At 46.2% G+C, this 104,501-nt stretch overlaps 1 protein-coding gene across 1 annotated transcript; it reads right to left on the bottom strand.

Annotated features, from left to right (window-relative positions):
• Positions 1-4,998: 4,998 nt before the first annotated feature.
• On the bottom strand, positions 4,999-101,412 carry LOC119172912 (adenylate cyclase type 10). The gene is made up of 31 exons (XM_075893195.1): positions 101,274-101,412; positions 100,833-100,880; positions 99,363-99,569; positions 98,201-98,299; positions 98,006-98,044; positions 97,551-97,697; positions 95,739-95,956; positions 93,300-93,354; positions 93,114-93,202; positions 92,300-92,447; positions 91,185-91,297; positions 90,967-91,043; positions 85,845-86,048; positions 85,179-85,368; positions 76,838-76,945; positions 74,184-74,470; positions 73,240-73,426; positions 72,132-72,195; positions 71,353-71,483; positions 59,437-59,636; positions 32,024-32,143; positions 30,618-30,789; positions 29,911-30,024; positions 25,859-25,989; positions 23,010-23,157; positions 21,254-21,348; positions 19,929-20,056; positions 19,198-19,294; positions 19,002-19,117; positions 12,023-12,164; positions 4,999-5,360 (listed from the first exon to the last, which is right to left on the bottom strand). Exons 2-31 carry the CDS (start codon positions 100,870-100,872, stop codon positions 5,222-5,224), a joined length of 4,005 nt encoding a protein of 1,334 aa, XP_075749310.1. The 5' UTR covers positions 100,873-100,880; positions 101,274-101,412; the 3' UTR covers positions 4,999-5,221.
• Positions 101,413-104,501: the final 3,089 nt, after the last annotated feature.

Below are 104,501 nucleotides of genomic sequence, written 5' to 3'. Positions count from 1 at the left end.
TGAGGCTGTAACCGAGCACCATAATCAATTGCATTAAAAAGAAAGTAGCCTAACTGTAATTCTAATGGGTTACTTTTTGTATCGTGTACAAGTCTGCTACGTAAGTGCTCGGCCGGGCGAGAAAATTTTCCAAACGGAAGCAGTGCACTGTCGCGAGCACTGTTGCTCGTTGCGGGGAATCTCACTACCGTAAAAAGAACGTACCTTCACAGTAAAGGAATTGGTACCGGCTATTGCTCAAGTCTTGTCGTTTTGAAATATTGATAGCTTGAACGTAATGTCACGAACAACCCGCATGGCTCTAACATGTCAGCTTATATGACGTCAAGGTAGCATAATCACACGGCGATTGGCCTGTTCCAGTGCGATAATTATGTCAGTGGAGCATTCGAAGAAATCGGCATGTAATTTACTTATGATAACACTAATGTGACATCACATAGTTCACGACCCACCATTGGTGCTCCAATGTCAGTGACGCCAGTGCAAGCTATCTTACTTCATGATCACCCGCAAGCGCAACCCATATGCATGGTGGCTGTGCTGCGTATGGCCACGGTGTGTTTCTCTAAGACATCTTGAGTTTTAAATGCGAAGCATTTCTTAATGAGCTTCGGCGACTTTGAGCGTATCTATCTATCTATCTATCTATCTATCTATCTATCTATCTATCTATCTATCTATCTATCTATCTATCTATCTATCTATCTATCTATCTATCTATCTATCTATCTATCTATCTATCTATCTATCTATCTATCTATCTATCTATCTATCTATCTATCTACGACATTGTGCTCTCCAGACAGCATGGTTAATGTGATTCATACGAAACTTGGTATTGCAAAACATGACTGTATGATGAACTTGAACGACTGGTCATATAATGAAAATCATAGGTTGTCATAAATGGTATGCTTTATACGATATAGTAGGGGTACTTCAGTGGCCGTTTACTTGGTATATCCAAAAATAGCCATGACCAACATAAATGACAGGTCACAAAAATTATGACGCACATGTCATGCGCAACATAATTTGCATGGTACACCGGCAGCCGTTTTGCTAGCTTGATATGCGTCATATCGCGCGACGTGAGTGTTACGTGAGTGTATGGCATACAGACGGGTCCACTGTTAAATGGAACAGCTCAGTGCACAGCACATTGGTTTTCGCTATCTTACAAAACTATAGGGGCTTAGACTTGCTTAAGGGTTGTGGTCGAGCGTTCTATCTCTCCTTGACAGACTAATGTTGTACCTTAAGATTGTTTCTTTGTCCACTTGCTGTTAGATGGCCAGCAATATTTATGGTGTTCATTTGAGTGTTTTCTTTAACAATGAGCGGTACTGTACATAAATGACAAGTGGTGATATAAAAATCATGATATGCCGTGTGCAACATAACTTGCATGCGACGCTCATGGCATTCTTGCGGCCCGATTGCTAGCTTGATGTACATTAAATTTGGTATTTTGTGACGTGTGTACATGAAAACATAACTCACAGGTGGTAACATGAAAGTTATCAGATGCATGTCATGTACAGCATGATTCACATGTAATATTCATGGTGTGCTCGCGGCCATTTGCTATTTTGGTATACACCAAAATCGTTATTGCATTATCGAACTGTAGGACGAATATAAAGACAGGTCCTAACATGTAAATATCCTATGCATCTTATGTACAGCATGATTGGCTCATTGATGGCTGCCCCGCATTAGATCGATTCTCGCAATGTCTGGGATCTGCCGTTTCTTAAGAAAATTATTTCAATTTCGTATATAATTTCTTGATCCACAATTCAACCTACAACGCAGAGCAACCGGGTATCTTTAACAGGCGTGTGCTTCAGCCACAGTAGCGTGCCCTTGGACATACACCACACAGGGTTGCAAACGGTTTCAAGGGCTAACCTTACGAATTCATGCACGGCCTCAGAGGTGCACGCGTCCAAAAGTGGATCTTTGTGGGCAGCACTCATTGCGGTGAAACGTCGAAACGACGTATAGCGGCAGAAAGATCGCCCCGCCGTGGTGGTCTAGTGGCTATACTCGGCTGCTGACCCGCAGGTCGCGGGTTCAAATCTCGGCTGCGGCGGCTGCATTTCTGATGGAGGCGGAAATGTTGTAGGCCCGTGTGCTCAGATTTGGGCGCACGTTAAAGAACCCACGTGGTCGAAATTTCCGGAGCCCTCCACTACGGCGTCTCTCATAATCATATGGTGGTTTTGGGACGTTAAACACCACAAATCAATCAATCAATCAGCGGCAGAAAGACCGGAGACTAGGAGCACGCTTCTCGGCGAGCTCCAGATAATACCGGAGTGGACACCCGTTGAGAATCACGCCCCGGGACGAGGATGGTCAGCCTTATTCGTGACCTTTATGAGCACCAAGGGCAATGCTAGAAGCTTCGATGCTGAATTTATCAATGTCTACGTGCCTTAGACATCAGATTAGTCGACGGCCAACGCTGTTCGCGCCGCTATCAAAGTGCAGCTTCAATTGCTTGTACTTGAACCTTCATTTTCCGCACACAAGTTCACCCAACTAAAACGTATTTCCGAGCCCTGCTGGAGCAGCCGTCACCGTTATGGCCCCATGAGAGCATAATTATTAGTAGCAACAATACGGAGAGCTGGTCTAGTTTGTACCGAGTCATGACTTCAATGCGCAGCACACACACACGCAGACTCAACTGGCCGTGGCATCTGTGCATACCGGTACGTGTCTGTGCTGTGTAGAAAATAAATATAATTACTGATTTGGCTTAATTTACGGACCACGATATCATTGAAGAGGCAGGCCGTAGTAGACGCCTAAGGAAGTTTCGGCACCACAGGTTTTGAACTGCACCGAAATCACAGTACCCGGGCCTTCTCCTACAAGCCCGTGGATGTCGATCTTTAGCCCAAGTACCTCGGTCTTAGGGAGCCTACATGAACGGCCGTTCACGTAGGCTCCCTACTCGGTCTGAGATTCAGAAGGATCCTTCTGAATCTCAGGGCAATGAAAGCCTTTCGCCGCGAGGAACGCTATGCTGCTCGGCGCGTGCCCGCATAAACACAGTCCGGCGGGTCAAAGATTTCTTCAAGACCCAAGGTCTGGCCACCGCCTGAGCAATGGGTGCTATGGTGGGGCTAGTCTCCCGGGCACCGCCTCCCTTGACCTCAGCAAGGACAAAAAAAATAGTTTTGCCCCCCCCCCCTCTCTCTCTCTGCACACCTGTCCAGAAATGAATGCTCAATAGGCTTTCACCAACTCATTTTTTATAGTGAAAGGTATGAGATCACAAGGGTCATTTTTGTCACCGTAGTTGTCCGCCGCCGCCGCCAGTCTCCGTAAACACTATCACTCAAAACGAGAAAAAAAAAACAACTCAGTAAATGAGGAACACCACGGAAACACTGGGACTTGAACCCGGATTCACTGAGCATATTTAGTATTTTACCACAGGGTCACGCTGGGGCTTGAAACTACTTTTGCAAACTGACCCTGGGCAGGCTTCATGTCCAGAAAGGAATATATTAATACTACGGTTTAGAATAGCAAAAGAACAAGCACGCGTCGCACAATGCGAATTACGTAACGAGTAGGTTGCCGAATGCTCCAACGGATTACAAAAGCTTCAGGCATCATTCTTTACCGTCGTCAGTCACAGCATGAAAAATTTCGCAAATTTATTTGCAAGTGTGTAGCAGATACCACGCTTCTCTGAAGAATGACGAAGCATGTGAATGCCTCCACACAACACAAAACCATGGCTGATAACTTTTGTAAGGGCAAAATGCACGTACGAAAAGCGAGCGAAGGACACAGGACAAGCGCTACTTCCAACTGAAATTTTAGTAGAAGGGAACACAAAATATGTAGGTGTAGTCGCCAAAAAAAAATCACAGAATATCCACGGAGTGAATGATGATTAGTGGGGCAAAGCGTTCGTCAGTCCGTCCGTACTTCCGTCCGTCCATTCCTTCTTGCTTCCGTCCGTCCATGCGTCCGTCTGTGCGTCCGTCCATCCGTGCGACCGTTGGTGCGTCGTTCGTGCTCCATCCATCCATCCATCCGTCCGTTCGTGCTCCATCCATCCATCCATCCATCCATCTGTCCGCGCGTCCGTCTATCCATCCATCCAGCTACCTAGTGAACACTTACAAGTACCGCTATCTCACATCTTTTCGTCATGTATTCAGTATATACAAGTACCGCCATTCAGCGGACATTCTATAAGGTCCACTCTCTCGGGTATGTCCGCACGTCCCTAGTGAACACTCCAAGTACAGCTGTCTTGCATATTTCCATCATGTATTCATCATATACAAGTACCGCCATTTAGCGCACATTCCAAGGATCACTCTCTCTGGTATGTGCCACCGGTGGTTACATACAACAACTGGATGCACTAGCCACGCCAATAAGAAGCCTCCTTCCTTAAAAAAAAAAGAAACGTTAAAACGAGCTTCCGGAAATTTCTGCCCCACAGGTTTTCAACTGCACCAAAATCACAGTACCCGGGCCTTCTCCTACAAGCACACGGCGGATGTCGATCTTTAGCCCAAGCACATTGGTTTGTACCGTGCTGATTGTTCGTTCGGACAACATTCGAGTCAACACGTGTCCAGAGCATATGTGCCGGCAAGGGTAAGTGAAGACCTTGTCACGACAATAGCGTCTGCAAAAGTGCCAAGGCGCGCATTACATGACTCCAAAAAGTGAAGTTCCTTGCTTGTTAAGTCAACAGAGTGCAGCGCGAGGTGCCCATTCGCTCATTGACGCAATTTATTATATACGATGCGACTGTGTTGTGCGTTCCGGGCAGGCAGGGCGGTATTGCTTTTCCTCATCCTTGGCTCCCCTTGTCGTCATTGGCATTCCGGTTGCTTAAAGAGTTCCTGGAACTGTTGCTTTTTGCGCGAAACCTTTTCATCCTAAAACACTAGGTTGTAAAGGCACAGTTCAGACGATGTGCGAAACGGCCACAACTGGTTTATTTCGCGCAATAGTAATTACACACAGAACAAAGTTCTACAACGAAATGTTTGAAGAGCAGACAGCGAACACTGTACCTAATATTTAGACGAATAATTATCAAAAATATGTCAGGACCAGTATATAAACCGGGCTTAATTGAACGATATTTACTTTTTATCCCCCACCAAACGTGGTGGCGGATCACACTGTGAAAGGGCGCGGTTCTGCGCCGCTATGCGCGATTCCTTTACTTCCACTTGATCTCGGACAAGTGGCGCTGGGCTCGGCGTCCCCAGTAAGAGGAGCGCCAGTGAAACGAGCGCTTCAGCTCCTTCGCTCGCCGGAGCCACTCCTTGCAACTTTGGTCCAGGCCGCAAGACGACGTCCTGCACGATGCAATCAATCAATCAATCAATCAATCAATCAATAAGTCAATTAATTATTTATTCAATACATCAATAAATGAATAAACAGGTAAATAAATCAGACATTCGATTAATCAATCCATACTGATTGGTGTTTACGTCATAAAATCACGGTATAATAATGAGAGGCACCGTATTGGAGGTCTCTGGAAATTTTGACCGTCTGGTGTTTTTCACCATGCACTGACATCTATCTTACAGTGCACGGGCCTCAACCTTTTCGCTTTAATGAAAATGGTTCGATGGAGGCGAAAATGCTGTAGGCCCGTGTGCTCAAACTTGGGGGAACGTTAAAGAACTTCAAGTGGTCGAAATAATCAGAGCCCTCCACTATGGCGTCTTTCATGATCATATGGTGGTTTTAGGACGTTAAACCCCACATATAATTAATTGATAGAAACGTGACCACCGCTCCCAGGTTCAGACTCAACAACCTTCGGATCAACAGCCGAGCCCCGAAACCGCTACACCACCGCTGTGGATGAGTCAATTGATCAAAGTCTTAATGATGAAATGGAACCTATTCTAACCCGGTATCTTCAATATGGTGATAATTTGGTCTCGGGGGAACATTCGGTACGAAGGAAAGACAACCGGTTGGGATGTTGTCTTTTAGCCTGCTTGACTCGAGCTACTTCTTAAGAAGAAGTTAGGAGTTCAGCCACAATTTCATAAAACAATTATTTGTTACATTCGAATTCGTGCGAGGCTGCAGATACGCGTTTTTTTTTTGTAGTTCAAAGCTTCAATACACACTGAGTTTGGTTTCCACATTTCCACGCTTTGCATATATGTACAGCCATCAGCAAGCTGAACTCGCACGCTCTGCAGCGTGGTCTGCTGTTTGATCATATCCACGAAGCGATGGGTGCTGTGGCACATCGGTATGTTCGGATAGTATGTCCGCATCCATTGGGAACATCTCGGAAACAGAACCGAAAGCTACGCGGCGCTGGCGTCAAGCGAACCGTTTCAGGATACGCTGCGCAGCATTCGTGTTAAGCGGCTGAACAGTGGCCGATCGGGAACGTTACGCACAACAGTATTCGGTAGCCACAAATCGATACGCACCTCAAATCAAGCATGCCATAACAAGTAAAAAAACTTGGCAGATCCCACGTACAGTGGGAAGCGATGATATGCGAAGCACAAATGAGGAAGGTTGATATGTCACTTTAAAATCAGCTTAACGTTACGAGGTGAAGGTAAATCATGCCGCACACGACTTCCGTGTGATGATTATCACGTTTGAATGTGTTGTTTACCTTTGTCATGTATTCACATCACGTGATGCCAAATTCGGTATATGGGAACATAGCGAAGCAGCCGCGAGCACTCTATGAACGTGGTATGTTGTCATGTTCTTACATGACACGTGTGTCATGATTATAATGTTTGCACCAGTCATATACCTTCGTCATCCATTTACGTCACGCAACACTAAATTTAGTATATGTGGAGCAAGCGAAATGGCTGCGAGTGCATTATGAAGGGCCCAATATACTCAAACGTAACGTAGACATGCACGCACACAGGGAGCAGCGACGCTATACGTTAGCAAAACGTGAGGATTATAGTCTGACGCCAGGCGCGACCGGCACGACCAGCGTCCGTCGGCGCGACCCAACGCCAACCAGCGCGAAATGCGACATGCCTCTTTTCGTGACGGAGGGACGTTGAACGCGCTAAAACGCGCATGCGTCAAAGCGACTCGGCGCGGCGCGCACCGGCAGTATGTATGACAGGACTGGCGACTGGCGTGGCGCGACGAAATGAACGCCGGCGCGCACGCGCGCTGTGCCACGTCGTAGTGTATTAGCACCTTGACTGTGGCATGTAGTCATGTTCTCATATGACACGCATGTCGTGATTATTGTGTTTTGATGTAATATTTACTCATGTCGTCCATTCACGTATCGTAATACCAAATTTCGTACATGTGACGCTAAAGAAATGGCCGCGAGCACGTCATGAGCGTAGCATGTAGTCATGTTGTTACATGACACGCATGTCATGTTAATCATGTTTGCACCTGTCTCAAACCTTCGCCCCGTTATACCAAATTTGGTATGACTGAAGCTAGTGAAACGGCCACCAGCGCATCATGAGCATGGCATGTTGTTACATGAAACGCATCTCATGATTATGTTTTCACTAGTCACCTACCTTCGTCATTCATTCACGAACCGTATTACCGAATTTCGCATATGTGACGCTAACGAAATGGCCACGAGTGCTTCATGAACGGACATGTACTCATGTTGTTACATGACGTACGTCATGATTTTCATGTTAGGGTTTGTCGCTTGTGTTCGCCATGCAATCATGTCATACAATACCCGCTTTGCAACATGCCATGTGAACGAAACCACCACAAGAGCAGCAACACCATGAAATGTAAATCATTACATTCATGACTTAAATGTCTTTTTTTAATGTTATGACTGGTCAAATATGCTCATCATAAAGTAATGTTATCCCATACCAAGTTTGGTATCAATACAATTATCCAAACAGCCAGGACAGCTAAAAGTCGTAGATAGATAGATAGATAGATAGATAGATAGATAGAAAGATAGATAGATAGATAGATAGATAGATAGATAGATAGATAGATAGATAGATAGATAGATAGATAGATAGATAGATAGATACGCTCATCGCCAAAGTTCGGTAAGAAATGTATCGTATTTAAATACAGAGTGTTTTAGAATTGAAGCGTCTAAGGGTCAAGCTCAATCAGGTGTGTGGCGTGACCACCCTTAAAGCGCATTCGCCTCGTCCCCATCTCTCCTCTTCTACGCTGCCCCACCCTACTCGCTTCGCGACGCCGGCGCAAGCTGCGTAGTCTATGCTCGCTCCCACCTCTCTGTCCTATCGGTGCCCCCCTCTCAGTGGCGTTTACACACTCATTGCGCATGTGCGTCGTCTCCGCTTTTCCTCCTCTCCTACGCTCTTCCACCACTCTCGCATCGCAACTCCCCCGCAGGAAGCCTCTGCTAGCGATTTCTTGTTTGAAAAAACTGACTGCTCGCGCTGCACAACCATTCGTGGCCACTTCGTATAGACATAGGCACTGCATCTTGACCTACAAAATAGTTGCAGTGGGAGATTGCTCCTGTGCGTTGTTGAACAATAAAAACTCGCAGCGTGCGCATGAACTAAAAGCGGACTGCAGGTCTCTGTACAATCGGAGTCGTCCGTCTTTCATTGCCGATTAGCTGATTGCCGATTGTCATTGCCGATTGACATGTCCTAGTAGAAAATACCAGCCCGTCACTGCGTGCTTTCCACCTCCCCAAGTTTTTCTCCTGCGCTACGCCGTGATGAACGCCAGCGTCAACGCCGGCACCAGCGCAAGCGTTAATGCCCGCTGCTTTGCATCTACAAATAGTTACCTTTACCGGGGATGGTGTCATGTTTTTTTTTCCTACAAAGTTATTAGCAAGTAAAAAAGAATGCTGCTGGTTTGACTTGAAGGACTACGTCAGTGCCTCCTCTACTATTTAGGGACGAAGTTCCTTAGCGTGTAGGTCGTTCCCTGCTCCGTTTATATGCAGCATTGAGTTTCTCACAAATACCTAGGGGGAAGTGTGGCGCCACCAGCTATGCGAATTTCTTAAGGCGCGATGTTGGAGCGCTGGGAATGGCGGTATACGCCCCGCCGCGGTGGTCTAGTGGCTAAGGTACTCGGCTGCTGACCCACAGGTCGCGGGTTCGAATCCCGGCTGCGGCGGCTGCATTTCCGATGGAGGTGGAAATGTTGTAGGCCCGTGTGCTCAGATTTGGGTGCACGTTAAATAACCCCAGGTGGTCGAAATTTCCGGAGTCATCCACTACGGCGTCTCTCATAATCATATGGTGGTTTTGGGACGTTAAACCCCACATATCAATCAAATCAATGGCGGTATATGTGTCTGCGAGGCTTGTGTTGGCTGGTGTTGAGCGAGGCTTCGGCTCAAAAGCGAATACGACTGCGTAAATAAAGCTTCTCTAAAACAAAACGTTTATAAGCGGACCTCATTCACGCGTAAAATATTCTAAAATTAAGTCCACTCACCTTGTCTGCACAACCAAACGGCGAAGAAAAGAAACAGACATAAACGTGGCGGAAAGAACGCTCGCTTTGTCGTCTGCCGGCTAAGTTTAGCGGCCGTTGGTTACTTCTTACGCTTCGTCAAACTGTACATCGACTTAGAAGGTGCTAGTGTTAAATACAACATGTTTCTGTGCAATGACAAAAATAAATAGCTTAATAATGATTGATATGTGGGGTTTAACATGCCAAAACCACCATATGGTATGAGAGACGCCGCAGTGGAGAGCTCCGGAAATTTCGTCCACCTGGTGTTCTTTAACGTGCACCCAAATCTGAGCACACGGGCCTACAGCATTTTCGCCTCCATCGATAAATAGCTTATTGCGTGCGCTTTTAGTAAGACATCAATCATTTTAACATGTAGCCAGACGCGTCTTCGAGGTATACAAAGCCGAGACAAGTTCGAAGCTCACGTATCCCGTCATTCTCTTACATCTAGCAGCTCAATAGCGCCATACTTTCCTGTAGGTATAATTGTGAAAAACACACTTATGTAGTCACCTCTAGATTATGAATTGCTCACCAGATGGCACTGTGTTTCCAACGGGATTTCAATAAGAAGCGGCCGCCGTGGTTAGTGGGGCGTTTCGCCGCCAGGCGCCGCAACCGCAGTAGACAAGCCTTCGCGTCGTCTCTTGCGTAAACGAATGCCGCAGCTGTATTCGAAGCTGCTATACGGTGCAGTTTTCGGCCGTGTCCGCATTGTTTGAGTTATATTGAAAACTTGTAAACGAGAATTGTTAAGCACTTGTTTTTCTGGACCCACATCTCATTTAAAAGGCATGTTAGTTCATGACTACTTGATCGAGGTGCTCACGCTTCTTCTGCTAGGCCGATACCAGGTAGCTCATGCCAGTAATCCGCGAGAGAACGTTTTGTCACAGGGATGTTCGCTTGACTGAGAGTTCCTGTTTTGACTCACTGCTGGTCGATTATTGAGAGAAGCCTTTGCCAGGAGCTCATACGAAAAACTTGGGTGCCAAAGGTTCCTTGATGCTTGCTACTGTCTAGTGGTGTAGCCCATTATGCACAAGCCTGGAGTTAATGCGCTAAATAGCGCTAAGTACAACTAGACTGTTTCCAGGGATATAGATGATCATCCGTTTCCTTTGCTTGCATATTCTGGTGCCTGCTTCCTCTCGGAAGCAGGTGCCAGGAAATGAACTATGCCAGGTGATTTCACCATTTGAGAGCTTAAACTGAAATCGCCGTGAAACAAACAAAAACAGCTCCATATGCAGCGCGATTCCTGCAATCAGGGCCCATGTTTTGAACAGGCGCTGTTAAAGTGTAAAGTTTAATGCCGACTCTCACCTTGTGCCAAAGTGACAGGTGTAAAAAATGAGGCCTGTTGGCACCATAAAGGGTGCTTACCAGCGCAAACGACAGGGCAGAAGGGGACAGGAGAACAGATGAGACAGAGTGCTGAACTGCCAACAATACCCCTTCTGTCGCCCTCACCGATAAGGAAAAGTTGTTCCTTTGCTTGTCAATGTGATGTACTTATGCATTGTCATTGTGTTTCGCGCATGACTAGTGCGACTGGTAACTGTATAAAAGCGAATAACTTCACAATAAATAAATTGTTGGCAGTTCAGCGCTCTGTCTCGTCTCTTCTCCTGTCCCCTCCTGCCCTGTCGTTTGCGCTGGTAAGCACCCTTTATGATGTTATACCAACACGCCCAATCCCACTGTCTCCTGTTGGCACAAGACGCGAGCATGTGCAGTGGGGGGTGGGGGATTGAAGACGACACCGTCGACGCCGGATTCGCGCGTAGGTGTGACCATAAAATGCTCCACATTAAAAAAAATGAACGAGGCGCTGCTCTACGTCAAGTAATTAAGCCTGGCACAATCTGGTAAGATACGCCAGAAGGAACAGCTGCGGGTGGGCCCAGTTGTGAGGCTTTCTATGCACGTGGTTCGAGAGCGGCCTCCTTACCATCGTGATGTCTTGCTCAGAAATGCTGGTGCACTGGCTCAAAATACATCCTCTAGCACGATCATTAACTATACTCAGCGACAACTTTCTGTGGCAGCACAGCCAAAGCTACGTGGACGGAGCTTCTGTCATGTGTCACTATACGCCAAGTAGTTCTCTGTCGTAGACTCGTAGTATACTTGTGAACGCTTTGAACATCTCAATAGAGCCACCATAAAAAAGCGATTCAGGTTTTGTTCTCAAGGGAGCGGCTTCGCAGTGACGTGTCAACACAAGTGTGATGTCGCGTGGAGACTGGAGCTCATGAAATACAAGTGCCAGCTGTCATTTACTGCCGGTCGCATGGTGTTAACGTAAAGATTCTTGAGCATATTGTCTCCCAGCGACCCTGACAGCTCTTTCTGCGATTAAGTCTGCACGCAAGGCTCAGACGTCACAACCCTATAGTGATTTGCGTTGACCTGTGATATAGCTGGGAAGCTGGCTGTCAGATGCCGGGTCTCGAAATTGAAGTAAAATATTTCATACATAGTAGCTGTCGGGCTATACTGAACGCGAACATAATATAGATCTTGTAATTACCACATAGCCATGGCGGCCGTGAGATAGAACTCGATCTCATTGTTGTTCGTGTACGGCGCCTTGCTGCACTGGCTGATGGCGAACTCCAGGCACGTCTTGTAGAGTTCCTGCACGTTGTCCAGCGCCGGCACGTCGATGCCGACTGCAGTGTCGAAATACAGCCCACTCAAACATCTTGTGCTATTACCGAGACACGAACGAGCGAGGTTTGAAAGCACGGCACAACGCAAACTTTCAGTCATTCGCTATTGTAGTTAAGGTATACAAAAGATCAGAAAAAAAAGTTTGCTCATCTAAATGCAATGTGAACTAAACAAATGATCTGCAGCGCGTTACACTCTATAACACTCGGGCGAAAGAAAAGTAAGGCGAAAGCCGGCTGCAACACTTCGTAAAGGCTCCGTAGCGCTTCAGTTACACTATGGCCTCCGCAATTTGCACGAGAAATGTGCGCAGATGATGCTGATCGCGGAGGCCATTGTTACGCACTCGGGGTCCAGCAGTTTTGGAAGACGCAGTGAACCACTGTGCCAGAGTTATAGATGCGTTAATTGCACTATCTCCCCCCCTCCCTACTGCCCTTTAATTGAATTCAATTTGTAACTGTGTTGCGAGTACGGCCAGGATTACCAGGCTGCAATTGGCAGCTTGAGGCTCACCTGGTAACGACAAACACAGGGCAGCTTTTGAACTGGCAAACAAAACAGACTAGCACATAGAAATATAGTACGCACTCAGAGGTACGCACTAGCTGCTACGGTTCGAACAAACAAGATTACTGTGTGGAAACATTTCGTGCAAGCGGAACGAAAAAAAGGTAAATAAAACATACATGAACCTCTTACACACGCGCTTGGCAGCCAGACAAATGCACGCTATAGATCTTTAAAAGGCAGAGCATGTATTTGGGTTATAAATATTTTGCATCCGATTAAATCGTCTCGGCAAAAAAAAAAAATACTGCAGCATTTTGTCGTCGTAGGTAGTTTACATGACATGATGTTATTGTTCCTGTGCTCTGGCTGACGCACGTTATAAAATGAACTATGCTACTCTAAGGAAGCCACATTGTTTAACAGGCTTCTGAACCCTGCAAGGGAAGTCAATTGACGAATACAGAGATGATTCGAGCGCCGCTGTTGCACGTCACTTGGTGTTTTCCTACCTCCTGGATTGGCTTACCACTGACCAAGCGACAATGTCGCTTCTAATATGATGATTATACGCGACAACTTGCAACATCCCCTCAGCCGCCGCACAACGAGTCACCGTGGTCCACATTTCTATTGCAAGTGGCGTGGGCCAGGCGAGGCACGCCATTCCCGTACCCTCTCGCCCTCCCCCTTCCCCTACATTTTACTGCGAATGCTGTCACCACCAGCTTCCGTAATCGCTATATATATATATATATATATATATATATATATATATATATATATATATATATATATATATATATATATATATATATATATATATATATATATATATATATATATATATATATATATATATATATAGGACGGAATGGGTTCTAGCCTGGTTCCTCTCCGCAGTGGTCCAGTTATCTACCAGCGAGTCCAGCCTCTTCTCTAAACTCTGTTGCAAAATAACCTATACAGGCGTTATGTCGGGAAAAAACAGAGTTAGCGCGCGTAATATAGCGTTAATTGTAGAATAGTAAAATATTAAACTGGCTTCACATATTGTGAATTTGGAAACCAGGCAATACAAAATACGAATTGCGCAACGGGTGGGTCGTTGAATGCGTCCAACCCATTACAAAGGACTTAGCCATAAATATTCATTACCATAAGCCACCACAACAAACTTTGGCGTACTCGCCTGGTACCTTGCAAGTATTAGCTGCCCCAGGAGAGCCTATAGGCCGGGCTCTAGAAACATCACTCTTCGAGCTTTCTCTGTGACTGCGCTTTCCGTGCAGGCCTGGCTCTTTTTTTTTTCTTTTTTTTTTTCGCTTTAGTATACTGAGCATGGTATATATATACTGAGCACCATGTTACACTTTGGCATACCTAGCCTAAAATCACACTGGACCACGTCAACCTTCCCGGCTCCCTCTTCAGATCAAAATATGCCACGCCGCGGCGACTGCATCCTCTATGAACACGCCATGTTTATATATATATATATATATATATATATATATATATATATATATATATATATATATATATATATATATATATATATATATATATATATATATATATATATATATATATATATAGGAGTACGGACACGATTTAAAGGCACGGTGAAAGGGACTTTTTTTTTTTCGTTTCCTTGGCACACAGTGTCAACACTCTCCGCATATCGGAGTCAGACAACACACATAAAATATATTTTTTTTATTTATTTATTCATGATACCTTACAGGGCCCGATAGGGCATTGAGTAAGGGGAGCAAGTACGAAACAAAAAATATCAGAGATAAATGCATTATTAAATACAGGGAAATATATTGAGGTTTTTGTCACTGATCATCTGAAAGTCAGCCTCATAGCAATGGACAACTTCATGACGAATGAAGACAGTTCCTGAATTTGCAGGCTTTGCGTCCTAGCTGCGCGCAGCCAAAATCGCAGAAATCACTGTGACTGGACGACAACATACGTGCACTATGAGCAGATGACAGATTTGCCGCTCGTACTGTACTAGTACCGTAGTACGTCATCCGTTGCCGTCTTCCCGTGACGTCACACTGATTTTACACGTCACAGAAGCCACCCCTCAATAACGAAACCAAAAGTGTATTTTTAATTAACGGCAATAAAAATATATTGGATGCGTTCCCAAGCTTCACAATGCTAGTTTCAGGTTTCTCGACACTGGTTGGTAATATTATTTCGAGCAACAATCCGAAGATTTTTAAAGGGTCCCTCACCAGGTTTCAAGTTTTTGAGCTGGCGAGCACAATGCAATCACAACCATGTCTGCCAAACTTTGCAACGAAACGTGCCACAGAAATGGGTCAAAATTCAAAATGAACGCAGCTTGCTTTTTGGCGGGCGCGAGGCTATAGGGAATGAAGAGATGACGTGGACGACACAATCTCCCTACGTAAATGGTAGCGCTGTGACGTCAGTCCTCTACGTAGACGACTGTATTCTGACGTCGCCAACAGTAGCACGTGACACGGTGAATATTACTTCACATGGCATGTGTAGTTTGTGTATTTTGTTGCTTGAATAGATAAATTATGAGACGCACAAAGGGAATTCATGCGTCTTTTTTATTTTCCCCCCGTGAATTGCAACGAGATGCGGCCTGCATCTCGTTGCGCCTCCAAGCGTTTCGCATGCGTTCGTGCACCCACAGTTAACGCATCGAAGAGACGCCAGCCCCTGAAACGAAATTAATGGTCCTGAGCATTCGAGCAGCACTGATTATGCTCATCGATCATACGGCGTCTAAGCCAGTGTTTCCAAACGGGCGCGCACCGGGGCACTCATTTCACAGAAACAGGTGGTAGCTTTAAAAATAACGATGGTGAACAAAACAGCGCCTCTCACGTGATTCTTAGGAGTTGGGCTTGCTCTTACACATCATGCACTGGTATCACCTTGCTCAGATGTCCGAGAGGGCAGGTAAGAGTTATGGCTTGCGAAGCCTATCTGCGGGGCGAGCGGCAAGGGTTTCAAGCTCGCTTCTTTGCATCATGGTTTTGTACCGTTTCAAAATACTAGTTTCCTCCGCTCGTCGTGTACTTCTTCGAACACGCATCAACAAGTACCAGTGCCTCACTTGTATTTGTTATGGGGCCTGGTGTTAAAAATTCGTGTCAGTACTCCTTTAACCTCCACGTGTCGTTCCGTGTGGCGATATCGATAGTTGTAACAAAAACTCTACAAAAACATTCCGTATACTATTTTCAGAAGAGAGGTTGGTCCAAAGGACATGAAGTGATTTTGAAATATTTTTACTGCATCCGCTTAATGACCGTTTGGAACAAATCGTATTTAGATATACTGACAAAACAAGCAATTGAACTAGAACCTCCGTGCAGGCTTTTCTGTAAAATATATCTTTGTAGTTTGTGGGGTTACGTTTGGCTTTATTGACAGTTGATGCAGCCAAAAGAACTGTTTACCATGCGATTTTTTTTGTGGCTGTGTTTGTGTGAACCATCGAATGTACATGTTCTTTCAACGTCATCTAATAGCCATGTTCGTGTAAATGACGTCTGTTTTGTCATCATCGTTATTATATGCCTAAGAAGAACATGTTCTGTTGAATGTTATTGACCTTTGTGACAATATTTTTTTCTAAAAACACACCTCCATGCCCTGTTTACACGGGACGGCTTTATGCTCTCTCATAGTAGGGTACGAAGAACTTTAAATCATGCCTCTTTTTTAAACGCACAGTAGAGAGCCGCTGGTCAAGAAAGTTCAGTGTTCAATATTGTTTCACAATTTCGAGCTGCGTACCTTTTGCAATGCGTACCTTTTGTACCATCGAGGCTTATTTGTCTGAAGCGTATAGCCCTTCGTGAACTCATTCACGGCGTACTTTTTGTCGACACGGCCTCGTGAAATGTGAGGCCCACTGTACGGCTCCTTGCTCTCCCATAGTAGAGTACGAAGTACTCTAAATTTTTTAAACACACCAAGTATTCTAAATTGGTAACCACCTTTTTTAAATAACCGCTGCTCCTGCCCTTATTCAAGACCTTAGGTCTGCAAAACTTCTGAGGCTCACTCTGACTCACCTATGAAATATATTTTGAGCTTTAAACTCATTCGGACTCACGAAAACAGTCCATAGCCGGGTTCCCTCGGACTCGCACTCACGAATATTTTCTTCAACTGGACTCACTCGCACTCAAACTTATCGAAGCATCACTCACAATGACTCACTCCGACCCACGGCTCGATCCGAGTCTGAGTGAGTCCAAGTGAATCGACTGACGAGTCCGTCAGCCTAAAATTAGCTTCTTCAACCATGGTGTCAATACTCTTTAACACCAATATCTCACGTATTCGGTGCTCTTCTCGGTGCTGTTTCACATATAATATCTCCGAAAACGAGTTCTCGAGTGCTTCCAAACCAGTGATGTCATTTTTATTGGAAGAGATGACGACATAAGATATAATAATCAAGAACTTCCCTGGAAGTGTTGGTGAGGGGATGTCAAGAAATACCCTCTACGTAATTCACGCCTACAATGAATAAATATTGAAGCAGTGTATGAAGGAAACTACTTTGGAATACTTGTAAATAGAAGCGAGTATAGACGTGAATCCAGATAAGGCTGATAGCGATGCTGATTATGACTGCGCAGGACCTTAAAAGGTGGCAAAATAAAGGTATCTTACTCAGAATCACTCGAGAAACATATTTTGTGCTTTGTACTCACTCGGGCCTAAACTCATCAAAATTTTCTTGAGCCGAACTCACTCGGACTCGCACACACAAAATTTTCTTCCACCGGAGTCAGACTCACAAAAATATTACTCACCCGTACTCAGACTCAAATTCATGGCTTGATCCGAGTCTGACTGAGTCCAAGGGAGTCTACTCATGAGGGCATTTGCTGACCTATGTTCAAGACTCTGAAACTATCACTTTCCATGCCCCGCTGCACTGTGAATCTTGCACCCATTTTATCGCGATAGCACAGCGACATAATGTTCCCTGCGGAGTAGGCAGATTGACCACCGAGTAGGTTGTCCATAAAACCAAAATGAAGGGGTCTAAGTATGATGAATACAAGATAATAGCACAGGTTCACAACAAAAAGGCCGATAAATTGTCTGCATATCAAATTACCATTAATATAATTTTTGCTATAGGGGAGATTCGAAGCTACAGAACTCAGACAGATGAATTCACCTTTCGTGAACATAGGGAACTTTAGTTTTGCGAGTACGTAAAGTTCAAGCGCAGGGCTGTGCAGTACGCGTGCAATAGTGGGGTAACATCGATTAGCGCATTTACACTCACCAAAGCACATATATAGCTTAAATCCCATTAGAGACGGGAGCAAAGCATTTGTGGTGTTTGCACCTTTCCAACAGTTCACTCCTTTGTTGAGTTAAACCACAACGTCGTTACTACAAACTTGTGCACCATTTAAGAAGAGCGTGAGGGATCGGCTGACGTCACTCCACAGTGTGAGACGCGCATACACATAGCCGCTATGTCGAGGCGGCTCCATGACATTGCGAACTGAGCTCGCTTGCTCCGTGAGGAAACGACCGTGAACTGTGATGGTCCTAGTGAACTTTGTGTGTATAGCGCAATAAAACTGTGGTAGTTTACGACCAAAATTTATGATGCAGCCACATGCATCTGTTGGGGAAATGCGAAAAAAAAAACGGCATTGCGCGCGGACCCTTTGCGCTTTGTATAAAAACTGCCTACTCTAAATTTAATGAACGTTCCCGACAACACTTAGTACGCGCTCAGCTCAAGCCTGGGTCTTCCTTGAAATAGGAGTAAGTTTTAGCGATCGAGAGTCAGCTTGTTGTTGGAGATATTGAAATGCCCACCTCGCACTGATCATTACTTGGACACTAAATGTAATTGAACGAACAATTATGGCACCTCGGATTCCGCAGTGTTAAAATTTGCTATGCGTAAGTGCAAGCACTCTCGCCAGAAAATTGCAAATGCTGACAACGCCTAGCATGTGGAGTTAACAGCGGCTTCTGCGTGTGCCGCGATGGTTTCATGTTCAGTCTTGATTGTTCTTCATACGAAGTTCTCAGTGGAAGTTTCAGAAAAAAAATGTTCAATTAGCAGGAAAAAGAGCGTTGCGGACTGCTAGCCCGTGCGCCTATGCAAATGTGGCGGATGGGCTGCCTTCTGTTGAAGGTGGCACCTCTAGCGTCCACTTCTCTTCTTACAAATAACTTTGTTGGCTATGACGGGATGCAAAGTATTGAAAGCGCCTAGAGAAACGTACTTGTTCGCGTAAACAGTGGGTACAAAAAAAAAATGCAATGCTCACACTGGTGCACGAGCAGCTCGGCCAGGCCACCGTAGTAGAGTGCCATGCCGACGGTGTCTTCGGCAACCTCGGCCACGTGGCGCAGGTGGCTCAGCACTTCACGGCACTTGCTGTGACTGCAAACAGAAATGCGCAACGGACGTCAGTGTCAGTAATTGCCTCACTTTGCAGCGAGAGCAATGCAAGCGATGCTTACTTCTTGCTGTACAACAGCGTTTGTGCCAGGTACGGCAAGATCTTGAGCAGCATGGAGGTGTAGTGGACGCTGAGGGCGATGCGGAAGGCCTCATACCCTGCAAAAAAACACCGAGTTAATGTTCGCACATGCATTATGCGCGTCTGCTTAGCTCAGCCACCCGTCATGTTAAAGGTGCGTTAGGAAGAAAACGTTATTTGCTGGAGCAGTACACGTAGTCAAAAGGAAGGTATGTAAAAGTTGCATCTTGCCAGAACTTACCTACGGAGCAGAAACCTAAAGAATTACTTAGAGGGTTGAACTTAAGTTGAGGACGACGCAGTGAGCAATGAAAATGAAAATGATATGTAGAACCTTAAGGGACAAGAAGAGTGCAGAGTATATCAGGGAACAAATGGTTGTTAAGGACATCATAGTCGAAATCAAGAAGAAGAAATCGGCATGGGCAGGACTCGTAGTGTGAAGGCAAGATAACCGCATCACAGACTGAATTCTAAGAGAAGGTGATCGAGTGAGGGGCAGAAGTTAGATGGGCAGACGATATAAGGAAGTTTGCTGGTATAAAGTGGCAGCAGCAAGCACAAGACCGAGTTGGCTGGCTGAACATGGGAGACGCCTTTGTCCTGCAGTGGATGTAGTCAGGCTGATGATGACGATGATGATATATAGTGATGATGGAGGTGATGATGATGACACGTGGTTAACGCTAGAGCTTGCACGCGTGTGCTTACCCACGTCCACTGCTGAGGCGATTTCAGTGCGCAAGAAGCGCACCTCGACGATCTTGATGAGCGTGTTGAGCACAGCCACCAAGTCACTCACTCGAGGGTGCTTCTCTACCTCCAGAGCGTGGATGCAGCTGCAGCAGAGTGGCTCGTTAATGTAAGTGTCAAGTTACCGCAAGTTGTTCGTACGATGCATTTGAATAGCTCTTTCTCACATCTTATATTAGGTACACATAGTTGCCTATCTAGAAAGTAATTAAAATGTAGGTGCCCACTCTAAAATGTGCAATTACTTGCTTCACGGTTCTGTATCAACACGTGGTGACTGCAAGGAGTGATTCGCGAACAAAGATACACTTTAGAAGAGTCATGCCTCTGCAACTCATTAACGCATTTTTTAAGAAAAATAAAAAAAATGCCCCCTCCCCGAGAAGATCGTGAGGAAATGAGGAAATGCGAATGCATTTCTCGCGCGAGGGTACACAGCAATGTAACTTTATAAATTAATGACGAGACGACGATTTGTACCGCAACAAGTTATTTACACATTCATCAGCCAGTGAACAGTCGAGAGTGAGGTGCACGTTTCACTACAAGTTATACATCTGGATGCCACCATCTTGCATTGGCCGTTATGCCCATGTTTTCTTGTCTTGGTATAGAACGACATGGATTCTATAAAACGGCGGATGCACCAACATAACCGTTTTCATGCGTATGCATCTATGGTAACACTGCTCATTTAGTTGTTAAATATACAAAACACAAAGGTTAACATCCCAACATGGCGCACTCAAACCAATACGTGAGATTACAAGTACAAGTGAGTGGGCGGGAGAGTGAGGCACAGAGAGGAGAGAGAATACACAGAGAGAAGGAGCGGCGAAGCATTGCACCTACCCTCTACTACACTTTCTCAACACATGCGGGCGGGAGATCCGTCGAGCTTCCACGACGCGAGCGCCCTCACATGCAAGAGCGCGCTCCCCCTCTCCACTCACTCTCCGCTACTCTGCCCGCATCTCCTGCTCTGGTTGCTAGGGGCGAGGATAAGCACGGACGCGCAGCTGTTGCTATGAGAAAGAGAGATAGAGTGGAGGGATAACACCTGCCGGCGTGCGGACACCGACAGACGCCTGACATGCCCCAACTAAGAAATACATTCGCATTCAAAAGATAGATGGGATGACCTTATGAGGGCGTCCGTTACATTCTTGTGAGGGTCGGACCACTAACAAGAGGCACGTGGGCAGCGTCTTCAAGATCCCTGTTCTACGACAACGAGACGGACAAAAATAAAAAAACAGCCAGGCTGGTGCATGAAGTCTTACTCCTTGATGGCCGTGTCTTCAAGTTTCTTCTGTTTCTTGTATGCGATGTGCACGTAGTGGCTGCTCTCGATGACCAGCGATATGGCTGGCATCTTCTGCGCAACGGAGAAAAGAAATGAAGAGAACGAGTGTTTGCAATTGTTGCGTCAATTGGACGCAGTCATATCACTGATGTGCGTGCATAGAGGTGAGTACGTATCAATATATTGATTGCGTTTAGAAATATTTTTTCGTCAGCAGCCCGCCTCGTTAGCGTTGACTAACTGTCCGCTCTTTTGTCGCTTCGGAAACAATCAGAGTCTGAAACGATCACATAGCTAAACAGTCAACTTTAGGCCCCTAAAGTTCGGCAGAGCTAAAGCACGTTTGTAGAAATTTTCACTAAATCTATATTTCTGGTAAGACTTGTTTGGTGTACAGCTTCAATGTGAGATATATATGAATATATATGAATTTCATAAAGTTGCTATACTAGGTCCTGCGGCGAAGACGCACCAGTTAAAGATTTCTGTTCATGGAGTAACGACCAAAAATTTCTAACGTCTGTTATTTTTTTCGGTATGCTGTAATGACGACAAGTTAACATTTTTATGGGTAACTCAGGGTGGTAAAGGACATTTGACATGACACAAAAAGTTGCGATTTTCAGTCTGTGAGTTCGCTCGCGGCGAAAAAAATGGCAGTTCGCTCCCACCGCAGCAGTCCACGGCGAGCTTTCAACATGTTAAAAATTTTTGCTCTGATCGCAGCGGCGAGAGCGATATCTGTTCGGGACCCGTCAAAATAGGGCCGGGCCGGCCAAGCTGTCGAAATTGCGTCGACGTGTTTGTTTTGCTAATGGCCACTGCTGCGCATTTTAAAATGGAGTTAGATTAGAAAGTGTTCTTAAATGACGAAACGCAGGTATCTTTGTTACCGTTCATGGAAACTTAATATCATAACGCACAGATTGTTACCCTATATTTGAAAAATTCTACAATGTCTGCCACAAAGAACGCTGGCCCAGTGTCGTGTGTGCCTTTTGTAGTGGGTGACTGGCTTAAACGACGAATCCATTATGACAATCACATGCACTGACGCCCACTGGAAATGGGCGCTTGTAAAACGCTGCAGTATTACTGCAATATTTATTCTGCAAAGCATGTATAGAGGACGCGTGTGTTTGTAAAGCATGAAAGCTGCATTCGCTGTATTTCCGAGCAGAGGAAGCTCTCTTCACTGTAATAAGAAGCAGACGCGTGGCCATGTGGTAGAACATCCGCCTGCCACGCAAACAACCCGTGTTCGATCCCCACCCGGAACCAAACGACCCTGGTTCGGTGTCCTCACTCGGACCCAGATTTTTATCATTTATTTTCATTTCTTTCGTTTCGTATTTCAGTCGTTCTCAATTATTTAGTCACGCATAAGATGATTTCTCGCTCATAACCTCCAACACCGGAATTTCTGCGAAGCGAGCTATTTCACCTTATCGCGATACAACCCCATAGCACATTTCTAGTTGGACGTTAGAGTTTGCGTATGACTTATCTCGAGTGTTCAGAAAGGTTGGCCCTCACTTGAACAACAGATACGTCTTTTCGCTCTAATTCATACCAGTTACTTCTTTACCAGACCGCGCTATAGAGAAGGCACTGCTCATACCGACGTGTCGTCTGTTTAGTTGTCGAGGAGAAATGAAGTCGCGATTTTACGTCACCATTAACTGGTTACTGCCTCAAAGGAAGCGGCGCGTTTCAGCCTCACACGGAGGTACCTTGTATAGCGGCGCGTTTCGGCAGGTGACCAGCTCCCAGAAGTGGCTGGACACATCCAGGGCTACACGGGGGTCTCGCCGGTTTAGGAACACGCGCGCCGCCGTGTTCAGGCAGAACTCCTCCTCCTCGATTTCGTCCACACGGCAGCTGGAATATTGTTCAGGCAACAGAAATTAACATCGAAGGATACATTCAAACTACTTATAAGGATTGATTTCTAGATGACTTGGCAGCGTGTTGATAATGGGAAATTACGAGACATGAAGCTACAATACAAGTGCCTACCGCAGACCCGCAATGATAGGTGTTTCCAAGGCCAACAAGTGCTCCCGAAAAAAATTCTAGCGAACGGCCTGGCCTGAACTGACAACCTAAGTTTTATTGATGGAACCTAATTATTCTATAAAAGTTACTTCAGCTGATAAGGACTTTCGCCTGCGCGTATGTTTTGCAGTGACTCGAGGATGAGCGGAAGAGTCTTGAGCGCAAGTCAAATTTTAGATATAGCGCCGTAGCCTGACGGTCACCCCCCACAACCCCTCCCGGTTTTTAACCCAATGAAGAAATAAGGAAGTAAATAGACACAAAACTAAAAACTACGTTATAGAGACTACGTTAATTAAAGACAGTGATTGCTTTAGCTTGTGTGTGTTACTGCCGTACATCGCAGGCAATACAGATAACGTCATTGCTAAAATTCCATTCTCATGATGTTGTACACAAGACGTTTTCACTGTTCTTTGTGGTCCTCTTAACCGATGCATTCATTTTCCATGTGCTGTTCGCAAGGTAATGAAAGGTGCAAGACCAAATTTGCAAGACCATAGTTTGCTAGGTGAACAGAACAGTGCCGGAATGGCTGGGAGAATGGTAAGCTCCTATAATCTGACGTCTCAGAAGCACTGGCATTTGGAACGCATTCCTTGAGACAGGACCTGACAAACTAGGCAGCATTGGCAGGAGGTGTTTGCGTCCTTCTATAATCCAGCGTATGTGGATGCCGCGACTAAGGGATCGGTCCTTGCACGCAGACAGACAAGTTCCCGGTCCATTCCATGATCCAGGTGCCTGGATGGTATGGGTGGTGGCGCGCCCACGTAATTCAGCCTAATTGGAGCCATGACCTCGGATCATGCCCTCCCCACCTCCTTGAGGTCCGCCACGGGCAACGCGTAAGTGGAGACGGATGCTCACACGGCCAAGAAGGAGGGAACAGCGGGTAGTCCGCCTCGCCTCCATGGTTCTCGTGTGGAGGTTCCCGCTGGCGTGGGGTTGCTACGCAGACCATGGCACCCTAGGGTCGCTTGTCTTTGTTGGCGTCAGTGCGCGGAGCACGGCGCTGGGCTTGCGACCCATAGAGGCTTGGCTGTTTTGATAATGGAACATTCAATAGAAAACCACCGCCTAGTGGTACCAAGCCACGCTCTGGTGCTGCGCACGCATAAGAGCAGAACTGCTGTGCGAGTAGGGGGGCCACTTTACGGCGCAACCCAGTCAAATAAGGGCACCCAGTTGCGTCGTTGGAAAACATCCCCCGAAGTGCACGATTGCCCCTACCCCAAGGTGCCCCAACATCGGATGGCATGAAGTTGTTGACCTTTGTGAACACTACGCCGCACCAGACTAACACGGTCCATCTGCCATTCCAGATGGTAATACTATGAGATGATAATACCATAAGAAACCATGGTCCCTTTATGGGGGCCATGGTTTCAGCGTAGCGTAAGAAAATAAACCAGCCTGCCCCTGGCCTCCACGACAGTACACTCACACGTTAAAACAAAAGGCACCTCGTGAATGCACGTGCTTTTCTGATTACATTATATGACAATAACTTTAATCCCGTTCACTATGTGTACCTAATTTGAGACGACATCAAATAAAATGTTGCTACCGTGGCAGGAGTGATTCATATAAAGAGTTGTTCACACCGATGGTGGGGCGGCCAAAGCGGCAAGGCGGCAACGTGGAAAACAGGCCAAAGTTCTTTTCTAGGCAGCGAAAGTGGGAAAAAAGCCAGGCGGCAAGGCCGATCGCTCCCCGACCAATTTTTCGCCGCCCGCCGAAGCTCACCACTTTGCCGCAACCAATCAGAACGCCACGCGGTGGAGGCGCGGTGGTGTACCTTTGGGAGAAGCATTGCCAAGCGACAACGACACATAAGCATAAGCGCGAGATGTCCGCCTTTTCTGCCGCACGGCCAGCCGAAGGAGGCATGCGGTCTAACCCGGTTCACGCATTCGCCGCATTGAAAAGCCGGCTAAGCCGCTTTGCCGCACCGCGTTCGGTGTGAATGAGGGTACACGAAAGAGGTAATAGTGAATCACTTTTAAAGATTTGCTCCGGCAAGGTGTCCATTGTTGTTAGTATGGTCAAGACCTTAACTCAGTGAAATAAAGGAAAAACGAAGTGAAATAAAATAACACCTACAAAGCTAAAATGAACAAATGTATAAAAATGTATTGGCTACCGAAAGGGGCCTCAAATGTCGCATATTAGATATATACACCTCTCAGATTATGAAGTTAAGTGGCTGCGCTTTCATAAAGTTGCCATTTCTATATAAGTGCCTTCTAAGGCGCTGCTATAACCGCATATCAGTCATTAGGACTAATTGGTCAGGATGTCGAGATCAGTTCGAACTACGAATCCCAAACTGCTGCGTCGGCATACGCTGTGTCACTGTCGAGAGAATCAGCCTGCTAGGGCTCTTTCGAGACTTACAACAAAACCTCGGTGAATGAAACATCAAATTGTCTCAATGACTTATACAGTACCGAAGCAGCACACAGGCTGATCTAACGCACACGTTCTGTCATCGTTACGCCGGCAAAGGCGCTCCACGTACCACTGGACCACGCGCAGAGCGTAGTTCGAGGCGTTCTTGCGGTAGTCCTTCGGGATGTTCCGTCCGAGCCACTGGAACGCCAGCTTGATCTCTTGCAGCGACGCGTCAATATTGCCGTAGTAAAGCTGGATCTGGGATGGAAAACGGCTTCCGCGGTCATGGGAAACATCGCGCAAATTCGAAGAACGCGGTGTTAAAAAAGGTGGAAAGGGAATTTAGTGCGTTCAGAGGGACATACCACATCAGAGCGACATTTATTGCATGCGAAAGTAAGAAACCACAAAAAAGGTCAGAAACTTGATGCTGAGCAACGAAAATGAATGCCCCTCAAAACATACATACACCTTTTTTTTCATTAATTAAAGGGACCAAAAAAAAACAATGAGTTGTTTTAGATTGATATATTGTACTATGAGAACTCTAATGTCGTAAGTTTCACTGCCGTAAGTTCAGTATCAGAGGAGAAAATCAAGGTTTCATTTTTTTTTATTTTCAGAGTGTCATTTTTCAATTTCGCGCCGCGATTTGCGGGCGTGACACAAGAAATTCCACAATGTATTTTTTGTACTTTCGCGACATTGGCTCGGCGGAATTTTCTGAAACCTCGTATGCTAAATATTGCACCCAAAGATTACAATGTACATCAATTTTATCAATTAGAAGGTACGTAGCACCCAGTAGACACCTTAAAACTTCTATGACGTCACAGTGTTTGGTGCGGGAATGTCAGGTGGGCGTCTCCACCCACAGTTTCTTTTCGCTGGATTTCTAGCTTCTGAGGTGTCGTGACGCAGAAAGGGTGCTGTTTTTGGGATGGTAAAATGGTACTTTACTAATACATGAAAAAGTGTTTTGCGCTTTAGTCTCCATTTATATAGCATGCTTAATTTACTTGTGAGGGAAACAACAGGAAGTCCTGCTACAGCCTGTTCATATGGAATTCCGCCATTTCTTACGACCTTCGTTTGCAGCTGCGTTCACCTGTTCAAAAATACGGTTGTCTTGGTAAAGTTCAAAATAAATTAAATATGAATGCGATTACAGTCGCTTCCTTGTGAAATGCTGAATGAATTAAATAAATATAAATTCTATTACAGGCATTTTTCACTTCTTTGGGAGATAGTCAAAATATTTCTTTCACATCAATAGCGACCGCAACAACACGAATGCACAGTGCTTCTTCTTTTTCCACTTTCTCAATGAGCCATCCGAAATTGAAAGACTATTTTCAGGTCACGTTTCGAGGTGGACATCAGTGACGTAGCCAGGGGAATAAGATTAAATGTTCAACCTTCCCTCACCATAGTGTTCAATATTTTGATGCACATGTTGCACGCACTCGTACAAATCAAGCATAAAATACACGTGGCATGATGTTTAAACAGCCCCCCCCCCCCCCCCCTCCTGGCTACGCTGTTTCGCATACGCTTTGGTGATACCCTCACGGAGTGACGCTTTAGGAATTTTAATATTTCATAGCAGCAGCAGTAAGCGTCAGCCTGTGAAATGTAACAATGAAAAAAAAAAGGGAGGGACAAACGTTTGAGTGTAGAGGGGTTGCGTGGGGGGAGGGAGGAGACCCAGAGGGCCTAGGAGGCCCGAAATTTCTCGAAATGAAGTTTTTTCGACTCCACTAAGTCGAGTCAGAGCCACAGATGGGCAGTCTTAGTAATAATTATTAAGCTATTCTTTTCCCTATAAGCTCACTCTCATAAAGATGTAGATCGGTCACTGACCAAGTCAAGGTGAAAAAACGCACGTTACCCATGTGGATTCCTTATAGTGTGAACAAGGAATCCAGATGGGTCCCGTATACGACTCTTACCGTAAGCAGGTAAGAGTCGTATGTAGCTTTTCATTGCGATAACGAATAAATGGACACTTTCGACTGGATTTCGCCGCTGGCGTCAGTGTCGACGCTGGCGTCAGGCACCGTATATGTATGCGTATCTATATATAAGAAAATGCAAGAAAGAAGAAAAAATCCAGAAATAAGACTACGGCGCGCGTAATCGAAGGTAGGATCTCCGCGTCGTGAAAACGAGGCGTTAACTACCGAGCCACCGAGAAGTACCTCCTGCAACGTTCAAACGGCAAGTATTCATATCTACCACTTACCACTGTTGGCGGGAATCTAAAGGGGGGGAATTATCGTGTTTTCAGCATTATGAGCAAGATGGCGCCGTGAGCGCGCTGCGGCTCTCATCTCTCACTCGTAATTTGGCCCACGTAGAAAATAAAAGGGTGTATGCTCGATCGCGCACCCCTATCTTGCAGTGTGTGAGTGATTTTGAATGAAAAGAAGAGAAAAGTGAGCCCCGTAAGTGTCTCTCGGGGGAGAACACCTGAAGAGTAGCTCACAAGGGGGGGGGGGGGGGGTTAAAGGAGGGACTAAAGGTAAAGATAGGGAAAGGAAGGAGAGAGCGAGGCGCAGGGACAGTGAACGACAGAAAACGACGGAAGTAAGGAAGAGATAAGAAAAATGGGCACGGTCACAGGAGTCCGAGGACGGGGCACCACTCGGCGAGAGGTATTGTCGGCGTCAGGAGATGGCGTAGGGCGAGCCCGGTCAGCCGGAGTTGCGCTGTTGTCGGAGATCGCGGAGGCACAACCAGTCGGCACGAAATCCAGGGAGCGAGTCCTTGCAGTGGGGTAAATCGTACGTCTTGGCTAGTGTTTGGGTTTCATCGGAACGATTATGTTGAAGTTACCGGGCGCACAAAGGCCACTGCAATCATTGCACAGCCTCCGTTTGCGAAAAGGGCGCGCTTTTCAGTTTCAATGCGAGTCGCTCAGATACAGAAGAGGGCAGGGGAAGAATTTGTCTCTCAAAGTGTACAGTGGGTGAGGAGCAAGTGTTTCAGCACACCTCCTCGCATCATGATTTGGGCGCTAGTAATGAACCAATTAAAAAGTATTGTGGTGAAAAACCTTTCGATGGGGACACAACGTCGTGCAGTGTCGTGCTAAAATTTCTCATGTGGCCTCTTGAAGCGTCCTTCATGAAATAAATTACAAATGAAACAAAAACCATGTACACATCTGATTTTTAAACCTACACTCTACTCTCCCCTTATAAACTCCATGGGTTTCGCATTCGTTCTCCATCGTCTTGCAGCTGCACAAAAGTACTTTCTGTTCCCTATGTCCGCGTGAAGACGCCGGGGACACCATGCCGAGCAGACGACGCAATGTGGGTGATTACATGTGTAGAGGCTAATATGAGATGAAGTATAGGTTGCACCACGTAGAGTTCTGAATGCTCAATTTTGCCCAGGAACATGAATACCGACTTTCAACTGTACTCGAATTCTAAATTTGAGATTAAATATGGTTCATATAGACACTGATTTCACCAACAGGCAGTTAAAGGGAATGAATAAAAATTCAGGCACCTACGTCAAAAATACACAGATATAGGCACCATAAAAGCACTTCTTGACCTATATTTCATGCTCATTGATCAAAATGCCGCAATAAGAACGCAAAAATCAAATAGGCATTCGCCTATATTCCAGTCTCTAGTCATAACTGGTATGTTGCGTGGAGCAGTGAATTTCGTTTTGCTTTCCTTATTACTCCTTTGTGGTATCGGATCTAACGTGAAGTCTGCAAATACGAGGTCTCGGCACGTTCCCCTCGTGGTTACTGGTTGTTTCCAGTGATACAAAATGCATCGTAGAGCATCTCAAAACGTTGTCTACTGCACAAGCCAGCTCTTGTCCACGATCATGATAATCATCAACGTCATCGTCACTGCGTTCAGTGGGTACTTTCCACGTTATGTTCCTTAATGGCAGAAAAAATCAGCATCATCCTCATCGTCAGCGGTGGCCACAGCCAACAACGCCAACGGACAAGCCTCGAGCTTAAAGATCTTCAACCCTCAAGTAACATACGGCCTGCTTAGTGTGAAAAAGAAACCCGTATGGGTTCCGAAACATTTGTTTTTTCCCTGACTCAGTCAGTGACTGCCTCTACATCATCATCATGATACCTGACCGTACAAACTTTCGTCTAACTTGTGACTACGTAAGTTCACTGTCACTCACGGTCGCCCTCATGCGGCTGATCGCGATGCGCTTAAGCTTGAGGTAGCGCTCATCCACGTTCTCCCAGCTGGAAGTCTTGAAAACAGTCTCGCTGTTCTCGAGATACTCCTCGGCCTGCGCACAATGACATTCACTACAGTCAGGGGGTCAGCCGTGGTCCCAAGTTGGCAGCATCATCTTCAAAATATCGAGTGATTTTTTTTTGCGTTGTAAAAGACTGTAACTGATTTCCTTCTGTAAAATTGTATCAGACGCTGCTTATTTTCGTTTTTCTCTTGTAGTCTGTCCTGTTCGATACGTATCACAGTGGCTTATGATTAAATAAGACGCAATTATTTATCTTTTAGGCCTATAGTGTGGAGTACTCGACATGTATAGTAGCTGTACATTTATTCTGCATATCAAGTTTTTGTGGTTCCTCTTGCAGCGCATATTGATAGCAGCACTAGTACCAAACGAGACAAAAATGCCACGTGCTCGGCTATAATGGTGTTGAAAATGATCAAAGTTCATTTTGCATACCCCTACTCACCTTCAGTCTTTCCGTAATCAGACAGCCCTAAGCACACATAACGCCGAACAGGGTATACGACGTACGGAATGATTGAAAAGCCGAAACGCACAATCCTATGCGCAGCCTCACCGTACTGAGTGTAAAGAATCTAGCGCTAACTGAAGTACGTGGTGTACAGAATTGAGCAGCGCACCTTCTTGACGTCGTCCACGTCCAGCGAGCACTGGGTGGCCGACAGGTAGGCCTCAAGCGCTCGTCCACGCATGCCGGACATTAGGTAGTGCTGGCCAATCTGCCCGTACGCGTTGGCCTTCATTTTGTGGCACTTGCAAACGCGCAGGTCAGCTTTGTCCGGGGGCGACTGCCTGCATTCGCCATCGGCGAGGAAGGGTCATGCTTTGTCAACTGTAAAATAATCCCCCACCCTATTCGCAATTCGGCAGCTTTAAGTGAGTAGATTTGCCACAGCATCGAGTAGTCATTTTCAATAGTTTTGACGATACTCACAAAGCCAAGTACCCTTCCTTTCAATTAGAATGTGTCTGGAAAATATTCGCAGCATATCTGTACTTCATGCTCAGGAAGAACTGTACGCAGGTGAAAGACTGCCGCTACAAGTACTGCTGAAACGTTACATTGCACGCACGAGATGTAGCCTTCCGCGTTTATTAAGTTTCGTCTTCCGTTTTTCTAGCCGTGTTAGTATGGCCGATAACGCAGTGCGTTGCAGACTGAGCTGGAGGTAGCAGCTATACAGTGTACCAGCTACAGTGTACACTGTATCGCGGCTTCGATTCCTCACCACATAAGCTGCTTTTTGACGTGGGCGCTAACACCCATGCTCTTAGATTTAGGTGCATGATACCCTATGGTAGTCAAACTTATTCTAAAGTGCTTCACTACAAGGTGTCTCAATCATAACAGTTAAATTGGTTTTGAGCTTGCAGGTTGGGTCGATAAAATCTGGCGCTGCTTTATATGACTATTTGAGCGCTCACGAAGCGCTTTGAAATGACCATGCAAACGAGATGTTTCAACGACATAGACGATTTTAAAGAAGTGATAAAGTAGAATGATGTTAACTCACAGGAAGTTTGAAGAAAAGCACGTAGCAAAGCTACACCGCCATGTCAGACATGGCGAAGGACACTCACGGAACTTGTTGAAAGCTCGTTGATGTTCGAAAAACAACACCCACATATATTAAACGCTGCTGTAGCATATCAATCCACATGGTACCCATTTCTAAAAAAACAAAGCTATTTTTGTGTTTCGAAGTAACAAAAATCACGAGTGCGCACACACATTGAAATTATAAGCAGTTTTGTCGAAAGCATAATATGTAAGAGTGAGCTTGTTGGTGGTGGTGTTGGTGACGAAAAGTTTTCACGACTATCCAAGAGCATGAGCCACTTTCTTTATGTGAGAAATCTAGTTCCTATTGTATGTGCGGTCGTCCCTACTAGTAAAAGAGAACTCGCAAAAAGGCCATGCAGAGAGCATGCATGGACCATAATTTAAATTCTTGCGGTACATTGTCAAAAACTTTTTTTCCTCAAATCGTACAGTTCAGTTCGAAGCTCAGGTGAAATGTCTTACATGAGGACCTCGTCGGTGGCCACGGAATAAACATCGACACTGAGGTACTCTTTGCAGAACCGGCACTGCAAGGCGTTCTCCTCGAGGCAGGTCGCAATGTCCTGGTGAATCTCAGCTTTGCTGTGGGAACGAAGTGACGTCATGAGTAAGTACACGACTGGCCATAGGGTCTCGAATTTTTAGAGCGCCCGTGAAATGAATTATTTAAATTATGACATGTCAACATTTCTTTTATTCCACCATGTCCTAATGCACCAAACGCACGAACTCCCATGAAACAATTAATTCGGCCATTCCATAAAATGCAATCTCAACTCGCCTGTTCATTTGATGTCGTCTAAGAAGAATTCTCTTACGTAATCAACCGTCAAATCAAATCTCAGCGCGAGCCCTGGATGGCAATAGGGCATCCGTCAATAAGAGGCCAGTAATGACATGATCCTACTATATTTATAACATCCAACTAATGGTTGACTGAATGTAGAAGCTGCTTTTAACTCGATAACGTTAAAGAGCTTGTTTCGCAGAAATTCCGGCGTCGGTCTCGGTCTCGGTGTCGACTTCGTTGGCTGTGAGTGAAAAATTATCATCTAGTCCAAGACCGAAAAATTGTGACAAAATTCTGATAATATAAATAAACATTTTTGGGTATAGAGGACGGTCGAACCTACAGGCCATTTGTGGGTCAACCAGGTCTTCTACGTCACAGCCACGCGTCTGCTTGGAAGTACAGCGAAAATAACTTCATCTGCTTGCAAATGAAGTCAAGGTGTATTTATAACACATGCATCTCGTATACCGGCTTCACAATACACGTGTAATATCGCAGTAATATAGCGTGGTACGAGCGTACACTGCCATTGGGTGTCGAGAGCATGTGAATATCCTTAAGACTTCGTGGTTTCAAGCCGGCCAACCACTACAAAAGATCCACGCGTTAGTGCGTCTATTCCCTCAAAGTGCCTCTGATTGACGCCAATTTTAAAGGTGACCCAGTAGTTTCTTTATATATCTAACAACCCTTCTGTGGCGTGCCGTTGTGGCCGTTGGATATAGTAGGTTCTGAGGTGGTCTAAGAAGGACGTCCACACTATTTCAAGACCAGGAAAGGACTGCCAGACCCTTCCTTTTTATTTCACGTTCCTCGGGAGCCCCCAAAGTTCTGCACCGATTTACTTCGTTTTCCTAGCGCAAAGGCGCGAGACACGCACCGAGCGTCGTCTGCTATCGCTCGTCCCATGCCTGGTTTTGGAAACTACTCGTCCCGAATTCATACACAAAACACTAAGACAGACGTAACTAAGCTAACTTAAACAGTCCTATCTGTAACTATTTACAAAAGTCAACAAAACATTGTGTATCCACTTTCAGGCACACAAAACTATATACAAGGACCAACAACTATTTACACTGAACGGCACCCATGTACACCTTAGTCCGAAGCATTGGGTTGCTCCGTGTGAGCAATGCGGCTCAGATATTGTCTTAACTTTTCAACATGCACTATGTCACTTCCCATGTTGTCCGCGAGTTCGATCTCGTAGTTAACGGGAGATGGTTTTTTCACTATCTTGCGAGGTCCGGTGTACCATGCAGTTGTTTTCACACCGGACGTTGGAGCCTTGAGGAGCACCTGTTGTCCTCTTTCAAACACAACGTCCTTGTGGCGCTTGTCAAAGTGCCGCTTCTGTTTTTCTTGAGCCAGTCATATGTGCGTGGCCGCGAGCTCCCTGGCTTTTTGTGGTCGTTCACGCACTACCGTGAAATAGTTCGATTATTCTTTGAGCTCTTCAAGCTCTCAGTGGCTGTATATATCTAATGGTAGCACCGGATCCCTACCGTAGACCAGGAAGAAGGGAGTTTGGTGAACCGTGTCTTGGTACCCGGTGTTGTAACAGAATACAATATAAGGGAGGACATCGGCCCATATTTCTCCTCCGGTGGTAGTCATTGCAATCGTCTGTTTCATTGTCATATTGGCTCTTTCGCACAAGCCGTTTGCTGCGGGGTGATATGCGGTAGCGGCAGCATGTCTGATGCCCCGATGTTTGAGGTATGCTTTAGTAGAGCGCGCCATAATTTGAGTACCGCGGTCTGTGGTAATTGTGGCTGGGCATCCGTGCTTTAAGATGATCCATCGTTCGACGAACTTTTGGACGGTTGCGGCCTCTATGTTCCGGAGTGGTTTTGCCTCCACGAACTTAATCAATGACTACAATTATGTACTTGTAACCTCTTGAAGTTTTTAATAGCCCTATTATTTATTTATATATATATTTATTTATTTATTTATTTATTTATTTATTTATTTATTTATTTATTTATTTATTTATTTATTTATAATACCCTCAGGGCCAAATGGCATTACAGAGGGGAGTGGATTACATTGAATAACACATGGTACATGGTGGGGAGGGAAAAACACAGCGTTAGTACGAATATAAGCAAAAGTCAGCGTACAAACAAAAAATACATTAAATAGGTCCTGCGTATACAATGTTAGCTACGGTATCACGAAAAAGATGGTTGTCATTAATAGCAACAATTTCAGGGGAAGGGGGTTCCACTCGCGAGAAGAACGAGGCAGGAACGACTGCGCAGCTGTGTTAGTACGATAGGTGATAATTCCAACCTTGTGACGGTGATCGACATGGTTGGAAAAATACTGGGGTTGCAAAATAAGTTCGTCGCGCAAGATGGGGGTGGTGATACAATTTATGAAAAGTTGATAGGCGGGAAACTTTTCTTCGAAGTGACAGGGTAGGCAGGGACAGATTATTTTTCATTGCAGATATACTGGCAGTGCGATTGTAGTTCGATAATATGAAGCGTGTGGAATTATTCTGAACTAGCTCAAGCGATGTAATTAAATTAATGTGGCTGGGATCCTAAATCGAAGAAGCATATTCTAGTTTAGGTCGTATTAATGTTTTGTACAGGGCTAATTTCAATGAAGATGGAGCTTTGGAAAAGTTACGGCGTAGGTACCCAAGCGTACGGTTAGATTTGTTGATTATTTGTTCGACAAGCATTGCCCAAGAGAGATTGGATGTTATGTGGACGCCTAAGTACTTGTACGAGTTAGTAGATTCAAGAGGTATGTCGTTTAAGTAGTAAGTAAATTGACTGCAAATAACGTTGTCTATCCCAACTGCTTGAAACGGGCTGTGGACTTCTATTGACTGTAATAAACCGTAAGGCACCGATGCCGTCATCTTGATCCTCTGACAAAGGTCACAGTGACGCTCGTACCGTCTGACATCTGCATAGAGCTTCGGCCAGTAATACTTAGACCTAAGGGCATCGAATGTTCGCCTGATGCCCATGTGGCCACCGTATCGTCCTTCATGCATTTCACGGAGTGCCTCAGCTTGTCGTTGTGCAGGAAGGCAGAGGAGAAATCGACTGCTGACTGGGCCTTGGCCTCTTTTGTACAACACGTCATTATGCGTGATAAACTTCATTGCACGCGTTTCTGTTGCTTTTTCGTGCCTAGCGCACCCCTAAGCATATCCAGGACTGTAGCGCAAAATGAATCCTGATGCTGCTCACCACCCATGTTGCCACAGAATCGCAGTGATGAATATGATACTGCAAGAATTGGTTCAGCATCATCAACAATGGGCAGATTCCTGGAAAGATAATCTGGTGTGCTCTGCAGAATTCCTGATTTATAGATGACACCAGTCAAATTCCTGCAGAATCAGTGACCAACGAAGAAGGCTTTGGTTTCCTTCCTTGTAGCGCAAGACCCAGCACAGTGCATGGTGGTCACTGAGAACTTGAAATTTTCGCCCAATCAGGTATGGTCGTAGCTCTTCTAATGCCCATTTTACTGCAAGAAGAATAATTAAACACTGCGCCTTTGAGAGATCGACTCAAGTATAGCACTGAACAATATAGTCGCTCTGCATCTTTTTGCAGCAATAGACCTCTCACTCCCGAGACGAGATACATGTATGTGTACTTGGACAACTAATTCTGGTTTTTCGGAGACTAGCTTAAGGACAGGCGGCTGGCATAACGCGCGCTTTTATGTCTCAAATGCCACTAGCTGATCTTCCCAAGAAAAAGTAGCGTTTTTCTTTAGGAGTCATCGAAGAGGTGCTGCGATAACGCTTTAATTCGTGATAAACTTACTGAAGTAGGATGTGAGCCCGATGAATGATTGTAGGTCCTATACATTTTGAGGAGGCCGGAAAGCCTTAACCGCTGCCAGTTTCGATGGGTCGGGAGATACACCATCTTTTGTGACAACGTGCCCACGGTAATTGACGGCAGTAGAAAAAAAGAAACACTTCTGTGGCTTGAAATTCGAGGTTGCTGTTTCGAACCTCGGAAATGTTTTCTGAGGGCGCGAAACTTGTTCTTCAAATGTCCGGCTGAAGACTACGCAGTCATTCATATACACAAGGGCATTGTCGTATTTAATACCGTCAATGATCTTATCTACGGCTCACTGACATGTGAATGGAGCACCTTTAAGGCCAAACGGCATCCGGAGGAATTCGTGAAGACCCAACTGCGTGACGAAGGTAGTCTTCTGCATGTCATCTGGATGCATAGCGATCTGATAAAATCCAGACACCAAACTGCATAACAGAGAAGTACTTGCTTCCGGTAAGTGCCTGAAGCGCATATTAAATTCTTAAAAAAGGGTACACAATGTCCTCAGTGACGGTGTTGAGACATCGATAATCAACGCACATGCGCGTCGTCCCGTCTTTCTTTGCTACAAGGACAAGGGTTGACGCCCAAGAACTTCGAGAAGGTCGCTTTATATTGGCATCAATGAGGTCCTTGATCATATTTTGACGAGATCACGCTGTGCTGGTGACAATCTGCGAGGACGTTGCGATATTGGCTTTGCGTTTCCAGTTGGTATGCAATGTCGCTCAACTGTGCAGGAGCCTACATCTGTAATTGACTGTGCAAAGCAAACCGAATATTGCACCCACAAATCCTTGACGACCTGCAGCTCATTCGAATTTAACGTTGTTCCAATGTTAAAGCTGACGTCTCCTATTGCGATTGAATGGTGCTGTGGATCGACGACCGCATGAGCTGGTGGCGCATCAAGGTCCAAAGGAGAAGCAAGGCATGAAATTTGGAGGATATGTTGGCAGTCCTCTCCAGAAAGATAAATATCCTCAATTCTGCCTGCTTCTTCAATGAGGCCAATTGACATTTGATATGGAAGCAAGACGGCTTGCGAAGAGCAGTTCGTGATCAAAACCTTCGTTGTATTTTCCAATGCAGCTGTTACCATGGGCTCCACTATGACTGAATAGCAGTTGTACAAGAACTTTGTCCCGGTGATGACCATTAAATGATTTTTATCTTCCGACCTTGTGTAGCCTTTGGGGGACCGATACCGCGAAGCTCTCCGAGCCCCAGTCGATGAAGGCTCTTCAAGCCCGCAAGAAGTCATCGCCTAGAAGTATTCCTTCGTGAGGTAACTGGGGAAGAACAACAAAGTCATGCTGCATTGTTTGGTCGTCCACTGTCACCACACCACTGACTTGACCTAAATTTTGTAGCTGATGGCCGCTTGCTCCTACCAAATGTAGGGACGAAGGCCTAATGCTTAATTCAAGTTTGTCAACAATTGGTGCCGTAATCAAGCTTTTTACAGCTCCAGAGTCCAAGACGCCTTTAATCCGTTGATGGCGACAGGAACAGAGAAAGTACCCGCTTCAGAGACACATGACACCTGCTCAATTACTGGCGACAGCTCGTGGGCATTGGCGTCACCAGCTGTTCGTTTCCCGGCTGTTGTGAGCCGGAAGATGCGAAATGTTCTGCCACTTCAAATATTATGCAGTTAGCAGTAAATGACACTGTGTGACCGAACGGCCACTTCTGGAGTAGTTTAGGCACAGTTTACGGACTCTCGGGGCATTTACTTGCGACCTTTCATAAACACACGTTGCGGAATGAGTCGATTGCCACGATGGTGATGGCTTTGCTTTCGTATCCCCTCCTTTTAGCACCTTTCTCTGAGCTACTTCATCGTTTGAGGAACCGCTAGACTCTATGCGTTCCGCGCGTTGACGATGGCGCATAGGCTGCTGAGGCAAACGCTTTGCCATATTACGGCATTCGGCGGACGGCGTTGTGGGCGGTGTTTCGCATTCTTCCACAGCTAAAATTTGAATGCTTCATATAAATGTCATAATCTCCTCACCACTTACTACTTCAAAAAAAAAAAAACCGTGGAATGTCAGACATAAGCATTGAAATAGACAGAATTTCGCACTTTTCGACTGCACGCTGCTGTCTCCGCTTGCGCACTCACAAAGGCACAAAACGAAGGGAAATCAGTTTATCGCACACAATAGCCATACGAGACAACACATACCAGGCAGGCAACTGCGTAACAAACTAGAGTCTACGTCGATTCAGAACAGCTGCCTCTCGTATATCGCCTAATTGAGAGCTTAATTCATCCTGACGTCATTTGAACAAGCGGCTGGTGTCACGAAATGTGCTGCAAAGACTGAATTCATTGGGTCAGAATAATGCACTCGTTCTTAGTGCTTGGATGGGTGGTTTAGGGGCCATTTTAGACCACGTAGTAAATGCATAGCAAGGAAGGAAGGAATAAACGTTTATTGCTCGAAACAGTATAGCGGTGAAGGTTCCACTTCTACACTAAGTGGGGGGGGGGGGGGGGGTCTCCTCATTTCAGGAACCCTCTGGCCTTCGCTGCCTCCTAGGCCCTGGCCAAGTATTGCAGTCTCAAAAACATTTCAGGCACATAATTGCCCATGGCCTAAATCATGCTGCCCATCACAGAAAATGCAGCCATGCGAAAGCTTGGCTGACACAAGCCACTTTCAACTTTGTCGATTACATCTGTAGTACTACACGCTTAAAACTGCTCGAGTAACATCACGCAATAAAAAGAGTGCACTAAATGGCTGAAGTAAACACTTGGGACAGCGTATAGCTATCGTGTTCAACTCTTAAAGGGGAAAAAAGCTTGTGGGTGGCGCAAGTTTCTCATTCTTTCTAATGTCCGTCATGTAGGAAGGTAAATTGACATCAAGAGGACGAAGAAATTTCCGGGTCACCTTGCATTTGTCTAAACTGACTTTGACGCAAAATCCATCTTTTTTTAATCCTCTTCTGCATTTGACCGAGAGTTTGTGCACGTAACGTTGTTTCGCACTGCACCCAAGATCGGAGGCATTGTATACGCTTTCTGCATATCCCCTGGTTATACATTGTCTTGTGTGTTGGCCCTACCTTTAACCAGGCGATGATGTTATGTGATGCCATGACTACATGGCAAATTTAGGCAATCCGTGACATGAAGACGTTATGTGGTGCCTTCAACATAGAATGGTTCTCTTGCATCACTGGTGCTGCCGCAGACGCCACCGACGCCGACGGTCAATTTTCGCCTTTAGATGAGGCATCTTAAGCTTTCGCCACGGAGGAAGGAAAAAGAAAGGAGGCAGCATTACGTCACGCGCTTGAAGTTCACCGCGTTGACCCAACACGGGAGAAGACCATGCGGTCGCTAAAGTGAATGGACAATCTTCACGTCGGTTCCGTCTTCTTCACGTCGGTTCCATCATTATTTTGCAGCGAATATAGCCAGGCGCCGCTCGGATTAAACACCATCGGATCATGCTCGTCCCCGAGAATCCGAAGATACCATATTCTAAGGAGGTCGATCATTTCTCCAAATATTAAGGCGGAGAAACAGCTCGCGCCAAGAGGTGTCAACCATTTTCACCACGGTAGCTCCACGTCGACTGGGGTGGCCTGGCACTGGCCAGGCCTCGGCGTTTGCGCCATAGAGGCCGTAATGATTATTAATGGTCCTATTAAAGCACAATGAAAAACTGACCCAACAGGAAGACGACATAGGCAACGGATAAACATAAGTTCGAAACACGATCTGGTCGAATAGCTTCCAGAACATCTTGGTCGTCAGCACCCCAAACTAAGACCATGCAGAGAAATACCAAAGGATCAAGCACATCGAAGCCAATGACAAGGTGTATGAGGTGGGAGCATAGGAGACGGCCCCGGAACATACTGCCAAAGGTGTAATCAAAGAAGCTCCCTCAAAAGAAACTCTATGACAAATCCCCGCAGCAGTTAATACAGCCAAAAATCTCACGGTGATCACAGCCAAACGTCTTGCAAAGACCACGACAATTATAGCCCTTTTTAACGGCAGCGGAGTCCCGACGCACGTCCTGTACAGCGGAGTGCTCACGCAGTGTTTGCTATACAGGAAACACGTGGACTTCTGCAAACCATGCAACAGACTTAGGCACAGGAGCGACGTGTGTTGGAGGCCAAACGACGAGTGAGGGTTCTGGAACGCCTGATCTGTGTGAGGACTACCAGTGTCAGCCACGATGGCAGCTGTGCAACAAGTATCATCATGCCATGGCCGATAAACTCTGCAAGGCTAAGTTCAAGACACCCTACATGGTAAAGCAGAACCAGTGGTGGCGACAACTGGAACAGACGCACTAGAAGAAGAACTCCTTACCACCAAGCCAACAGAACGCGTGAGTCCCTAGTTCAGACGAGGGCCACATCTGAGTCCTGCACAACGCCCTATGGCCACACCTCTCAGCCTCCGAGACCGAGAACCCGCACTCCATTCCACTCCAGATTCCTGTCCAAATCAAAGGGCAGCCAGTGCCATCAAGGGAACCTGGCATTCATAGTGAGCTGTTCAGACGTGGCTAAAGAGGCATGACCAGATCCTTCGGGGGAGACTGCCCTTAATGTACGTGATATTGCCGAGCTTGAAAAAGAAAATGCTCAGCTTAGAGAGTTAATATCAAAGCTTGCGCGCGAAATTCAGTCTTAAATAAACTGCACAGAGAACTTCCAGTAAAATATTGTCCGCGGGCCAATAGCCCGCGGACCATACCGAAAGGACGAAGACAGTACCCCACCGCCTCTTTAAAGAAAATCGCAGGCACCTTGTGGCAAAACCACAGCACGAACCTTGAACCTTAATCAAACATTGTCTGGAGTACAAAAATAGTTAAGGAACAGGCACAGCTAGGCCAACAGCCTCGCGCTTCAACATCTATGATCATAAATAAGCTAGACAAACTCGAACCTAACGTAACTAATCTCAACCCCTGGACACATCCGGCACTTGCAGCTACCCCGTTTTTGATGAGCACTGAATGCAATTATACTTATCTCAGGGCACCACATCAGCGGCTATAACAACTAATCTCATGAGGCCTGGCTGCTTTCTTCCCCCTCCCTCTTTGATAGCCAAATAAAAATAGGGAAGCCTAGGAGAAGAGACTGATTATTTGGAAGTGGAACTGCAGCAGCAATGAGGGGAAGAGAGCAGTCCTGCAACAACACCTTAGGGTTCGAACCCAACCAGACGTTTTAATTTTGCAGGCAACTGATGGTTTAGCTAAGGTACTGGAATATCAGGCAATTGGCCCTAGAACAGGGAATAATAGAACACGACAGACTCTTGTATAGAAGAGACTCATAGCAATCTGCCATGACACCTTTACCACAGAAATTGAGCACATACTCGTAGAACTTGTCACTACAAGCAAAAGATATCCGAGTACATTTACTGTAATTTTGTACAGCAGATATAGCGGAACCCAACCAACTCGTTATAGGTGGAGACTTTAACGCTCCACACAGTGCTTGGGGATACGGATAAACAAGATCCAAAGGAAAACATTGGCCCCGTATCTGCATGTAATCTGCAAATGTCGTCGAAAGACGATAGTTTTGCATGTGGAGAGAGTGAACAAGACATTTATTTGATGTTCTGCGCAAGAAAATCGGTGAATGGTATTCTGGAGGCGCTGCGCTAGAGTGCCTCGAGCGTGCAGCGGAGGCGAATGAGCGCATCAAGTCACGTCATGAATGAATGGATGGATATGGCTGTACCCTTTAGATCGGCCGGTGGCTAGCGCCACCAAGCCGTCGTACTTAAAGAACCAAAAACTAGATTTATTTTTTTCTTAAAAAGTGAGTTTGAGGATTCGTACTTTGCAGTGAAGGGTTTAATTTTCACTCGTGCCTTGACTTTAGCCACCAATCAGATAACCTCCTTCTAGTTAAGTCTACCCGCTTAAAGTCTATTTTGCCCTACCGGTCCCTAAACCCCAGTGCTTTGAAAAACTCTGCGCCATCATCCTGAACTATAGGGTGAAGCCCTTTACAGAACATTACCAAGTGTTCGGCTGTTTCTTCTTCCTCTCCACACGCACTACATACTGTGTCTACCCCTTCGTATTTGGCCCGATATGTCTTGGTTCGCAGTACTCCCGTCCTGGCCTCAAACAGTAGAGAACTACCCCGAGTATTATCATAGATCCTTTCCTTGGCAGTTTCCTGCCTAAAAGTTTGATAGATCTCTAGTGCGAACTTCTTAATCATGCCAATTCTCCACATATCAGTCTCCGTTTCCTTCACTTTCTTCTTAACCAATAGTTCTTTTTGGTTTGGCCACCTGCTGCTTTCTAAGTATTTACCAGTCAATTTCCTGGTTCGCTTCCTCCATTTCGTATCGACATTTTTCATGTACAAGTAGCTGAAAACCTTCCTAGCCTAACGCTCCTCCCCCATTTCTCTCAATCGCTTCTCAAATTTTATCTTGCTGCTAGCTTCCCTGCGCTCAAATGATGTCCATCCCATATCACCATGTACTCCCTGATTTGGTGGATTCCCGTGAGCTCCTAAAGCAAGCCAACCTATTCCACGTTGCTTAATTTCTAATCTTTCTTGAACTTCTGATCTCATGCACAAGACCGCATTGCCGAACGTCAGCCCAGGAACCACGACCCCTTTCTATATTCCTCTCACAACATCATACCTATTGTTAATTCCACAGTGCCATATTTTTCATCACTGCTGCATTCCTGTTACCTTTAGTCGTCACGTATATTTCGTGTTCCCTCACGTACTCGGTCCTGTTGCTTATCCATACGCCGAAATATTTGTATTTATCTGTTATCTCTAGCGTGACCTCCTGTATTCTAAGCTCATTACCTTCGTTGTCATTGAAGATCATGACTGCTGATTTTTCCTTACTGAATCTAAAATCTAACCTATCTCCCTCATTACCGCAGATGTCCATAAATTTCTGCAAATCTTCCTTGTTGTCGGTCATCAGCACTATATCATCTGCGTACATCAATGCTGGTAGTACCTGTTCAATGATTTTTCCTTGTTTGACGAAAGAAAGGTTGAAAGCCAGTCCACTTTTCTCTAATTTGGCCTCTAATTCTTGTAGGTACATCATGAATAATAAGGGTGACAGGGGACACCCATGCCTAAGGCCCCCTTTTACCTCTGCAGGCTTGGATACCTGTTTTTCCCACTTTATAACTACCTTGTTACCTTTACACGTCACACGTGAGACATAAGCGCCGTCTGGCAGTTGTCTCAGAAAACAAAGCGGGTGGCCCTGAGACGCGTGTGTGCGCACCCATCTCAGAGCTGATAAAGTGTAGAACGCAATGCGACGGGTAGGTGCCACCACCGTTTTGCTTTAGCAAATAGTTGGAAACACTTGCCTCTCCGTGCAAGCGTTGCATGGTCAGCGAAGCGTGGTAAGCGCTACGGTCCTTAATATTACTTATGTATGCCTTTTCTAGTAAGAGCCGCACATGCAGAATATATAGTGCCCCAGACATGCACAATAGTTGCTTTTTAATTGACAATTGCACAAGCATGAACGCTCAACCTTGAGCAACATATGTGGGCGCTGCAGATGGGGTTGGCCATTTCCAGTACCTGATGCCGTTCAGAGTGGACAGACAGACAGACAGACAGACAGACAGACAGACAGACAGACAGACAGACAGACAGACAGACAGACAGACAGACAGACAGACAGACAGACAGACAGACAGACAGACAGACCTAAATTTTTGCGTCGAAGGTCCCCAAGAAAGACTATCGTCTTTAAAACGATATGGTAGGATAATAAAGAAACAAGCTTAACTCTCATAACCGACCCCGACTCCCTTACGCGTATTGCAACTGGGATTGCGAGAGACATCACTTCAGACTTAACGTTACTTCGTAACGCGGGGACCGCCAAATGGAAGAACACATTTGATGATCCGGGGAGTGATCATCGCATTTTAAAAATCACGAAAGAAGGCATGGCTGCCGCAGATGATTACAGACTGATTAGATGAACCGACTGTGATAAGTAAGTCAGAAATGCCAAAAAGCAATAACCTATCAGCAATACTGAAAATTGGCTCAAAGATGTATAAAAAAAACATCAGCGAGGCGACGCGAGCTATCACTTCAAAGCTTCCCATAGAGCAGATTGGTAGCCATCTCGCACACATGTGGGAGGCCAAACAGTTGCTGCAAAAGAGATGGCGGGGGCATAGGTACGACAGACCTAGCTGTCTACCTTGCTGCGACAGACCTAGCTGAAGAAAAAGATTGAAGAGCAATGGGACCTGATTTGTGATAGTTTCTACGTCCAAATGCATGCTGGACAGACAAGGCATATGCTGAAACTCCTGGTAGACCCACACAACACCAAATCACCACACAAGCAAACCTTGCATAAACTGGTGAACTGGTATACCAGCAGTGAGGAGGACTTTATAGCTGAGGCTAGTAACACGTATATTCCCGCCATGCCCATCATAGAGCATGGACCACACACCAGAGGTCCGAACGAGCTACTGGGCGAGGTGTTCACTGTGGCTGAAATCAGGGCAGCGCTACAAAAACTAAACACCAAATCTGCACCGGGACCGGACGGTATCCCCTGCAGAACACTACGGAACCTTGACGACCGAGAAGTAGAAAACATTATGCCACATATTAAAGAGTGCTGGGCCGAGGTCACTATTCCACAAGAATATATAGAGAAGCTAAAGTAATCGTAATCTACAAGCCCGGAAAACCTCCCAATCTATCGAACTTACACATCATATCACTCATGTCCTGTGCTGGAAGGCTGATGGTACACGCTTTTCTAGACACAATCAGCAACTATGTTGAGAATAATGAAACCTACTCCGATTCCATCTTGGGGTTCCGCACACAGCTCTCCAGCAAGACGCCAATGTGCAATATAAGCAGTAGATCCTAGAAAACAAGATCTACTAGAGCGATCTTAGCATTCGACCTAACGAAAACCTCCGACAAAGCATCGCAAACGGCTATGTTACATCAGATTAGCTTAGGAGGTGATGTAAGATAAGATCTGATGCATTAGATCAGCTTAGGCTTGGGATCAAGAGCATATAATCATGAAGAAGACTTCTTAAGAGACAGAACAACATCCGTCGTAATGGTAGAACTGAGATATGAGGAGGGGCACATGGGCAGTGCTCGTACCCAACATGGTTAAGTCATATGACCATTGCTGTTGAATTCCATAATTATATAACTACCGGAACGGCCTTACTCTATATTTGGAATACATCATTCTATATATTCAGATGACATCACCATCTGGGCGTGTGAAGGAAGTGACGGAGAGATAGAGCAGAGGCTCTAGGAGGACGTCAATGCTATCGAGAAGTATCTTGAAGTACTGCCCTCGAGTGCTCGACGGATAAAATCGAGCTTCTCCTCTATCGCCCCACGCTCAAAGGCCCCCCAACGGATACAGCCAGGCCCGTGCTTACCAAAAGACACAAATTCACACCAAAAATGGCAGGACTGTTTTTATAGTGGAAAAAACAAATTCTTTGGACTCAAGATCAAGTCTAAAGGCACAAACGGTGAAACCGTCAAGAGGCAAGGAAGCAGAGTCCCAACGCAATACGCCCAATCAAGAGAGTCACAAACACCGGGGCATCAAGAGGGACTAACGTGATCAGACTAAATTATTATTTCGCCATAAGTCATATTATATACGTAGCGGCATATCTAAATTGGCTTACTGTCGAAAAACTTACAGCATATCCACGGAGTCAATGATGATGAGTAGGGCGAAGCTTCGAAGAATTTTGTGGGAAAACCGTGAATCATCCGTCTGTCTGTCCATCCGTCCGTCAGTCTGCCTGTGTGTCTGTCTGCCCGTCCGTCTGTCTGTCCGTCCGTTCGTCCACTCATCTGTCTGTCTGTATTTCTGTCTGTCATAAGCGTATGTCCATCCGTTCGTGCGCCTGTACATCTATCCTTCCATCTGTCTGTCATCTGTGTGTCTGTCTGTTCGCATGTCCGTCTCCCTGTTCATCCAACCGTCCGTCCTCTAGAGAACACTCAAAGTACCGCCAACTCGCACCTTTTCGTCATATATTCATCATATACAAGTACCCCTATCCAGCGGACATTTCAAGGACTAAAACGAGGGGTGGCTACTACATACAGGAGACACGCGACCAACGCCTTAAGGAACTTCGCCCCTAAAATTCAAGATCACTGCACTCATATGAAAGGCATAAAAGCAAGCTTTAGGCCTTCGATATAGCACCAGCACGGAGAAACTATTTTAACAGGGTTTACACAACACTTTGGAGGAGCTAATATTAGCTCAACAGATTGCCCAGTTGGAGAGACTAGCCAGCACGCGCACAGGATGGACTATCCTCGACAAGTTAACGATATATTACCAACATGGATGTAAAGTGTCGGTTTTAAAGATGATAAGGCAAATATCCAGGTCCCCAATCTGCTCATAAATATGCACTCCGCACATAATCAAGGCAAAAGAAAAAGCAGAGCTAGAGCTATACTCAAGGCCTACAGCAGAGGCAAGAAGGCATTATTTGTAGACGAAGCGGAGTACCCGAATCAACAATCCTACGTAGCGGCAGTAATAAACACCGACCGCAACTAAGTAAGCGCATGCTCACTACGCTCAGAAATCACGGACGAGGTTGCTATAACGCAGGCCACAATTTTTCAAAAATGTAGATATGTCATCAGCGATTAGCAGTCGGCCATCAGCTACTACGCGCGTGTTAGAATACCTCCCGAGGCAACTAACATACTACTACCGAAGTCTAAGCTCATATCATCCGAGAAATTCGAAGTATAATATATGGTTCCCGGTCCGCACCCCATGTGAGTGTCCCGTTTTCTATTTCAACGAGGAAGCTCGCCGCGCTCGCGACGAAGCTTCCCACGAGGAGGAAAGAAGTGGTAGCAAAGTGACAGAATATGCACGTTCGGTGACAGTATACAATTCTACCAAAAGTCGAGGCACAGATTTCTACCACCTAGCTCCAAACTAGATAGAGCTCAGTACGGTGACTGGAGGAGACTTAAAGCAAGAACATTTCCCAACCCGTATTATGCCAGAGACATTGTCCTCGTTTGGGAGCCCTTCTTCCCACGGCAACGGGAGCACAGTTCCGGCGAACTCTTCACCTCCGAGCGCCACTTTCCACGAAAACAGAGTAGCCGCGGCACACCACTCACAGTGACAGCGAGGGTTCCTCGCCGCCTCCAAATGCCACCTTCCACGCAGACGGCGGCAAGCCACGTGCAGTTCAGGGAAAAGCTGCGTCTCCTCTGCCGAGCCCCGGTAAAGCTTGTTTCACATGCCAGCGATTTTGCTCCAAGAGCGGAGCGGCAGCCGCCGTGCGAGGCCAAAGGAATCTTCTACCACGACGACTAGAGGCCCTTGTGAAATTCACCAGAGTTGAAAAAATTCTCTAGCGGCACAAGTAGCAGAGCGACCAGTGACGTCGTTTGACACGTGATAATGGGGGTGGAGTCAAGAAGTTGACGCGCGCGCTGCGAGGAACTGGATCCACAGAATAACTCACTCCGACTGAGTAGCAGACGACATCCGTCCTCTCCCCGGCTCACAAATGTTTCGCACTGCTTTCAACAAGTCGCTGATAGAAGTTGTGAAACGATCTCTTTTTTGGGACGTCAAGATGGAGGATTTCCACAAAAACCATAAGAAGAGCATTCTTTTAGGAAGAAATTGCCGAAGTCGCATACTTCCATAAAATAAACGTCGTGGCTTGAACTGGATATGTTCCCTGGTGAAGTCGAAGTGCAGCTGTTTTCCTTTCGTTGCTCTCGACGATGCTTTCGCCGTAGTGACAATCACGTGCAGTGCCTTTTTCATTTCACTAACATTAATACTACTTTCTTTTTTCTGTTTTTGCGTTTTCATCGAAAGTTATTCCCACGTAGAGGAGCCGCATGGCACGCCGTACTTCTATGTTGCAGCAATTGTTGCTGGTTTAACAACTGATGACATTTGGTGTCACAGTGCATAGATGAAAGGCTTCACCTGAACGAGAAAGCAAGGACGGATTCTACGGTAGTCGACTTGAGAAGCAGCATTCCATGCAGGTTACTGAAAAGGAATTTCGTGATGTGACTCAACAAAGAAGGGGCACGAAGCTTCCTGTCATGATTCGGGGAAATAAACCACTCATCAGGGGCCTTTATTTTTGTTCTCCCCTTCAAAAACACCTCGATTTCTCACTAAAACCCTGGCTGACTTGTCCGCGTCCTCTGCGACGCTTTTCTCGCAATGAGCAATTGCACCGCAGAGCGCTCAAGTTTGTAGGCTGTCGACAGGTCCTGCCACACTGGCCAGCTGCTCTCCGTGACACTCAGTGCAGGAATGGGCAGCTGGCAAGGCAAAAACAGCTGTTCGGTCTCTAGCACAACATACACGGCGTAGATAACGAAGAACAGCTGTTGATTTCAGGCAGCAACACATGCTTAGAAGCATGCATCTAAATTACACGGTTGAATGCTACCAATTGAATGTCACTTTGTGCCAACGGCAAAGATGTGTTGTGTGAAATGATGTGATACTTCGGCTTTCCTGCTCACCACCACAGCATTTATTGACGCGAATGCAAGCTAACGCAAGAATTTCTGCGTAGTCTCTTACCTGCGCCGCGCACAAGTGTATATAGAGCAGCCAAAGAACCGGGACAACGAGCGTATCACGTATATTATGCTACCTGCCGTTGATGAAACTCTTCTTGGAGTGCTTTACTGAATCATTGAAAAATCTAAGAGGCTTACTGCTTAGGGTGGAAGCATACGAATTCGAGCGCCAGAAGAGATGTAGACCATTCAGAAAACTACAATGAAGGATGTGTTCGCATGAGCCAAAGGGTGACCACAAACACTGCCGAAGCTTATTACTTAGAGTTTTTATAAAAACTCTTATTTTGACTCGAGCGAACAGGTACAAAAATTTAGGTATAAATTTTGCGAGTTGGGTATACTGGGCTGAAAAAAACCTCGTTCAGCGTCCCAATGTTAAATCGCTGAAAGCAAAAGCAATGAATCGGAGAAGCATGGGAAGTGCTGCGCAAAACAGGCTCGCAGTTCGTAAGCATTCACCTAGCTGAAACAGCTGTGTAATAAAACCATACAAGCAAACTCTTTTTTTTGCTTGTCTATGGTCAGTTATATCAGTTATATGAGCGCGCAACAAGAATCATACGTGAAAAAGCCAGGACAAAAGAAAAAGCAACTGCAAACGTTGCTTATTTGTTGCAAGATACATGTTAAAACTAGTTCAATCAGTGTACAGACGCGTAAAAGTCGAGCGGCTATTGATTATGAACCTCGTAGCACAGGGGCGCCAAATGAAGGACACTTGGAGGAGAGCAAGGCTTTGAGATACCACTCAAAACAGCGGTTGACCGGCGCCTTCCGCGGACAACACTGCCCGCTAGAGCGGCGGGCGTCGCGCAACAGCAGCGGCGCATGTGAAACGAACGCGCGTCGGCGCGTCCTCCCGCCGCTCATCGCCACGACCGCCGCCGCTCGTTCGCTCGCATGTGAAACAGGCTTAACTGATCTGAGAGACACGACCAAAACGTTATTTAAAGCCATGCCGGCCCCATTTCTTCAGGGTTTTCACTCCAGCAGACGTCGTCGTGCTGGCCGGCTTTGTTCAAACTATAACCTGCTATAGTAAACGTTCCTATCTGTTGCTGTTTTCTCAACGATTGCCTCCCTATTCCGCCTCTAGGCGAAGGCTTCAGCGAAGTCCGTTTGACGGCTTACCACTCTCGGCTACCGCTACCATCAAAACACAGCCAATTGCCTAACAGTGGTTGCTGCAGTGGGATGCCATCAAACCCACATTCCTAACAGTGGTGTCAGTGCTGATGCCATCGAACCCGAATTCATGACAGCGGCGGCAGCGGTGGGATATTCTACTCTACTTTTGGCAAGTCTGATCGGATTTCTGAGCATGAGGACGACCACCATGATAACGTTTGGCTACGCTGGGATACGATACCTTACGTTTGTCATGCCGGATCGGACCCCTGGAAGCTTGGGCACGATTGACCTGATATCAGCGTTTGGATACGCTACCCTGTTTTCATCGTTCGGCAAGCTGGGACAAGCTACCCTGGATCTCAACATTGCCAAGTGGGACAGGATTCCTGCAAGCCCTAGGAAACCCACGGCACTGTTCGACAGCAGCCACGAGTTGAACCATCGTCTGCTACTTTGGTTGGGTGAGTGCCCAACATTTACTGTTCATTTCGCCAGACCTCTATAGCCCAGGCAGGTGTTATGATTGTTGTTTTGTGCTTAGTTTTAATTTATTATTCACGTGCTTTAAACCATGAGATTCGTTTTAGAGTACGGCGAATATCACTAGTAGAACATCACCATGGACGAGATCGCGATGGAGCAGTACCTTGTACAGGACCTCCTTGAAATTTGTGGAGCCATGAAAATTTCCTCAGGGTCCGCCAAAACAAAAGAAGCGACTCTCAAGGTGATGCGGGCAGATATTATGACGGCCGAGGAAGCTGAAAAGTTTTGGCAGTTTATTTGGGAGCAAAAGTAGAAGGCCGAAGAGTGAGAGGCTAGAAGTCGCAAAGAGCGTGAGGCCGAGGAGAGCAAAAGGAGAGAGCATGCGCTCAAAATTGGAGAGCTTGATTGTAAAATTCAAGCACTTCGACAACTTTCAGACAGGCGAGAACATTGCACATTTTCCCGGTGATTTTGAAGCTGTCTGCTCTAACGTTGGTATTAGCCGCTACCTTTGGGTGGAGAAGCTCGTCACGTTGTTGCCGCGCAAGATCCCGCAAGTTTTGTATTGCTTATCCGCTGAAGAAGCTGGAGACTTTAGTAATGCTAGGTATGTTTTGATAAGATATGTTTTTCTTTCAAGTCTTGCTGACTGGGAAAGTCGGAGTGATAGAGGCAGTGCTGAAGCGCGTCGTAGGGCGCTAGAGGTAGACGCCTTCCGAAAAGAGCGAGAGGATGAGGCACGTCGTTGAGCGCTGGAGGACGACGCGCGCCGTAAAGCGATGGAGGCCCGTCGCGTAGCGCTTCAGGATGAGGCTCACCGTAAAGCATTAAAGTAAGATGAGAAGCGAAAAGCGCAAGACCTTGAGGGACATCATAATGATCATCAGGCCGACTACGAAGGCCTGGTAACAAGGGTTATCTTGGACAGTGAGAGACCCCTACGACCTGACGAGAAACTTTCAGGCGAGACGGTTAGCCTTAAAGGCATCAGAACTCCGGTTCTGTCACAGACAGAGACAGCTAGCAACGGGTCCGAGGAAAAGCTAGGTAACCAATCCGGAGTTTTGACTCCACAAAGTGAAGGTCGGCAAATTCACTCATAAGTCGACTCACACTGGCTCACTCATAAGTCGACTCACCCTGTTCACTCACGCTCACCCATCGCAACACAGTCATAAGTCGACTCACCCATCTCAACACAGCCAATTGCTTAACAGTGGTTGCAGTGGTGGGATGCCATGAAACCCTTATTTATAACAGTGTTGGCAGTGGTGGTATGCAATCAAACCCGAATTCCTAAAACCCGGTGCACCTAAATCTCATCTACCCCGACCTAGACCCAGATGACTCGTGTAAGTTATGCAGCATAGGCACGCAACCCTACAGCATATTTTATGGGAGCGTGCTTAGATACAGGACGCACATACAGTCTCCTAAGGACAGATTGGGGCACGGTGGAAAGCCGCTATTTTCAGCTTAGATGGGAAAGATCAAATATGGGCCTTCCAGCGAGCACGAGAGGCGGCTGAGAGACAGCGTCTCTCTACCACCCCTGGCGCGTCTAAGACATTGCCTAAGATATAGGCAATGTTGTGCACAGTTAAGCGCGGGAGAGCTGTTCTTTTTGTCTGGAGTGTGAAGCATTATGTGCATGTAGACCTTGAATTCGGTGGAGTTGAACCGAGTTCTAGTGGCACTCGCCTCTGACGTCGGTGATGTTCAAAGGGAGCTCCGCCTGCAATGGATTTTGGTTTACTAATTGCTGGGCGAATACGTCGTTTGTTATCTGTAAGCATTGATCGTGTTAAGGCACGTAAGCTGAGATCTGTTAACACGTGTTCATAGATTTAGCACGCTTGTGCACTTAGCGCTAAGAAGTAAACGTGTCTAAGACAGTTTCATTTGCGTAACGTTCTAATTTCAACAGCTACGGGATCATTATATGTTAATACTACTGTAAGACGCGTTTCCCTTGCGGGTGACATAACGTGTGCCGCTGTATGCATCCACGCCTGTAAGTATCTTTAAACTATCGTGATACTCGAGTTGTTGCCTGTTGCAGTATGTTGCTTGGTCTTACGTAAGCTTTAATTTACGTCAAGGTGTTCATGCAGCCCGTTGATTGAAATTCGAGCTGACGTGTTAATTCACCTGCAACGTAAAGTGACTGATGTGGCCCGCACTCTTGCATATTGAAGCGTTCGTCTAACTTGAACTGCATTCGAACGAATTCATGTCTGTTCATGGCAGAATAACTGTACCTTAAGTGCGTACTCTGAAATATTGTAGAAAGCCCGTGACCACAAGCAGATACTAAGAAATAAGAGCTGGTACGAACTTTCTTGGGCACTTACTATAGACATTTTTACTGAAGGCTCCCTGGGCACCGCCATAAGCCCCTCTGGGCTGTTGTCAACATAAGTGACCCCCCAAAAATGGAGGGCCGAAACCATGACGTCAGCTTTTGTACTCCCGTGCAACAGCCCACAAAGTAGGGGATCCTCCTCTCCGTTGAAAAATTCTATCTTTTGTGACCTTTTCACTGCGTAAGTTCGCACATACTTAAACGTTGCCAGGGTTCCTTTGCACACTGTTACTAGCTTTTTGCCATGCACCTGTTTAACGAGGCGGCATTACGCTAAGTAGACATAACTTATTCCTTGCAATATTACTTTATTAGAAGTCCTATGCTGCGTGACCTATGCCGCACTTCATATGATTGTACACTACCTAAACAAACAGGCAAATTTAATATAGTTATCTTCAAGCATAGGCGCCCACCAGCGCTAGTTGCGTCACTCAGATGCAGGACAACACCCAGAAACACTTACGAGCTGCTGAACGTGTTGCCTGCACTTATCGTTCCCCATGGTCCTCAGGCGCTTCGCTATCCGCGGGAGTATAATCATCGGGACGGCTCAGTGCTCTCCCATAGCTGAGTACGAAGTACTCCAAAGCGCTGACCTTTTTGTCTAAGCACATGAGCTAGCGAACAGTCGGCTTTCTCAGTTCAAAAACTTGTGTGAGGCCCACGGGATGGCTCTATCTATGCTCTCCCATAGTAGAGTACCAAGTACTGAAAATCGTTAATCACTTTTTCTAAACACACATACTTCTTCCCGTCTCTGTTGCGGCCTCATCAAGTAAGGCCGCATAGATTGCTTCAGCTCTTCCATAGCAGAGTACCAAGTACTCTAAATCATTAACTATCTTTTCTAAACAAACAATTCAAGCTGCGGCACAGCGTCTGTATTTTCGAGGAGGCCCATGGGACGGCTTTTTGCTCTCCCATAGTAGTGTACCAAGTAATCTGAACTGTTTAAATTTTTTTTTGCGATAGCAATTATTTGGACACTCGCGGCTGAATTTTGCCGTCAGCATCGCCGCGACTCATCGTATATATATATATATATATATATATATATATATATATATATATATATATATATATATATATATATATATATATATATATATATATATATATATATATATATATATTCAGCAGGAAGTTCAAGGGGTCTGGTACGTATAAAGAACACAAGCGAGTACACGTACGAAAGAGCAATACTTTTATGCCAACGTTTCAGCCGTGGCACGGCCTTCGTCAGGGAAGCACGGCCTTCGTGACGCACGGCCTTCAGCACGGCCTTCAGCACGGCCTTCACGGCCGTGCTGAAGCACGGCCTTCAGGGACGAAGGCCGTGGCACGGCCTTCGTCCCTGACGAAGGCCGTGCCACGGCTGAAACGTTGGCATAAAAGTATTGCTCTTTCGTACGTGTACTCGCTTGTGTTCTTTATATATATATATATATATATATATATACAAGAAAGAAAAATAGCCCAGAAAAAAGACTCCGGCGTGCAAAATTGGACGTGGGACCTCAGATTTGTGAGCGTTAGGCGTTAGCCACTGAGCCACGAATAAGCACCTCCTTCAACGTTCAAACAGCAAGCTATTTATATCTACCACTTACCGCTGGTGGCGAGCATCTCGTTGGGAACTGTCGTGTTTTCAGCATTACTAGCAAGATGGTGCAATGACTTCGCGTCGCCACATCGTGACGACGCGGCGGCGCACGCCCTCATCTTTCACACGTACTTTGCCCCGCAGAAACGGGGCAGGGTGGACGCTCACGCGTGCGCTTATCTCGCTGTGGTGACTCGTGCGTTCGCGATGTATGTCACCGTCTTTTTAGTAGCAGGTTGCCACCTCCACGGCCAGACTAGAGGAGCGGCACGCGCGCACCCTTTTAAATTGAGGAGGAAACCCGCGCACGTTAATTATGAATAAAAAGATGCTTGTTTCTGCTGGCAGGGTGACACCGGGAATTGCTCGGGGCACTGTTTCAAAATAAACGTTTACTTCTCTTGTTTCTGCTGAAATATCCTACAGAGACGAGTATCGGTGACCTAATCTCCGAAAAGTTATGCTTTAAATTTGAAGTTTATTAAAAAAACTAACTACAGAAGGATGCACTTTGAGCACTGTCTGACCAGAAAAGGTCGCCACGTTAAACCCACTGGGCGTAACCTCCTGGGTTTTAGCAAGGTTTAGCGAGAATTGGGCCGCAGTGCCATGATCTAGCGGCGGTGAAAGGTGGGAACTACACATGCATTGATCGTGTTAAGGCACGTAAGCTGAGATCTGTTAACACGTGTTCATAGATTTAGCACGCTTGTGCACTTAGCGCTAAGAAGTAAACGTGTCTAAGACAGTTTCATTTGCGTAACGTTCTAATTTCAACAGCTACGGGATCATTATATGTTAATACTACTGTAAGACGCGTTTCCCTTGCGGGTGACATAACGTGTGCCGCTGTATGCATCCACGCCTGTAAGTATCTTTAAACTATCGTGATACTCGAGTTGTTGCCTGTTGCAGTATGTTGCTTGGTCTTACGTAAGCTTTAATTTACGTCAAGGTGTTCATGCAGCCCGTTGATTGAAATTCGAGCTGACGTGTTAATTCACCTGCAACGTAAAGTGACTGATGTGGCCCGCACTCTTGCATATTGAAGCGTTCGTCTAACTTGAACTGCATTCGAACGAATTCATGTCTGTTCATGGCAGAATAACTGTACCTTAAGTGCGTACTCTGAAATATTGTAGAAAGCCCGTGACCACAAGCAGATACTAAGAAATAAGAGCTGGTACGAACTTTCTTGGGCACTTACTATAGACATTTTTACTGAAGGCTCCCTGGGCACCGCCATAAGCCCCTCTGGGCTGTTGTCAACATAAGTGACCCCCCAAAAATGGAGGGCCGAAACCATGACGTCAGCTTTTGTACTCCCGTGCAACAGCCCACAAAGTAGGGGATCCTCCTCTCCGTTGAAAAATTCTATCTTTTGTGACCTTTTCACTGCGTAAGTTCGCACATACTTAAACGTTGCCAGGGTTCCTTTGCACACTGTTACTAGCTTTTTGCCATGCACCTGTTTAACGAGGCGGCATTACGCTAAGTAGACATAACTTATTCCTTGCAATATTACTTTATTAGAAGTCCTATGCTGCGTGACCTATGCCGCACTTCATATGATTGTACACTACCTAAACAAACAGGCAAATTTAATATAGTTATCTTCAAGCATAGGCGCCCACCAGCGCTAGTTGCGTCACTCAGATGCAGGACAACACCCAGAAACACTTACGAGCTGCTGAACGTGTTGCCTGCACTTATCGTTCCCCATGGTCCTCAGGCGCTTCGCTATCCGCGGGAGTATAATCATCGGGACGGCTCAGTGCTCTCCCATAGCTGAGTACGAAGTACTCCAAAGCGCTGACCTTTTTGTCTAAGCACATGAGCTAGCGAACAGTCGGCTTTCTCAGTTCAAAAACTTGTGTGAGGCCCACGGGATGGCTCTATCTATGCTCTCCCATAGTAGAGTACCAAGTACTGAAAATCGTTAATCACTTTTTCTAAACACACATACTTCTTCCCGTCTCTGTTGCGGCCTCATCAAGTAAGGCCGCATAGATTGCTTCAGCTCTTCCATAGCAGAGTACCAAGTACTCTAAATCATTAACTATCTTTTCTAAACAAACAATTCAAGCTGCGGCACAGCGTCTGTATTTTCGAGGAGGCCCATGGGACGGCTTTTTGCTCTCCCATAGTAGTGTACCAAGTAATCTGAACTGTTTAAATTTTTTTTTGCGATAGCAATTATTTGGACACTCGCGGCTGAATTTTGCCGTCAGCATCGCCGCGACTCATCGTATATATATATATATATATATATATATATATATATATATATATATATATATATATATATATATATATATATATATATATATATATATATATATATATATATATATATATTCAGCAGGAAGTTCAAGGGGTCTGGTACGTATAAAGAACACAAGCGAGTACACGTACGAAAGAGCAATACTTTTATGCCAACGTTTCAGCCGTGGCACGGCCTTCGTCAGGGAAGCACGGCCTTCGTGACGCACGGCCTTCAGCACGGCCTTCAGCACGGCCTTCACGGCCGTGCTGAAGCACGGCCTTCAGGGACGAAGGCCGTGGCACGGCCTTCGTCCCTGACGAAGGCCGTGCCACGGCTGAAACGTTGGCATAAAAGTATTGCTCTTTCGTACGTGTACTCGCTTGTGTTCTTTATATATATATATATATATATATATATATATATACAAGAAAGAAAAATAGCCCAGAAAAAAGACTCCGGCGTGCAAAATTGGACGTGGGACCTCAGATTTGTGAGCGTTAGGCGTTAGCCACTGAGCCACGAATAAGCACCTCCTTCAACGTTCAAACAGCAAGCTATTTATATCTACCACTTACCGCTGGTGGCGAGCATCTCGTTGGGAACTGTCGTGTTTTCAGCATTACTAGCAAGATGGTGCAATGACTTCGCGTCGCCACATCGTGACGACGCGGCGGCGCACGCCCTCATCTTTCACACGTACTTTGCCCCGCAGAAACGGGGCAGGGTGGACGCTCACGCGTGCGCTTATCTCGCTGTGGTGACTCGTGCGTTCGCGATGTATGTCACCGTCTTTTTAGTAGCAGGTTGCCACCTCCACGGCCAGACTAGAGGAGCGGCACGCGCGCACCCTTTTAAATTGAGGAGGAAACCCGCGCACGTTAATTATGAATAAAAAGATGCTTGTTTCTGCTGGCAGGGTGACACCGGGAATTGCTCGGGGCACTGTTTCAAAATAAACGTTTACTTCTCTTGTTTCTGCTGAAATATCCTACAGAGACGAGTATCGGTGACCTAATCTCCGAAAAGTTATGCTTTAAATTTGAAGTTTATTAAAAAAACTAACTACAGAAGGATGCACTTTGAGCACTGTCTGACCAGAAAAGGTCGCCACGTTAAACCCACTGGGCGTAACCTCCTGGGTTTTAGCAAGGTTTAGCGAGAATTGGGCCGCAGTGCCATGATCTAGCGGCGGTGAAAGGTGGGAACTACACATGAAGCGCAGGCCGTAAGAGAGTGTGCGCGTGCCGCTCCTCTGGTGCGGCCATGCCACCTCTCGTTTCGTCCTTGGAATGTCCCCTGGATGGCGCTACTTCTATATGATGAATATAAGATGAAAAGATGCGAGATGGGGGTACTTGGAGTGTTCACTAAATGGACGGGCAGATGGACAGACGGATGCGTGGACGGAAGCACAGAGGGTCACACGCACGAACGAACACACAAACGAATGCACAATTGGACGCACGGATAGACGCAGGGACGAAAGAAAAAACGGACGGACGGACGGACGGAAGCGCAGATGATCTGACGGATGCTTCGCCCCACTCATCATCATGCACTCCATGAATATGCTGTGATTTTTTTTTCTAAACACGCAATTCAAGCTGACGCTTTGTGGTGAGTGACGCAAATACGTCATTGCTTTCGTACGAAATAATTCGCTCGTTACCTTTCCATCCAACGTTATTAGGCTAACCATAGATGTAATTACTTGTACGTATACCTGACTGCCGACTGTCTAGATTTACATCTATTTACCAGGTTTTTTTTTACCACCCAAAAACGCCAACAAATAAGGACGCATGTAGCCTTAAAGGCAGCACCTATGCATTCTTTAGTAGTAAGAAAGTTATCGCGTTTAATTTTTATGCACTGAAACCGCCCGCGACATATATACTCAACGTAACAGTCACATAGGAGTAGCCGATTAGATCACAAAACCTTTACGCACAACTCGTCAGTAGACAGGAAATGCCAAAGTAGCAGTTCTACCCCTCGAAATCAGCAGAACTCCGACATAGCGCAAACTTCGAAGCCAACAAAATCAAAATTGAGCGACACAGGAAGAAATTGGGCAATAAATGCTTGTGAAGGAGGGTCATTCATAAGCCCACACCTCAATCTGCTGGTTTGAATATAGTTGTTCACCAACCCAACACGCGATAAAAACGTCAGAGTGCGCTGTAGGTTTACTTCTATCTGTGGCGTCCTATTTTAGGCGCGAAGCCCCTTACGCCGTGGGTCTATGTCCCGTGCCGTCATAGTTGTCGTAGTCGTAGTAGCCAATTGCATCGCATTACACGTCAATAAAAACGGTGTCACAGCATATCCATGAATGATGATGACATTGATGGGTAAGGCGAAGCGTCCATCAGTTCGTCTGTGATTCCGTCCATCCATCCGTCCGTTTCGCCCAACTCGTCATTATTGACCTCGTGGATATGCTGTGATTTTTTGTAACCTCCTCCGGGAGGCGGCCGCACTGTTTGAGAACTGCGCTGAACAAACGCGCTTACATTCAAGACTACCAGGTTCTACAGCATGGAGTCTCGCGAAATCTCATTTCTTGCGTGATTTTTACGCAGGAGTTCACGTGTTGAGCTGATACGGCCGGCTTCAAAATAGGTTGGCTTGCGAAGAATGGGTGTTAAGTAATGCTCCCTCCTCTCTTACTTTCCTTCGTGGCTTTCACCGTAGTAATGGTACGCTGTTGAAGACGTGTGTGGCCCGCATACCTGTCATAAGTGAGGGTGGCGTAGATGGTTTTGTGCACCGCTGCTGAGTGGAATCGCATGAGGGAACCGGCCTGTCCACACTGGGGGCACTCAGGGGGCTCCTGCACCTTGCTCTCCAGCAGGTACACGAAAGATGTCGTCGTGTTGGCCGCGCACGTGATGAAATGCTGCTCCACCAGCTTCTTGATGGCGCCGTTGATCTGCGCAAAAAAAGGGCAATGGTGTCATGTAACTTCAGCAAACAGCAATAATAATATATATTTTGCGTTTTAACGACCCAAAAACCACGATATGATTATGAGAGACGCCGTAGTGGAGGGCTCTGTAAATTACGACCTCCTGGGGTTCCTGAACATGCTCCTAAATCTAAGCACACGTGCCTCAATCATTCTCGCCTCCATCTAAAATGCGGCCACCACGGCCAGAAATTTTATTCCGCGACCTCAGCTGCCGAATGTTTTGGCCACTAAACCACCCTGGCTGGTTCGGTTATTAACAGCCTAGGCGAACGCGTATGGTTTAGTGGCGCTGAGCTGTTAGATTTCTTTTGCGACAGTCACAATCACAACAATTTTCATTTGTTGTCGAGGTATGTCTGTAATAACAGTTTCGGTACTTGATTCGATTTTCAGTGGGTGTTAGTACATAACTGTGGCAATGCAGTAATGAGATCTTCTATTTCATTCAGTGCTTGATTGATATGCGGTGTTTAACGTCCCAAAACCACCACATGATCATGAGAGACGCCGTAGTGAAGGGCTCTGGAGATTTCGACCACCTGGGGTTCTTTTACGTGCACCCAAATCTGAGCACACGGGCCTACAGCATTCCCGCCTCTATCGGAAATGCAGCTGCTGCAGCCGGCATTCGAACCCGCGACCTGCGGGTCAGCAGCCGAGTACCTTAGCCACTAGACCACCATGGTGGGGCTTCATTCAGTGCTTAAATACATTTCAGTGAATACAAGAAGGAGAACAGACATTGAAAATGACGAGTTCGATGCTGAAATCTTTGTTTTAAATGCGAAGCATTTCTTAGCGAACTTCGGCGACTCTGAGCGTATCTATATATCTATCTATCTATCTATCTATCTATCTATCTATCTATCTATCTATCTATCTATCTATCTATCTATCTATCTATCTATCTATCTATCTATCTATCTATCTATCTATCTATCTATCTATCTATATATCGATCTATCTATCTATCTATCTATCTATCTATCTATCTATCTATCTATCTATCTATCTATCTATCTATCTATCTATCTATCTATCTATCTATCTATCTATCTATCTATCTATCTATCTATCTATCCGCCTACGACTTTTAGCTCTCCTGGCCGTTTGAATGATGGTATCAATACCAAACCTTGTATTGCATAGCATGACTATATGACGAGTATATTTGACTAGTCATAACATGAAAATCCTGACATGCATGCCATGAATGTCATGATTCACATTTCATTGTCTTGCTGCTCTTGCGGAGGTTTCGTTCACATGACATGTTGCAAAACTAGTATGGTATGATATGATTGCATGGTGAACTCAAGCGATATACCCTAACATAAATATCATGACAGGCGTGTCATGTAACAGCATGACTACATGCCGCGCTAGTTTCACTAGCGTCACAAGTACCAAATTTGGTATTGCGGTACGTGAATGAATGACGAAGGTATCTGACTGGTGCCAACATAATCATGACATGTGTGTCATGTAGCAACATGACTACATGCGACGCTCATGATGCACTCGCGGCCGTTTCGCTAGCTTCACATATACCAAATTCAAAATTACGTGATGCAAACGGACGACATAGGTAAGTGACACATCCAAACATGATAATCACGACATGCGTGTCATGTAACAACATGACTACGCCCCACACTGGTGATGGGCTCGTGGCCGATTCGCTAGCTTCACAAATGCCAAATTTGGTATTACATCACATGAATGTATGTGACTGGTGCAAACATGATAATCATGAGGTGCGTGTCCTGTGAGAACATGACTACATGCCACAGTCAAGGCGCTAATACACTTCGACGTGACCCGGCACGTGTGTGCGCCGGCATCCGTTTCGTCGCATCACGCCGGCGTTGTCACGCCAGGCGCCGGTCCTGCCATATACTCGCAGGCGCGCGCGGCGTTGCTGTGACTCTGCGCGTTCGAACACGTCGGGCGTCCCTCCGTCTCGAAAAGAGGCAGACGCCGAGCTATCTAGGTAACGCATCGGCGCCAAATGCAGCAAGTCGCATTTCGCGCCGGTTGCCGGCAGGCCACGCGGACGTACGCTGGTCGGGCCGGTCGCGCTTAGCGTCAGACTATAGAGTGCTCGCGTTTTGCTAACGTAGCGTCGCTGTGCCCAGCAAGCGCGCGTCAACGCTACATTGAAGTACATTAGGCCCTTCATGATGCACTCGAAGCCAATTCGCTAGCTCCACATATACCCAATTCGGTGTTTCGAGACGTCAATGGATGAGGAAGGTAAACGACACATCCAAACACGATAATCATGGCGCCAAAGTCGTGTACGGCATAATTTACCTCCACCTCGTAACGTTGTGGTGATTTAAAAGTGGCATATCAACCTTCCTTATTCGTGCTTGGGATATGTGAGATCTGCCAATTTTTTCTCTTTTCACTCGTGTAGGATTCCGGCAGGGGGCCCCGACTAGTGCAGTTGTATGAACGTCGGCTCCTGTTTCAGTAAATGTTTTCGGATGCAACTTTTTGGTCTCTGTGGCTGAGCTTCAAGTTCTTCCACACAGTTTGCGCTACCGGTCACATCAAACTTGTCTCGGTGAGTGATCCCACTGTGGAATTTCTGGAACTTTTCTGCCAGGCCACGTCGAACGCATTCCGCGCCTCTTGTGCCGCACCTCGCGCGGCAGCTTGCGTGCCGTGCGTTTGTGAACAAAAACATGTCTATGCAAGTTGAAGTAGAAGGGGTAGACATTATACCCCTGAGGAGTGCCTTGGGTCCGGCTGGACAACGGTCATTTTGAAGCGCAAGCAACACGGTGCGTCCGAGCAAGACGCGCTTGCAAGCTTGATACAACGTGGTGGCGTCTCCGGCGGAGGTCATGCACTCACCAGCGTAAAGAAGCGTGTCATTGCTGCCTCGAGACTGCCTCGCCTGCCAAGGGAGCACTATATAGTCATCGTCAGCCCCGAGGAGACATGAACGTCAAGAATGTTAGTCAAATCGAAGTAGCCCATGCTTTGACGTTGGCAGCGCAACTCAGCCCGGTCGAGATAGCCGATGTCATTGTGTACTCAAACCCCACGCAGAACATTTTCGTCGTGAGTACACCGGCTGAACAGAACACCCGATCATACTCAAGAGTCTAAGGAATGACAGTCGGGAAAGCCAGCTATGAAGTCAGCTCGTACTTGGCCGCACCAGACAACACATGTAAGGGGGTCCTCAGAGGCGTCAACCTAGACTTCAATCACGAGCAGCTGAGCAGCATGATTGTTCAACCGAAAAATCCGAGAGCACTGGAGGTCAAGCGCATAAAAAACCCCACAACGGTCATCGTTCTCTTCGACGGCTTGAAAGTGCCTAAATACGTGATATGTGGACAAAGTATGTTACGGTGCACGCTTTACCGTAGACAAACCGATGTGTGCTATGCATGCGGAAGGCTAGGCCATCGCGCCGACGTGTGCCCGGTGCCAGAAGATGTGATTTGCAGAATTTGCAGCGAGGCGTCACCGTACAAGGATCACGTGTGCACCTACGAGTGTGCATCATGTGGAGGGCCTCACCCTACAGCGGACAGGCTGCGCAGACAACGCTTTCAAGTACCATATGTAGTTCGCCGACGAAGACGTGAACGTCAACGCACCAAGTCCCCAGCGCCGACCGGCATCGAGCAGCTGCGGAGCCGCAGCAGATTGCCGTCGAGAGGGCGCACTGGACAACCCGCACCATGGTCATCATCCAAGAGCGGTCGCTCCAGATTCAGGGAACGCTCGCGATCTAAGGGCCCATCTGCTGTTTGACTACAAACGCCGCCCGTCGGGGATACTCGCTGGGCCGACTGTGCCAAGAGAACGCCATCCGTGGTAACGAGGAAAGTGCATCCACATTCAGAGCATGGCGCGGCTAGGATTGCACAACTCGAACGCGAAAACGCTTTGCTAAGGAGCGCTTTTGAGCGTCTTCAAGCAGAGGTAGCTGAACTAAAATTGGTGACCGCGTCGTCGCCCTCGAAGTCGCCTCTCCCATCGGGAACACCAGACGTGCCCATTGAGATGCCGTCTGAGGCACCTGCAGACGAACGTTCCGCGAAGAAGAGAGCTATGTCCCAGCCTTCACGAGATGAGGGGCTGAAAAATCTCAAATCTGACTTTAACGAGTTTAAAAACGACATGAAAGAATTTCAGGCCGAATTGAGGAACACGCTCAAGTCCCTCAGCGAAGCGTTCTCAACTTTGAGCATTAGGGTTGCAACACCTGAATTCAAGAGTAATAGTGGGCTGTCAGGTTCGACAGTGGCAAGTCTTTCATTTTCATCGGGTATCTCCAAAGCTAGGGCCACTCTGCAGGGTGGAAAGCAGGCCCATATACGTAATGTGCCGCAAGGCAAATCAAACTAAAGTTGCAATCATGGCGGGTCAGACTAGTAATAGCAACATCGTAGTTTGGCAGTGGAGCTGGTGTGGATCCCTACGTAAAAAGGCGGTCCTTCAGCAATTCATTCGGTCTCATACTAACAAGCCGGAGATTGTCCTACTCCAAGAAACATTGACGGACTCATTTACCCTATCGGGCTATACGTCCCACTGCTTATTCGGGCAAGATGCAAGCGGTATCTACACCCTTGTCTCGATGAAGTTTACAGCCGTAGTTCACGATCTTTCCATGAGCCATAGTGAGACTGAACACTTGTTTGTCGAGGTTGTACCAAGTGGGCAGCTTCGAAAGAGCCTCTTCATCCTGGTCATTTACAGTACTCCTAGGGACATAAGACAGCGCTTCACGTCGCTAATATTCAGGGCAGTAGGAAAGGCAGCTAGAGCCCTACTCATTATTGCCGGGGAATTCAATGCCCCACATCAGGAGTCGGGATATCATCACACTAACGCTGGTAGGCTGCTTCAGACTACAACGTAACTCTACTCACTGATTCTCCATTCCCTACTAGAATTAAAAATTCATGCTCTAGGGACACTACCCCGGACCTAACCTTCGTGGCAAACTCGGGGTCGGTAACCTGGCACAATCTCAACGAAAGTCTTGGCAGTGATCATTACATTCTCGTCAATTCGATGGAAATAGAGACCAGACCTCCAATGGAATTTCAGTTCACGGATTGGGATCGTTCCCGCGAAATCAGGGCACAGAAAAGTGAGAACTGGAAGTCACCAGATTCTTCCGATCACTGGGTGGCACAGCCCAAGGAGGATATAGGTGCAGCTACCAAGTCCATAGTTACTGATTTTAGGGTTGACAGAATGGACAGCCGTCTAACGCATTTGCTCGAAGCTAAAAACGCCCTTCACAGATGGAAGGGACAGAAACTGAACCGTAGGCTGCGATAAAAAATCGCCGAGCTGAATCACCAGATTGAGGAACACTGTCAGACGCTCTCTAGACAATAATGGGATGAAGTTTGCAACTCGGTCGATAGCCAGATGCGCACAGGAGGCAGGTGGAACTTGCTGAAGCACCTGTTAAAATAATCGAACTCGAAATCCAACCAGAGGGGGCAATAGACAAAATCCTCCATATGGCTGAACAAGAAGACTCGTAACAAAAACTTTTCGAATGCGTCGCGAAAAAATATCTGCCAGTTGATCTCTCGTGTGATGCCGACTATCCCCCTTACGAGGGTCCACACGTGGAGCTTTTAGACGAACCTTTCAGCACGGCTGATGCGAGGGAGGTTCTCATGAAACTAAATAGTCGATCAGTCCCAGGCCCGGAAGGTATCTCAAATCGAATTCTGCGTAATCTGGACGATAATTTCATACAAATACTCACGGACGAGATTAACAAGGTATGGGAACAGGGCACTGTCCCGGAATCGTGGATGCTTGCGTCAGTCATCTTTATCCCAAAACCGGGACGTCCACTGAACCTTTGTAATCTAAGACCCATATCGCTTACATCCTGCATTGGAAAGGTGGCCGAACACGTCATTAATAGCCGGATCACTCAACACATTGAAGATTATGGCTTATTTCCGTACAACATGATTGACTTCCGACCGGCATTATCGACCCAAGATGCCATGAACTTTATTAAACACCAGATTATCGACGTTCAAACGAGAGATGTCAGGGCAATCTTGGGACTAGATTTAGAGAAAGCATTTGACCATCTCTCCTATACTCATATTCTCAACTCCATCTCTACTTTTCGCTTGGGGCATAGATTCCACGCATTCATCAGCTCTTTTCTCAAAAGGAGAAAGGCTATGTTAAAAGATGGGATATCTGAAATCAGAACCCTTCGTTCTTGGCTCCAAAAGTACACCACAGGGTTGGTCTCGCCACTTCTGGTTAATATCGCTATCTGTGAGCTTTCCAAGACGCTCTCGCAAATACAAGGCATATGTCATACCCTTTACGCCGATGACATCACTGTCTGGTGCACGAGCGGCAGTGAGGGCAGAGTAGAATAGGCACTACAACAGGCTGTAGAATACACCGAAGCTTTTCTTAGTGGCACTTGACTACACTTTCTCCAACAAAGGCGGAACTTTTGCTTTAAAGACCTAATAGAAGGGGTGTAAAGCCTCGAGGCTGGGTCACCCTTCCAGATATCAATATAGTGCTTCCCACCAGCTCTGGTCATATCATCCCTAGGGTAGAGGTAAGAAGAGTACTTGGAGTGCTTATAGAAGTGAATGGCACAAATGGACAGCCCATAAACAAGCTCACAGCTAAAACGGCAAGCATGGTTTGCCTTATCCTTAGGGTCTCCAACTCCAGAGGTGGCTTGAGAGAGGACTATTTACTAAGGCTATTCCACGCTGTATAAATAAGCCACATTACTAACGTTGCTGCCATGCACTGTTGGAAAAGTCATAAAAAGGCTAAGATTCATCTCCTTATCCGCAAGAGCATCAAAAGAGTGCTAGGGGTCTCTTCGGGTACCAGTACAGAACGCCTCATGCAGTTGGGTATACACAACACGTTGGAATAGATCATCGAGGCACAGCATATGGCTCAGATGGTGCGGCTCTCCTCCTCGGCTGCAGGAAGGAGCATCCTGACAATCCTAGGGTATAGTGCGGTAGAAGAGGAACATAGTCTCTCACTAAGAAGCAAAGGGCCAACATTATGGTCGCTCCGTTCCCCCGCAACGTACATCCGCCGCACAACGCGAACAGGCGGAAGGCCAGGGGTGAAGCACTGCTCAAGAGTGTTCGTGCAAACCCGGAGTCTGCATGCTTCGTAGACGCGGCGCAATACGGTCGAACAGCCAACTTCTCGGTCGTTGCAGTTGACCACGCATGTTGTGTTATTCATTCCGCGTCTATCAGGAACACCACTCCCGCTAAATCTGAACAGGTAGCCATAGCTCTCGCTCTCCTAGGCGACTCCCGGCAACACATCTATACAGACTCATGAGCAGCAGTGCAAGCCTTTGTATATGGATCGGTGTCAGCTGAAGTAGCTTGCATCTTAGGTAATAGGGATATTTCAGAACATGCCATAATTTGGTTTCCGGATCACCTCGGATCACATCTGGCCTCCATGGCAAACCTAAACGAGATCGCCTACGCCCGAGCACGCGAACTTACTCACCGTGCTGGGCAGCCTGCGGGATCTTCAGACTCCAACCTAATGGTCTTTAGGGATGTTCTCCTCACTTTCAGCGAGGTGACCCAACATTATTAGATGGACAGAAGAATTTTCCCCCTTCCTCATATGCAACTTTGTAGGGCCCAGGCATCTACCCTCCGCATGCTTCAAACCAGGTCGTACACCAGTCTTCGTTCCAACAGCCAGTTCATTGAAAGCATTAATCCAACATGCCCAGATTGTGGCGCCGTATCTACGTTAGAACACATGCGCTGGCAGTGCCCCTCATTACGCGATTCTCGGCACATGACCAAAGAGGAATGGAGCTTTGCACTCAGGAGCTCAGTACTTGCACATCAACTCTGGGCTGTCCGGAGGGCCCACGACGTGGCGGGGACGCTCGGCCCACCCGTTCCGACGTGGGAACGGCCCGCTGCTCCACCTCGTTGAGGTAATGTTCCTCAGGTCCTCAATAAAGTTCTGTGTCTGTCACTCGTGTAATCTGATATGCGACGAAAAATAATTTTGTTGTAAGTTTACGCTCGCCTGTGTTGTCCTCTCGTGCTTGTGCGGTAGTGGTGCATTTTATGCCATTGTATATAGTGAACTCGTGGCTCTCGTAATCGTATCATAGTTTTCAGACGTGAAACGCCACATGTTATACAGTGAACTTTCCCAGAAGTTTCGCTGAATCTTTTGTACAAGGACAAGCCCATTCCTAATGTCGTCACAACAGAGATGTGTTGCTTCATACCACTAAACAAGAAATGACACGTAAACGCAATTCTTGGCGTTTTGACCGCTATAAAAACACAGACATTCATATTTTAGGTAGCAGAGTTCAATAGTGACGATAAGAACAACTGACGAATACGTACAGGCTGCGTCACACTTTAGGGAAACCTCGAAGCGCGTGGCATCGCGATGCGGCCAGCGCTCCGACCACGCGCCATCCTCTGCTCGCGCATGCGCAGATGATTCGAGAGTGTAGTTTTGAACCACGCCGTCTGATATAGCGCCTCTTGCTTACCGTTTGACTAGCCAGCGCGCGGATATGGTCACGTGGTCTTCACATGGACGAAGAGGGCACACTCGCTGCTCAGATGAAACTATTTATTCGGCCGAACTTGTGGCCAGGAAACTGAAGGTCAGATTGCAGCAACACATGGGCAATGATTGCGGCGAACATATATCGTTGGCCGGAGATCAAACTGACAAGCGGCGAAGCGCTGTGGTGTTTATACATGTGTCGTTGAATATTTCAGCCTAATCACTGGTCTTCGCGCAAGCACTGGAATAACCTCGAGTGTTCGCGTCTAGCGGGCAATCCTGACAGAACGATCTACAATTATCGTGAGCGTTTTCGAACAATGATGCGAAGCTTGCGCTGAGCATTCTTCAGCCAGGCTTTGTGGGCGCAAACCGAATGAAACAAAAGTGAAAATAAGAAAAACGCGTGGCAATATCATTGTTAGTGGCGGAACTGGGCCGATAATCTGCACTAAACGTTGTGCGACGAAGACATCTCACCCCCGTATTCACAAACGCTCCTCGACTCTGCTTTTATTCTTCACTTGACAGAGTTGAGCACTGCGCCACTGCTCGGCTAAAAAATGACGCTGCGCTACTTAAGAATCACAGCAGATTATCGCTGATATGCAGTGATTTGCCGTGCCTAGAGACGGCGCTCCCATCATTGATTGATTGATATGTGGGGTTTAACGTCCCAAAACCACTATATGATTATGAGAGACGCCGTAGAGGAGGGCTCCGAAATTTAGACCACCTGGGGTTCTTTAACGTGCACCCAAATCTGAGCACACGGACGGCGCTCCCATCGACTTTCTCAAGTCAAGGTGAAGCGTAGAGTGAAGGGACGTTTTAGAACACGGGGGTCAGTCTTTATTTGTGATAATGGGGTGCTACAAGCAGAATTTGACTACATGCACCTTGTTTTCTCTGTCGAAACGCCGGGGTTCTGTGTATGTTCATGAATATTCTTTCACTGTGTGTGCACCGCAGTGTGCTGAGATGAAGAAAACACGAAAACTAGCGCGCAGTGTATTCAGTGTGCTTGAATAAAAAAATGGCAGATCCCACGTACAGTGGGAATTCATGATATGCGAAGCCCAAGTGAGAAATGTTGATATGTCACTTTAAAATCAATTCAACGTTGGGAGGTGGGGATAAATGATGCGATACATGACTTCCGTGTCATGATTATCATGTTTGGATGTGTCGTTTACTTTCGTCATGTATTCAAGTCATGCGATACCAAATTTAGTATATGTGGAATTAGCGAAATGGCCGCGAGAATGCAATGAGCGTCGTATGTCGTCATGTTCTTACATGACACGCGTGTCAGGATTATCATGTTTGCACCAGTCATATATTTCACCATTTATTGACGTTACGTAACAAGAAATTCGGTATATGTGGAGCTAGCGAAACGGCCGCGTGCGCATCTTGAAGGGCCCAATATACTCCAAAGTCACGTTGACGCGCGCCCACGCTGGGCACATCGACGCTACGTTAGCAAAACGCGAGCACTAAATAGTCTGACGCCAGGCGCGACCAGCGTCCGTCGGCACGGCCCGACGGCAACCCGCGCGAAATGCGAATTGCTGCATTTCGCACCGATGCGTTACCCAGAAAACACTGCGTAGCCCTCTTTTTGTGATTGAGGGACGCCGGAGGCGCTGAAAGGCGCATGCGTCAAAGCAACGGAGCGCGGCGTGCGCTTGCGAGTATATAGCAGGATCGGCGTTTGGCGCGGCAACACCGGCGTGACGCGACAAAATGAACGCCGGCGAGCACGCGCACCACGTCACGTCGAAATGTATTGGCGTCTTGACTGTGGCATGTAGTCATGTTCTCACATGACACGCATCTCGTGACTATCATGTTTGCACCAGACACATACCTTCGTCATCCATTGGCGTCACGTTATACCCAATTTGGCATATCGTGATTATCATGTTTGGATGTGTCATTTGCCTATGTCGTCAGATCGCATCGCGTAATACAAAATTTGCTATAGGTGAAGCTAGCGAAGCAGCCGCGAGTGCATCATGAGCGTAGCATGTAGTTATGTTGTTACAGGGCACGCATCTCATGGTTATCATGTTTGCACCAGTCACATACCTTCGTCATCGATTCATGTACTGTAATACCAAATTTGGTATATGTGACGCTATAGAAACGGCCGCGAGCGCATCATGAGCGTGGAATGTAGTCATGTTGTTACATGACACGCATGTCATGATTTTAATGTTAAGGTCTGTCGCTTGTGTTCGCCATGCAATCATGCCATATCATACCAGTTTTGCAACATGCCATGTGAACGAAACCACCGCAAAAGCTGTAGGACCATGAAATGTAAATGATGACATTCATGACGTACATTTTCATGTTATGACTAGTCAAATATGTTTTTCATATAGTTATCGTTCGCCATACTAAGTTTGGTGCTAAGAGTCGTAGGCGGATAGATAGATAGATAGATAGATAGATAGATAGATAGATAGATAGATAGATAGATAGATAGATAGATAGATAGATAGATAGATAGATAGATAGATAGATAGATAGATAGATAGATAGATAGATAGATAGATAGATAGATAGACACGCTCAAGGTCGCCGAAGTTCGCTAAGAAATGCTTCGCATTTAAAACACCAAAAACCCGTTTTATACTTTCTCAGAAATAAATCATTATTGTTTTGAAATTATGTATTTTCAGAACAACGAACACAATACTTAGCCTGCGAACGAGGCGGCTATGGTACGGTACGCCAGCAACTGAAAGTGGAAACCCATGTCGCGTTTTAAGCGAGCCAATAATGCAACAGGCGGGTGGCACTGGCGTTGCCGTAGAATGCATCTTGCATGAAAGCCGAGAAGTGGCCCCGTCCAAAGTGTGTTCATCTTGCACAGTGTGACCGTGGGAACATCTGCTACTGGACGCATGTGGTTCGCAGGAATCATGCTAATGACGCCATCAAAAAGAGCAATAATCTGCCAATATGAAGAACAGTTCCCACGTTGTGCTTCGGTTGTCTTTTGTGTCTTCCTCCAATGGCAGTCGGAAGTGTAAATTGGAAAGATGGGAGTATACAGCGCATGCACAGTGCCATTTCTCACCTCAGCTGTGGTAATGGTGGGGCTGAGCAGTTTCAGGAGTGACACCTCGAACATCTTGCCGCAGACGGAAGCCTTCTTAAGCAGCACGATCTCTTGCTCGTTCAGCATCTCCATTCGCACAACGGTCAGTGCTGCACCGGTCAAAAAGGTCGTAAAATAAACGCTTGTGTTGTCATCACCACCTACTTTGGTCCTTGCTTACGCACGCTTAAGTGTTCTACGAAATTAGGCGCCAAAAAAAAAAAAAAGGAATTCCCCACCTCCCCGTAGGGCATCGTGAAAAAATGCAAATGCATTTCTTGGGCCATAGAACAGGGCATAGTAATTTTAATGGTGTAAATTAATGACGAGACGAGTATTTGTACCGTAACTATTTATTTACGCATTCATCAGTGCCTGTTTGTGTTGTCTTTGTGCCTGATGACCATAATCTCAGTGTCGTAACACAAACGCTACACAAACGCTGGCAGCACAAATGCTACAAACGCGTTTCAAACGAATCGCATTCAGGCGGCGGCAAGTCACGTTCAATTCAAGGAGGCGGGAACTCCGGTTGCTAGGGGCGAAGATAAGCGCGCGCCCATAGCTGTTGCTATGGGAGAGGGCGGTGGATGGATCCTGACGGACGCCTGACATAGCCCGACTAAGAAATGTATTGGCATTTAAAAATTAGTGCTCATAATTTCATGTGACGTCGTGTTTGCGTTCCTTTTATACGCAGCATATACGTATACGCGCGCATAAGCTCTATTTATACGCATGCGCAACGCATTCCGTACCTTGGAGGGAATCCGGAACCTGGACGTCGTCCATGAGCCCTTCTCCAACGACGTCGCAGATTGGCTGATAATTAAAAAAATTAAGGTTAACCGTCTTGATAGACGTTTCTATTATTGCTACTTATATATGCAGAAGCGTTTATGTCACGTTATTCAGCGTTCGAAGGTACCCAACTCCTCAGTGCGTAAAAATATATCCTATAACGAGCAATGAGCGAAATAAAAAAGCATTGAAGACTGTGTTTCCATTGGTAGCGGCTAGGCTTACGCAAAGAAATTTATGTCACCAAGGTACGAAGTTCGATGTTTTTCAACACACCGATAAAAATCTGGCGAGGTGTAAAGGCAGGAAAAATCACGATTGGTGCAGTTTTTCGAATCGCGCGCTAAATTCAGCAGTACTCCCGTGACACCTGAGGGAGCGCTCACTGCTCGTTTAGCAAACCATCGATGACGTTAATTTTTGAGGGGAGCATGTACGGTTTACCCGGCACCAGGAGAATCTAGTTAGGGAGATTCGCAAACTCTGTTTGCGACATGCGCGCTACTTTTCACTGCGTATCGACTTCCTATTTCTTACGGCAGTCAAAATACGTGTAGTCTGCAGCCAGTTTCGAACGTTTCTTGCTTACATACTCCAGGTGTGGAGGCAAATTGCCGAAGAAGTGCCGTTGAAGATATCAATGAAACCCTCTCTTGCACGATGCGGGTGTCATCCATGTGTTAGCGAAGAGTTTTTAGCAAGTCTAAGTTATCATTTTGATTGACTTCTGGCCCTGTATGTTATTTATATTACTTAAAGGCCTTGTACGCTTGCCTCAATTTAGTTTTGAACATTGCTAGTCTTCTTCCAGGGCCTGTATTGAGCAATCGATTAGAAGCATGATCATGCAGCATGAGATCTACGGGCGACAAGCAGGGCTGGCTGTGACCAGCACATCATTGCTTCATTTTAATTTTTGCATCAACCGCGAGATTCGTTTTCTTTCGAACTCGTTCAGTTGCGGTTAATGTGAGTACTTTGCGAGGAACGGTCGGCCCGCCATAAACGAAAATTCTGCGCACACCACTGGTCGTGCTAAAAGGAAATATCCCGAGGCCAACTCACGAATCCCTCTCCTGGCCGATGTTCTCGCAGCTCGTGCTCGTCTTCCTTGGCCAGGGTGAACTCTCGCTTGAGGCGCGCCTCGGAAGTCGTCGTCGAGTTCACGGTGTGAATGAGGTTCTTCTGCTTCAGAACCTGGAGGATCTCGACCATAGCGGCTGGGTTGCCCTTGGTGTACTCCTTCAGGAGGCTGCATCGCGTGATCGCATACTCCGACGGTCAATATCCGAGCAAACTTCGAAACACGTGAGCACACGAACGGCAATGATCTTCGGACGATCCCTTTCACTGTTGCGTGATTACACACCTCGAGACAAAGGGAAGCGCGTTACACATTCTGAATTAAAAGCTGGTGTCGGTAGACATTAACGTGCTAATCTAGACTCAACTTCTACGCGTCTGCCTATCCTCTTGAGGTTCTAATTATGACAATTCATGAGTAAATGTGATACTTTTACCGCACTTTATTCTGTGCCACTACATGAAAGGCAAGGAGGAAGCCTAAATAAAGTAACATTTTCAGTTAGAGTTATGACTAGAGAGAATCAAAACATTCATAATTGTTGGGGATTAGCATTCCAAAACCACGATATGATTTTGAGAAACGTCGTTGTAGACTACGGAAATTTCGACCACCTGGGGTTCTTTAAGGTGCATATAAATTTAAGTACACGGGTTTCAAGCATTCTCGCCTCGATGAAAATGTCACCGCCGCGGCCGGGATTCATTCCCGCACCCTGCGCGTCCATAGTCAAAGACCATACCCACTAAACTACCACGGTGGATTGTAATTAAACGTTATTGCCCACTTTCTTTGACCTACAACTACATGTTTATTTTCGCTAAAATGTGAAATGTTCCGAAAAGGCCACAACTCTCGCGGCTACAGGGTGCGCTTAAAAATTATCATCCTGTCCGGTTCACCACGGGCCTGCAAAACGACGCACCGTAGTATCTGGTTGTGTATGCCCTTGACCTGGAGCCTCTGGAAGCAGAAGTCCGGGATGTACTCCTTGCTCAGTGGCTGTATGTCCACAGTGTGCACAGCCTTGGCCATGATCTTCTGGATCTGCAGTGGCTGCTGGACACGCTCTGAGTGTGGAATGGAGGTCAGCGCCACCACGCATGGGTACTGGCTCGTCAGCTGGCCGAACTTGTCCAGCAGCTCCCACGAAAGCGTGTCCATGTAGTTGGCATCGTCGACAGCAAGGATGCACGGAGCCTTGGTGCAGAGCTGCATACAGCAGGCGCATCTATATGTACACACATACACAGTAAATCTCTGGTTACGATCGCGAGTGCTATGGAAGTGGCAATGACTGCTAAACGCGTGGAGAAAGAACGCTTTTGGGAAAGGTCGTGCTATAGCTGCTTTTTCTCACCCTTCATTCATGTTCCAAAATTCATCATCAATCGATAATACGGTGCTTGATAACACGAGAGTAACACGGGCCTGCTCTGTATTTCCTTTGCACTGCCATTTGTAGCTAGTGGTTAACAGGGCAACCGAAAGTCAAAGTATACAAAGTAAAGATGAAACTCATTATTGGACTGCCTAAAAGCAGAAAGTTATGTAACACTCCCTCGACAAGCTAATACCAATCTCAATAGAGGCGAGCACACTCATCAATCATCAATAATCGGAATGTTGGCTAACATGGTTTTTCATGTTTGTGTACGAATATTCCAGTTTTGAATTGGAATCGAATAACACTTCATAGAGTAATTCTATTAGACTTTCGATTGGCCTAGTATTAGAAGTTTCTAATAATTCGACAGGACGAATGCGAACAAATCCAAATGGTGCAACTTGGGGATGGTAGGGTGGCTAAAACACACTAATACCATTCAATAGGCCCTTCATTAATGATTTCAGCGACATCCTGGTTTCAAAGTGAGCACATTTTTATTTTAAGGGACGTAATGTTCTTTTTGCACGTCATAGTATAGAAAAGAGGCCAAGAACACCCAGGAAAACGCAACTGCCAGCATTGAAAAATAACCAGCAAACTGAGCTCAGACCTCATCAATAGATGAAAAAAGTCACAGCTTTGCCGCAAAGGCGAAAACAATGAACACGATAGCGATAAATTGGAAGGTCACGCGCAGAATGATTATCAGATTGAAACGTTCCTCTCGTTTCTCACGCACAAATAACGTACTAAACGTACTCACAGGTACAGAAGAACGCGAATAAGTGTTTCAGCTGTTACTTCGCTGTGTTTGAAAAGCATGCACTTTTCGCAAACGCCGACTGTGCAAGGATTGCAGTGACCTTTGTGTACCCAGTAATTACAACAAAATCATTCCGGTGAAAGCCTTAGTGCCAGCCAAGACGTGCGATTCTCTTCACCACGAGATAAGGGCGCATGAGTGACCATCCACCCCTCTCCTCTCCGCGGGGCAAAGTACGCGTGGGAGATGAGAGCGCGCGCCGCCGCATCGTGACCTTGGTCGTGACAATGTGACGACGCGCGCTCATTGCGCCATCTTGGTGGTAAAACTGAAAACGCGATAGTTTCACCCCCAAGATACCCGTCACCAGCGCTAAGTGGTAGATATAAATAGCTAGTCATTTGAGCGTTAAAGGACGAGCCTCTCTGTGGCTCAGTGTTAACGCCTGGCACTCAAGTTTTATAGGTTACACGTTCAATTCCGCGCACCGGAGTCTTTTTGTAGATTTTTTTCATGCATTTTCGCATTTATAGATACGTATACATAGACGATGAGTGACAGCGACATCGACGACGACGTCGACGCCGATGGAAAATCCAGCCGAGAGTGTCCATATAATTGCTACCACAATAAAATACTTGAGCGAGCTCTTGACCCCATGAAAGGATGATCCTTTGTAATAGTGGAAAGCGCATGGAGCGGCATTTTATCCAGGTATTGCCAAAATCTCTTTGATACCTTCCCAACCCGCAACTTCGATGCCAGCAGTAAGTGCATTATTTGAACTCCTGCAAACACCGTAACATCACGGCGAGAGAGACTGAGCCCAAGTTATGCGCAACATCTGGTGTTTATTTACGACCGTTTGTGGTTTTTTTTTGTAGCACCCGGTTCCCCGCGTTATGTTTTCGAGAACGACTTTATTTTCGCTTTTTCAATATTCAACAAAATCCTTTGTATTCGATATTTCATTCGATATTCGATATTTTTAACTACTATTCGGCACAATTTGATTTGAGGCAAACTTTCATCATTTGTACACCTCTACTTTTTCTGCATGCGCAATCGATCATTCCAACGTTACCTCTCGTGGTAGCTCCTGAATAATGCAGTCTTATCTGAACAGTGAAACAAAATCGTAAAACCACAAGGATATTCTGATATGGCTAGTTGAGAGTGGTGGTTACACGTCAATCAAATGAAAATGAATTAGGAAATGCCGCGCCAAATTGGTATACAAAATACCAATTTTCACAGAATAGACTCTAAGTCTATGCTGTAAATGGATGCCGCGAAAGTATTGTCACGTTTTATGTACGCCGAGTGAAAAATAAACAATGGTAAGAAACACGTAGACAAAGAGGGTCCCTGACAATTTTAAGCAGCCTCGTTCGCAAAGTCACGTGAATTAAAATACGTGACGTACCGATTCGGTGATCGCTATCAGGTGATCCTTGGCCTGCGCCACGCTCTTGTTCTGCCACGAGACGTCCGCCAGGCTGCCAGCCGTCGCAAGCTTCAGTGCGGGCGCGTTCTGCACGATTCAAGATGACAATGCGTTGACGTGCTTTTTTTTATTCTTGGTTTGATTGATTTGTGGGGTTTAACTTCCCAAAACCACCATATGATTATGAGAGATGCCGTAGTGGAGGCCTCCGGAAATTTTGACCACCTGGGTTTCTTAAACGTGAACCCAAATCTGAGCACACGGTACCACAATAGTTCCGCCTCCATCAGAAATGCAGCCGCCGCAGCCGGGATTCGATCCCGCGACCTGCGGGCCAGCAGCCGAGTACCTTAGCCGCTAGACCACCGCAGTGGGTGCTTTGTTCTTCGTATAGTGGTCACTATTGAACACACATTTCTGTCAAGACATTCGAGTGGCCGAGCATCCCTTCAGTGATTCCAGCTAGAAAAGTTTGTGTTTTTGGAACATCGCTGACCTGTATACTAACATAGATAACGTCAGCAAGGCCCGTAGCCGGTGTGGAGAGAAGAGGGCGGGGGTTAGGTGGGGGCTTCATTATTTACTGTGAACAGGTTAATGAAAGCGGGTTTTATTTAGGGCTTTCGACATGTGATGTTTCCCCTCTCCTTCAAAAAAAAAATAAATAAAGAATCCTGGATACGCGGCCCTGACCTCAACGCTGTGGTTCTGACGAAATACACTTTACGCATTTTCTCTACAGACGTGGGAGGAGTTCTAAATGAGACGCATTTCTTTGCATACTGCAAAAATTTTGGCGTCTATCTATCTATCTATCTATCTATCTATCTATCTATCTATCTATCTATCTATCTATCTATCTATCTATCTATCTATCTATCTATCTATCTATCTATCTATCTATCTATCTATCTATCTATCTATCTATCTATCTATCTATCTATCTATCTATCTATCTATCTATCTATCTATCTATCTATCTATCTATCTATCTATCTATCTATCTATCTATCTATTGTAGACATTCATTAAGCACATCATCTATCTTTACACATATTCATCATCATGAGTGGTCGTCATCTTCTTCTGCTGTGGGGACTTGGCTTGTCTGAGTTCTGTGCCTTGGGCGTGGTCGCTTCATCGTGTCTTCCGGGCCTAATAAAGGTTGCCTTTACTGTTACATCACAAGTGGTGGAGCGTGCTCTACGATCTTCCGTCCTCTCCCAGCCCGATCTGCCTCCTGGAGCTGCGCTCAGGTCGTCGTTTGTACCAGGTGTCCGGTAACATGCCTCAGGACGAGCCAACCGGCGCTTCTGCGTCTACCTCCACGGCCCCGGCTACCACGGCCTATCCATCGTGGATTATCACCGCGCACCAGCGTGAGCCGCCCACGTTCGCCGGACTTCGAGGTGAAGATGTGGAAGATTGGTTGGACCAGTTCAATCGAGCGAGTTCCACTAACAACTGGGATGATCCTACCAAGCTTCGCCGTGTTTCTTTCTACCTCACGGGCGTAGCGAAAACATGGTTTTTCAATCATGAAACGGACATTACGGACTGGACGCGTTTCAAGCAACAGCTTCGCCAAATTTTCGGCACCCCGGCGGTTCGTTCAGCTCTCGCGAAGAAGACACTGGATTCTCGCAAGCAACAATGCGGTGAGTCCTACACATCGTACATAGAGGATGTGCTTGCTCTCTGTCACCGTTTCAGCACGTCCATGTCTGAATCAGAGAGAGTTCGTCATCTACTAAAAGGGATAGGCACGGTCGCGTTCAATGCCTTGGTGATCCAGAACCCGACTACGGTCGCTGACGTTGTTGCCACGTGCCAACGCCTGGAAGATTTTGAATCCCAACGGTTACCGCCGGACAGCTCTGAAACCACTACCACGACTGATGCCTCATTGCGTGCCATGATCCGGGTGCTTATACGGGAAGAGCTACAATCTTTCGGCCTCTCAATGACACCGAGTCCACCTCCCCCCTCCAACAATGTTTTGCGGGATGTTATCAAAGAGGAGTTGGCGTCCATGACCAGGCCAGCGTTTGAACACACTCCAGTACCTCGACTCCAACCGACGTACGCACAAGTCCTCGCTGGCTCACCACCCGTGGTACAACCGATGCCCGCACACTCGACGCCTGTTCCGCTGGCTTCGTTAACTCCGAGTGTGACTAGCCAGCCCTTTCACCCACCGTGTCGGCCGCATCGTCCGATCTGTTATTACTGCGGCTATCGGGGCCACATTGCACGGGTCTGTCGGAAGCGTCAGCAGGACGAGCGTCGTGGACTCGACACCTACGGACGGGATGATGGGACAAGCTGGTACGCTTTCCAACGTCGTCCTTATGATCCGCCGCTACGCCGCTCACCGTCTCCAACTGCGACATCTGAGCCAAGCAGTTCCTACCGCTCTACTAGACGCCGCTCACCCTCACCCCTCCGCCGTTCCACGTCTCCATTGCGACCTGTCTCGCAATTCACCAACCAACGCCCGGAAAACTAACCTCTGCAGCTTTTGGAGGAAAAGCTGCATCGAACGAAAAGACAGAAATTCCTCCAGTGCGTCCATATAATACGATAGCTGTTTTAATAGAAGGTGTGTACGTGGACGATTTAATAGAAACTGGTGCCTCTTTGTCTGTGATTGATCGTTCTTTGTGCTCACGTCTACGAAAAGTCACCACCCCTTATGATGGACCTACACTGCACGCTGCTCAAGGGGACGCCATTAGACCTGCCGCTATGTGCACCGCTCGTGTTTTCATCGCTGGTATTCTTCATTTTGTACAATTTGCTGTGCTGAATTCGTGTGCCCACCAGATTATATTAGGCTGGGATTTTCTGTCTACGGCGAACGCTTCCATCTGCTGTAAAGAAAATGTTGTTCATATGATGGAAACTGACTATGCCCTGTATGCGGATGACAAGCCCGTTCGCTTGCTCGCTGCTGAAGAGACCGAGCTACCACCTGGTCATCAGCGGATAGTTGCCATCACTTCTAATGTGATCGACTCTGGTGACGTGTTTGTCCAACCATCTGCACGCTGTCTCGCAAGAGGTATAGCCTTTGCTTCAGGTCTAGCGCGATTCCACAATGGCTCCGGACTTCTCTACGCTACAAACCAGACTTCTGAGAAAATTCTCATTCCTAAAGGCACCACAATGGCTTGCGTTTCTGAATATCAACCTGTCTCTGTTGTCTCTCTTATGCCAGCGTGTTCTGACCTTCCTTCTATTGGACGTTCATCAAGCGTTTCTGTTCTTGCTGCGACTATTAGTCCAGAACTGACCTCTTCACAAACAGATGAGTTGCTTGCCTTGCTACAAAAGCATAGGAGATTGTTTGATGCCCATTCCTCATCTCTGGGACAGACGTCCATTATTAGGCATCGTATCCAGACCGACGGCACTTCCATCGTACGCCGTCGACCATATCGCGTCTCTTCATCCAAGCGTAAAATCATTGAACAAAATGTAGCCGATATGCTGCAACGGAACATTATACGTCCCTCCGCGAGTCCTTGGTCATCCCCTGTTGTTTTAGTAAGAAAAAAAGATGGCTCCGTGCGGTTTTGCGTGGACTACAGAGCACTTAATCAAGATTACCCACAAGGATGTTTACCCCATGCCGCGCATAGACGATGCTTTGGATTCACTGCAAGATGCTGAGTACTTTTCAAGCCTAGACCTGCGTTCAGGTTACTGGCAAATACCCATGCACGAGGATGACAAAGAAAAGACAGCGTTTTCAACACCAGATGGGCTGTATGAATTCAACGTCATGCCATTCGGCCTTTGCAATGCTCCAGCAACATTCGAGCGGATGATCGACACAGTTTTACGAGGCTTGAAGTGGAAGACTTGCTTGTGCTATTTAGATGATATCGTTATTTTCTCGTCAACCTTCCCTCAGCACTTGCAACGACTGGACGAAGTTCTTACGTGCCTTGCAAACGCAGGCCTTCAGCTGAACACCGAAAAGTGCCGTTTTGCGAGCAAGACGATTAAAGCGTTAGGCCACATCGTAAGCAAGGACGGTATTCGTCCCGATCCTGACAAGATTTCCGCTGTCCAACACTTCCCGCGTCCTGAAAAAGCCAAAGATTTGCGCAGTTTCCTCGGCCTCGCTTCTTATTTTCGCCGATTCATTCGAGACTTCGCCTCAATAGCTTCACCATTGCACAAGTTGCTCGGATCAGGCGTCGCCTTTGTGTGGTCTCCTGAATGTGAAGCGGCGTTTGCCCAACTGAAGTGTGCACTCACATCCGAACCAGTCCTCTGCCATTTCGACGAAACCGCGCCTACGCTCCTGCATACAGACGCTAGTGGTCGAGGCATTGGTGGAATTCTTCTACAGCGAGACAAATCTTCACGTGAGAAAGTCGTCGCATACGTGAGCCGTGCACTGACCCCTGCTGAAAAGAATTATACCATCACCGAACAGGAGTGCCTAGCAGTCGTATGGTCGATACAAAAGTTTCGACCTTATCTCCACGGCCGCCACTTTACTGTGGTTACGGACCATCACGCCTTGTGCTGGCTCTCGACAATCAAGAACTTGTCCGGCCGCCTTGGTCGCTGGATTCTTCGCTTACAAGAATACGACTTCACTATCACATACAAGTCGGGAAACAAGCATCAAGACGCCGACGCCCTTTCGCGTTGCCCGCTCTCTTCGGAGCCGCTTAACAAACCCGCCACTGCTGCACACGAGAAGCTTTCGGCCGTCTCTTCCCTACATGTTTCGTCATTAACTACTTTGGACCCAACATCTCCAAGCGAGTGTGGTTTGTTCTTATCTCACCAACGTGCTGACCCTTACTCTTGCCGCATCATGGACCGTCTTGACGGGACTTGCCGGCCCCCTAACGCCCGTCTTCGCTGACAGCTGACGCAATTCAAACTCAACAACCAGGTCCTGTACCGTCATATCTACCACCCTGATGGTCAACGCTGGGTGCCCGTTCTACCTCGCTCTCTTCGGGCTCAAGTCCTCAAGACATATATATCACGACGACATGTCTGCTGGACACATGGGCTTCCAGAAAACGTATGACCGCATAAGATGTCACTACTACTGGCCGGGCTTGCCCACCTGTGTCGCGAAGTACGTTGCCTCATGCGCCCTTTGTCAGCGTCGCAAGCTACCTACATCAACTCGAAGTGGACAATTACAACCGCTCCCGTGTCCCCTGCAACCATTCGAGGTAGTTGGCATTGACCTGTATGGTCCGCTTCCTATGACTGTCACGGGCAATCGTTGGATAGTTACAGCTGTCGACCACCTGACCCGCTACGCCGAAACAGCTCCCGTGCCTTCTGCATCAGCTTCGGAAGTGGCCGACTTCATCCTTCGAGCAATAATCCTTCGACACGGAGCTCCTCGTGTAATCCTGAGCGACCGTGGAAGAGTATTTCTTTCAGCACTCGTCGAAGAAGTGCTCAAGGCAGCCGGCACTACACACAAAACAAGCTCCAGTTACCATCCTCAGACGAACGGCCTGACTGAGCGCTTCTATCGTACACTGTCAGACATTATTGCAATGTATATCGAACCCGACCACAGAAACTGGGACACCATTTTGCCATTTGTCACTTTTGCGTATAATACCTCTGTACAGCGCACAACCGGTTACTCGCCGTTCTACCTCGTCCACGGTCGCTTCCCCTCTTCTTTCCTCGATGTTTCGTTCTTCTCTGCGCCTGTCAAACCATGTTCATCTTCAAGTGAAGAATACGTGTCTCGTCTACTTCATTGCCGCCAGCTGGCTCGCGTCAACACTGAAGCCAAGCAACAGGATCGCAAGCTTGAATATGATGCCTCCCATCGTGCCGTGTCTTTCAGCCCTGGCGACGAAGTCCTCCTTCTTACACCCATTCGCACTCCCGGACTGTGCGAGAAGTTTCAATTACGTTTTATTGGCCCCTACACTGTCTTGGAGCAAACGTCTCCTGTGAATTATCGCGTGGCACCCGTTCTTCTTCCGACGGACCGCCGCTACAGGGCAGCAGAAATAGTCCACGTATCCCGCATGAAGCCTTTCATACGGCGTTCATCTTCGCTTTAAAATGCGGCCAAGAACTGCGGTCAGGATGACCGCTTTCACGTGGGGGGGGGGGGGGGAAGTTAGTGTAGGCATTCATTAAGCACATCATCTATCTTTACACATATTTATCATCATGAGTGGTCGTCATCTTCTTCTGCTGTGGGGACTTGGCTTGTCTGAGTTCTGTGCCTTGGGCATGGTCGCTTCATCGTGTCTTCCGGGCCTAATAAAGGTTGCCTTTACTGTTACATCACACTATCTATCTATCTATCTATCTATCTATCTATCTATCTATCTATCTATCTATCTATCTATCTATCTATCTATCTATCTATCTATCTATCTATCTATCTATCTATCTATCTATCTATCTATCTAGCCGCTCACGTAGGGGTGCTCTCGTGCTCACCCCCTAACTTGACGTGAACCAAAATTAGTATAGGACGGTAAGATGACTTGACGAATATGACGCGCTGGTCAAGACATGAATAATGTCACGATCCTGTCGCGTACGTCGTTAAACACTATCCACCATACAGTGGCACATAACAGCAAGGCTTATGTGCCACTGGTATGCGGGTATGTGCCACAGGGGGTTGACACTTAGAATCTACCCAGGAACGACGTGAACACACAAATAATTATAACATAGAAACGCTAAGAAAAAGCTGACATAGGCAGCGTTGACCCGACGAGCGCAAAAAAACGTGAGAGTTCCAGCTGGAATCGAACCCATTCATTCTGCGTGGCAATGCAGTATGCTACAACAGAGCCACGCTCGGTCCCGGAACTGCTTTAAAATAGACCCCATTGTTCGTGAAACATGAATTCTGTTTGCGGTGTTGGCTATCTAATTTTATGAACATTACATGTGTACTCCTATTATACAGTCACTACGACGGTTTAGCGATAATTGTAGTTAGGTATACCATCTGCTTGATTTATGTAGCAGTGTCCAGGGTTACCATCCTCAAGCGCACCAGTGCTACATATTAGCTTATCGCTTCTGGTTTTGCTATTACTCATGTTCTTGTTGGCAACGTTGCACAAGCGCAAACAATTCATTATGTAAGCATCTGCAGCTGTTTAACATATGTCTGTGTGTGGAACGTTTGCACATATATTTAGCGTCACTTTATAACGCGTCTCTCAATAAAATATTCACAACACATTCACCTTTCAAGCTTCGCACAACGTCGATTCCCAAAGTACGTGGTATCTGCCAATTTTTTTTCTTTTATTTTGTTTTTATGAACGTCACGAACAAGAAAACAAGGCTCAACTTATATAGTCGTTAATTCTTTGTAGCACTATTATTTTCTTCCACTTCAATCTCTCTCCTTTTCTTTCCCTGCTGTCTTGTATACCTATCTGATGACCATGAAAAGTGACATCAGAAAATCGCGAAAATACAACAGGCAAGAAAGACGACGCAGCTGGAAACATCAGAATGCATATGCATTACAACAGAGGGATAAGAAAACATCTTCTCCATGTACAACGGATGATCGACGGCTTCTCGCTGGTTTTATCGCGTACACGGGAAGTTATTCGTTTTTGCTTTTTGAAATATAGAACAATGTGAATCATAAACGGCACGTCAGGCGTTGTTTGGTATTTTAAACACATCTACACGTGAAATACTACACTGAAATACTTATTACCGCAATGCCAACACACAAAGTAATGATCAGTATAGATTGGAGTTACATGGACTTTGACTTACCCACAACGCCATAAATAATTTCTTTTTCAATTTGGGTAGCACTCAAGACGCCATTATTCGTCATTCCGTGGAGAAGCGAGGTACCCGCTATGCAGTTGCAAGACAATATTTCAGCTTTGTTGTGTGTTGGCTCACGACTACTGTCTGAGCCCTATGTAATGGGTTCGAAACATTTAACAATGCACTCGTAATAAAATTTGCATTGTGCAATGCCCGATTATTTTACACTCCGACCACGCTGGGTTGCACATGGTAACAGTGTCTCCACGAAATAACGCCTGTAGAGGGTTTTGTTTGCGAAGACGTATTGAGCACCAGCATGACTCTGTAGAGAGGACCCATGTTCGAACCCCGCTCTATCATGTTTTTTTTCTAGCAGTAACGGACACCGGTGGCGGTGGCAGACAAGTATACGGTGCCATAGAAAGGCCGTTGTCGAGATCTCACAACAGTCTTCCGCTGTAAATGATGGTGGCTTCTACCTTCGAGAGATCTTGGGAAGTTTTTTGTTCGTTTTGTGGTCTGCACTGGCCATATCTACCTTCAGCCGAATGATGCCCTTGTTGATGACGAGCGGCGTGGACGAGTCGGTGCCGAGTATGTCATCCAAGATGGTGTTGTTCTCCTGGTGCGGGTTCAGGCCATAGCTGTCCAGGAGCCGGCTCAGCAAGAAGCACACGGCGCTGAACGGGTTCCGCATGGTCCTGACGCCCGCGTGACACGTGCCCGACCTGCGTACACAGTACGGGGTCACGATGCGCAGCCTCTCGTGGTCTTACAGACCACATTACACGTGTGACTCTGTGCTTGAAAACACTGAACATGTCGTTCTATAATGCTTCGCGGTATTGTTATTTTCTCCAATATTGCGCTTAATTCCCCCGCTGCTGCGCTTTGGCATTCGACTGCAACGCTAGGGCGTTTCATTTAATGAACGCTGCCAAACGGAGAGTAACAGTATTACTGGGTACCTCTCCCATACAACGAATACAATTTAGAATGAATTAGTCTCATCAAATGAACGCGCAGTGATAATAACGGTGCGAAAAGCGAGATCGATACAATCAGCTGACAACAAACAGAAGAAAGTGGCGATTTCGTTTTAGCCTAGAGCACAAGGTACCATGCTATTCTTTTTTAATTTATGTTGTCTCGTTATTACGGCATACAACGCAGGCATAACGCATATGAAATAATGGCGGCTCACTTGAATCCCTTCTTGACAGCGACGCCGACTGTGGAACAGAGCAGGTGGCTCTTGCCGCATCCGGTCTCGCCCCGCAGAAGCAGCATGTGCCTGGGCATGCGCCGTTTAGTCAGGAAGTCCATAAGGAAGCTTTCGATCTCCTCCCTTTCGTGCGTCATGCCCATCAGGGGGTCTTTGAAGTCGGCGATTTCGTCCATCACTTCCCTGAGGACACAAGGTAAGTTCATATATAAAGGCGATGTTCAGAGATCCAGAGAGATAAATGCACAGATGGTTGGCTAAAAGAGCAGTGTTTGTCGTTGAACAACAACAACATAGCATCTGTAACAACAAACAACTACAACAACGACACGTGCTTGTGCCAAATTCCGTGTTTGCAAGTGCTCGCTAATGTTGCCGACACTCCGTATGCTATTCAAACAAGATGTATCCTATCGCACCGCTGACATTCATAGGAGCTCACGTGGTACACAAGCCTAAAGAAGGTTTTGATAACGCCTGCAACCAGACCTCTTCGACTTCAATCATCAGAATCGAATGGATTGTGGCGCTTCAACTTCTTCGCATGTGGGGGGGGGGGGGGAAGCTTTCTCTTCAATGGCAGCTTCAAAATACCACGTGACAAACCAGCTAGCGCACCGGTGCGCACAATGATTGTAGTGCTCCCTAACATTCCGCGTCTGACCGACCATAGCATTTTCCCGATTGTGCTGTTTCGACAGGGCCGCAGTGATGGTGGTGGCTTTGCAATGGACACGCTTTGCTATCGGCCACAAAAGCGATAACCACTGTGACTGCTTATAGCTGTCATGAACCGGTGCGTGGGAAGTGTATCGTTCGTGCGCGGAACGTTAGGGAGCATTAGAATAGACACTTTTAGTTGGGCGTACGTAACGAACGTACGTGCGCAGCACTGCCACGCGTGTTCAGTACGCATGTGCGCATGTGAAGTACGTACCGTATCGATATGCGCACGTACGCCCGAAGCAAGATGATGCGTACGTAACGCAACGCTTACTACGTTACGTTTTCGCGAGACCTCGGAAGAAACCAGAACGAGAGTATTTGGTGGCAGCAGTGGCGTTCGACAAAAAAAAAAGCCACAGGGGACTTGATGCAATGCATGTGTATTTCACATTGAAAGGCGATGTTTTCATGTCAGGCAAGGTAAATTCAAGCGGCGCGTTCCGGCATCCCGATGATTCAAAAGAAATTTCCTGGCGTCTCACGAAAATCTTCAAGAATCGTCTTCGATAGGTTGTGCGCGGGAACGCGTTTCTGCCAGGCCTCTGTGCGAATGAACCCGTAAACAAAATGACACCTTGGTACAAACTTCTATTGATGGTGCAACATAACACGCCTTGAACGTTGTGCGAGCTTTCACTCCTTAAGTGTGCTGGTAGTACATCGTAAGGTCCTGAACACCTGGAACGCGACCACTTGCTGCGGGGTACGCTAAGCTTCATCCGCAGCAGCGCTGAATAGAACACTGAGGTAGATTCAGTGCGGCCATGCCCGATCAGACACCGTTCTTACATTGTGCACCCAAGTTCAAAACAGCAAAGGTGAACGTGTGCATTCGGTGCACCCAGGAACGATGCTGAAAATCTACGCAGCGAACGTCATGGTCTGACTTGTATGCTGGTGGCCCTCACCCTGGCAGTCGTGTTTCGAGCATATCACAGAGGCCATGTTATTACTGGGACCACGGTAGTGGCATCTAGCATGCTTCTAACGTCGGTGGCGCTGACAAGCACTACAAACCCTTGCATCTATCTAGTTGAGTGAAACGCATCAAGGTACGTTAAACTAAAAGTGTTGTAACAAGCTTCACTTGCCGCGTACGCAACGTAATTTTCACAGCGTGCGCAACTTCTCCATACGGCCAACTAAAAGTATCTAATGACGGCGCGCGTATGCGCGTCAGTGGGTTTGTCACGTGGTATGTTTTTGTATTTCGCGGGCATTTGTAGTTAACGGAATTGATTGATTGATGCGTGGGTTTTAATGACCCAAAACCACCATATGATTATGAGAGACGCCGTAGTGGAGGGCTCTGGAAGTTTTGACCACCTGGGGTTCTTTAACTTGCACCCAAATCTCGAGCACACGGGCCTACAGCAGTAGTTAACAGAAATCACTAATAATTAACAAATATGAAGTTTGAAACTGTCTAACCGGACGATTTGCGAACTGATCAACAAATTTCTCATTGTAATTTTTTATCTGCATTTATTCCTTCAAAAGGTAGTTAATTAAACAGATCTAAATAAACAATTTTTCATAACTCAGAAAATAGTCTGAATCACTCAAGGCAACGCTAAGCAACATGCATTTAGTCGCATCACAATTGCGTGTGTCGGTATACTATAAAACTCTGGCTGAAGATAGCTGGGGCACCCTGTATAATGCATTATTTGCTTCGCATCTGAACTATTGCCACCTCGTTTGGTGAAACAGCACTAAACAATCATTAGATTATCCAGTCACACTGCAAGAGCAAGCTTTACGGGCTATTGCCTTACAATGAACATACGCGTAATCTGTTATTGAAATTCAAGATTATCCGAGTTTACCAATTTTATGAGTATCGCGCCGCTTAAGAGTTCTTTTAAACATGAAACGACTAAGAGTAGCACTCATAAGAAAAACATCGTCAACTTGTCAATCCACCAATTATCTCGCTTAAGTCGACACACCAAAATTTGGCAGTTCCGCGACCACGCAATAACTACGGTTTTCAAACACTCTCGTACAGTCTTCCTTCAACACTATAAAATATAAAGTATGCCATGACAACATGCGTCATCTTTCTAAAAAGACGTGTCAACTAATTTTACGAATACCAACCTAGTTTCTGTGTTTATTAAAAATACGTGTTTCTCGCTGAATCTTTCATCGCTTTGCTTTGGGTATTCCTATTTTAATAATGTAACGAATGACAATTATTGTTAGTTTTGCTGCTGCTGTCATTGCTCAGGTAGGTGGGACCAGTCAAGCTGCCTACATGCAGCTGTTATCCCACCATCCTCGCTGTTTAAACATGTTTTGTACATGTGGCAATAGAGTTCACTACACTTCACCATATATATGAGATCAATTGAAATGAACTGTGTAGTAATGTACAAAGCGTCTGAGTGTTATCTTGATTCGGGACAGGGGAGACTCACTCCTCGGTGCTGATCTGGACCTGGAAGACGCGGCCCATGTGCTCGATGCCCTTGAGCTTGCGCCACTCGAGTTCCTTGAAGTTGTTGGGCCCCATAAGGAGCACGGAACGCTGGTAGGTGTCTTCGTCGCACACCATCAGGTGATCGGAGTACTTGCTCATCAACCGAGCAGCCAGGTTCACCTTGCGCCCGATCACTGCATTCGCAGTAACAGCAGGTACTCTAGACTTTACTATACTCGGGCAAAAGGTGTGGGCCTACCCGGTAAGCACGTTCTGACTCTATTAAGACCCGTAAAAATAGGAACAATAAATTTTGGTGGCGATCCTAATCCTTTGAATTCACGTTCTTGTGGCCTTATGTATTTCTTTTGCTTCGCGCTCTGTCTATGTGCATCTTTGAGGCCACGTATCAAAAAGATAGTGGTTAAAATCAGCTCCGCCGGGCACCGCCACGATACCAGCTGCTCATATATATTGTTGAAGTGAACTGAATGTTCGTTAATTATCTGATAGTCAATTGGCTATTTACACCTAACTTCGACCCCACTGTGAATTTCAGTATTCTAGAAGATTTCTTATCACACGCTGTGGTGGTCTAGTGGCTAAAGCATTTGGCTGCTGACCCGCAAGTCACAGATCGAATCCCGGCCACGGCGGCTGTATTTCTCATGGTTGCGAAAGTGCTTGAGGCCTGTGTGCTTACATTGATGTGCATGTTAAAGAAACCCAGGTGGTCTAATTTTCCGGAGCCCTCCGCTACGACATCTCTCGTAATCATATGGTGATAATGGGTCGTCAAGCCCCAACAATTATTATAGAAGGCATTTTATCAAATATTTTTTCAGGAACACGGCAACACTTTTTCAAGTCAGCGAACGGCTTCATTGGTGGATTTTTACTGACGAATTAAGAGCTGTAAAAATACTTAGATTCCGAGAGGTGCGACCGAAGTTGCAAGAAGCTCTGAGTGTTTCCTTTTTTTTTAACAAGTAAGGGCACTGAAACAGACCAGGTGATGGGGGAGAGGAATGTGTGACGACAAGAAGGAAGGAAGCCAAGTTCCTTCGTCATCGCGCGTCATTGTATTGAGCCCTTTTTTAACTCATTATCATTCAATAGCTCGTTTCGTTAACATTCCGGTGTCGGCGTTGGTAGCTGTCAGTGAAAAATCAGCGTTGCCACATCACTGAAATCTTGAAAAAGATGCAAATAAAATAAACAGAAATTCCCCGGTTAAAGCGAGAATTGAACTAGGGCTTTCTGCGTGGCAAGCAGGAACTCTACCACGAAGTCACATGGCTCGAAAATACTTCGAAAAAAATGTTTGAGCGGACCCCCCCCCCCCCCCCCCCCTCATACGACTTTTTATTAAAAATTTCAAAAGTCTACCCATAGGCATAATAATGTTCGATCGAAGAATACACAAGCCATTTTGCTTTGTGTATGAGGTAAATAATCATCCGTGGTAAGTTCCACGAGTCTAGCGATGCTAGTCGGGTGGCCAGTCTTTTCACGAGGGGCGGGACGTTTCCTCTCTGCTTCCACGAAAGAACGAAAGACCTCCTGAGTGGGGTGATGTTGTGGCATGCGCTCTCCGAGCGATGAAAATGTGCCGGCTCGTTCAATCTCTTCTTAAGCCGCGCTCATCACCCCCGCTCACATCCGTTTACCCCGCAGTGGGTAAAACATACGATGCCTGGGCGCATGCTACCTGATAGCAGAGGCAGACACATGTAATTGCTAACGCATTAAGGAAGTAGCTAGGCCGAACACTAGCTACGCTTTTGATTACAGCCTTGCGTCACTATATTAAGATGCGTTTTTTTTTTAATCAGAAACATTGCAAGTTATTACGAGCACATGATACGGACAGTGCCTGCTGGAAAAGGCTTAACGCAAACCCATCCGCAATCGACACACGTGAATGTAACCAATGCCTTTCGCTCTCACCCGTGTATTCCTGGCGAAGCGGGTGGCCGATGATCCCACAGAACGTCATGCCGGAGGTAATACCCGCTGTCACCTTGCTGCGTCGACAGAAACGTTTGTACTCTTTAACATATATATTTGGCTAAAATCACGTTACCTGTATCCCATCCTCCGAGATGAATGCATCTTACAATCTCGGAGGCTACACCGCAAGAGTTATGATCGAGACACCTGCTCACATGTTCATGGCGCTGATCTCGTGGACGAGCTTGTTGCAGCACATTAGTGCATTGCACGTCTCGTTCTTGCCCTTGTATCCGGGCAGGCCGAAGACGGCCAAGAAGGAACAACCCTGCGCAAGAGGTCGCGGTAATTGGTTATTCAACTCAATATGCATACAACCTCTTCAGTGTGCTAGTGGAAAGCAGCAGGAATTCAACGGTTTCTCTAACGTTGCATAAACCTTCAAATATTGACTATGTGTTCAGCCGAAGAACAACACTATACATAAATTTAAAATCTCGCGACTTTGAGAGGACGAGCGTAAATGCTTACTTTATCAAATGTTATGACCTTGTTGAGAACACCTGTTGGAGAAATACGCCGCACACAATAACATTTGAGTGGTACGCTTCAACACGTTAGAGCTGACAAACTATCAGTGAGATAAGTGCTCGTTTTTAGCGCTAGCAAGTGTGAACGAAAAGAAAGAAAGGAAGCTTTCACGTAGCATCGGGAAGGGTGGTTCTAACGATATCGTTTTATTTATTTATCAACCTCGGAAGGGCACATACGCTCCCACACATGCATACACACATGCACACCTGCCTAAAGATTGGTTAAACTCCTGTAATGAAAGAAATCTCTCGCAACTCACCCGAAAGGAAGGAAACATCATTATATTGAAAATGAACGAATGAATTCGCGAATAAACGTCACGGCTCCATGTCATCATTGACATGTCTTTTGTTGTTTTACTCGAAACTCGTGCCAAAAGTAACTTTCACGTCGTCTGCAGGAAACGAGCCACATGACAGCCATCATATTTCTTCCCCTTACCACTTGCAGCCTCTGGAGCCCATGTCAAGCTTCCACCTGATACACATGTTCAACCAACTTCTCATGCACACATCGCTTACAGTTAGAGCCCAGCCTTAGAAAGGCCTCTCGGTACAAGCTGACGTTGGTCAGAAACTATTGTCGACGTGCTTGACGTCATCATACACATTTACGAAATCTCGCTGAAAGGGGTTGAGGAAAACACTGCCTACAAGAGAACCGTTTATTTTGAATGGTCGCTGACGAGGTAAAAAAAATCTGGTTGCACGAAGATTTACAGCGAGCCTAAACTTACCGTCCGTCTCTTTGAGAGCGGCGCTGATGATTCTGTAGAGCTGAGACAGCGTTGCCAGGTCGATGTCGATGAATTCGGGCATACAAATGAACACGATTGTCACATGCCTCATCTCGGAGAGGAAAATCAGCTCCTCCTGGGTCTTGATCTGGTGGGAGGGAAGAATACAGGAAACGCGAGTTAATGGCTGATAAGCTTGGTAGCTGGTATGAAAGAAACGCTTTTTGCCCATGAGAACAGAATACGCCACTCAAATCTATCCTGTTTGTAGCTGTGCTTTCTCTTAAACAAGCACAACAAAATAAAAATTGCAGCCATGCCTAACAACACCTTATTGCTACAATGCAGGCATAAGCATAGGCGGGATGCGGCCTCGAGAAGGGGATGGAGGTGTCTGTTTTAGATAGACAGATCAACGTATTAACGTTATTCCAGTAAGAACAAAGGAAAGAAGTGCAAGTTCAAGGGCTCCTTTTCTTTGTTAGGCACAAAACCAACGATGATGATAAGTAGAGTACCGGGAATGATATTAAAAGTGATTTTATTGTAAATGCCAAGAAAGTAAAGTGGACGAAAAATGAACTTACCTCCGTATAATCAGCAAGAACGCAAACACAAGAACAGTAGGAACAAGAAAACATATAGTAGTTTCGCAACCACCCGCTAAAGCCCATGCATGCAGGACTGCATCAAGTACCTTATTTGAAGTTGCTGTAGCATTCTCAAAGAACCATTTGGTTGAGCACATTGCTGTCTCGTGCCCGAGTGAGAGTGTCTGCTGCAAGGCGTTGCGCGCGACATATATGACACTCACATTGACGACCACGGGCGAGATGAACCGCTTGAGCAGAGGGGCGTCTTCGAAGTTGAGCGCGTACAGGGCAGGCCTCACTCCTGCGAAGGCTGCATTCCAACAAACGCGGTTTCAAAAACCAATTAGTTTCGTACCGCATCTATCCATCTCTTCCTTCGCGCAGCCCTCGATGCAAATCAACCTTACCCGACGTGAATGAAACCTTTTCTTCTTCAGTGACGCTAGGGTCAAAGCACAGGACCTGTAGAAAATAGCCATGTGCTATGTGAGATTTTTTTATTGCCACCTTGAAACGTTCGTAATTAAAACGGACTGATAGTAAACACCATTTATCGACAGTTTTGCCAGGTTATAGTAGGGGATACGGCAGGTGCATGCCAGTACACTCTTTCTGACGCCGGCAAAATAACTTCTAAGGTGGCATCCGTAAATGGAGGATACACAGTATTGAATTCTTTGATTATACATGTCGTTGATTTACTGCTAAGGTCAAGGCAGAAGTTTCAGTCGCGGCTTCAATGTGCCAGAAGTCGCGACGCTTCACATGGGCACAGGACTTAACAAAATCGCGGGCCGACATTTCTAATAACGTGGTACCGCGTTGCAGCTGGTAAAAACGCCACGTGCATTGAACAGATTTAATAAGCCCAGATTAATTTGCTCCCAAGCGGCGTCTCTACATACCTTGGTGTTTGTCGGCCGAGGCTGCGTTAATCACTCAGCTATTTCATCGATTAACAGTTGTTGTAGTCAAAGCCTTATAAGCAAGCATATACGGTAAGCTTTGCGCCAACAACGTCGCAAAATCAGAAACGCAGTTTAAAGATGGTTATATTGGGCTAAACAAATATGAGGGAATAAACTGCCACAGGAAATTTGACCTGAACTCAAAGAAAACAAATAACGAAAAAAGAAACATTCCCCGGTTAACGCTGTGAGGTCGCTACTATAGGCTCTTATAATCTCATTCTTAGAGATAAACCTTTTTGATAAACCTCTTTGTCTGTGCGCAAGACGTTTTAAGAAAAATTAAGATAGGATGGTTTATATGAACATTTTGTGCACGCACACACGCAAAAAAAGTTTTATTTAAGAATGCAACAACGACCAGCCCGAACGACTCTTGCGCTAATCTCAATTTTTCTCGTAACCATGACTCGTTTGCTCGCATGTAATTTTCACAGCACTAAAAAACAAACAAACCAAAAAAAGAGAAAACAACAGTTACACTGAATAATGTTTTTTATACTAAGGGTTTCCTATATCTCAGATTATGGATAATGACGTGAATAAAAAAATATAACACCCCCGAACAAGCCCAATTCTGCGTCGATACTATACAGTTGAATGCAGTCTAGGCAGTCCAGCTTTCAAGTATCCCAATGATTTCTTAATTTATAATATATTAAAGGCACACTCAATTCAAATAAAGTTTCAAGACGGGCATGTTGGTACGGCATATTTGAATAACACCACTCTATGTAACGGGACGCAAGAAGACAACAGAGAATGCGCCGTGTGTGCCTTCATGTTCTTGTGTCTCATTACATGGAACTACCATTGTTACTAAAATCAACGAAAACACTTTGTATTGAAAAATTGTATCTAAGGATCATCAGCTTCACCTTCATAAGTATAACAAACGAAAACAATGAAGGTGAGTGTTTGTTTATAAATTTCGTGCCGAAATCTCCTCATGCGGATTTGTAGCGTATATTTCTCGTGTTCTCGCGTCATTGAATTGAAATCTTCTGAAATCTGAAACCTGTTCGGTTAGGTATGTACCTCCCTCAAAGCACAATGTACTTTATTGACTAAGAACTATATACGTACCACCTAATAGACACCGGTGAAAGCTATGGCGTCATGGTTTTTGGTGTGGTAACTTCAAGTTAGCGTCACCACCTTCATGTTTTTTTTTTTTCGCGCGTTTTCTCGCTTTATCAAGAGCCTTCTCGCTGGAAGCGTGGTGACCTTATAATTGTGAGAGTAACGAGAATTCATTCCCTCTGCTACGGTTCCCACCTGATTTATTCATTCCAACGCTTCAAGTGAAAATTAGTTAACACTGTCCTTCGCATAACGTGATCTACTCTTGTCCGCTATAAGTCAGTTGTAGAATGTCGGCTAGCCACGTCCCAACAGTACGCCTATCATTTTTCGTTCCATGACACGTTTCGTGGTTATTATTTCTCTAGTTTCTTGCCCATGCTTTCACGAGTGGCGGTATACAATTACAGTTTTTCGTTGGAGAGAACGGCAAATTACGCGTTTTTGTTTTTACGCGTACACTGCCTGTAGTGATTTGCCTGTGTACGCTTGCATCTCATTTAACTTTATTTTAAAAGGTCGTTGTGACGTATATTATAGTAGCTCAATTCTCGCTTACTGAACACAAAAAAAATACCAATTATAGGTTGTGGTGGAGCTCGAGGGTATTTGAAAATTATATCAAAGAAGGTGCTTTGGTCATCAGGAGAAATTTTCCATGACCCTTCAGTCTATAGTGTTACTGTCCCGACCTGTGCATGATTAGAGATACCGGTTCGGGAAGTTTTTGCTCCGCACCGATGCAAGCTAATAATAGTAGGCAGTGTCTAGGCGTTGCCACAGTGACACAATTACCTTGACCATGTCCTCCGGCAGCGCGGTGTAAGTGTAGCGCGTGTGAACGCCCTTTTGCTCTAAGAAGTTCCAAGCCTCGGTGGTGAGTATGATATCGCCAGCCGTGCAGAGCATCTCGGCGTTGCGCACGTACTCAACCACGGTGCCGCTCGCGGAGTAGTGGACGTTGTCGAAATCGTCGTTGAAGAAGTGGTATTCGAGCATCCCCGTCGCGATGCCTGCGGAAGTAAGAGCAGTGCAGTCGTCAGCTGCCTCTGATAACGATTGTTGGACTTCTGACGTTTCAGAGCCACGACATGATTATGGGAAACGCCGTAATGAAGGCCTGCCGAAGCGTAGAACACCGGCTGCGGTTCTTTACCGTGCATTGAAGCCTCTGCACACGGGCTCCATCATTTCACCTCCATCGAAACGCAGCCGCCGCGCCAGGATTCGAATCCGCGACATCCGCGTCTATCTATCTATCTATCTATCTATCTATCTATCTATCTATCTATCTATCTATCTATCTATCTATCTATCTATCTATCTATCTATCTATCTATCTATCTATCTATCTATCTATCTATCTATCTATCTATCTATCTATCTATCTATCTATCTATCTATCTATCTATCTATCTGTCTATCTATCTGTCTATCTATCTATCTATCTGTTTATCTGTCTCTCTGTCTGTCTGTCTGTCTGTCTGTCTATCTATCTATCTATCTATCTATCTATCTATCTATCTATCTATCTATCTATCTATCTATCTATCTATCTATCTATCTATCTATCTATCTATCTATCTATCTATCTATCTATCTATCTATCATCTGTCTGTCTGTCTGTCTGTCTGTCTGTCTGTCTGTCTGTCTGTCTGTCTGTCTGTCTGTCTGTCTGTCTGTGCAGTGAATATGCAACATCGGTATTACGATACTTTAACGCGAAAAAAGCTTTACCTGGTTTATTTCGTTACCCTTCCGTGGGGCATACGACGTAAGCGCACCACGTCGCGAAATTCGTTTAGTGGCCCATGGAGAGGGTGTGTGTAAAGCACCAGTTTCATGGGTGTCACACGCGCCGAGCTGGACACGCGAACGTCTGTAATTGAAATTACGTTTTCTCGAGAGGCGCCGGTAGCTGCAGCCACGTGAGATTCCGTTTTGCTTGTCTTGAACGATAGATGGCGCTGCCAATATGCTGTGCCAACAGACATGTGCAGTTGCTGTGATCTGGTCGATCATGCCTAGCAAGTGTTCTGATCACTGTGTAAGAATGTTCAGGCGCCGACAAAGCGCGGGTCAGAGCGGCCACAGTATGTTCGGATACTTCATGGCACACACTGCTGCGAGCTGTTCGATGGCGCGGTGGTTAACGAACCCAGCGAAGCGGTGCTGGTGACTTGAGAATTACTCCGCCTATCTAGCGTTTTCGTTCGTGGTGGATCGAGACAGTAACACTCGAAGCGCGAAGAAAATGTCATTTCGGGTTAAAATGAGAAGGGAAACATGTTTAGAGATTCACTTAGATGAAAATGTCTCGTGCAGGATGCGAATGTCGTGAACACGCATCGATTGGACAGAACTCAAATTTCACACCACTCGCACGCACTAGCAGCCAAGTATATTAGAGGCGTTCAACCATCCAAACAGAAATAATTTTGGAACACCCAGCGTGTGATTGCCTAGAAAGTCTCTCACTTCTACTTGTATCTATTTACATCTCTCCTCAACCAAGTATTTGTGCTTGCATGCCTTGAATAAACGCCCACACTCGTACTCAAGGCCGCCATATTTAATAGTATTTATGAAGTTTGGGAAGCAAATCACCGATCTTGACACGCAGGGTGACGCCGATGCAGGTGGGCCACTCGCCGTAATTCTTCTGAATGTTCAGGCTACAGTCGACCACCGTCTGGATGGTGTCGGCCAGCGTGCTCTTGTCATCCGCCTTCCAGATGCAGAATATGGCGTCGCCTGCATTCACACGAGTACGAAACAGAGAACAGGAAATTGAGCGCCCTATAATAGACAACGAGTGGGTGCCGCGCAGAACTGACGCGCTCTATACTTGCACTTCGCACCTAGGAAGTCATAAACGCTGTTTCGCGTTGAGGCACAGGTTGACTATAGTGCGTGGGCGTGCAACAAAAGTTTTAAACTCAGCTGAATCGTGGTATTACACAAGGTCCCATAAGGAATTACATCGTACTAAAAATCGTCGAACGACTGTTCTAAACACAAATCATTCTATACAGAGGGCGCACTTATCCTTTGGCTCTTACCGGCAAATTTGAAGATGTCTCCACCAGCAGAAAATATGTCTGCACAAAACCAAATCGATGATCTTGTTAATATGAAGTACTTCCCAAGAGGTTGTCTTTGCTTTAGTATGCCGTGTTCTGCACTGCATGCACAAATAAAATGCAACCCGTTCTACAGCATAACTTGCGCGAGTCTTAGCACTCTGTCGTACTCACGCTGAATGATGTGCCCGAAGAAGTGGTTGAGAGTCCTGGTCAGGGCTTCGATGCCGAGAGCACCAGTCAACGAGTACGTCTCGGTGAGTGCAGTGAAGCCTGCAGGCATTTGTTGGTAATACCGAAGGAAACCGAGTAGGAAGTTGCTATGACAGAGGTCTGAACACACAACGATTGAAAAAGTGACTAGGAATAAAAAAACGTGCAGGCGACTCCAATCCACAGTTTATGTCTTGTATACTGACACTCGCGCATCGGCGTTCGTGTGCGCTGGTGTATGGTTGTTAACCCTTCGAGGGATCTGCCGAAATGGATCCCAAAGGGTGCTGTCGAAAGAAGCGCGTTTCTGAAATCTCCTGCGCCAGGTGCTGTTGCGATCCCAGCAGGCCACCAAGCAAAGCGCCCGTTCGCTCACTGAAGTCACCTACTTAATTCTCATTATTCTTCCTGACCGTTAATTGTATATCACGTCAAGTGAAATTATGTTCCGATATTTTATGTGTTAGATTCAACTCTTAACTTTAACCATACTCATTGATTTCCTACCAGTATAGTTTTGAAATCACATTTATAAATATTCGGAACACTGGAAGCGTGCAGCCAACTAGACGTACTCTAAAGAGAAACAAGGTTCCGTCAACTGAAGTAAGCCAGCGCCATCTGAAAACTCTCCAGTCAGTGGAGTGCAACATGCACAAGTCTGAACAAAAGGCCGTACAGCTATCTCTGAGTCACCACACTGACTTTATAAATGGGTCTGAGGCCCAGCGACATGATTGTCACCACGACTAGAGGGTAGCTTATAGTTAAATGGCAGCAGTTCGGCAGTGTTTTTCAGACAGCACCTAATAGTGCTGTCTGAAAGGATGCTATTGATGGTCTTTACAAAAATACATCTAATTATTTATTTGGCTGTTGCAACAGTGGCCCACAGGCAAAACATTGGCAGAATTGACTGCCTTTTTTAACGAACGTCATTACTTTCCCCGTGTAATTTCCCACCAACATTACGAACGAATCTGGTATGTAAACGAAATCCTGTTCCTCCTGGCACAAAGGTATTGGCTGCCGATTTCAGTTTTCGCGCCGCCCACTCTCATTTAGGGTGCGACACATAAGTGACGTCCATATTTTTGGTGACGTAAAGACCGGCTCGACTCACCCGAGATATCCGCAAAGAGGACGACGGTGAGGTTGGACTTGGCGAAGGGCAGCTTGGAGAGTTCGCGGTCGTGCACCACTTCGAGGCAAATGTCGGGCAGAAAGGTGCCGTTCAACAGCGTGCCGCTCACCGTCTCCGAAACGACCGGCATCAGATTGAGCAGGCATCGCGAGGCTGTCTTGTGGTCGCACGGCACCGTTTGCTCGGCTGCGCATGCGCAAATTCAGGACGCTGTGAGCACTTCGAGACGAAAGTAATTTTGTTAGCACTTAGTTGTCACGTACACGGCTCTTTGAAGAAACACGTGGACTCGCTGAAACGAGGCGCGCATGGGTAAAAAAGGGGAACCCTGCACGGACGTGGCTCACATTCGCTGTACTCTATCGATGGTGGTTAACCGCGCTAACTATAAGCGTCATTGTCACAGAAAAGGTTCCGCCACCACAATTATGCCGAATTATGTAACGACAGGACACGTTCTGTCGACTATTTCCCACGCGCACAAAAAGATGGCGCGTCGGATCAAAATGTCGAGCACTTTATTTGCTTCATTTTACTATACACCATTGTATGACAGACATACTCCAAACCCCACATATAAAAACAGGCCTGAAGTATTCATAAAAAAAATGTCCACTATATATATACTTTTATGGGCGTTTTTTTCAGTCACTAAGAAAATACGAAATGACGCAGCCATGCAGGTACTTTTTGATTCTTATTTATCTGAATCACAAACAAAAATTCTTTATGTTACAGTAGCGTAATACAAATAGTATGTCAACAAGTTCCACATTGTCTTTAAGCTATGGGAAATTGTCGAGCGACCAACGCTACGACAATGGTATCTATGTCATCAGTGCAGGACAGAGCTCCACTGCTAGAGCGAAGAGCCAAATTCCCTGATCATAGATGCCTCCCTCCTGAAACGTTTGTTCTAGCGACATTCACCGTCTGATGCTTTCTTAGCACCTAATATTGAAGTAGTAAAATCACTGTACATGCTACCATTAGGACGAAAGAGTTACGCATCTAGTGTTACGAATGCCGCTAACAACCATGCATCGCAGAGAAGCTGACGCTCGGGCCAATTTTCGGTATTTCTCGAGACCGCTGCCGGCGCCGCATCTAAATGTGTGGACACTAGTCGACAGTCAAGTTACGCTAATCTTCGACAGGCCAAACATGTCAATCGGTGGCACGGAAAGTCGTGTCACCGGCAAAAACGAAGTTATACTTCATCGCATAGCTGTGGTTGCTAGCCCCACCTAAGCGCCACTCTGCTACCTAGAAGTATTAACTCTAGCAGATAGCGCTTGCAGTTGCCAATGACAAGACTTTGTCCATCATTCACGGACGGCCGATTCCAGCGGTAACGCTGAGCCGAGCGTCCTTCCCAGCACTCAAAGAAGCGCTATAAAAGCTAGAACGTCGGATGAGACAATCACAGTAAGTGCGAAGCATGCTTACGTTCTTCCTTCTTCTCGTCTTTCTGGAGCAGATTCTTCATGTTGCTCGCTGAAAAACATGCAAAAAAGCGAACACTTACCAAGTTGCGTAAAAGGTATCTCCATAATATTCAAGAGTAAAAAAAATGGTTTGAATCGATAATGACTGCGTGGCGACATGCGAACTGCGTGCTGTCCGAGCCATAGACGAAGAGCTCAGAATACGTAATGCTTCGCCACCAAATACCACCCCATGAGAGCAACAAGCTTCTGGCACATCTACGGGTATAACCTCAGCTCAGTATAGTACTGCATAGAGCCTGGAAAAACATCGCAAAGGCAAACGCCCAGCAAAGGCAAACGGGAGCAAATAACTGACCAACTGACGTAATTGACGTAACTGGCAAACGAAAGGCAACTGCTGTGGGGCAGCCGGGAGAAAAATAAGAGTTCGTGTGCGAACCTTTCAGGTGTGGCTCAGCGAAGACCACGAAGTCAGATCCTAGGCGACGCAGTACGTGAGCAGCTCTGGCTCCACGCTCAAGCTCGGAGTCGGGCAGTCTAGTGCACCGGCTGGCAGAGCTCGCACATCTCGCGCATCTCGTGCAGTGCCCGGAACTCACGCGCAAGCGGCACACACAAAATAAATGGCTCATGGCAAGCCAGAAGCCCCTCTACAGTTACTGTACAGTTAAATGCTCAAGTCCACATGCTGAGGTAGATGTAAGAGTTTTGTCTTATGACCATCCTGGAGGATTTGCCAGGAATGGGGTAACTAGTTATAAAATATTTAAAATGTAGAAAAGAGAACAACTAGTCTTCCTGTTTAATAGGAATATTTTTGGTCAGAGTTACTATTTGGCGATAAGAAGGAGAAAGGGAACTGATTTGATTTTTAGCCAACATTATTCAAGTTCAGAATACAAAAAAAAGCTATAATGGCACCTGTGTTGGTTGAATATGAAAACTTAGATACGTGCTTGTACAGCGTAAATCTGTCTGACTTGCGTATATAATCTTAGGCGGCCTCGCGTACTTTCTCATCGCTGGGTTCAAGGGTATTTTTCATGTTACTTTTTTTTCTACCATTAGAAAAAAAAAACACCACAAACGCCACTAATATTTTTGTTTCGCTACAAATTGTCTTTATACTATTTCCCCCCACAAATTGTACTGCTGCATGATTAATGACTGTGGTCAGTTGAGCAATTATTCTAGGCAACAAAGAGCAAACAAACAAACAAACAAACAAATAAAAACAGAAGAACAAACAAACAAAGGGTCTGTTCACCTAGACGTACACAGCATACAGCCTGTTCTACCACCTATTTCTTCGTTTCCGTCATTGCGTACCTAATTCAGTGAGTTTCAAGTTTTTCGATGCGACTAGAACAAAATATTTTAAAAGAAAGTGGTTAACCACAACTAAATAAAAACAATGACTTATGGTTTGCCGCCCTGCGGGGCTCGTTGGACTACTTTTTTTATTAACTGAGATCCGTTATGCAAAGAATGTATTATTCGTTAGAGGGTCTAGTGCGTTTAATCACGTTGAACAGGACATTCTAGAACAACTGCTCTTAATGCTTGTAAAAATGTGCAGGAGTGATTAAACATTTTCATGTCGTTTTGTCATAGGATTACACGAAAAAGTGGCATGGAAACTTACGACAACCTGCCATCTTCCTTCTACGTCTTGCTGCACGTGCTGCGTGGAGACTTTCTCTGACGTTTAAAGGAATCCCGTAAAACATAAAGTGCCTAGATTCGGACGACTGATCCTGAGGAGCCCCAGGAAGTGGCCATTGTACTCGCCATGCAAGATGGTCGGATAGACTGGGTGCATAGCAGCTCTAAAGCGGCCGTCAGGGCATTCTAGAAAGACTCGGTAGCCCGGAAAGTAGTTAAAATTCTTAAAGGTGCCAAAAACGGTAGTATGCCTACACATTTCATCTTTTAGTTTGCTGCCCACGTCCATGCGATCAAGCGAGGGGGTTCCTCTAAACACGAGGCTGCACGTGGATTTATCGCTATACTACCGTCCCATCAGGCGACACATATGGGAGACAATAAGTCATCGAAAGTGTGCGCACGGGCACATGTGTCACAGCACAACACGCTTCATGTTTTGTCTAACAGGAAGCTATATTCTTCGTCTTGAGTGATAGATGGATAACTTATGCACCTGTTATTGAACTTAATGAAAAAAGCTTCGGCTATCTCACGCGTGCGCTGATCCACATGTCTATATTTGATGGAAGATTTTCTGCAAGTAGGGCACACATCCGCATGATCTACAATGCGCTGCATGACCTACAAATTTCATTTGAGAGTTCAGCACTGTGTCCCTTCTCTGTCCGTTCTAACCCATTGCGCTGTAAAACATTCCACGATGAACGTCCACCAACTCGCCCAACTCGCGATTCTGCTTCGAAGGCCAGCTGACTTGGATCCGTGCGGTATAGTTTCGAGCATGCCTCCCAGAAGAGGCTACAGGCCTCTATCTCTCTCTTTGGTTTCATGGAAGACGCGTTAACTAAAAGTATACGCAAGTGAACCAAAAGCTCATCCAACTCCGGGCTAGTGCTACCACTCACCCGAACAATTTAAATTGACTAAAGTTTCTTAAGTACAGAGCCGTTCAAGCAACGACTGTGTCATTGTCTCATGTCTCCCGTTGACGTCGCGCAAGTGACTATTGAATTTGTCGCACAGCTACTAAGAGAATGGGACAGGGGACAGAAAGTGGGGCGCGTTCTTCCCTCGCTTTTAAGAGGAGCACAACAAACTGTACCGAGAATTCCTACAAGTCAGCGCAGACCAACGTCCTTCTAAGTCATACTAGACTTTCCTAAAAGGCTATTGCAAATTATTTGACCGCGTTGAATGTTTTGCGTTAAGGGAGTGAGCATGATCTCAGAAGCAGCCCGTCATCGAGCGTGCCTCTCTTGTATTCGAGATCACTGTTTACACAACACAAACTTCCGCACCGAGAACACCCTTTTCATGTGGGTTGTGTCACACACAAGAAAATACACGTGAACTAACACAAAAGTCATCAAAAGAGTGGCTACTTGGGCTGCATGGTTGGCATTGTATTTTTGAAAGAAATATGCTTTCTTAGTGGGCAGGGAACGTTTCACAGTGAGTTCTATCCTATCTGTCTTCTTTCTGAAACGTTCCCTGCGCACCAAGAAAGTATATTATTTCTTTCAAAAATACAAAGAACTTTGTTTGCCACTCTTTGCGTTCTTCGTACAATTTTAACACATGATTACTTTGTAATTCGTGCCTGAGATACGTGCTGATTTCGCCCCCTGAGGTATGCATTATTGCTGACGTTACATGATCTCGGTTGTTTCGGATGGTCAAGTTTCAGTGTGAACCGAAAAACGATGCAAAAATTTCAGCTTCTCTCTGGAACGAAATGATAACGTTTCAGTTACGTTTTCGTTTTGGTCAATTATGTTGTCTCCTTTTTGGTTTTTGGTTTGCGTTTCGTTCCGACACACTGAACAAGACAGGCAAGATAAACAGAAATAGGCAAGTTAAAACAAGGAATGACACAAAGAGAGGGTAAACGCGAAGGTCTCCTGGAAAGCACACAAGGATAGCCGAATTAGAAGAATCCGTGTTGCAATATGTAGTCGAAGGGACACGTTTGCCGAACCATCTACAACACCTTTGCTAC

This window comes from Rhipicephalus microplus, chromosome 4 (assembly GCF_043290135.1).
Source record: "Rhipicephalus microplus isolate Deutch F79 chromosome 4, USDA_Rmic, whole genome shotgun sequence".
NCBI lineage: Eukaryota > Metazoa > Arthropoda > Arachnida > Ixodida > Ixodidae > Rhipicephalus > Rhipicephalus microplus.
This window is presented reverse-complemented; position numbering and strand designations above follow the sequence as displayed.

Coding starts and splice junctions, on each gene's coding strand:
- LOC119172912 (XM_075893195.1), bottom strand. CDS start 100,872: ATGAAGAATCTGCTCCAGAAAGACGAGAAGAAGGAAGAAC. Junction 30,790..32,023: donor GCCACCGACGAGGTCCTCAT/GTAAGACATTTC, acceptor TGGCGAATGCAG/GCAGTCGCCCCCGGACAAAG. Junction 19,118..19,197: donor ACGCTGTTGTACAGCAAGAA/GTAAGCATCGCT, acceptor TTCTGTTTGCAG/TCACAGCAAGTGCCGTGAAG.